General features: G+C 42.6%; 1 protein-coding gene across 1 annotated transcript; it reads left to right on the top strand.

Moving 5' to 3' along the window:
• Positions 1 to 18,719: 18,719 nt before the first annotated feature.
• LOC149467265 (uncharacterized) lies at positions 18,720 to 65,023 on the top strand. Its single transcript, XM_089672009.1, has 8 exons — positions 18,720 to 18,841; positions 27,241 to 27,354; positions 34,559 to 34,703; positions 37,978 to 38,091; positions 52,641 to 52,785; positions 56,091 to 56,239; positions 61,480 to 61,619; positions 62,750 to 65,023. Exons 2-8 carry the CDS (start codon positions 27,249 to 27,251, stop codon positions 62,869 to 62,871), a joined length of 921 nt encoding a protein of 306 aa, XP_089528135.1. The 5' UTR covers positions 18,720 to 18,841; positions 27,241 to 27,248; the 3' UTR covers positions 62,872 to 65,023.
• The last annotated feature ends 64,884 nt before the right edge of the window (positions 65,024 to 129,907 follow it).

The following is a 129,907-nucleotide window of genomic DNA, read 5'->3' as shown; positions in this document are numbered from 1 at the left end:
TAGAGAGATTTCTTTTTTTGGGGGGGGGGGTGCATGTAATCAGCACAGGGCCAATCAGCACTTTCCAGACAGAGGCTCAGGGGTCATGCAATTTCATGGGACAGTCAGAGGAGAATGAAAACTCCTCCTACAAGCTTTAACCAGTGCTCGACTAGACACTGATAGAAGTCACAAGACTGCTAAATACTTCTGATGAGAAAAGGTATTTAGCAGTTTATATTTACTAAAATAATTGAATTTGCATGTTCTGTGTACTGTGGGAGAGCAGATATACTGAATGGTTTAGTAACACTTTAAGGCCATCAAAAATGTGTATTAGCTTTCCTATCCCCAATGTGCGTCTTAAAAGAAGGAAGGATTAGAGAAGTCCACACAGAGGAAAAGGAAATGACTTAACAACCAGGAGAAGGGAATACAGAATATAACATGGAATGCAAAAAGTGATCACAAGGTGGCAGCATAATTTAAAAAAACAATTAACCAGAGAACAACATAGGCTATACATATACTGTAGATGCATCTTTATTTCCCACATACTGGCAAGGACAATGAAGATGAACAAAGTGAAATTTGCTGTGATGTCTAGAAATTTTGAAAGACAAAATTAGAAAAAAAAACAGTCATGCAATGCAACAGCACCATTAAGGAAAAGAAGATTCATATAATCCAACAGGTAAATTGTCTAAATGTTCTTAATATATCCTCCATATGAAAGAGGAATGTATATGTGTGACTTCCAGGTGAGAAATGCCTCCATCGCCTATGATTGGGTGTCGGCTTTGACAGCTTCCTGGCCAGACAGCACAGGTGGGTTCAAATGTATGTCCTAGCACAATTAAACTGATCACCTACCTGTAATATGCTGACATAAAGTGACCAGAAAAGAAGCTGTTCTAACTTTGTGAGAAAATGTGTACAATGTGTTATTTTTGTTGTAGCAATTTTAGAGTCTAAATAAAAGTAAAATCATCAGTTTAGAATAAAATAGAATGATTTGAGTCTTGTTTTGATTTAAGTCTGTATTAAAAATAACAAGTTACAGAGAGCAAAAATATCTTGACAAACCTAATAGAAACATCCCAGAATAAGGCAGTGTGGGGTTTTCTGAAATTCATTTTACAATGGGAATGAAATGTTAGCTGAATCACACACAGCTTGCCAAGATTCTGGAGAGTTTGAATTTTTTATTTCCTTATCCTTTTAGTGAACATGCTATGAAAAGATGTTGGCATTGGTATTCAGACTAGGAATAAGGGAACATCTCTACATGCCAGCTTCCTAAAATCTAAGCAGAATGTTGAAAAAAAAACAAGTGTAAAGCTGAATTTTAATTTTATATATTGCCTTCCCTGGTTCTTCCCTCCCCCTGAATAAACACACTAATGATATTTTTAAGTAAACCTTTCTGTTTTTGTTACCTTATATTCTGACTTCAGTTGTTGTAATAGTGACTTCTCTTCCTGAGACCTCTATGCTTGGTCTGAATATAGCAGAAACAATTGTTGGAATACAGTGTTCATGTATTTTGTGCAACAACTTTATCAGTATTCAGTAGAGATATATTCTTCAAACAGTAGATGGCCGTTTTTATAAGTTTTTAGGTGCATTTATGGTAAACTCTGGGCTATATAGAGTCTCTCTAACTGGTTATGGGCCCAGGCCCAGCCATAGCCAGTTACAGCAAATGCAAGTGCAAGGAACAGCAACAGAAAGAAGACTGCAACAGAATAAAAGAAAATCGCCAATAACACAGCTGCAGAAAAGCTTTCATTTGAAAAATCTGACAAACCAGAACTACCAGTTTTGGAAATTCAAGATGAAAATCCTGCTACTAAGAAAAGATACGTGGAAATGTATACATAAAGTCAGGCCAGAACACCCTTCAGATGAATGAATAGAGAAAGATCAGAAAGCTCAGAGCACAATCTCTCTTCACATAGAAGATGATCAAATCATACATATATGTAAATGTGAAACTACTAACAAAATGTGGGAAGGATTGGAAAAGGTGCATGAAAGAGCTAATCTTAGCAATAAACTGTATTTGATTAAAAAGCTATACAAAAAAAAGCTGATGAAAGGCCAGGAAGTGCAGGATTGCATAAAGCACACCCTGGAAATGGTTGAACGCTTGAGAGGTATAGGAGAAAAAATAAAAGGTTTTCATGTCACGGCACTATTACTTAGTGGTTTACCAGAAAGTTATGGAATGCTTGTCACAGCAATTGATGCATGTCCAGATGATGAACTGACATTGGAATATGTTAAGGGTAAGCTTGTGGATTAATATAAGCGCAAAAAAAACGCATTAATAGTGACAGTGCTTCTGTCACAGAGTCTGCTTGAAGAGGAAAAATGAAAAATAGGAATAAAAACAGTAACGTAACAAGAAACACGTGAATGCTTTGTGTGAAAGAAACAAGGTTATTTAAAAGCAGAATACAGAACTTGGAATACTAGAATGCAAAAAGAAGTGTCAGTGTCAGTGTGTTGTACGTAAAAAACAAAAAAAAACAAAATGCGCACTATTGTTTCTGGGCTGTACTACAGGTACAAACAAACAACATACACATCTATGGTATCACTGTGATCGTCAGGAGATGGACAATTTATTTTAGGTTATTTGGTGGTAGGTTATAGTAGTAACAAGAAACACACAGCTAAATAAAAAAAATGATTTGTTTTTAATATTTTGGGCCAGTTTTCCTTTGATAATAAAACAAAAATTAGGAGATATCCATTACCATTTACCACCAAATAAAAGCCCAATTTGTCCTGAAAAAAACATGGCATAATTCACCTGGATGTACAAAGTAGTTGTGATGATATGTACGGTTTTACTAACATGTCAAAGTTGTAAAATTTGATTTAGGCTTAGGCTTTGTTTTACCCTTAGGCGTGAAGGGGGTAATAATGGTGCTGGTGGCATCTTATGGCACTTATTTTTGAAAATTAAAGATAACTTAGCAGTTTCATATTTTGTTTATTAATATTATTATTATATTAATATTTTCTACTGTTTTTTAAATTATTTATTTATTTATTTATTTTGGTGGAGGGGCGCAAGTAGCTAATCTTCCCTAGGGCACAAAATAGTCTAGCAACGACCCTGGGGATAATATGCAGCCCTGGAGTAAGAATCTCTTCCCTGTTGTCACGTCACTGGTCACATTTGATTAATGCTGGCAAGGGTACGTGCATGTTTCCCTTGATCAAGGAGATCATGTAATCATTAGCCCTTCTACCAAAAAGTCTCTATGTGACCAGAACAGGTGTTGAGGGTTTATGGTGTTGCAAGTCCTTTTATGTGGAAGATCTCAAAGAATGGTGGTTTAACCAGAGATCTGTTGTTTTCTTGCTTTACAGTTGACAGCCTCCTAGCAACTAGTGATGCTGACAGTGGGCCGAGACTGATCGGGATGGGGACTCTGAGTCACTAGCAGGGGCGGAGTGACAACTCATGGGGCCCCCAGGCAATAGGGGATCATGGGGCCCCTGTGTCCATGCCCAAACTCAAAAAAGCCTATGAAAAAGGTACCAGGGGCATCTCATGGGGCTCCCTACTGACCCCGGGCCCTTGGGCAGTGCCCGAGTTTCCAAATGGTCAGTCCGCCACTGGTCACTAGTTCACAATCAGGGCTTCTGATGTGGTAATTTCAACACACAATACACAGGCATGGTCCACTGTTGTCACCATCAGGAAACCCATCCTGAGAAATGCCATGCAGCCACTGCTGGAGTACATGCATGTACCCAGATGTGGCTGCAAAGAGGCTGCAGGTAATCTAGAAGCACAAAAGAAAAAAATTAAAAAGGATGAAAACAAGCATTCTCTTTTTACTAAATGTTAATTATTTTATACATGGTGCTTTAGCAAACCAAAAGTTGTCCACTTAGAGCACAAAAAACCAAAGTATAACATGACAGCACAGCTTATAAAGAACATATACACACTGAGCAAAAATATGCATTGTTAAGTTTCACAAATGTTCTAAATTTAAATGTAATCCTTCAAGAATTTAAATTGTTAATCTTCTTTGGGGTTAATCTGTTTTCTAAACCCCGTGGATTAAATTGTTGGGCTTTAGGTTGAAAAGGTGAGCCCAGATGATGGTGAGGTGAGTGAGGTCAATATAGAGAGTGCTATGCCATATAAAGGATGGATAGCCTCTGTCCAAGTTTATTCTCTGTGTAACTTTGTACACTGGGCATCTGCCCCCTATGCACCCAAGAGTCCCAGGAGTATTCAACCCAATCCAGCAGCAGCATATTTCAGCCTGTCAGACTTCAACAGGCTGCAGACAATTCTGGACAATGCAACTTTGCCTCCTGGGCACACTAAAGCACTGAGATGGAACGCACAGAGGCTACACCTTCAGAGTGCAAGAGGCCTTAAAGTAGGCAGGAATACACGACTCACATTTATTCCAGTTATGTATTCACTAAACATACTAAATACATGACAAATAGATAGGTATTCACTAAAATAAATAAATAAATATATATTACCCCTTACTGCCTTTGTAGTGTGTGTTTAATTGTCCAGAAAGAAAAAAAAATGAATGGGATCTACTGTGGCAACTGTTTTCATTCTGAATATGTAATTATAATATCAGTATATGTATTTTTTGTTCTAAACGTACAGACATAATCTTCATGTGTATGTGAAACAACCCATTCTGTTTAAAATAGAAATGCAAGGCAAAACATGTGTGTGTTTGTGTGTAAATACAAATTATAAATACTTTTTTTTGTTATTTATAAGTGATCACATGACTATTGTTTTCAGCTGCATAAGAGGTAGGGGTGGAGACTACAAGAGGGTGTGTCAGCATACGTCTGATCATTGGAGGACAGGCAGGCTGTGCTCCCAGCACAGCCCAAAAATAATACCATGCTGAGAAGGATGTTCTGTCATGACGTATGTGGTCAGTTTGAAATAGGAAAGCAGGGGGATTGGCAGGATCATCAGTTATTTTAGGTACAAAGTTCTGCAGCCACAATCCTCACTAGGTCTGGTACATGTGATCATATTACCCCTGTCCTGGAGTCTTTGCACTGGCTACCTGACAGGTTTCATATAGACATTAAGATCCTCTTGTTCACCTATAAGGCTCTTCATGGGTTGGCACCCCATTATCTGTCTGTTTTTTATCAAATTACTCTCCCTTCCCCCTCGTAACCTCCACTCATCAAATTCTGGTCTTCTGTGTGTCTCCCCTACTCACCTACACTCGATGGGAGACAGAACTTTCTCCTGCTATGCTCGAAAACTCAGGAATACACTTCCAAAGAACATCAGAGAGTCATCTTCTCTAAACTCATTCAAATCAAATCTAAAAACTTTTTTCTTAAGAGAAACTTTCACTTAATTGTCCTTTTATTTCCTTTTTTTTATCCTGTGTATTTCTTGTATTTTCTTTATAAAGCGCTTTGGGAAGCTACCTTTAACCACATCCCAATCGCCCTATAGCAGATATACTACTACAGGGCAGCAGGGGTGTGCAAAATCATGTATATTTATGTGATTTTGTATTTCCAGGTAAGGGGTGCGCGCGAGGTCAATCGTGGCCACGGCTGTCAATTACCGGGTCCCGCCGGCGCCTGGTGATTACCAAGCATCTCCGATGGGGAGGAGGACTGCTTTGTTTACTAACAGTCCTCCTGCCTGTCGTCTCAGGCACACTGCTCTAGATGGCTTTGCACAGCACAGCCATCCAGAGCAATGTGCTTACAGTGAAGCACCAACACACCGCCCCCCAGTAAAACACTCCCAGTTCACAGTTAACCCTTTGATCACCCCTCATGTTTACCTCTTCCTGCCCAGTGCCATTAGTACAGTTCAGTGCTTTTTTTTTAGCACTGATCACTGTATTGGTGTCACTTGGGATGTCTATGACACCAAGTCAGTTCCCCCCAGTGTCAGAATGCCCGCCGCAGTCCCGCAGTCCCGCTATAAGTCGCTGATCGCCACCATTACTAGTAAAAAAAAAATTCCAGTATCTATACCTCCATTTGTAAACGCTATAACTTTCACATAAACCAATTAATTTACACATATTGCAATTTTTTTTTTAGCAAAGACATGTCGCAGAATACATTTCAGCCTAAATGTATGACAAAATTTGATTTTTAAAAAAATTTTCTGCACATGTTTAATAGCAAAAAGTCAAAAACATTGTTTTTTTTATCAAAATTGTCATTGCTGTTGTTTTTTATATAGCGCAAAAAAAATAGAAAACACACAGGCGATCAAATACCACCAAAAGAAAGCTCAATTCGTGGGAAAAAGAGGACATACATTTAATTTGGGTGCAGCTTTTAATGACCGCGCAATTGTCAGTTAAAGTAACGCAGCGCCGTAACACAAACAATGGCCTGGTCAGGAAGGGGGGTAAATCTTCAGGAGGGCAAGTGGTTAAAGGCAATATATAAAATAAAGTTTATTATTATTTTTTCACACAAAGGAAGAAATGCAAAGAGAACAGGATACTTTTTAACACAAGTACATGGTACAACAGGCACATATCAGGAATGTGAAATGTTGGGTAACTTATTTTACTGTAAACTATTTAATATGTTTTAAGAGGCCTTGTTACTACATTATACCTTTTCAACGACACATGTGCAGGCAATCTGCAGCGCATGTGCTTATAGAAGCGCTCTCTGCAATTTGAGCTGCCTAAACAGAGATAGCGATGCTATTCTGGCAGAAAATAACCACTTCCAGAACGATCAAAATTTCGTACATTCAGGCTGCTCGCCCCTTACAAGATCAGTAGTGCATTAAAGGTTCATTCACACTGTTTGTAGCAACCTGTGCTTTTCCACACTGGATAAGGCCTCATTCACACCTGTGCAGTTTGCTTTTTGTCTGTTTTACTGTGCTTTTTGCAGTTCATTTTGCATTTTCCTACATGCGTTTTTGATGCATTTTTACCATGTTTTGCGTTTTTTTCCTATTTATTTTTTTATTTTTTAGTGGAATATTTTTTTGCTGGGCAGAATAAAAATACAAAATGCAACAAAAATGCACTACCGTGCATTTCAGCAGCTTCTCCATTGAAATCTATTATTGCAAAAATGCTGCGTTTTGCTTTTAAAAAGTTCCCTGACCCTTTCCAAAAATGCAGCAGCTCAAAAAAGCATAGATGTGAACATGTTCTATAGGAAACCATGTTAAATGGACTGTAGTGCATTTCTGCAAAAAGCACAAAAAAAAATGCATTGGTGTGAACGGAGACTTAAAGCGGGTCACCGCTAGAACACAAAACAATTTTTTGGTCATTATTAATGCACCATCAGAGTTTCTCCACAAGAGGGAGCGAAGCTATTATGTGTTGTATAAAGTCTGAGATTCATTCGAGATCTGGGAAGAAGCAGCATTAGTTGTATTTCTATTTGCCAGAATTGCATTATAAAAAAAAAATGCTTCAGTCCTGATAACACACACAAGCAATAATGTCAGAGATTAATGGCAATTAATGGCCAGCAAGGTAATCGCTGTAGTTGTTGGCAATCTGAAGCTAAGAAGCCATTTTTTGCGGCTACAGGTCAGACTTGTGCTAAATCATTCTATTTGTGTTCACTGCTATGAATCGCTCTCCTTCAACTACATTGTACCTAAGCCCAGTGGTGTATTCAGGTTTTGTGCTGCCCTAGGCAACACCAAAATCGTCCGCCTCCAGAGACACCGACCAACACCCCTGCCCCCCACCTGGGAGAGCCTTCTACAACCCCCCCCCCTCCCGCCGCAATAAAGAGAAAGACACTCCTCTTCACAGCTCCAGAATGAGAATCAGGCTCTACATACACCATCAAGCAGCTCGCAGCCTCTCTCGGATCCCACCTGGTTCCCATGGCTCGCATGTCTCTTCTTTCATCCCTTAATTTGAGGAGGGTGCTGCCCCCTGAAAATTGCCACCCTAGGCAAGTGCCTTGTTTGCCTTGTGGTAAATACTCCCCTGCCTAAACCATAGATGTAAATGCAGAGAGATTGTTACTGGTGAGATTGCTGAGTTGAAACTGCGCAAACTCAAAAGCTGAGCAACTGAGCTACAATTTGTGAAAGTAATTATGATTTGCTTAGCAAGAAACAGCTAAAAAAGAGGATTGCTGCTACTAAATCAAAAGCGTGACATGGCTTTATTGGTGCAGATGTTTTTGTTTACAACCACTTAGGCTGGCCATAGATGATCCAATTTTCTTGGGATTTTTGGTTTAGATGTACCAAAAACCATATAATAGGAGGTCAAACCTAGCAACACTTTCAATTGTATCCAATTAGGTAGGCTTTTGCACTACATAGTTAAAGGTAAATCTAAATGAAATTGGGCAGAAATTGGACAGAAAATTGTATAGTGTATGGCCAACCTTAGACTACGTGTACATGGGTGGTTTGGCCTGTCAGCTTGAAATCCTGGTGTTTTCAGGTGATAGATTTGATAAGTTTTCTGGTATTGGGGCTGAACACTGCACTTGTGCCTCCTGGCACCCAAAAATGCCTATGGCCTGGCTGCTGACGGGCCAAAACCTGAGACTTTACAGTGACCATGAGGCCATAAAGTGTAAGTTCACCTCTTTCACAAAAAAATTAAATTACATTAATGAACGGAAAAAATGAACCAATTCCCCCATCCACATACTCGATGTGGATGGGGAATCACTTCCGCTGAGCTATTGTGTTCTGATGGTGGGAGTCTACCCCGCTGTTAGAACACACTGATCAGTGTTGTTGGGTTTAGCTAGTGGTACGGATCATTTAAGAAAAAACAGGCTGTTTGTACAGAAGTTGATCAGTGGTAGTACATTTTGACCTTTATGTAGCTTTATATGCCTAAAACAGCTCCAGCAGAAGCTTTACTTGTGCATTAGTCTAAAGCTGGCCATACACAGGTCATTTTCTTTCATTCAACCATTGAGTTGAATGAAAGAAAATGACTCAATTTCCCCATCAACACACTCAATGTGGATGGGGAATCCCTCCTGCTGAGATATTGTATTCAGACAGCATGGAGACCTCCCTGCCATCAGAATACACTCATCAGCACAGTTGGATACAGCCGGCGGCCAGTATTGCCAACCTACCAGATTGAAATTCATTGACACGACACCCAAATTTTACTGGCACAGCCATGTTTTTGCTGGCATTTCCAACAGTTAGAAAAATTACAGTTTTAAGTGCAAATTTCAGTATTTAAGCTACAAATAAGTACAATATGCAAGTAGGGATGTGATTTAAGGTAGATATTAAGGCAAAAACATATTTCCTATTTTATTTTTGATATAGTAAGTATGTATCTCAGGAACAGGACTCTGGAGGGCAAGAAATTAGACTGGGCAGACACATACAAATGAAGTTGACTCTCACAGTCACACTGACAGCAGTGTGCAGCAGCATAGATGATGATGACACCTCACCGACATGACACTTCGCCTCCTCACAGTGACAGTCTTTCTCCAAGCAAGGTGGGCGCTTCAGTCCACTCCAGTTTAAACAGAACTGACAGTCCCGCTCCTGGCTTGTCTTGCTCCCATCCTGCAGACCCACACACGAGGCTCTGCCTGCTCCACTCGGCTCCCTTACACTATGACATCATATGACACACTCAGGCACCACCTCTGCCAGGCCTTCCCCCCACCAGTGCCACCTGAACAACTGTAGTAGGCACTCGGGTGGTCTCAGGCGACTCCGGACCAGAAGTGTGCATGTGCAGTTCCAAGCCAAGTGTCACAGCCACATTTAACTGCCAGCTTTTTCCTGTCACTGGCATTTACTGCCAGGAGAAAAGTGCCCGGTCTTTACTTGCTTCCAGTAAAAATACTGATAGTTGGCAACACTGTTGGCGGCAATGATCGAGAAAAACTTTCCAATAGGCTAGTTGTACACAAGTCAATCAATAGGTTGACTTGTGTACAACCAGCCTGCCCATACATGGATTGAAATTTGGCCAGTCCTAGATTATGATGGTGTAATATTCCCTGCAAGAAACAGTTGCTAACTTTAGCAGAAAGGTCATGTTTGCAGTTGTAGTGATTAGAATATTAAACCAGACATATACAGAGCAAAATACTCTGCACAATCAGGAGAAAAACCCCAGATTATCAACATCATCTGTGTGACTGTACTTTAATCATCTTTCATTATCATCAGTCAACAGTCCTCACAGGTCCCACTACACTTAGATAACAATTTATCCATGAAATCACACACACTTCAACAACTCTATGTACACTGAACCATTGACCAGTCTAGGGGATGCCTTTTCAAGTTTTAATGCTGAGTAAACTTGTAACAGAGGAGGGGTGTAGGGCATGGGATACTCCGATGAGAACAGGTTTCTAACTTCACTGTCTTGAAAATAGGACTCCTTGATCACTGAGACTGGAAGGGAAAAGCCAGATTAGGATTTGTTGCGCAATCTGTATCCCATAATACTACAATGGCTCTTATCTCCTTGCAGCACCAAATGTCAGCAGTCTTTCACTCAGGAGGTTAAGGGATAGCCGCCAAGGCTTAGCTTCAGATGTCTTCTAGTGAGGTGTGTAGGATTGTGCTCGAAATGATATCCTGGATTTCCAGTGAGGCTCCTGGGCCTAGCAGCATAACAGTCCAGCAACAATGTCTCAGGTCTCAGCCTGAGGCAAGGGAGCTAGCACATGGTTCTCCCAAAGATTTATACTCTCCCTCATCATGCCCCAGTGGATTGTACCTCCTACTGGGATGACCAAAAGAAAGATGAATATTCATAACTCAGCCCAAGCAGGAACCCTCATACTGTGGCCAGTGGAGTAATGACCCTACTGGTAATTGACAGACCACAAACCTACTGAGCTTAGAGAGAAACCAAATGTGGGCCTATGCAGATCAAACTGGGTTGAGTATCACCCAGCCAAAAACAACATTTATCTATTACTTAGCAACCTAACTAAGAGGGCGCTACATATGTTTCAATAAAATTTGTAGATTTTTAATAGTAGCACTAACCCTTTAGGAGTTGCAAAAAAGTTTTCAGGTCCCCCTATAGTCCTGCACAAACAGGCAATACACATCTTCACACAAGCTTGCATCCAGGCGTCAGAGATCATTCCTTGAGCTTTGTTTGTTATTTTTATTAAGGGGTTTGAACTGGGATAGGGTTAGGGGTGTACAGGATGCCCAATGGAACCGATCAACTATTTACAAGCCTCTGCTGCAATGCAGTCTTTATTGGAGAGCTAGCCAGTATCTCCTAGTGTACCACCTCTGACCCCAGATGACTCCTATCCTAATCCAGCTGTACTGGGTGTTTCCCTGGGCAGGGGATCCATTGCCTGCCACTGCAGTGTGAAACAGCCCCTGGTAAGACAGCAAATCCAGTTCTCCACTAGAGCTCATTTCCCCTTCCAGGCCCATGGGGGGCAGATGTACTCACTTGGTCCCTCTCCTGTGCTGCCTGTGGGTTGGTGGCTGCTACCAGGCCTTCTAGCTGGGCCACTCCTTCCCTGCCACACGGGTGGTCCTCTCTCAAGGGGCCAGTAAAGTCCCAAGTTTTCTATCTTTCAAGGTCCTCTGCCAGCAGGTGAGCCCCTCTCCCATCCGGGCCCCCTCCCAGACTCCTGCTTCCAGCCTCACGTCCTTCTCTCTCTTCCACCCGTTCTCTCCTGCTGCTGCTCAGGCTCACTTACCTTTAAGGGTTGTCCTGGCCCCTTGCCAAGCCTCCTGTTGGAGATTGGCCAGGATCCCTCAAGAGTACAAGCCAGCCACTCCTCAGATCCACCCACTGCTTCTAGGCCTTCCACCAAAGCTCTAGAGCAGGGGGAAATTCCTCAGGGGCTGGCCTGCAGAGCCTCTCAGTTCTGACCACAATTTGACCTCCTGACTATTACACCCAGGCTGCTACTCAACCCTCCTCTCTAACAATCAGGACTCCCCGTAGCTAACTAGCTAATCAATGTGGTTTTTGGTGCCTAAAAAATCCCAGTCCATGTCTTGCAATTGTTTGATTAATGTTTAATAAAATGCTCTATTCAGATTGTGTTTCAGCATGTCTCTGTGTGGATCTGCAGTTTTTGTCAGTCATTCTTTGCTAACATCCTCTTTTCTGATCAGTGCTTCCAGAGATCTGCAGTGGGATCAGAGCAAGGGTGTGAATCCTAGTTTTCCGATTTACCATGGACTTGTATAAATAGAAAGGAGTAGAGAGAGATGTGCATAACTACTGTGCCTAACCAAAAAAATTACAAATTCACAAGCTTGGGATGAGATCTGGGAATATCAGGTCATTGACAATCAGCTTTTAATACAGCAGGATGGCCTGTGCCTAGATGGAAAAGAGTAAACCCCAGGCAGGTACACTGTGTCCCTATGCAAATTTTCACATTTCACCAAAGGGAGCTTCCACTGAATCTGTTAGGGCAGCTTCACACTGTGGTTTGGCTGTGGTACAGTTCCATGCACTTTCCCATGGACTTCTATTAGTATCGGTGGTTTTGGTGTGTTTTCTGAAAGCGCACCAAAAGTCCTGCTTGCAGGAATTTCGGTGTGCTTTCAGAAAACACACCAAAACCACTTGATTTAATAGAAGTGTACGGGAAACCCTCAGTTAACTGCATGAAAGCTGCCAGTATACTTACGCTTAATCCAAACCGCAAGATAGCACTGTGAAACCCACCTTACCAAATACAATATTGTCACAATTATAGAAGAAGGTCAGTTAAATGTGACTAACCACAGCTTGCTAGCTATACCTTATCAAGCTGAATTCCAAAAATCTGAATTTTGGCCAACCGGAAGGGTGCCTGGTTTTTGTGTAATTCATCCTTAGAAACAGGATCTGTGCAATGTAGCTTGACACGTAACCAAAAAGCTTGTTGAACTGTATGTATGACCTGTTATACAAAACCCGTATGTGGCTGTTGTATATAATAGGATAGGGAGGGACATAGTGAAGTGTGATAGGTAGTTGTCATAAAGAATATAGGTTAGAGTACTCTTAAGCAACATATAATTGAGAGGTTGTACCAATGACACTAGGCATGCTTGTATTACAAAACAAAATTGTGAAAGGTGCTCTAATGTAGAATCACATATTTCTGTACTGACCCTTTTTATCTTCATGTTTAAAATTTGTGTATACCCCAACTAGCAAACTGTTACTCAAACAATAACATAAAAGTACTGGGGAGAAAACTGACACGTGCATTTTTGAGGACAGACATTAAAATGGATGTTGCAATAAAGATAGCAATGTAAGTAATGAAGACAAGTTATATATATGTAGCACTACACCCTCAAGAGTTGCAGAAGTTTTGGGTCCCCCTATAGTCCTGCACAGTCGGGCAACACACATTTGCCACAGACTTGCATCCAGGAGTCAGTAACCAGTCCTTGAACTTACTTTTTTTTTGGATTTTATTAGGGAAATTTCAACATGGATGGGGTAAGGGGTGTATGGGATGCCCGATGGAACCAAGAAACCAAGGACAACTTCCAGGTACTATTTACAAGTCTCTACAGCAAAACAATCTGTTTTGGAGAGCTAGTCAGCATCTCCTTTAGTACCACCCCAGACCCCAGATAAATCCTCTTCTTTACCCAGCTATTTGGAGGAATCCCTGAGCAGGGAATGTGGTGCCTGCCACTTTAAGAAATAAGATAGTCCTGGGAGGCAGCTAATCTGGTTTCCCACCAGAGTGCTCCTTCCCCTATCTGGCCCAGGTGGTGCAGGCTTACTCACTCAGTCCTTCTCCTGTGTGGCTGGGGGGTTGGTGGCTTCTACCAGGCTTTCTAGCTGGGCCACTCCTTCCCTGCTACACAGGTGGTCCTCACTCTAGGTGCCAGTGAGGGTCTGAGTTTTCTTCTGTCCAAGCTCCACTGCCTGTAGGTGAGACCCTTTCCATTTGGGCCCCCTCCCAGGCTCTGCCTTCAGCCTCACATCCTCTCTGTCTTCCACCCAAACTCTCCTGCTGCTCAGGTTCTCTCACTTTTAAGGGTTGTCCTGGTCCCTTGTCAAGCCTCTTGTTAGGGATTGGCCAAGATCCCTCAAAAGTGCAGATCACCCACTCCTCAGATCCACCCACTGCTTCTAGACCTTTCTCCAAAGTTCTACAGCAGGGGAAATTCCAGAGGGCTGGTCTGTAGAGCTTCTCAGCTTTGGCCAAAGTTTGAACACAAGCTATCACTACCAGGCTGCTACTCAGCCCTCCTCACTAACAATTGGAAACTAGCTCCCCCTAGCTGACTAGGAGAGTGCTACATGTATATTTGGGGTTATTATGTATTATCATATGTGTCTATTACAGATAGATGAACTGAATGTGTGTGTGAATATGTTGTAACTTTGGGGTATAATCTCCCTCCTGAGTACACTTAAAGTTCCTTTATTGATGGTGAGTTCTTCAGAACTAAAGAAAGCAAGGCAAGGTCCCCTAATTCCTAAGCCAAACACTGCAATTTAAATTTTTTAAAAGCCTGTAGAGAAGAAAGTACTAATTTTGCTGCCAACTTCATACTCACTTCAACTGGCACCCCAGTTGGAAATCACCATAGTTACATAGTTAGTCTGGGTGAAAAAGACAAAAGTCCATCCAGTTCAACCATTAAAAAATAAATAAATAAATAAAAATAATCTTATACCCACAGCTGATCCAGAGGAAGGCAAAAAACTCAGCAAAGCATGATCCAATTTGCTCCTGCAGGGGAAAAAATTCCTTCCTGATCCCCTGAGAGGCAATTGGATATTCCCTGGATCGACTTTACCTATAAATGTTAATATCCAGTTATATAATGTGTATCCAAGAAAGAATTCAGGCCTTTTTTAAAAGCAATCCACTGAGCTGGCCAGAACCAACTCTTGAGGGAGACTATTCCACATTTTCACAGCTCTTACTGTGAAGAAACCTTCCCATATTTGGAGATTACATTTCTTTTCCTCCAGACATAAAGATTGCCCCCTTGTCCTCTGTGATGACCTCAAGGTGAATAAATTCTGGCCAGAATGCTGAGTACTGAAAATCTGAGAAAAGATGCTCCTGCACTGCGCTGGAATGTCATCTCACAAATGTTGGATACTCAGGATCTTGGGGAAAGCATGGTTAGGTCATGCAGTGCAGGAGTTAATTGTAATAAACATAAGTAGATATTGCATTTAATGCAAAGTATGTTTTAAAGTCCAACTGAACTTTCAGTTTAGATAAACTAAATACATTTCAGGAACAACATAACAAAAGGTGTGCTAAGTCTTACAGTTCATTTTCTTTAGAAAATAGAGGCTATAAGTACTCTGCGGAGAGACCACTGCTTCCACAAAGACAGCAAACATTCTTACTATGAAGCAAACTGGCAGGAGACTGGCTTTCTACTCAGGTTGTAGCTGTCTAAAGAAATCTAACTGTAGAGCCTGGGCTGAATGAAAAAAAAACTGAGCGACTCGTGAGGAGGTCTCTGTACTATTTGCTATGCTTTTTTATTCTGACAGGGGGACTGCCCCCCCACCATAACACAGTGGTCAGTGCTCGCAGCCATTGGCTAAAAGCGCTGATCAAATGCCGATTGGCTGCTAGTTTTCCAGCATGCTTGTTAATCAGAAGCCAGTGGTTAGATCGGCATCTGTCAAACTAGGACCTGTACACACGGGCTGAATGTCAGCTGGTATCCACTGTACCCTACTGTACTTTCGGCCGATATTTCGCATGTGTGTACGGAGCTTTAGACTTTGCATACCTTGTGTTTTGGTAAACCAGTTTTGATTTGTTGAACCTGAAATGCAGTCAACTGCTTTATATTGTTCAATAGGTTCAATTAAGCTTTTAAATGTAATTAAAAGCAAACAATAAAAAAAAAAGTATGAAAAAATATTGCAGTTTACCAATCCTTAAATGTGGTTTTCTTTTTTTAACCTCTTTTCCTTTATTGTCATTTGGTGATCTGGCCATTAAGGGTTCATGTACACGAGCCTACCCTGACTGCCGGCTGCAGGGAAAACACAAATCACGGCAAAAAGGTGGTACTGCGGTTGCCACGTTTTGCTGCTTTTGAGTTTTTTCCGCGGTTGGCGGTCAAAACGTTTCTATCCTGAATGCAATTCCTCTGTATCCAGGAAATGGAGGTTTAACCTCACCTAAAGGCGGAAGCTCCTAAACTCTGCTAAAAGTCTATTTGTATATGGACACACAGGCTTTCATGGAGTTGAGTTTAGGAGCTTCGGCAAAAAAATACCAAAAGCTCCTAAACTCGAGTTCAGGAGCTGCTCGTGTACATGAAGCCTAGCTCAGTTCCTGGTGTTTCCACTCTGGATGGAGGAGCAATGGACACACTTTGGACAGCAGCATTGTCAAACTGCAGAGAGGGTAGTGTTAGATGCAGTAGCAGATTTGGATTCACACATGTGCGATACAAATTGAAGCTCCATTTTCGCAGCTGACAGATTGTTCAGCGGTTCAGGTTAGGTTTACATCAGGTTCAGGACAGGATTAGATTAGGATTTTATCCTGTTCACAATTGATGACATGTGCGATTCAGAAGCATTCCCATAGAAGTCAATGAACCGGAATTCGCACCTGAGCCTGACCGCACTGCTCAGAAAACTGACAATCCCCTTTTTCAATCCGCACTGAATCCGCACTCCAGTTGCACCACATATATGTGAACAGGCACATTAGAAACCAATGTTTTTTCACATGTCATGCGAATTGGATGTCATTTAAGTGACAGTTCACACTGCTGCAAATTCGAATCAGATGCGTTCAGAAAAGCATATATTTGCATGTAATGTCAAAAAGCAATATTTCCAATATGGCCTGTCCACAAATGCAAATTTGATCCATTTAAAAAATGTGCGGGTGTGGTGCAAATCTCCTGCTATGCCCAGTCCCTTCAGAAATCACATTCAGTTCGCACCTGTGACAGCAGAAATCGCACAGTGATACCACACTCTAAAACCTCCTCAAATTTACACCGCATCAGTGTGAACGGCACTAAAACACATCCAATTCTCATATATATGAACCAGTTCTTAGGCTAGGTTCACACCTATGCAGTTTGTGCTTGACCCGTTTCTGCATTGCGTTTTACGTTGCATTTTGCACCTGCATTTTTGCCACATTTTTAATGCATTTTGCTTTTTTTTAAATTTATTTGTTTCTTGTTGCTAGGCAGATTTAAAACGTAAACCGCATCAAAAACATGGCAAAAACGCACTACATGCTTTTCTGCAGCATTTCCATTGAACTCTATAGAACCCAAAACGTAACTTTTTGCATTCAAAACAGACCCTGACCCTTTCCAAAAAATGCACAGTTTCTGCTTTGCATTGCATTTTGCACCTGCGTTTTTGCCACGTTTTTAATGCATTTTGCTTTTTTTTAATTTTTTTTTTCTTGTTGCTAGGCAGATTTAAAACACAAACCGCATCAAAAACGTGCATGTTGCATTCAAAAAAGGCCCTTATCCTTTCCAAAAAACACAGCGGGTGAAAACGTGGAGATGTGAACGTGTCCCATAGGAAATCATGTTAAATGGACTGTAGTGCATTTCTTCAAAATGCTGCGGAAAACACTTAGGTGTGAACCTAGGGTTAGATGGATTTGAACAATTTAAAGCCAAACTCCTGCTAACACTTTTTGGCAGTTACAGCACACACTTTTTTTCCTTTTAGGATAAAGTTTATACAGTACATCGGTGAATAAAAGCTAATCATTGTAAGTGCTCCTGTCAGTATTAAATTGTTGATTTCAACCCTCTATCTACCACTTCTGGTGGACAGCTTGCTTTATTAAAATAAGTTTAAAAAATCAGATTTACTGGCAGGATCACCAGGTCAAAATCAAGGAAAAAAGCCTAAAAAGAAGCGAATGTAGCCACAGCATCGAAGAATTCGTAAGCTGCAATATAATACATTGTTGCTTTTGGGTTTTGAGACCTTAAGTTATTGTAGTCACCTTTAGTATATTCTTTTAATCTTTTTAGCAAAGTAGTCTAGTGGTTAAATCCCACTATAGCTCCCTTCTTTGTCCCTTGATACTTCTTATATCTAAACCATATTGCAGGGTATAGTCATTCTGACTGTATCCGCACTGTTATTGCAGACAAGAAGTGAGAATACCAAGAAAGACGCCCGCTATACATACCCTTTGATTACATGTTTTCAGTGCCAGGAGCAATAAATGATTATATCTGTGCTGTATCAAGTTATCCTCGGAGAAACAAATTACTAACTAAAAGAAGCAGGCATTCCCTTCACTATGGAGAGCATGTCTCCTCTCCAAAGAAGGCCTCAGGGATCTATCTAGATGTGCTCTCTGCTTTTCACAATTTGCTACAGAATCCCATTGAGTAAGCGATGAGCAGGGCTTAGCTCAATTTATTCAGGGGAAGTGTGCTTCAAACATTCTGTTGTGTAGGTATATTACCCCAAGTATCCATCAGATCACAAAGAAGAGGTAAAGGGTGTCTAGGAATTTGGTTTCCAAAAAAAGGATTGTTCTGTTATAACAGGATATCAACATGGTGCTTTGTTGTAATGTCATTCTTTTTCTTTGTTTTTATTCCTTTTTTTTAAGATCGTGTTATGTTCCTAAATAGGTTCCCCTCCATTGGTTTCAGACTTTATAGTTGTACTCTCTGCTATCCACGTTGCAGCACACGCTGGTTTTGTTGTATAAGGTCCTTCATTGTGAGTTGCATAAGCTTCCCTATTCATCAGGTCCCAGCCAATCAGAAACTCAGAATATGAATCACAGTGTCAGCCTCCAAAAGTGAAGGACAGCCCTGCCTGTTGTTGTATAACTTTTGTTTTACTATAAAACTGGTTAGTACACCGAGAGTAGATAAAAGAACAGGAATTGTGGACACAACATCACTGTGAGTATGGACCACACGATAATATTCATTAGGATCTAAAGAATTATGAGAATCTCTGCATGATTGTGAACAGACTTCGATCTGATCTGTTTTGAATTTGTGTCCATTTAGATACAAGACACATAGCAAGGCACAAAACAGCTCCAGATATTGTAGTATAGAACTTCTGATATTGTCACATAATATTTTGTCTTCTGCAGTTCAGCATGCTAGGAAACATTAAGTCGTTTTAAGGTATTGTGTCATTTTAAAGAACGCATTTAAAGGATAAGTTCATTTTTTGCACAAAAAAATAAATGCACTGTTTTTGCAGGTAAAAAAAAAATGTTCATTTATTATTTTTGTCTACAGGAGCCTGTAAAGCATTACACCAGAGATCAGTAGATTGCTGATGCCATGCTGGTCTTCTGCAGACCTGTCAGTATAATATCTGCTTGCCCATATGAGATGTACAAGCAAGCAGATATACTGACAGGAAGCTACAATGAACTGCCATGATGCTCCACAGCGCCATGGTAGTTCATTAAAAATTGCAAGCCCACATCCGCTAAGGCTGTCAGGACATGTAGTGTATTCATTCAGAGAACTCCATGAATAAATGATGCGGTCGCGTGGGTGGAGCCACACATAACCGCACTGATTTAAAAATGCAGGGAGCTTCTCCCCGTACTTCTGTCATAGAACTGCAGCATTGGGAGCATGTTACATGTTACACTCTAAAAACAGGTAGAACATGTAACATGTTCCCAAAGGTGAATTTATCCTTCAATTATATATGCATTTTTCAAATGATGATTGTGTCAAGGTCCTACCTTTTCCCAGAGGTTATGCTGCTCCATGTGCTGGCATCCATCTTGGGTTTCTGCAAAGCATGGTGGGAGCCTTTTATGCTTTCAGGCCTCTGTGGTCCATCCCCCGAGGGCGTGGTGGTCTACTTGGATGACATCCTGGTTTACTCTGCCTCCATGGAGTCCCATATCCAGGATGTCAAGCAGGTGCTGCAGCGGTTACGTGAGAACAAACTTTTTTGTAAGCTCAAGAAGTGTGAATTCCACCGGTCCCAGGTTGCCTTTTTGGGCTACATCATTTCTGTGGTGGGATTTTCCATGGACCCTCAGAAGGTTGCGGCGGTTCTGCAGTGGCCTCGTCCCAATGGTCTTCGGCCCATTAAGCGCTTTTTGGGTTTAGCCAACTATTATCGGAAGTTCATCAGGAACTTCTCCACGCTGGCAAAATCTCTCTCAGACCTAACCAAGAAGGGCAGTAATACTCACGAGTGGCCATCCGAGGCCATCGTAGCTTTTGAGGCTCTGAAATCCGCATTCACTTCGGCTCCGATACTGTCTCATCCCAATCCTGGGTTGCCCTTCGTCCTCGAGATTGATGCATCTGAGACGGGAGTAGGCGCTCTTCTGTCTCAGCGTCGGCCGCCCGATGGACTCCTACTTCTCTGTGGGTTCTACTCCAGGAAGCTTTCCTCTGCAGAATGCAACTACCAGATTGGAGATAGGGAGTTGTTGGCCATCATTCAGGCTCTCAAGGAATGGAGGCACCTGCTCGAGGGCTCCGCGGTTCCGGTCCTCATTCTTACCGATCACAAGAACCTGATGTATCTCTCGGAGGCCAAGAGATTGACTCCCCGTCAGGCCAGATGGGCCTTGTTCTTGTCACGTTTCAATTATGTGGTTTCCTATTTGCCTGGCTCCAAGAATGTCAGGGCTGATGCATTGTCGCGGCAATACTCTGAGTTGTCCAGGGAGGACTCTGAGCCAACCTCGGTCATACCTCAGATCCTCATCATCAGATCCTGGCTGCCATTCGCTCCAGTCTGACTTCTCCCCTTGGGGAGCAAATTTTGGCTGCTCAAACTGACGCTCCTTCCGAGAGACCGGATAGTAGATGTTTCGTACCTGAGGGATTGCGTACCCGCCTGCTGCGTACCTACCATAACTCCAAGACTGCCGGTCATCCGGGGAGGAACCAGTTGTCCTGGGTCATCTCTCGTTTATTCTGGTGGCCAACTCTCCGTTCCGACATCGCCTCTTATGTAGCGGCATGTGCGGTCTGTGCCCAGAATAAATCTCCACGGCATCTTCCAAATTATGCCATTGTGTTCTGCTCAAGAAATTACCAACTGCGCAAGAACTGGCCATGGTTTTTGCCAGGGAGATTTTTCGCCTGCATGGGTTGCCCAGGGTGATTGTCTTGGACTGTGGGAGTCAGTTCGTGTCCAGGTTCTGGCGTGCCTTCTGCTCCCAGTTGGGTATCAGGCTCTCCTTCTCTTCGGCCTACCACCCGCAGTCCAATGGGGCTGCAGAGCATTCCAACCAGGCCCTGGAACAATTCCTTCGCTGCTATATCTCAGACCATCAGGACGATTGGGCCGATCTCCTGTCATGGGCTATGTTTGCAAGGAACTCGGCTGTCAACTCCTCCTCCAGGATGTCTCCCTTCATGGCCAACTATGGGCTCCAACCTGAGAGGTTCTCACCACAGGACATTCCGGCTGTGGAGAACCATCTTGCTGCCCTGCGTTCTTCATGGGGGCAGATCCAGAAGTCCTTGAAGGACTCAGCACAGCGCCAGAAGTTCCAGGCTGATCGCAGGCGGCTGCCCGCTCCTTCATACCAGGTCAGAGATCGGGTGTGGTTGTCTTCTCGCAACCTCAATCTTCGGGTGCCCGCACCCAAACTGGCCCCCCGTTTTGTTGGCCCATTTCGCATCCTCCGCAAGGTGAATCCGGTTGCCTATGCCCTTGCCCTTCCTCCTGGGATGCGGATCTCTAATGTCTTCCATGTATCCCTGTTGAAGCCTCTGGTCTGCAAACGCTTCACCACTTCTCCGCCTCGGCCCTGTCCCATCCGGGTTGACGGTCATGAGGAGTATGAGGTGAGCCGGATCCTGGACTCTCAATTGGTGCGCGGTCGGGTGCAGTTTCTGGTTCATTGGCGCGGTTATGGTCCCGAGGAGCGTTCCTGGGTTCCTTCCACGGATGTGCCCTCCTCCGCGCTTTTCATGCACGCTTTCCTCAGAAGCCTTTTGTTAAACCACGGAGGGGAAGGGGCCCTTGAGGAGGAGGTACTGTCAAGGTCCTACCTTTTTCCAGAGGTTATGCTGCTCCATGTGCTGGCATCCATCTTGGGTTTCTGCAAAGCATGGTGGGAGCCTTTTATGCTTTCAGGCCTCTGTGGGCCATCCCCCAGAGGGGTGTGGTTGAGCATATTTAAGCCTGCTGTCTGCACGTGCTCTTTGCATTCGTGTCCTGTCTGATAGTGTTGTTGCAGCTCTTATTCTACTCTCGTGGCTCTCCTGGAAACTGACTCGGCTTTGTCTAGACCAGTGGTGGGCAACCTTTTTTTTCAACTGAGCCAAATCTCGCCAAAACCACGATTGAAATTTATTTTGAGAGCCACATTTTTAAAACTGAAAATACATCCCCCATATAGTAATTCATCCCCCATAGTAATTCATCCCCCATATAGTAATTCATCCCCCATAGTAATTCATCCCCCATATAATAATTCATCCCCCATAGTAATTCATCCCCCATATAGTAATTCATCCCCCATAGTAATTAATCCCCCATATAGTAATTCATCCCCCATATAGTAATTCATCCCCCACAGTAATTAATCCCCCATATAGTAATTCATCCCCCATAGTAATTCATCCCCCATATAGTAATTCATCCCCCATATAGTAATTCATCCCCCATAGTAATTAATCCCCCATATAGTAATTCATCCCCCATAGTAATTCATCTCCCATATAGTAATTCATCCCCCATATAGTAATTCATCCCCCCTATAGTAATTCATTCCCCATATTGTGTCAATTCACTTACCTTTGCTCTGCGCGTTCCTCTCACCGTGTTCCCACGCCGTTCCGGTCTTCAGGGCGGACTGTGAGAGGAGAGGAGTTCGTCACGCTGCCCTGCCTACATCCTGACAGCCAATGATTGCCACGCTCCGCGGGCCGGATTAAAGGGTCCGCCGGGCCGTATACGGTCCGCCAGGCCGTATATGGCCCGCGGGCCGTAGTTTGCCCATTGCTGGGCTAGCTGCAGAGTCCTGACTTTTGGGGCGGCCGCCCGAGAGGAGGGAGGGGAGCGGGCGCCCGGCACACAGAAGAGCCGCATTAAAGTGTGTAAAGAGCCGCATGTGGCTCGCGAGCCGCGGCTTGCCGACCACTGGTCTAGACTATTCTCAGCCTTATCCCTTTATCTGACCTCCCGTTGCTGAACCCGGCTTGTGACCTGTGTATTCTTGTCTACCGTTCTGTACTGTCTGTCCCGCTGTTATCGACCCGGCCTGTCCGACTACGCTATCGTTGTTATCTGGTTCCTACCAGCTATACGCCATTGGCCGTGGCCATTACCGCAGCTGGGGTTTCTCGTGGGCCGCGACCTGGTCCCTGGCTGCGTCAAGTTCATCCCCACCATCAGGGGCCCTGGTGAAGGGCAGTCTGGGGCTTAGACTCCGTGCCCTGAGGGACTCTGGTCTGTGGGTGGTGGTTTTCGTCAGTCTGTGCGTGACCCTGCCATTAGGCCTGCCTGTCCATTCCACAGCTCCTGCCCTGACAGATTGTTACTAAAACAACATGTACAATGACTCATGGGTGTATTGATAGAAACATTTGCATAGCAATTTGCTCAGTGATAGTGCAGGTACATTCATTTTGTGCGAAGGGGCAAAAATGAAAGTTATTAGGCTATTTCCTGTGCTTGTCCAATGTTTTTCATTGATTTAAAATCGAAATAACAGCATTTGGCCAATAGATGGAGCTAAGTATCACAGGAATTTGCTATGATACTCAGCACTGTCTAGTGGTCAGTTTAAATGTTTTAAATCAATGAAATACATTTGACCAGCACAGGAAATAGACTAAAAACAATTGTATTGTTTTGGGTTTTTTGCCTTTTTTTTGCACAAATGTACATACACTTTTACTGGGCGATTTGCTATGAGATTTTTTTTTTTTTTACTAATACTGATGTGAATGTATAATAAAGCTGTAAAGCACTGACTAAAATTGATGACACTCTATATAATTACCTGTAATAAATACACATAAATAAAGTAAAATAGCCTAAGTGTTTAGCCTAATTCTTAACATGGAATAAAGTCTTCTAAATTACCTACTAAATCATAACTCCTGGATTGGCTTATGTCATACTAAACACACACTTTTAATTTACATTATGCCTTCTCTTTCTGTGAATGGATTATGGCACTGTAATTATTATAAAAACACAATCTAAGTACCTTTTTCTTATTCAATATACATCTGTCATGTGATCCAGCTCTCTCCTATCCTGTCTGCAGGGAAACAAAAGCAGGAGGAGCTTTAAGTCCTCTGCAGCTGGTCACATGTTCAAACTTAAAAAAAAACTGCCTTTGGGACACTAAAAAATTATATCAATAAACTGTATTATATTGTCATACAAATATATATATGAAATCAAATATTTATTATTTTTTGGCAATAACATGGTGTGGGTGAATTTCTGCCAGTCACAGGCTGTCACGCCCCTCAAGCCTGTGCCTTAGAATAACAGGGAGGTGAAGCCTCCATCAATCAAGATGTAATATCCCACCCCTAATTTGTTTAGCTGTTTAATGGGCTTGGAGGAGGAGAGAGGGAGTGGGCTGTAATTTTCCACTGTGTGTATGCCCACATGTGTGACTTTATAGTCAGATGGGCTGCTCATATGTGATAGAGAGGAAATCTCACTAAAAACTGAGAATGTGCAGTAGCTGCCAACACCGCTCTGCAAAATCCCCAGCTACAATGAACCCCATAGTGAATAAGTGAGTATGAACAGCATGTAATACAGCATTTATTGATGTTTTTTATATGATGCAGGTTTAGTGACACTTTAAAAATACTGGTTTACCTTGAAACTAATGGACTTCAAAAAAATAGTTATTTAGAAACCCACAGAAAATGTAAAGATTGCAAATATTAAAAACACCTGGGCCATCATTTTAATGAGCAATTAAAAAAAGTTTGAAATCAAAGTGAAATCTAATTATCTGGCTCATCTCAGGATATCTTTTTATCCACTTTCTCCCTAACATTGAGTAGTGTAAAGTGCTTGTGCTAGATGACAATTTTCAAAATAATGGCTGTCTGTAAAGAAAAGAGTTCAAGTAGAACTGTAGGCAAAACTTTTTTATTCAGTGTAGATAGAGGGAGGGTTATAATACCTGTCATACTTTTTTTCCATTTGTATCACACTGGGAAGATTTATGTTCACTTCCTGGCCCATAGTCAAAACTAGAAAGTTCCAGCAAATGAAGGGAACCCCCCCCCCCCATGTCACCAGAACTAGTGCCTGCCTTTGGAAGATCCCCCCTCTTTTACTTTTTGGGGGACAACCGATAATGTGGGATTTTCTTGTACTTTCACTTTCAATCATAATGGTAAACAGGACAAATAGAGAGGATGAATTTCCCTAATTGGGTCACAGACATCAATAAACCCGACAGGTGTTATAATCCATCTCCACAAAGTTTTGCTTTTAGTTATACTTTATTACTTACCTGTCCAGTCACCTAAGCCACTAATCTTCACTCTGTTGCTGGTCTACAGTGGCTGAAGAATCTATTACTTCCATCACTTCCGGAAGTGTCAGATGCCTAGTCCCCCTCTGCAAGCTGTGGTTCCTGTCATTGAATGCTGTGTCATTACAGGAGAAAGCAGTAATATAGGGGAAGTACAGTGCCATTGTGGGGGACAATCATTTGACACACCTGGAAATGTGCTTTATGCAGAAGATTTTCCAGCCAGCGTAGCTTTTCAAAAGAGCAAAGAAGCACCCAAAAGAAGTACTGTCTTGGATTCCTCCTGAATAATAGCACACATTCTGGCATGTGAGGATGTGCCTTCAGTTTTATAGTTGTATATCTGCAGTGTTTGATCTAAGGCACTGCTGCCCCTACATGCTAGTCTCAGGAGATGGAGGTGTGAGACTTGGTGATGTCACTACTGTGCTGCTCATGGGTCTCCTTTCTGGAGAGGAAGCAAAGTGCTGCTCCCACATATAGACACGATACAAAACAAGGCATGGTAAGTCAATAATGAGTAAACCATCAGGTTCTAGGAGACCACAGACAATACCGGTGACTTTTGTCCTTTGCCTGCTATTCTTATAATCTTTCACAACAATGTATGACATCTGAAGGTACAGACTGAAACAACATTATTCATGCAAACTGATTTCAGTTTTTTTTATGGAAAAGTGTGCAATGAAAACTATCAACAGCTGAACTAGCTCACTCTGTTCTGCATGGTCGTTGGGGCCCAGTTGGGGCACAAGTAGGAAGAGATGAAGGTGACAGTTCCTCAATGGATTAATACTAGGGAAAATAAGGAAGGGCAAGTACTTCCCCTTAAAGTGGCACTTGACTTGGGTGGTGTTCCTTTAATGCACTGAGCAAATGGCAGATTTTAAGCAAGTAAGGTGTCAAAAGCTGGCAGAAGTGCTTGTTGGCAAAGGGCAACTCCCCTCTGGACTGCAAGGACTAATGGCATTGGTAGACTAGGTTCTTTTAAAAGGGTAGGCTGATGATTAAGAGAACACTGGTGTGGTGTGGCATACAGAAGGCATGCACTGCAGACAGCTCTGATGATTGGACTGTGCTACTAATGTGTTCAACAGTAGCGGCTGAGGGAACTAGGCTGCAACACGTGTTAACTATGTGCAATGTCTGCAACTGTGTGCAGGAAAAGTAGCATATGTAAGGAGAATGTCAGTGTTCACTTGTTTGGTTGGTGTATGGGACTCTCATCTGATTGGTGATGTCCAGCAGATCCTAGCAGTCTTTCTCTCTCTGCGGTTTGGGGTCTCCACAGGTTTTCTGGTCACACTTGCAGCGTTCCATCTGGTCTCAGCGCTTCAGGTCACCCCCTGGCAGAATGTCTTGTTGAACGGGGCGGCAAGGCTAGCTGTCAGCAAATCCTCCTTGCCTTTCTTGTCTCTAGCTCTGCTACCTGGTCCGGTTATACAAACACAACTCTTGCTCTACTCCTGCTCTCCGGCTATCTCCCCTCTCACTTTCTGTCCAGTCTCCCAGGCTTCTGTATATATCTTCTATCACTCACATGCCAGCTCCTCTGGGAAATGTAGTCCTCTGGTTCACTGCTCCCCTGCAAAGTCCTGTGGTTTAGCAGACAAGGTCCATGGGGCTGCTCAACTGAGAGAGAGTGCCACTGAATTGCAGAACACTGCCATCTTGTGTTTATTTTAACATCCTGCAACTGACATTATAGAAGGGCGTTACACAGATATATATATATATATATATATATATATATATATATATAAAATAAAATATAAGTTGGGTTTGGGCAAGACTGGATTGCTAATGTCTAATGATTCTCTATTTTTTTGCCAGGTCTAACAATGTATGAACACAACACTTTCAAAATAATCCTGATTTTCCTCACTGTGGCTGTCTACATTGTCATGATAGCATTCAATGCCGGAGCAGGCTCTGGTCTAATCAAAGGTAAAATATGTATGATATTTAAGAAATCCTAAGCTAAAATGGTTAGTGTACACCTCAACTTTTGATCAAAACATATGCAGATCTGGAATCTCAGAGAAAAGCCAGGATGCTTGTTCTGAACCAGTAATTCAGAAAGAATGAGTGCAAGGGCTCATTTAGACTTTCATTTCAGGGGGCTTTAAAAAATGTTTTAGTGCTTCCCAACCACCTCCCTTAAGCTGCAAAGGCTGTGAGCTGGGGTGTTTACACGCCACTACCATGATGTTTTGCTTAGCACCTGCTGCAAAAATTATTGCCCTGTGGCATTTGGCAGATAGCAAGCCTGCCAAATGTGACCCACTCAAGCAAACAGGGAAGCACCACAAACATTCTTGGGTTCATGCGGCTGAGGCACCTTGATGCAGCAATTGCAAAATAAAATAAAATAAAAAATAAAATAAAAACAGGTGGTAAGGAGGCCTCACATTGTCTCCTCTCTACCTGTCAAACGCCTCTGAGAAGTGATCCGAATAAGGACCACTTTTCAGAGGAGAGGCAGTTTAGATACAAGTCTAAACGTAGGCTAAGAAGACCAGTATGACAACCTGCCAGTTTCTCTTTTAAGACAAGTTACAAATTTTAGCAATAATTTAAATAAGTGCTCACTAAAAATATTTTCTTTTCTTTAAAGGAACCCTGTCACCACAGGGTCAAAACAAAAAGAAATGTCGCCTGTAACAAAAAGAACCCCTCTACGATGCTCCTCCTCAGTGCCTGCATATATTCCACACTTTCAAGTTTGTAGAATATGTTGTGGTTCTACCTGGCAGCTTGTATATTGCTATAGGCAGGGCCAAGACAAGGTGGGGAATGAGGCAGAAGAAGTACATGCCTCAGGTGCAGTGTTATAATGTTGATGGTGGGCCACACTGGGAACTCCATCGACTCTCTCTCAGCAGTGACTGCAGTGTCACTCCTGCCAGAAGGAGCAGGGGTCTTCATTGCTGCTGAAGGGAAATTTCTGCTCTCCTCAACCTTCTCTTTCCTCCCTCTAATAGCAATTGCTAAGAAATCATTTCTGTCTCAGCGTGGTGCCACTGGGAAGTAAGGGCATACTGCTCTTTATCCTGTGTTCCCTTGTCATGTGACATTTCAGAGATGAGGAAAAAGAAGAAGTTGCCTTCATTCCCGGTGGGCGCTACACTGAGAAGGAGGTGAGAACTAGGAGTACACAGAGGGTGGGATGAAAACTCAGCCCTAGACCTTCCCTCTCTTCCCCCAAAATGCCTCTTAACTTCCCCCCTCCCTTAGAGCCCTTCCACCCCTTGAGCTCCCCATATCTGTTAGGGTCTATGCACCACACCTCCTGGCTCCACTCCTTCATGCCACTGACACAGATGTCAAAGCATCCCCCCCCAGACTGACGTCACTGAAGCAGGGACATTTCACCCCGCTGCCACTGATGTAGCTCTTTCACCCAAGATGTATTGGGTCCCCAGTTCCTGTTCCCAAAACTGAAAATAGCACCACACACTGACATACCTGGCTGGGTGGGGAATATTTATTGTAGATATGGGTATATACAGTATACCCTAATGGCTTAATGTGTATATAGACACCAGTAATGACACAACAAATAGTTAAGCAATAGCAAGAAAGGTACTGCAATAAGGTAAACAGTAGAAGAATTATACTGCTAATTGGATAAACAGTAGAAGGAATGTACTGCAGAAACAATAATTGATATGAAGCACAACCCTGCTAAACCCTATACCAGGGCAATCCAAACTAGGGAAAATTGTACCACTACAACAGTTTAGCAGTCAATATGTGCTATTCTGTTTCTTCTACTGACCAGTTTGTTGGGTCCCAACTGTTATGGTAGAGCTATTAGGATAGTGTCCCTTTTCAGAATGGATGCAGGTGCTGCCACTGTATTTCTCGCGGGCAACCCTGTCCCTCTTTTATCAAGACGTAGTGTGAATTTGGTCGGCGGCCTCTTACCAACTCTTGTGCCATCAGGTGATCTGACCTTTTTTTACTGTGTGAAGCAAAGCTGGTCAGTATCCTTCCCCTCAATTAGACAGTGGGCTCCACAACCTACATGGCTCTCTCCAATATCCCAGAAAGTCTCTCACTCTCTCCGGGGTTAGCAGCTTCCCAGAACAATTTCTACATGTATCCTCAGGAAAATCAGCAGGGAAGCACTTCTCCCCTTTGTCCCCAGTGCCCTATGTGATATGTAGTTTACTCCATTTAGCCAGATCAGTCTGTAGCACACTACTTCTCCCTCAATCCTAGCAGTCCATATCCTGGTGTATTCCTACTGGGCAGAGGGCAGGTTTAACACTGGCTGTTCACAGTCCTGTACTAGCAGCCTTTCCAGCTGTGTTTGTGTATTATCTCCTCTGCTTCTCACACACAAAACTCTTTTCCTGCCAGTGCTATACAGGGTGGGCTACACAGAAGTAGCATCATTTTTCCTGATGTAGGGACATATTTTCATCCAGTGACAACACCAGGGATAGATTTCCTTCCACTGACACCACTAACATAGGGACATTTCTTCCTTTCAGTGACACCACTGATGCAGGCATATTTTTTTCTTAGCCACATGTTTTTGCACCCGTTTTAAACTCTGCAGTTCAGCGCAACTATTTGTACTATTTCAGCACAGACCACATACATTACATATGGGGGTGAAGGGGGTTGTAGTTTGCATTGGCATTGGATGACCTTGTCCCTGCGCTGTGTGACTGTGAGGGAGGGTGTTAAAGTAGATAGGTAGAAAAGGACAGTATGACTGGCTTTGTCCAGGAGGCATATATATATATATATATATATATATATATATATATATATGCAAAAGATGGAATTGTAACAGATGATCAATGTACCGTACATGCAAAGCAAATATCTCACAGATTGCTGGCAATTAATTGCAGCAGCACATACCTGCCATGGCTTCTCTGTATTGCTGAACCTTGGCATCCAATATTGTAGATAGGCAGATTCCTATAGTATGCTCAAAGTGGTCCATGGTGGTTCTCGCTGGTAAACATAAAGCAGGCAAAAAAAAAGGTTTCAACTCTCTCTTTTGATTTGCCACTGATCCACATCTTGTGAGATAAAGATAGCAAAAGTCAAGTCAGGACAAGAGTTCCATTGCTGGATTCTGTATCCATACAACTTTTGGTACCCAGAGGGCCTACCTTTGCTAGGATCACTTATTTTAGCTCATGGCAGCCATACATGGATCAGCAAATCTACTACTCGGCTTCTGTACGACCAGCCTGTTGGGTTATTCCCAGCGGGAGTGAATTCCCCCATCTAAATTGAATACGTGGATGGGGTAATCATTTTTTTTTTCCATTTAACCAGCTGGTTGAATGAAAAAAGCGATTAATGTATGGCTTATCTTAGAATTTTGTCATTGTGTAAATATAATAATATAAAATTTCTTTATTTGTATTGATAATGGGCAAAAAAGTGTATCTGGTAGATCCAGCCCTGAGCTTGGTGTAGCAATTCTAAACCTGTATGTCCACATGAGCCCCATGGGACACTTTGGCGATGCACACATTTGTCCAAAAAAGCAAGTGCTTGGAGTGCATTCCTGGGGCTTGCCGCAGAAGATTTGTATTGTGCTGCAGTGTTCTCAGCTAAACCCTGAGAGCTATTGGTGCTCAGGAAAATCCTTCTCTCCACACATTATCATTTTGTTATGAAAACACTTATTTCTCTTAAATTCCGGAGTCACACTTAGGGCTCGTTCACACTTGACTGTTTTTCCAACTCTTGCCAAACGCCCCTATAGCGTTTGACAAGCATTGGTCCGGCGTTTGCGGAGCGGTTTTTAACGCTGCGCAAATGCCGCATGCGTGGTTTAGCGGCGGTTGCTAGGCGTTTGCCAAGCGTTAAAAATGCCCACAAACGCCTATAATGACATTTGAATGGTGTTAATGTTCCTCAAATGCCCCACAACCGTGTCGCAACTCCACCATAGACTTCAACTCCTCCTCACTCGACCAGAGGTGTTTGTTTTGCCGTGACGCAACGCTAACGCTCCCGTGTGAATAGCACCATGTGCTGCAATATGCAGAATTTTCACAGGCGTTTGGGAAATGGTAAAAACGCTTCCCAAACGCCTGTCTGCCGCTTGCAAACAAGGCTAGTGTGAACGTAGCCTTAAACCTTTGTTCTGGCTCTATATGATCTGTGTTGTAGAGTGTAATTCCAACATAATCTTTTTTTGGTGCAAACTTTGTTCATATTTTTATTAAGGTGTCCCAATTGAGATTTCTTCTCATTTTCCATCCCTCTAGCAATGTTGTCTCTAGGTTGGGGAACGAAAGATAACTCCCCAGCAGGAACACAGACAGAAATAAAAACCCAGCAAAAGATCTACGGCTAGCCATACAGTATACATTTAGATTTCTGCTAATTATACTGTCTAAAAATTTGCATTAAAAACAGGCATTTTAGTTGCACAACATTTGTAAATATACAGTCAGGTCCATAAATATTGGGACATCGACACAATTCTAACATTTTTGGCTCTATACACCACCGCAATGGATTTGAAATTAAACGAACAAGATGTGCTTTAACTGCAGACTGTCAGCTTTAATTTGAGGGTATTTACATCTAAATAAGGTGAACGGTGTAGGAATTACAACAGTTTGCATATGTGCCTCCCACTTATTAAGGGACCAAAAGTAATGGGACAGAATAATAATCATAAATCAAACTTTCACTTTTTAATACTTGGTTGCAAATCCTTTGCAGTCAATTACAGCCTGAAGTCTGGAATGCATAGACATCACCAGACGCTGGGTTTCATCCCTGGTGATGCTCTGCCAGGCCCCTACTGCAACTGTCTTCAGTTCCTGCTTGTTCTTGGGGCATTTTCCCTTCAGTTTTGTCTTCAGCAAGTGAAATGCATGCTCAATCGGATTCAGGTCAGGTGATTGACTTGGCCATTGCATAACATTCCACTTCTTTCCCTTAAAACACTCTTTGGTTGCTTTTGCAGTATGCTTTGGTTCATTGTCCATCTGCACTGTGAAGCGGCGTCCAATGAGTTCTGAAGCATTTGGCTGAATATGAGCAGATAATATTGCCCAAAACACTTCAGAATTCATCCTGCTGCTTTTGTCAGCAGTCACATCATCAATAAATACAAGAGAACCAGTTCCATTGGCAGCCATACATGCCCATGCCATGACACTACCACCACCATGCTTCACTGATGAGGTGGTATGCTTAGGATCAGGAGCAGTTCCTTTCCTTCTCCATACTCTTCTCTTCCCATCACTCTGGTACAAGTTGATCTTGGTCTCATCTGTCCATAGGATGTTGTTCCAGAACTGTGAAGGCTTTTTTAGATGTCGTTTGGCAAACTCTAATCTGGCCTTCTTGTTTTTGAGGCTCACCAATGGTTTACATCTTGTGGTGAACCCTCTGTATTCACTCTGGTGAAGTCTTTTCTTGATTGTTGACTTTGACACACATACACCTACCTCCTGGAGAGTGTTCTTGATCTGGCCAACTGTTGTGAAGGGTGTTTTCTTCACCAGGGAAAGAATTCTTCGGTCATCCACCACAGTTGTTTTCCGTGGTCTTCCGGGTCTTTTGGTGTTGCTGAGCTCACCGGTGCATTCCTTCTTTTTAAGAATGTTCCAAACAGTTGTTTTGGCCACGCCTAATGTTTTTGTTATCTCTCTGATGGGTTTGTTTTGTTTTTTCAGCCTATTGATGGCTTGCTTCACTGATAGTGACAGCTCTTTGGATCTCATCTTGAGAGTTTACAGCAACAGATTCCAAATGCAAATAGCACACTTGAAATGAACTCTGGACCTTTTATCTGCTCATTGTAATTGGGATAATGAGGGAACAACACGCACCTGGCCATGGAACAGCTGAGAAGCCAATTGTCCCATTACTTTTGGTCCCTTAACAAGTGGGAGGCACATATGCAAACTGTTGTAATTTCTACACCGTTCACCTGATTTGGATGTAAATACCCTCAAATTAAAGCTGACAGTCTGCAGTTAAAGCACATCTTGTTCGTTTCATTTCAAATCCATTGTGGTGGTGTATAGAGCCAATAATGTTAGAATTGTGTTGATGTCCCAATATTTATGGACCTGACTGTATGTGGAAGCTGCACTGCCTTGGCACTCTGGTTGTACAGAAGTTGATTTACCAATTGACTTCTGTACAACCAGGCTATCAGGTTTTTCCAAACTGATCAGTGCCACTGGCTATAGCTGGCAGCACTGATCATTGTACTCTGATAGCAGGGAAAGCTCCCTGCCGTCAGAACACACTTGAACAGTGGAAGTTTTCACGTTTGAGGTGGATGTGGGAATTGGATTGTTTTTTTAATTCAGCCTGCTGGTTGAACCAATAAAATATATAATAATGAAAGTATGGGCTATCTTACACAAAGAGGAACATTTGTCAACCAACTTGACAACACCTTTAATATGCACACCTTTTTCAAATCAGGATTTATTTTATCTTAATTAGCAAAGTATTTGTGGGGATGTTTTTTCTCCATTTGCAACCCTACCAATCAAAATGAGAGTTTTGCGATGGCTTCACCACTGTAGATGGAAGTGATTTTCACTGAAATGCTGTTTCAGAGCAGCAGAGGGAGGAATATGTAAATAAAGATCTGATTTGTTTCATAATCTTTCTCACTGCTCCTGTTTATCATTGCCCTACATTGAATTTTAATTAAATAATGCCCCCTTGTGTATTTTGTGATGAATGGTGATGGGGCTATATGAGTATATGTATCTTCACCAGGGCATATTAGTGGACATGGCCATATTGCGCTGAACATTGGCCATAGCTAAAAAGACACAATAAATAGAACCTGAGCCTAATTGTTGTACACACTGCACAGAGGGAGCTGTCTTTTGTACCCACAAAATACACCGTAATTACTGTACTACATGGTAGAGTTTCACAGACACATAAACCTCAGGAGAAAGGATCATTTTCAAAAAACGTGAGCTGGGAAGGGAGGAGGGGGAAATGAGATGGTGCTCAGGAGTCGGCAGGAGGAACCATAATGTACAAGAGAAAGGTAAGTATAGAATCTCTTTTACAGGTCATTTTTCTTTCAGTATTGACACTGTAGTGAAATGATCATCTTAAATGGATCCTTCTTCTGGACAATTTTTATCTACAATTACTTCTTTTCCCATTACAGGAATATTTTTGCAGACTGTAGGAAATATCTCAAATAAATACATTACTGAATTTACACCATCAGGATGGACATTTATGATCTGGAATGTAATATTTGCTTGGCAGTTTCTTTGGCTTGGATATGTTGTGGCTGGGATCTGTAGACGGTAAGTGTAAGAATTGTGGTGACTTGGCATTTGCAGAATTCTAGCAGTGATGCACTTGCTTACCTTGTCCAATGGTTAAATGGAACCAAACTCTTTTGCAGAAAAATTGCCAGCAGTTTCTGTCTGTATTAAAAGTTAATGTTGTAAGGGATTTAAATAAGTCAGGAGCCTTTGGGCGAAGGTAGCTAAACGGTCAATGCCTCGTTGGCCCTTTTCCTGGCTGATCTATCTGTGGTACATTTATTTTGATACATGTATCTTCCTCCTGACCCAAGCTACTTGTTGTGATGGGTGCCTGTGAGCCCCGATAATCCCTGTATGAAATGAAAAACTGATAAATAAAGAATTAAAAAAATAAATTGCCAGCAGGTAAATTTTTATTATGGCAGAAAAGACTCTGGGGGAATCCATAAAGGGTGTTGCAGACACCTATTAAAATTCTGTTGGGCCACTTCACCAAAATCGTTGCTTGCACCCGAATCATGTACTGTACCTGTCAGAGACAAGTACATTCATCTGTTGAAACCTGAGGTTGGTGTCTCCTTCTGCAGTGTGCTTCCTCTCTGGCCACTGCGCCTGGCACACAGATACACACATGGCAGAGGACTTTTGTAGTAGGGATGGTTGGAGCCTGATGGGGAACTGAAAGACCAATTCCACATCAGAAATTCAAATTAAATTATTGTGGCACCTAATAAGTAGTGTTGAAATGAATAGTGGTATAACCACTCATTAACACCAATGTGAATGAACAGCTGCCCCTAAAAAGTGAAATTGTACACTTAAGCGTGAGATATTAGTGAATAGGTAAGCGCAGTGCAGTGTTATAAATTCAAAATGGGACAGGCGATCCCATCATTTCCATGTGCTTAAATAATGTATTGAACTGTAACTAGTGTTGATCAATAAAATCCGTATATATAATAACAAATATTATTCCTATATAGAACATAATAATATAAAAAAACAAAAGTACTGTATAGGTATCATAGGCAAAATATAAATCATAATAGTCCATGTTCCTTCACCACGTGCCAAACACAAATTGATCGGGATATCAATCAAGGATCATAACAGTCCTTTGGGACATAATGTTGATGACAGAAATCCATGTATCCACACCCTGGTGAAAATAAGTGAATGTCTCACTCGCCAGACCTATATGACCTCGGTTAAGGTGGTCAAATAGCGCGTTTTGGTGGTATAAGCTGGAACATCCGCCTCTAATTATCCCAGGTTAGTCCTCCCAGTCACCAAGGCTCCGCAGGTAATGCCCCAAGGAAAAAGGATTGCCAATGGACTCTTCAGAAAGCAAGGGTACCTTGTAGTAGGTTTTCCTGAACTTTTATGATTTATATTACTCCTATGCTACCTATACTTTTGTTTTTTATATTATTATGTTCTATATAGGAATAATATTTGCTATCATATATATTATATATACGGAGTTTCTTGATCAACACTCATTACAGGTCAATACATTATTTAAGCACATGGAAATGATGGGATCGCTTGTCCCATTTTGAATTTATAACAATTTATTGCAAAGCGCTTACCTATTCACTAATAGTTCCCCATCAGGTCCACCTTACTGTTGACTGACATTGGATGTCAGTTGGCAGATCCATAGCAGCTATTCCGTCCAGTAACGACTTTTGAATCCACCAATGCCAAAAGCTAAAAAATAAGGCAGACCTGATAAGGATCTAATCTCTCAGTCTCCACCCAATCATCTTCCAGGATTTTTTGTCAAACCTAATTGAACAAGTTGAAGAAGGAAGCTGATTGGCTACCATGCACAACTGCACCAGCTTTTGCACTCTCCAGTTTTAGTAAATCAACCCCATAGTGTCAGTTTGTGCAATCTTCGGTAACACCCCGGTCACACTGGATGCGAATTGCTATGCGATTTGCATGTCATGCGACTTGCAAATCACATGCCAAGTTGCACCCTATTGTCCACAATTAGAGTGTTCATATCGGTGCGGCCCCGACTTGGTCGGAACCGCACCAATTTCCAAAGTTGTAAATCTACTACTTTTGGTGCGATTTGCAAAAACATCTGTGTCAGATGTCTTGCAAATCGCACCTGAAATCAGTTCACCCGACTTTGAAATCGTGCGACTTCACTGTGAGTCGCACGATTTCAAAGCCTATGTTTGCATATATTGATCCTGCCAGTAAGTGTGTTATTTTCCACCTTCTTTTCCAAGTCCAAACTGTCCAGCAAAAGTGGTAGTTAGAAGATTGAGACGAATCATTTACCACTGACAGGAGTGCTTACATTGGTCAGCTTTTATACATTTAGGTAAAATCTTCATCTGAAAAGGAAAACAAATGTTTGCTGTAATTGCTCAAAAAGTGTTAGATGAAGTTCAGCTCTAATTTGTTAGTTCAGTCCTAAATCTGCTATTACATCTAACACTACCCTCCCCTAAGATTAACAATGCTGCTGTCCAAAGGTGTCCCCATTGCTCCTCCATCTAGAATGGAGACACCCTAAAACAGGAGGTAGGTTACTGGCCAAATCACCGGGTGAAATAGAGGAAAAAAACATCTGGGGGAAAGGAAAACAAATGCAACTACCACATCTAAAGATTTTTAAACTGCAATATATTACATTTTTGTTTTTGGGTTTAATACCTATTTAACAATTCCTTTACTTTCTATATGATCTGGTTGATCAGATAGCATTACCTAAAGAACACTGTACAATGAGATAATAAGACACATAGCTTGTTCAAGATTTACCAATAACTGCAGTGTGCTTTCCTGATTAGCTAAAAATTGATTTCACTGTTTAGATAGTCCTTTGTTAGCAAATCTAAAAATGATTATGCAGATTACACAATCAGATTGCAACACTTTCTGCAAACCTTAAACTGAATTTGTAATGATAAAAATGTGACCTGCCATTTAACGGAATGAGTCATCCTAATCCTGCTTTTTCAGTGTAGTGTGTCAGAGATGAGTATGCATGTAGGCAGTGAAGTCTGAAAAGTCTAAACTCATGTCCTGTATGCAGGCTTTCCATATCTGCATATTGTACATCTCAGTGACTCAGAAAGTATATGGGTCAGTGTAACAATGAAGGCAAAATCCATTTTCAGAAATGTAGAAGTTAATAAATATTGGTATAATTTTGTCCAAGAATAAACATGATTGACCATGCGGGATATACCCCTACTGTGCATGGTTACAAGCTGCTGAAACAAGGATGATATTATATCGTACTCTGTCCAAATAACATTTTCTACTTTTCTGTTCCCCACAGGAGTGAGCTGGGCTGGATGTATTTAAAACCAGATGTGTTTCCAGTCTGTTTTTACTTTGTGTGGATACTCAATAATGTGCTGAATATAGGATGGCTCTTCCTCTGGGATCGAGAGTAAGTTACGTCATCACTAAAACTCAAGTTTTATTACAAGAATTGGCAAATTTATTGATGACGGGTGTAGTAACTCACAGCGACTAGATTTTAGTAAGTGGTGCTCAGATATTTAAGAGATGCAGTTGAATTTGTTATGCTGGCCATAGACAGGTCGTTTATCGCCCGAATTGTCGGCCGATAAACGAAAAATCGGTCGTTGCTGCCACCAATGCTTATGAAAAACAGCCGTTTTTCATAGATTTTCCAGCATGACAGATAAAAAGAAACGAGAAGAACCGCGAGAATCGTCCGACGACATTGCCCCACTAACGGTGTGAATATCGACCGATTTTTCGCTCTGACGAAAATTCTGCCGATAAACGACCCGTCTATGGCCTGCATTACTCTGGGCTATTGCACTGTTTACTATAATAGGTATGCCTGTAAAACAAGTATTTACTTTTCAGCACATAGAGATTTATTTTATCTGTTTGTGCAAGGCCCCTTTCATATGGGGCAGATTTGGTTGCGATCACACCTTGACTACTGTAACTCCCTCCTCAATGGCCTACCTCATCGCAGGCTATCCCCACTCCACTCCATCATGAATGCTGCTGCCAGATGCAATCACCTTACTAGCCGCTCTGTATCTGCCATCCCTCTCTGCCAATCCCTCTGCTGGCTTCCAATTGCCCAACGGATAAAATTCAAAACAATAACACTGATGTATAAAGCCGTTCATAACACTGCCCCTAAGTACATCACCGACCTTGTCTCTAAATACCACCCAAACCATATTCTCCGCTCCTCGCAAGACCTCCTACTCTCTAGCTCCCTTGTCTCCTCCTCCCATGCCCTCCCTCGTCTCCAGGATTTCTGAAGGGCTTCACCCATCCTCTGGAACTCCCTACCCCAATCTATCAGGCTATCACCTACTCTGCTCTCTTTTAGGCGCACTCTGAAAACCCATCTCTTCAGGGAAGCCTACCCCGACCCCAGCTAATACTGGAATCCCCTACTCTTCCTACCATTCCATCCCCCACAGTTAATTACCTCTTGTACCACTATTCCCTCCCTCCTAGATTGTAAACTCCAAGGAGCAGGGCCCTCTAATCCCTCTTGTATTGAACTGTATTGTTACTGTACTGTCTCCCTCCATAATGTAAAGCACTGAGCAAACTGTCGGCGCTATATAAATCCTGTATAATAATAATAATCTGGGAATCTGTGAGCTAATCCCCTGCTGAATCGGAGCAGAGCGAGTGGATTACATATCTGTGTCTTCTCAGTATCTGCAAAGCTAACACTCTTCTCTATGGGCAACCAGAAGTAAACGGACTCTGCTGTTCATTTACACCCAGCTACCTCTGATCCACTCCTCCTAAATGCAAGAGGTTGAAGTCCACACTATATTGTCAAAAGTATTGGGACACCTCTCCAAATCATTAGATTTACCTCCATGGCCATAGGTGTATAAAATCAAGCACCTAGACATGCAGACTGCTTATACAAACATTTGTGAAAGAATGGGTCACTCTCGGGATCTCAGTGAAATGCTTGGATGTTTATTCATTTCATTGGCCAGAGTTAGAGATGAGCGAAGTATTCAAAAATTCGATTCGGCTGATTCGGCGAATTCGAGGAATAAATTCGATTCGATGCGAATATATTCGCTGCGATTTAAACTTATAAAAGGGTGTTTCTAGGCTTCAGAGAGCCTTTATATTAGTGCAGAACACTGTACCTTTAATTTAAATGCCCTTGGAGTCTGCTGGGGAAGAGAAATAATACTGTCAGTCAGTATGACATGCAGATGAGTGCCGTCGATCTTAGAATCACCGCACACTTCACTCATTTGGGCAGTCACGGGGCCAAAACCAGAGTGTGGAGCCACAGTGTGGCGGTGGAGGCAGCAGCAATGGGAGGCCATACAGCACCCTATGACAAAAATGGAACCCACCAGCAGTGTGAGGAGACCTGAAAGTGGCACATGGCAGAGTGTGGCGATGGAGACAGCAGCAATGGGAGGCCGTACAGGGACCCATGAGAGACTCTGGACCTGGCAGCAGCATTAGGAGGCGGTACAGGGGCCCATGGCAGATTACGGGCCTGGCAGCAGCAATGGGAGGCCCGTAATCTGCCAGCACCCTTTGACAAAATGGAACACACCAGCAGTGTGAGGAGACCTGAAAGTGGCACATGGCAGAGTGTGGCGTTGGAGACAGCAGCAATGGGAGGCCGTACAGGGACCTATGACACACTCTGGACCTGGCAGCAGCATTAGGAGGCGGTACAGGGGCCCATGGCAGATTACGGGCCTGGCAGCAGCAATGGGAGGCCCGTAATCTGCCAGCACCCTATGACAAAATGGAACACACCAGCAGTGTGAGGAGACCTGAAAGTGGCACATGGCAGAGTGTGGCGATGGAGACAGCAGCAATGGGAGGCCGTACAGGGACCCATGACACACTCTGGACCTGGCAGCAGCATGAGGAGGCGGTACAGGGGCCCATGGCAGATTACGGGCCTGGCAGCAGCAATGGGAGGCCCGTAATCTGCCAACACCCTATGACAAAATGGAACCCACCAGCAGTGTGAGGAGACCTGAAAGTGGCACATGTTTGGGGCATGATTCATGGCGGATTTAGTCAGTTGTGTCAGGAACTGGTGGTTTGAAATCCAGACTAATCCACGCCTGATTCATTTTCACAAACGTGAGTCTCTCCACACTTTGGGTGGACAGTCGTGTCCTCCGCGGAGTTACAATACCTCCTGCCGCACTAAACACGCGCTCCGATGCCACGCTACTGGCCGGGCATGACAGCCTTTCAAGGGCAAATTCAGCTAGTTGGGGCCAAAGGTCAAGTTTCGTTGCCCAGTAGTCAAGGGGATTGTCTACCTCGGTTGGCAGGGTGCTGTCCAAGTAGGCCCAAGCCTGTTGTTTGAGGTCCTGCTCCAGGTCCACCTGATGCTGCTGCTGCTGCGGCTGGTTAGTAGTTTCCTCACTGCGCTGGTGAAGAAAGCTACTCATCATCGACTGCAGACTGAGACAGCCGCTGCTGGTGGAGCTGCCACTGCTCCTACCACCCCACCCCTCCCCTGCTGCCATGGCAGCGGAACGCGAGCGCACAGGGCCCACAGTGTCTGAGGATGGACGTTGGCGCACAAAGGCAGAGACCAGCTGACTATATAGGTGGTTTTTATAGTACTTTATTTTGGCCTCCCTCTCAGCAGGTGTGAAAAAGGCCACCATTTTTGAACGGTAGCGAGGGTCCAACAAGGTGGACAGCCAAAAGTCGTCCCTCTGTCTGATGGTTATTATTCGGCTGTCGCTACGCAAGCAACCGAGCATGCTATGGGCCATTTGTGCCAAGGAATGCGAGGGACTCCCTGCCTCCATCTCCACAGCATACTGCCACGGTGCGTCTGGGTCCTCTGTCTCCTCCTCCTCTACCAGATGCTCCTGCTCCTCCACTCCTGTCCGCTGAGTGGAAAAACCACCCATTTCACTCAATAATTCCTGAGCACCAATGTCCTCCTCTACCTCCTCCTCTTCTTCCTGTCCTGCCCCCACAGGGGTCATGTGGCGTTGAGATCTGTGCGCCACGTCTACCGCACCCTGACCAGCCATTGTTAACTGCATTTGTTCCAGGACGTGCAACAGAGGAATGACGTCGTTCATCCCATAGTCCTGCCGACTCACGAATAGCGTGGCCTCCTCAAAGGGCCTGAGCAAGCGGCAGGTGTCACGCATGAGCTGCCAATGGCTGACATCTAAGTTACACAGGGAGTACCTTTATCCGCTTGTAACATCAGGAAATCTGTGATGGCCTTTCGCTGTTCGTAAAGGCGGTCTAACATATGTAGGGTTGAATTCCACCTTGTTGCAACGTCACAGCATGAGGAGTCGGTACGGGGGCCCATGGCAGATTACGGGCCTGGCAGCATCAATAGGAGGCCCGTAATCTGCCAGCACCCTATGACAAAAAATGGAACACACCAGCAGTGTGAGGAGACCTGAAAGTGGCACATGGCAGAGTGTGGCAATGGAGACAGCAGCAATGAGAGGCCGTACAGGGACCCATGAGAGACTGTGGACCTGGCAGCAGCATGAGGAGGCGGTACTGGGGCCCATGGCAGATTACGGGCCTGGCAGCATCAATGGGAGGCCCGTAATCTGCCAGCACCCTATGACAAAAAATGGAACACACCAGCAGTGTGAGGAGACCTGAAAGTGGCACATGGCAGAGTGTGGCGATGGAGACAGCAGCAATGGGAGGCCGTACAGGGACCCATGAGTCCCAACATGGGCCCCCTGGCCACGCTTGACTTTCTGGCCACATAGTCGACATACGGCTACGTTTACTTCCTCGGGCGGCTTGGCGAAAAATTGCCACACCGCCGAGTAGGAAACTTTGCCCCCGATACTCCTCACTGGCTGACTGCTACTTCCTCCGTGCACACCGGCACCACTACTGGCCGTGGTGGTAGGCTGCAGTGGAGCTGGTGCTCTACTCCGTGGCCGTTTGCCTCCACTGACACTGCTGCGACCCTGCTGCCTCCTGGGCAACCCACCGACTGTTTTGCTCGCTGCCAAGCTGCCACCCTCTTCTCCTGATGATGCAGAAGCAATAGCCTGATGACGACGAGGCTGCCAAGTGCGATCAGCCTCATCATCATCAATTAGGGTCTCCGCGTCACTACTAGCCCCCTCGGCTGCGTGTGGGTCAGGAGACAGACCTGTCTCTAGACCGGCTACCGAGCCACTCTCCTCGCCACTACTTCTTCACCTGGCTGCTGAAGAGGCGGATGTCTCCCCCCGTTCCTGACCGCCCTCTGTTAGCTCTTCCTCACTGTACAGTGGGGCTGAGCCCACAGCATGCGATACTTCGCTTGGTGAGGGAACACCAAAGGACAGGGGCAGGTAGAGGACACGTGATTTCAGTGGGCTTGCTCCCGGGCCATGCCAACTAACGGTTGTGTCTGACGTACCCACCGACCGTTGGCTGTAGGTGTCAGAGGTGACCTGGGAAGAGGAAGACGACCGAGCCAACCAATTGATGACGGCAGGGTTGTCGGTGGAGACACGACCGCTGGATGACACCGGGAGCACTGGCCTCTGGCTGCGACTAGTGCTGCCTCGACCCCTTCCTCTGCTGCCACGTCTGCTCGCTCCTAAAACATTTCCTCCTCTGCCACTCCTCTGCATGTTGTCTGACATACTCTTTAATTCAACGATTCTGTGTCCCTGAGTAACAATTCTGTGTCCCTGAGTAACAATTCTGTGTCTGTCCCTGAGTAACAATTCTGTGTCCCTGAGTAACAATTCTGTGTCCCTCAGTAACAATTCTGTGTCCCTCAGTAACAATTCTGTGTCCCTCAGTAACAATTCTGTGTCTGTCCCTGAGTAACAATTCTGTGTCTGTCCCTGAGTAACAATTCTGTGTCTGTCCCTAAGTAACAATTCTGTGTCCCTCAGTAACAATTCTGTGTCCCTCAGTAACAATTCTGTGTCTGTCCCTGAGTAACAATTCTGTGTCCCTCAGTAACAATTCTGTGTCCCTCAGTAACAATTCTGTGTCCCTCGGTAACAATTCTGTGTCCCTGAGTAACAATTCTGTGTCTGTCCCTGAGTAACAATTCTGTGTCCCTCAGTAACAATTCTGTGTCCCTCAGTAACAATTCTGTGTCTGTCCCTGAGTAACAATTCTGTGTCTGTCCCTGAGTAACAATTCTGTATCTGTCCCTGAGTAACAATTCTGTGTCTGTCCCTGAGTAACAATTCTGTGTCCCTCAGTAACAATTCTGTGTCTGTCCCTGAGTAACAATTCTGTGTCCCTCAGTAACAATTCTGTGTCTGTCCCTGAGTAACAATTCTGTGTCTGTCCCTGAGTAACAATTCTGTGTCCCTCAGTAACAATTCTGTGTCCCTCAGTAACAATTCTGTGTCTGTCCCTGAGTAACAATTCTGTGTCCCTAAGTAACGTTTCTGTGGCCCTAAGTAACGGTTCTGTGTCCCTCAGTAACAATTCTGTGTCTGTCCCTGAGTAACAATTCTGTGTCTGTCCCTGAGTAACAATTCTGTGTCTGTCCCTCAGTAACAATTCTGTGTCTGTCCCTGAGTAACAATTCTGTGTCCCTCAGTAACAATTCTGTGTCTGTCCCTGAGTAACAATTCTGTGTCCCTAAGTAACGTTTCTGTGGCCCTAAGTAACGGTTCTGTGTCCCTCAGTAACAATTCTGTGTCCCTCAGTAACAATTCTGTGTCTGTCCCTGAGTAACAATTCTGTGTCCCTAAGTAACGTTTCTGTGGCCCTAAGTAACGGTTCTGTGTCCCTCAGTAACAATTCTGTGTCCCTCAGTAACAATTCTGTGTCTGTCCCTAAGTAACAATTCTGTGGCCCTAAGTAACATTTCTGTGGCCCTAAGTAACGTTTCTGTGGCCCTAAGTAACGTTTCTGTGGCCCTAAGTAACGTTTCTGTGGCCCTAAGTAACGGTTCTGTGTCCCTCAGTAACAATTCTGTGTCTGTCCCTGAGTAACAATTCTGTGTCTGTCCCTGAGTAACAATTCTGTGTCTGTCCCTGAGTAACAATTCTGTGTCTGTCCCTGAGTAACAATTCTGTGTCCCTCAGTAACAATTCTGTGTCCCTCAGTAACAATTCTGTGTCTGTCCCTGAGTAACAATTCTGTGTCTGTCCCTGAGTAACAATTCTGTGTCTGTCCCTGAGTAACAATTCTGTGTCCCTCAGTAACAATTCTGTGTCCCTCAGTAACAATTCTGTGTCCCTCAGTAACAATTCTGTGTCTGTCCCTGAGTAACAATTCTGTGTCTGTCCCTGAGTAACAATTCTGTGTCCCTCAGTAACAATTCTGTGTCCCTCAGTAACAATTCTGTGTCTGTCCCTGAGTAACAATTCTGTGTCCCTAAGTAACGTTTCTGTGGCCCTAAGTAACGGTTCTGTGTCCCTCAGTAACAATTCTGTGTCTGTCCCTGAGTAACAATTCTGTGTCTGTCCCTGAGTAACAATTCTGTGTCTGTCCCTGAGTAACAATTCTGTGTCCCTCAGTAACAATTCTGTGTCCCTCAGTAACAATTCTGTGTCTGTCCCTGAGTAACAATTCTGTGTCCCTAAGTAACGTTTCTGTGGCCCTAAGTAACGGTTCTGTGTCCCTCAGTAACAATTCTGTGTCCCTCAGTAACAATTCTGTGTCTGTCCCTGAGTAACAATTCTGTGTCCCTAAGTAACGTTTCTGTGGCCCTAAGTAACGGTTCTGTGTCCCTCAGTAACAATTCTGTGTCCCTCAGTAACAATTCTGTGTCTGTCCCTAAGTAACAATTCTGTGGCCCTAAGTAACATTTCTGTGGCCCTAAGTAACGTTTCTGTGGCCCTAAGTAACGTTTCTGTGGCCCTAAGTAACGATTCTGTGGCCCTAAGTAACGTTTCTGTGGCCCTAAGTAACGTTTCTGTGGCCCTAAGTAACGATTCTGTGGCCCTAAGTAACGTTTCTGTGGCCCTAAGTAACGTTTCTGTGGCCCTAAGTAACGTTTCTGTGTCCCTAAGTAACGTTTCTGTGTCCCTAACTCTCTCCCTCAATACAGCCAGGTCTGCCTCTCTTGAATGACTGGAGGCAAATGGAGAATTCTAAAATGGCCGCCATTTATAGCTCGACCATTACACAGTGCTGGCTGGCTGGCTGCTGATTGGCTAATGCGATCACATGTCATGAATGAATGCATTATGGGTCAGCGCGCCTTGTCTGCGCGCCTTCCCAGACATCCCCGCTCCGTCGCCGCACATGTTGCCGCCATTTTAGGAAAAATTTCGATTCGCGCATCCGAAGTCTGCTAATTTTCGGATTCGTTAGCTCTTCCTCACTGTACAGTGGGGCTGAGCCCACAGCATGCGATACTTCGCTTGGTGAGGGAACACCAAAGGACAGGGGCAGGTAGAGGACACGTGATTTCAGTGGGCTTGCTCCCGGGCCATGCCAACTAACGGTTGTGTCTGACGTACCCACCGACCGTTGGCTGTAGGTGTCAGAGGTGACCTGGGAAGAGGAAGACGACCGAGCCAACCAATTGATGACGGCAGGGTTGTCGGTGGAGACACGACCGCTGGATGACACCGGGAGCACTGGCCTCTGGCTGCGACTAGTGCTGCCTCGACCCCTTCCTCTGCTGCCACGTCTGCTCGCTCCTAAAACATTTCCTCCTCTGCCACTCCTCTGCATGTTGTCTGACATACTCTTTAATTCAACGATTCTGTGTCCCTGAGTAACAATTCTGTGTCCCTGAGTAACAATTCTGTGTCTGTCCCTGAGTAACAATTCTGTGTCCCTGAGTAACAATTCTGTGTCCCTCAGTAACAATTCTGTGTCCCTCAGTAACAATTCTGTGTCCCTCAGTAACAATTCTGTGTCTGTCCCTGAGTAACAATTCTGTGTCTGTCCCTGAGTAACAATTCTGTGTCTGTCCCTAAGTAACAATTCTGTGTCCCTCAGTAACAATTCTGTGTCCCTCAGTAACAATTCTGTGTCTGTCCCTGAGTAACAATTCTGTGTCCCTCAGTAACAATTCTGTGTCCCTCAGTAACAATTCTGTGTCCCTCGGTAACAATTCTGTGTCCCTGAGTAACAATTCTGTGTCTGTCCCTGAGTAACAATTCTGTGTCCCTCAGTAACAATTCTGTGTCCCTCAGTAACAATTCTGTGTCTGTCCCTGAGTAACAATTCTGTGTCTGTCCCTGAGTAACAATTCTGTGTCTGTCCCTGAGTAACAATTCTGTGTCCCTCAGTAACAATTCTGTGTCCCTCAGTAACAATTCTGTGTCTGTCCCTGAGTAACAATTCTGTGTCCCTCAGTAACAATTCTGTGTCTGTCCCTGAGTAACAATTCTGTGTCTGTCCCTGAGTAACAATTCTGTGTCCCTCAGTAACAATTCTGTGTCCCTCAGTAACAATTCTGTGTCTGTCCCTGAGTAACAATTCTGTGTCCCTAAGTAACGTTTCTGTGGCCCTAAGTAACGGTTCTGTGTCCCTCAGTAACAATTCTGTGTCTGTCCCTGAGTAACAATTCTGTGTCTGTCCCTGAGTAACAATTCTGTGTCTGTCCCTGAGTAACAATTCTGTGTCTGTCCCTCAGTAACAATTCTGTGTCTGTCCCTGAGTAACAATTCTGTGTCCCTCAGTAACAATTCTGTGTCTGTCCCTGAGTAACAATTCTGTGTCCCTAAGTAACGTTTCTGTGGCCCTAAGTAACGGTTCTGTGTCCCTCAGTAACAATTCTGTGTCCCTCAGTAACAATTCTGTGTCTGTCCCTGAGTAACAATTCTGTGTCCCTAAGTAACGTTTCTGTGGCCCTAAGTAACGGTTCTGTGTCCCTCAGTAACAATTCTGTGTCCCTCAGTAACAATTCTGTGTCTGTCCCTAAGTAACAATTCTGTGGCCCTAAGTAACATTTCTGTGGCCCTAAGTAACGTTTCTGTGGCCCTAAGTAACGTTTCTGTGTCCCTAAGTAACGTTTCTGTGGCCCTAAGTAACGGTTCTGTGTCCCTCAGTAACAATTCTGTGTCTGTCCCTGAGTAACAATTCTGTGTCTGTCCCTGAGTAACAATTCTGTGTCTGTCCCTGAGTAACAATTCTGTGTCTGTCCCTGAGTAACAATTCTGTGTCCCTCAGTAACAATTCTGTGTCCCTCAGTAACAATTCTGTGTCTGTCCCTGAGTAACAATTCTGTGTCTGTCCCTGAGTAACAATTCTGTGTCTGTCCCTGAGTAACAATTCTGTGTCCCTCAGTAACAATTCTGTGTCCCTCAGTAACAATTCTGTGTCCCTCAGTAACAATTCTGTGTCTGTCCCTGAGTAACAATTCTGTGTCTGTCCCTGAGTAACAATTCTGTGTCCCTCAGTAACAATTCTGTGTCCCTCAGTAACAATTCTGTGTCTGTCCCTGAGTAACAATTCTGTGTCCCTAAGTAACGTTTCTGTGGCCCTAAGTAACGGTTCTGTGTCCCTCAGTAACAATTCTGTGTCTGTCCCTGAGTAACAATTCTGTGTCTGTCCCTGAGTAACAATTCTGTGTCTGTCCCTGAGTAACAATTCTGTGTCCCTCAGTAACAATTCTGTGTCCCTCAGTAACAATTCTGTGTCTGTCCCTGAGTAACAATTCTGTGTCCCTAAGTAACGTTTCTGTGGCCCTAAGTAACGGTTCTGTGTCCCTCAGTAACAATTCTGTGTCCCTCAGTAACAATTCTGTGTCTGTCCCTGAGTAACAATTCTGTGTCCCTAAGTAACGTTTCTGTGGCCCTAAGTAACGGTTCTGTGTCCCTCAGTAACAATTCTGTGTCCCTCAGTAACAATTCTGTGTCTGTCCCTAAGTAACAATTCTGTGGCCCTAAGTAACATTTCTGTGGCCCTAAGTAACGTTTCTGTGGCCCTAAGTAACGTTTCTGTGGCCCTAAGTAACGATTCTGTGGCCCTAAGTAACGTTTCTGTGGCCCTAAGTAACGTTTCTGTGGCCCTAAGTAACGATTCTGTGGCCCTAAGTAACGTTTCTGTGGCCCTAAGTAACGTTTCTGTGGCCCTAAGTAACGTTTCTGTGTCCCTAAGTAACGTTTCTGTGTCCCTAACTCTCTCCCTCAATACAGCCAGGTCTGCCTCTCTTGAATGACTGGAGGCAAATGGAGAATTCTAAAATGGCCGCCATTTATAGCTCGACCATTACACAGTGCTGGCTGGCTGGCTGCTGATTGGCTAATGCGATCACATGTCATGAATGAATGCATTATGGGTCAGCGCGCCTTGTCTGCGCGCCTTCCCAGACATCCCCGCTCCGTCGCCGCACATGTTGCCGCCATTTTAGGAAAAATTTCGATTCGCGCATCCGAAGTCTGCTAATTTTCGGATTCGTTAGCTCTTCCTCACTGTACAGTGGGGCTGAGCCCACAGCATGCGATACTTCGCTTGGTGAGGGAACACCAAAGGACAGGGGCAGGTAGAGGACACGTGATTTCAGTGGGCTTGCTCCCGGGCCATGCCAACTAACGGTTGTGTCTGACGTACCCACCGACCGTTGGCTGTAGGTGTCAGAGGTGACCTGGGAAGAGGAAGACGACCGAGCCAACCAATTGATGACGGCAGGGTTGTCGGTGGAGACACGACCGCTGGATGACACCGGGAGCACTGGCCTCTGGCTGCGACTAGTGCTGCCTCGACCCCTTCCTCTGCTGCCACGTCTGCTCGCTCCTAAAACATTTCCTCCTCTGCCACTCCTCTGCATGTTGTCTGACATACTCTTTAATTCAACGATTCTGTGTCCCTGAGTAACAATTCTGTGTCCCTGAGTAACAATTCTGTGTCTGTCCCTGAGTAACAATTCTGTGTCCCTGAGTAACAATTCTGTGTCCCTCAGTAACAATTCTGTGTCCCTCAGTAACAATTCTGTGTCCCTCAGTAACAATTCTGTGTCTGTCCCTGAGTAACAATTCTGTGTCTGTCCCTGAGTAACAATTCTGTGTCTGTCCCTAAGTAACAATTCTGTGTCCCTCAGTAACAATTCTGTGTCCCTCAGTAACAATTCTGTGTCTGTCCCTGAGTAACAATTCTGTGTCCCTCAGTAACAATTCTGTGTCCCTCAGTAACAATTCTGTGTCCCTCGGTAACAATTCTGTGTCCCTGAGTAACAATTCTGTGTCTGTCCCTGAGTAACAATTCTGTGTCCCTCAGTAACAATTCTGTGTCCCTCAGTAACAATTCTGTGTCTGTCCCTGAGTAACAATTCTGTGTCTGTCCCTGAGTAACAATTCTGTGTCTGTCCCTGAGTAACAATTCTGTGTCCCTCAGTAACAATTCTGTGTCCCTCAGTAACAATTCTGTGTCTGTCCCTGAGTAACAATTCTGTGTCCCTCAGTAACAATTCTGTGTCTGTCCCTGAGTAACAATTCTGTGTCTGTCCCTGAGTAACAATTCTGTGTCCCTCAGTAACAATTCTGTGTCCCTCAGTAACAATTCTGTGTCTGTCCCTGAGTAACAATTCTGTGTCCCTAAGTAACGTTTCTGTGGCCCTAAGTAACGGTTCTGTGTCCCTCAGTAACAATTCTGTGTCTGTCCCTGAGTAACAATTCTGTGTCTGTCCCTGAGTAACAATTCTGTGTCTGTCCCTGAGTAACAATTCTGTGTCTGTCCCTCAGTAACAATTCTGTGTCTGTCCCTGAGTAACAATTCTGTGGCCCTAAGTAACATTTCTGTGGCCCTAAGTAACGTTTCTGTGGCCCTAAGTAACGTTTCTGTGGCCCTAAGTAACGATTCTGTGGCCCTAAGTAACGTTTCTGTGGCCCTAAGTAACGTTTCTGTGGCCCTAAGTAACGATTCTGTGGCCCTAAGTAACGTTTCTGTGGCCCTAAGTAACGTTTCTGTGGCCCTAAGTAACGTTTCTGTGTCCCTAAGTAACGTTTCTGTGTCCCTAACTCTCTCCCTCAATACAGCCAGGTCTGCCTCTCTTGAATGACTGGAGGCAAATGGAGAATTCTAAAATGGCCGCCATTTATAGCTCGACCATTACACAGTGCTGGCTGGCTGGCTGCTGATTGGCTAATGCGATCACATGTCATGAATGAATGCATTATGGGTCAGCGCGCCTTGTCTGCGCGCCTTCCCAGACATCCCCGCTCCGTCGCCGCACATGTTGCCGCCATTTTAGGAAAAATTTCGATTCGCGCATCCGAAGTCTGCTAATTTTCGGATTCGTCGCGAATCGAAATTTTCCTAATATTCGAAACGAATTCCACTTCGCCTAGTTCGATTCGCTCATCTCTAGCCAGAGTACTTGCCATTAAAATGAATAAACACCCAAGTGCTAAACGCTTCTAGCGATTTTTGCTGCATTTGCCAATTTTTGGCCAAAATGCTCCTCTCCTGAACGCGATTCTTCTGTGTTCAGGAGAGGGACGTTTAACTGCCCCTAAAGTCTGCTGCTGCTAAACTCTGATAAAAGCCTATATGTGCATGGACACATATGCTTTTATTGAGCTGAGTTCAGGGGCTTTGACAAAAAAACGCCAAAATCTCCTAAACACACGTTTTAGGAGCAGCAGTATGCGTGAGACCTTAGGAAGTTTAAAAACATTAGATCACTAACAGGATCAACAGGTAATAAAACTATGTTACGGGGGAAAATCAAAAAATAGAACAAAAAGAATGACAGAAGAAACTCTAGTGGTATCTTCTGTCATAAACTCTTCTCCCTGCCTGTCAGCATTAATGTACACTATACCGCACATGCGCAGCTCAAAGTAAATTTTCGGTAATCCCTCTATGTCATGATGATGTGACTCCCGTGCACATGTGCAGGAAGGAACATCATCACAGCCCAGCTAATCAAGCAGCTGAAGAGTCTGAACCCAGAAGGAAACCAAGAGAAGATAGAAGTGCCCATGACAGCAAAGACACAACACTGGAAGGGATTTTTTAGCTGGTATGTCTGCCATCAAGTGCACGTTTGTATGCAGAAGTTTAATTCTGCCTTAAGCTCAAGAGCTGAACTGATCAGTTCCTGGGCTTGTGGTCCTAAAGAGCTGTGGTCTGTATATGCACAAGAGACCACTTTACCCATATACTGTTATTGGCTACATATCAAGTTTCCTTAATCATTAGTAAAAATAATCTTACATAAACCCACGGCTTAAAATTTCAAGTCCTGAGCTACTAGCCAGGCCTTAAGAGTTACTCGCCACCAACAAACACAAACAGAGACACCTGTACACACACAGACATGTACATCACACACATACACACACAGAAACATGTACACACACATATACACACACACACATACAGATACATGTACATACACAGAAATACACACGTACAGACACATGTACATACACACAGACACATGTACATACATACACAGACACATGTACGTACATACACACAAACACATGTACATACACACACAGACACATGTACACACACACACTGTACATGTACATACACACAGACACATGTACATGCATACACAAACACACACACATATACACGTACACACACGCACACACCCTAAAAAGTTGCAGTACTTCATTGTTCACTCACAGAGCCGCAGAGTCGGGTACTGCACTCTAGGGGGAGGCAAAGAGCACAGCACACACTCCTTCCTTTGCTTTCACTGCGCTCAGCTATTGAGCAGTCTAACGGCTCCCGGTGCCAATGACAGATCTGGCCTGAGCTCCGAGCCTGCTCAGCAAGACGGCCCTGGGGGACACACTCGCCCCTACCATAATTTCCACTCGCCATTGGCGAGCAGGCGAGTGAAAATTTCAAGCCCTGATAAACCTATTTGCATAGTCACACTATTCTAGGCTGAGTAAGTACCAGTAAAACAAAAATGTGTAAAATGGGCAATCCTAGCAGAGAGGGGTTCTTTTGGGCATCAAAGGTTGTGTGCTAACAGGCTCCAGTGATATAAATCTGACCCTGCCTATAGGCTTTGTAGCAATGTTCTTACACACAAATGTCCTGAATATGAAGTGCGCATGTAATAATACAATTTTTTTCTTTTACATATTTCAGGTTCTTGATTCCTGCACTGGTCTTTCTAGGAGCCATTGTTTTAACCAACTACATTGTGCTTTTTATTTCCTACCGAGCTCTATACCTTAATGGAGACTGGTTTTTCAGGCAGCAGAGAGTGGATTTATGGCTTATTCGCATTTTTGTAAGTCACATTGATATTAATCACTTCAGGTCCAGACGCTTTCTCCCCCTTCCAGTCCAGGCCAATTTTCTGCTTTAAGCACTATCACACTTTGAGTGACAATTACTCAGTCATGCAACACTGTACCCATATGACATTTTTATCCTTTTTTTGAGACAGATAAAGTTTCTTTTGGTGATATTTGATCACCACTGGGTTTTTTATTTTTTGCTATGTAAATGAAAAAATACCAAACATTTTGAAAAAAAATCCTTTTTTCTTTTGCTTAGTTTTTGTTATAACATTTTGCAAATAAATAATTTTTCTTTATAAATTTAGGCCAATATATATTCTGCTACATTTTTGGGGTAAAAATAACCCAAATCAGTGTATATGAGTTAGCCTGTGGGAAAGCTATAGAGTCTACAAACTATGGGATATATGTTTGAAAAATTGATCAGTTGAGACCCTAAAATCCCAGACGCTAGTATGGCATATGGCAGTGATCAGAACGCTGGTATGAGGTATGGCAGTGATCAGGACATTAGCATGAGGTATGGCGGTGAACAGGACACTGGTATGGCAGTAGTCAGGATGCTGGTATTGGGTTTGGGGGTGATCAGGATGCTGGTATGGTGGTGATCGGGATGTTAGTATAGGGTATGGCCGAAACCAGAACGCTGGTATGGAGTATGGCAGTGATCAGAACGCTGGTATGGAGAATGGCAGTGATCAGAACGCTGGCATGGATAATGAAGGTAATCAGGATGCTGATATGGGGTATGGTGGTGATCAGGATGCTTGTATGGGGTTTGCGGTGATCAGGGTGCTGGTATGGTGTATGGCGGTGATCATGGCACTGGTATGGCGTATGGCAGTGATCAGGGTGCTGTTATGGCATATGGCGGTGTGATTGCCTGGACACAGCAGTAATGTGATCTGCTGTGTCAGAGTGATATAGTGATCACTGGGCTCTGGGGTGCGTGCTCTGTGAGCTGCACAGGAGCCGCCAATGCAGGCTGACATACAGGTACTCTAGCCCGCATCAGCAAAGCTTCCCATCCTCCCTCTATGTGCAAATAGGCAGACAGGAAGTGGTTAATAACGTGTATACTGTATATACCCAAAGTTCAGTTTTGAATAGTTTACAGAAGGGTTAAAACCCTTGTCTGTTTTTTTCTGCCTGTGTCCCGTTGGTAAGCTTTTCTTTAATATCTTTTTTTTTTCTCAAAAATTTTATTGAGAAAATAAGTTAAAGAAAGCAATAACATAATAACACCAATCCAGCACAATTAGTACACATGAAATTACACAAGCAAAGTTTCTATCAGTATCATGGCAATAATCAACTTACATAACCGATCTTATCTCTAAATATCACCCAAACCGTACACTCCGCTCCTCGGAAGACCTCTTACTCTCTAGCTCCCTCATCTCCTCCTCCCATGCTCATCTCCAAGACTTCTCCAGGGCGTCACCCATCCTCTGGAACTCCCTACCCCTATCTATCAGATTATGACCTACTCTACTTGCCTTTCGCCGATCACTGAAAACCTTTCTCTACAGGTAAGCCTATCCCGCCCTATTCTAATTCTGGAATCCTTTACTCTTCCAACCACTCCATCCCCCACAGTGACTACCTACTGTACCATTCACCCCGCCCTCCTAGATTGTAAGCTCCAAGGAGCAGGGCCCTCAAATCCCTCTTGTATTAAACTGTATTGTTACTGTATTGTCTCCCACTATAATGTAAAGCACTGAGCAAACCGTTGGCGCTATATAAATCCTGTATAATAATAATCAGAGGACATTTCAACAATAAAAGAAAAACTAGGACATACAGCCTCGCTCACAATAAAGGCCTACAGTATTAATAAATAAGGTCAGTAGGACTAAGACTCCGGGGTATCCAGCCAGAGGCCCCAGATCTTTTCTAATTTTCTGTGTTGGTAGATGAACATTCCAATCTGAGCATACTACCTATGCATTTAACCCGTTCAGCATGTGTAGGGAATATTTTCTTTAAATTCTTGTTGGGAAGATGAAACAGGAAGTAGAGGAAAATCTATGCAAATGAAGAGAAATTCCCCAGACAGCTGTACCCAGAACTGGTGTCCCCAGTGAAAGATTAGCCCTCTAACCGTGTTCTGGAGACAACTATAAAATTTTGGATTTCCCATTATTTTTCCTGTTATTGCTATCAAAACATCATCGATGTGATGGTGCACTTTTCGCAAGGCGTGTATTCCTTACATGGGGATTGTATAGGGACTTTCCTTTCTGTACTTTATGTGTCAGCTACAGCGATGCAATAGTTTGGGTAGTTAGACCCAGCATTCTTCCCACTGTTTCCAAATGATTCTGAAGCCAACCTATATCAAAGTCCTCCACCATACACACCATCCTATCTACATACAATAACGGAAAAGTGCAATACTTGTCCTACAGAAAACAATGCATTTGGGCTCCCAAGATAGCTGAATATGTGACAACATGGCCAGGCTCTAGTCATTGTGTCAGCAAGAGATGCTTAGGTGGACTTTTGTTCAGGCAGAATTGGCCAGATAATTATTCTAGCTAAACTCTGATCCTCTCCCTCAGCTGCTCCTTAGGATGTGCTTCTTCTCGGTGAAGATCAGCATACATTTTCTACACTATGGATAATAGATAATAAATAGATAACAGATAATACTTTATTGTCATTTTATTCATACAGCACAATTTGTCAAGGTACTCTTTACACTTCCAATAGTCATTTAAAAAAATTCTCAACACAACCACATACATACTTCCTAACACATGCCCACATAACTTTAAAAAGTAAAAATTTCACAAAAAATTCCTAAAACTCTGCAGCTAGTGGATTTATAGACAATGCAGCCCTAGGGGGAAAAAACTATAAAATTAGAATTTAGCATAAAAAGTTTGGAGCTTGTACCATTGACACTGGTTCCTTACACTCTGATCTGTTTTTCTTTGTCACTTGGCAAATTGATAATTACTTTGTTATTTTTGTTCCCTTAGGGTCCTTTCACATTAGCAGTCTGATCAGGGCTGCCTGTCTGTTTTTGCCTCAACTATGTCTTCACTCGGTGTCAGCCTTTCACTGCCCACAAATGCCTGTTATTAACTGTACACAATGTTAGGTATATTGGAAACATTTTTATTGGCTTGAATAGCTATCACAGTTTTAATTTTATTCTTCTTTCTTCATTACTAACAACTATTGAATGTTTTACTCCTGTTTTTCTGTGGGAAAAAAAGACATAAGATGTGTATAACTGATTTATCTAAAGTCTATTACAGATATTTGGTTTGATTTCTAGGCACACAATGGAATAGCTGTATATGCAACGTGGACTACAATAGCCTGTCTCTTGAATTTTGCTGTGGCCTTAACATACAATGGTGGCATTCCCAATAGTGTATCCACTACTGTATGTCTATCCATCCTGGCTTTTGAAGTGGTATTATGGTATGTAGCCTTTCTGCATTGATCATTATAGTCTATATTATATGTAGAAATGTTTAACCGTTTCAATACTGTGCAATTTTACACCTTCCTGCCCAGGCCATTTTTCAGGTTTCAGCGCTCTCACACTTTGAATGACAATTGCGCGGTCATACAACACTGTACCCAAACTAAAATTTTATCATTTTCTTCACACAACTAGAGCTTTCTTTTGGTGGTATTTAATCACCGCTGGGGTTTTTATTTTTTGCTAAATAACAAAAAAAGTCCAAAAATTTGGAAAAAAAAACACATTTTTCTTTGTTTCTGTTATAAAAGTTTACAAATAAATAATTGTTCTTCATAAATTTAGGCCGAGATGTATTCTGCTACATGTCTTTGGTGAAAATAACCCAAATTAGGATGCATTTTTTAGTTTGTAGGAAAGTTATAGAGTTCACAAACTATGGTATAGATCTGAATATTGATCAATCCTGAAGTACTGACAGCCAATCTAATTTCTTGAGGTCCAAGAATGTCAGAATAGTACAGATATCGCCAAATGACCCCTTTTTGCAGAGTAGACAGTCCGACGTACTTCATAAGAGGCATGGCGAGTTTTTTGAAGTTGTATTTTTTTGTCATAATTTTTCGGAAAATGAAAAAATTAAAAAAATTATTTTCACTATTTTTTTTTTTTACATACTGTCACCAGTGCAGTACAGCATCATCATATAACTGGCATGGCGGTGAACAGGGACACTGACTGGTGACAGTATGAAAAAAATATATATATTTTTAATTTTTTTTTTTTTTATTATTATTATATTTAATTTTTTATTACATTTTTTTTTATTTTTTTAAGATTTTTTGTCATATTTTACTATGACCAAAGTAGTACCATAGTAACATTGTACTACTTTGGGGAAGTGATCAGTATTTTTTTTTTTTTTTTTTTTTTTTTACACAATTTGCTTATAGCAAAGAATTACTTTGCTATAAGCAAGCATTTACCTGAATGAAATCGATTCATTCAGCTTTTTTTTTTTTTTTTTTTTTTTTTTTTTGTGCTTAGCTGTGATTTGGTCACAGCTAATCACATGACATGTGCATGTGATTAGCTGTGACCATTCACAGCTAGGCACTAGTATACAATGGATGGCATCATGAATGAAGCCATCCATTGTATACAACTGTCATGTGACCTGCTGTGATTGGTCACAGCAGGTCACATGGTACCAGCAACGGGAGCCGGTACTCGGAGCTGTCATCGGCCGTGTCCGAGGTGCACGGCCGGTGACAGATCGCACTGCTGCACCACTCTGCATTAGCACAAACTGCGCATGTGCGGGAGCACGCCAAATGGCATGCACCCGGAGTGCAGAGACACTTTTGAAGCCGCCAAACGGCCATTGGCCGGGCAGCTAATGGTTAAAGTGTATGTAAGCCCAAGAACAAAAATGTGATATTTGGTAGTTTAGCAGTCCTTAGATGTGGTGGCTGGATTTGGTATTCTTTTCAGACTTTTTCCTTTTTTTCACCTGGTAATTATGTGAATAACACAATTTGGGGTTGATTTGATAAAACTGGAGAGTGCAAAACCCAGCACAGTTGTGCATAGTAGCCAATCTGCTTCTAACTTCAGCTTGTTCAATTAAGCTTTGACAAAAAACCCTGGAAGGTTTCTATTCAGAACTGCACCAGATTTTGCACTCTCCTTTGGTACATGGGGGCAGAGTAATTAGTAAATGACAGAAGATGGCTTTGGAAGAAAGATAGAGTTGTTTAATATATCTGTTCAACTCACAGGAAATCTGTTCAACTCACAGGACAAGAACATTTTTGGCTAGATTACCAAGTATTTTTGTTACTTGCTGAAAATGCTCTTAGCCATAAAAAGAAAACAAATGCACCCACCGCATCTAAGAACTGGTAAATGGCAACATATTACATTTTTGTTTTTTGTATTAAGTTTGTGGCTATCAGTTATACTTGGTTGTGGCATAGTTTGTACAAAACATTTTTAGCAAACATTTGGTTCCTTCATGGCTTATTTTTGTATGTCTTTTCTTAATGTATACATATTTATTATGTTGTATAATTGTTTCATGGGTTTTGGGGGATTCATGAGTTTGACCCTTTTCCAGTCTGGCATTTAATAAGTGCTTTCCTGTCATTTTTGACAATATTTTATTGAAATGGACCTCATGGACAGCGTTAAAGAGCCATACATGGAATTTGCCACCAAATATTTCCATGGTTAGTTTGTGGCTGTTATGAGTGACTGTTACTTATAAGAGAGTACTTTCCTCTTCATTGACACCTTTCTTCCAGTATAACTGGAATATTCACTTTTTTATCAAAAATATGGCTTTTTTTTTTTTTTTACAGAAAATTGACACTGAAGAGGCAGTATACCATTTCCAGCACAGCATTTGGTTATGCAATTATTTACTATTGGACCTGAAAACAGCTCATAAATGATACAGCACACAAAAAAGATATCTAGTTTTAGGAGTGGACACTGGCAAGTTCAATCGCTTGCCACTTTTAGGCTACGTTCACACTAGCGTTGTGGCAGAGAGGCGTTTGGGAAGCGTTTTTACCGCTTCCCAAACGCCTCGGACAATTCTGCACATTGCAGCACATGGTGCTGTTGTAGTGGGGGAGCGTTAGCGACGCGTCGCGGCAAAACGGACACCTCTGGTCGAGTCAGGAGGCGTTGAAGCCTCCTATTCTAGTCTATGGTGCCGCTCTGCAAACGCCTGGCCGGCGTTTGCGGCGCAGTTGCGACGTGGTTGCGGGGCATTTGCGGAGCGGTAACACCATTTAAACTTAATTATAGGCATTTGTGGGGCGTTTTTAACGCTCGGCAAATGCCTAGCAGCCGGTAAACCGCACACGCAGCGTTTGCGGAGTGTTAAAAAACGGTCCGCAAACGCCGTACCAACGCTTGCCAAACACTATAGGGGCATTTGGCAAGTGTTGGTAAAACAGTCAAGTGTGAACGAGCCCTTACGGCAAAATTAATATTTAAAGCATGAGGAAAAAAATTATCAAATTTGTTAATATTATTTACTAATGTAGAATTCTAGGCCAATAGTTAAATTTTCAATTGAAATACATATGATCCAGCACCCCTGCTAGGCAGCACAGCCAGAGGGTGAAATGCTTTCTGTGTCACCTCTCTACCTTCAGCCTATTCATTGGACAATACAATCTGCATCAGAACTTTTGCATAATCTGGAAAGTGACCAAGGAATATGTATAGCTGAACCAGGATTTACTTTTATTATTTCGCTTTATATAGTGTGGCATAGTTGTGTGAGTCACAAGAGTGGCAGAATATAAAATCATTTGGTAGGTAAAACAGTAAATACAGTCATGGCCGAAATTGTTGGCACCCTTGATATTTTTCCTGAAAATCAAGTATTTCACACAAAAAAGGTATTGCATTAACACATGTTTTGCTATACACATGTTTATTCCCTTTGTATGTATTGGAACAAATATAAAACAGAGGCAGAAAAGCAAATATGACATAATGTCACACAAAACCCCAAAAATGGGCTGGACAAAAGTATTGGCACCCTTAACTTAATATTTGGTTGCACACCCTTTGGAAAACATAACTGAAATCAGTCGCTTCCTATAACCATCAATAAGCTTCTGACACCTCTCACCCGGAATTTTGGACCACTCTTCCTTTGCAAACAGCTCCAGGTCTCTCTTATTGGAAGGACACCTTTTCCCAACAGCAATTTTAAGATCTCTCCACAGGTGTTCAATGGGATTTAGATCTGGGCTCATTGCTGGCCACTTCAGAACTCTCCAGCGCTTCTTTGCCATCCATTTCTGAGTGCTTTTTGACGTATGTTTGGGGTCATTGTCCTGCTGGAAGACCCAGGATCTTGGACGCAAACCCAGCTTTCTGACACTGGGCCCTACAGTGCGACCCAAAATCCTTTGGTAATCCTCAGATTTCATGATGCCTTGCACACAGTCAAGGCACCCAGTGCCAGAGGCAGCAAAACAACCCCAAAACATCATTGAACCTCCACCATATTTTACCGTAGGTACTGTGTTTTGTTCTTTGTAGGCCTCATTCCGTTTTCGGTAAACAGTAGAATGATGTGCTTTACCGAAAAGCTCTATCTTGGTCTCATCTGTCCACAAGACGTTTTCCCAGAAGGCTTTTGGCTTACTCAAGTACATTTTGGCAAACTGTAGTCTTGCTTTTTTATGTCTCTGTGTCAGCAGTGGGGTCCTCCTGGGTCTCCTGCCATAGCGTTTCATTTCATTTAAATGTCGACGGATAGTTCGCGCTGACACTGATGCTCCCTGAGCCTGCAGGACAGCTTGAATGTCTTTGGAACATGTTTGGGGCTGCTTATCCACCATCCGGACTATTCTGCGTTGCAATCTTTCATCAATTTTCCTCATCCGTCCACGACCAGGGAGATTAGCTACAGTGCCATGGGTTGCAAACTTCTTGATAATGTTGCGCACTGTGGACAAAGGCAAATCTAGTTCTCTGGAGATGGACTTGTAACCTTGAGATTGTTGATATTTTGCCACAATTTTGGTTCTCAGGTCCTCAGACAGTTCTCGTCTCCTCTTTCTGTTGTCCATGCTTAGTGTGGCACAGACAGACACACAATGCAAAGGTTAAGTGAACGTCTCTCCTTTTTATCTGCTTTCAGGTGTGATTTCTATATTGCCCACACCTGTTACTTGCCCCAGGTGAGTTTACAGGAGCATCACATGCTTGTAACATTCTTATTTATCCGCAGTTGTGAAAGGGTGCCAATACTTTTGTCCAGCCCATTTTTGGAGGTTTGTGTGACATTATGTCGAATTTGCTTTCTTTCCTCCCTTTTTTTGTTTTGTCCCAATACACACAAAGGGAATAAACATGTGTATAGCAAAACATGTGTTAATGCAATACGTTTCGTGAGAAATACATGATTTCCTGGAGAAATATCAAGGGTGCCAACAATTTCGGCCATGACTGTATGTACATACAGTATTTGAACAGTATATTTTGCCAGAGTTCTTCTGATGTAACTACTTTGTTCCATAATGTTATTTTACAAAGTTATAACTTTACAAAGGTCTGTATGCTATCGCCTTACTTTACAGTGTCAAATTAGTCATACATTATACTTTAGTTATACTTTAAATCTCCCAGGACTCCTGGCAGGGAAGAGAGAATGTTTCCTATGATTTTTCATTAATACTGTCAAAACGATCTACCTTTGCAGGTTTATTTTGGAAAACTTTGTATTTGACAAATATGTTCGTTATACACTGACTGTGTATCCCGTGGTTATTGTGGCATTATCGGGATCTCTGGACAAGAACTTTCAGGAGTCCTCTCCCGATGGAAATAACATCTATATAGGTAAGTACTCTACATTCCAAATTGTGTAATATGTTCAAAAGAGTCCACAACTCTGGTATAATGGAAATATAACACGTTGGCTTACTGCCACTATACCAATCCCACGCCAGGGTTTAGGGTTCCCGTTTGCTTTGGGATGCCACAAAGGCCACAGGAGTTTAGCAAGGAGTGTCTCAGATCCCAGACAGTCCACTCTTGCTCAAAGCTGTGGACAACTCCACTCTAATCCACTCCCTTGCCAAACCAGGGAGTACTGAAATTCGTCCTCTCTTCTCGGACTGGATTAGCCCGAGACTCCTCACCCTGTATGGGTGAGACCCCTGAGTACTAAAATGTCCACTGAACACTTTCTTAATGGAACCACAACCAAAATAAGGGGGAAATATACATATACTGTATCTCCCATCCAGGACTCATCCCTGGCGTCCTGTACATTGGAAACAGTATCTATATAGGTAAGTAATGATGATACATTATATTGCAGGAAAGACTGAAGAATAACACAAAGTAGAATTCTTAGGAGTCTATATATAAAAGTTATTACACAACGTTTGCCCAGTATTCACATTTTCCAATTGAATCCAGCTCAAATGTGTTAATCTTAGGTGGAAGGTGCGCACATCTTATGTGAAAACTTTGTTAAATGGACCCTTTAATAAGGAAGTATACTAAAAGGATCAGTCAGGAATGGGCATTTGTTGGAATCTATGTCTTCACTATTAAAGTAGAACTAAAGGCTGCTACCAATGAGGTAGGATTTTTACCAAAATGTCCAAGTATGCACAACTTACCTGCACATTATAACACACTTACTAAGCAAGGGGACATCTTAAGTGTCGCAACAGATGTGATCTCTCTCTTAGATATTAGATGTTCACATGAGAACTCTGCATAACAATAAGTTACTTTCACAATGTAAGCAGAAAGGGTATATAAGGTAATAGCAACAATAGCCTAAAAATATTACTTGGTATAGAAAATTGGTTTAAATAACAAGTGCCATATTTTAGTCACTAGAAAACGGTAGGGATGCAAGGGAAAAAGAAGCAAGTCTGATAAAAGATAATTTTGCTTTCTTGTTTTACTAAATGGCTTAAAGGTGTGGTTTTTTTGTTTGTTTTCTTTTTCAGCTGTGTTGCTGGCCGTGGCTTGTGCTGTGTTCGCTATACGTCTTGTGTTAGTTATTTGGAGACATATCAGGCAGCCATTGTACACCAGAGCATCAAGCAAGACCGCATTTCCTCTGGCCTAAAAAAATGTAATATGTGATGAAGACCTGATGATAGTAACATACTGAAACAATCAGGAACCAAGATAGCACAAGCCTCCTGTATTAGCTTGTCTTAACATTCAGTTACCATCTGTAATCTGTTACCATCTGTAATGTTTGGTTTATTCTGTAGGAAAATAAAACAGTTCTCAGGACTGAGCCTAGGATCACACTAGAACGCAGTGCGGGAAACCTATGATCCGTTTGTGTTTCCTGCTCCACATTCAAATCACATTGCCATTGCAATCTTCAGTAGGTGTCAGTGCAATTTTATCTACACCCCAAATGCAGTACATTTGCCTGCACTGGATCGTATGGTACAAAATGACAATGCAATCCTGGTTGCAGTGTAGTTCCAAAACTCATGCATGCACGACTTTGGTGGAATGCGGTGTGATATGAGCCTATTCCAAATGAATGGGCTCAAATCGCACCTCACTGAGTGAGAACAGAAATGTGGTGTGGTTTGTGTGTGATTCATATGCAGTTCATAGTGTGAACCATGGGCGAATCGTTGATACAATGTCCAATATTATGTTACTTCCTATTTATTCCTATTTATTCCTTATTATGACCTCTAAAGCTGCATATACAATCTGATTGTTACATTTCCGTAAAATCTACTTTCCATTTGCCAAAACTAAGTAATATAAGGACAAGCTATTTCATTTATATTAAATTCAGAATACTTTAATAATCCCAAAGTGAAATTAAATGAGGCAGGCCCTTACAATACAAGGTCAGCTTAAAAGACCACATGCATAGCTACAAAGGGAAACTATTGTAGGGTCAATCTACACAATTCAATTTTGATTATATGATCCATCCAATTTTATTACTAACAGTGTAATTTAAGCCTCATAAAAATTAGATACAGTTGGAAGATTTTGTAGAATTCAACCAATCAAAATCTTACGGTGTATGGTCAATTTAAAATATTTCTTGAATAGTGAAGAATGACATTCCTATGAATATGGGTGCCTTATATTTATAATATAACTAACCGTAATACCAAAATTTAGTAATGAATTTAGAAGCACTTTGTGAACATTAAAGGGAAATTAACTTAGAAATGAATGTCCCTATTGTACTCCCTACCTCACCCTTCTAATCAAATATAAAGAATAATTGCAGGCTGACACTTAGTTCAGCATGTGTGCCCTGGCTGGCCATTATTTTTAATGGATGGGTCTGGCACATGTGTGCTGAGTGGATACAACAGGTTCCCACAGGATGAAATCTCTGTCCAAATACAAATGCCTACAGGACTATATTTGTTGTTACACATATGATCAGGGGGGCCAAGACATTGTGAATGAGTCTTTAACTTATGACCAGGGGCGGACTGACAATTCATGGGGCCCCTGGACAATAGGGGATCATGGGGCCCCTCTGTCCTTGTCCATACCCAAAAAGCCTATGAAAAAGCCAATGAAAGGTACCAGGGGCATCTCATGGGGCCCCCTAGTGACCCCGGGCCCTCGGGCAGTGCCCTAGTGCTCCAATGGTCAGTCCACCCCTGCTTATGACTGCTAATCCTTAAATGTACAATATGCCAGTTTGGTTTATAGCTTACTGTCTGCTATTAGAACCAGTGTTAAGTGTTCTTAAAGAGTAATTCCAGGTTTAAATATTTTACACATGCCTATATTGGTCCAGCTTGGACCAAGGTAACTATGTATAAACCATACCTGGTTGATGCCCCTGGAAGCTGGAAATCACTCAAGTAAACAACGCTATTCCATTGATCTCCAGCTGCTTCCAGGTCCCGTGTGAAGCAGCTGCCCTCCTGTCTTCAAAATGCATCAAGCCAACCTCTCAGCATGGGACCTGTAAGCAAGTGGAGAGCACCAGAATAGCGGTGTTTACTTAAGGGATTTCCAGCTTCCTGGGGCATCAGCCAGGTATGGTATATATACTGTACATAGTTACATTGGCCCAATCTAGACCAATGTAAATATGTATAAAATATCAATACCTGGAAATTCTCTTCCTCCTCTTTTCTTCTATTTTTTTTTTGGTGATCAAATTTCAATAATGAAGGATCTAATATGTAAACAATTCTAACATACTGTATATGCATACTTTATTATTTTTTTTAAAGGGAAATTAAAACTCAACTGAATTCTCATAATGTTTTGTGAATTTTGCCAGGAAATGACCTGAAATACCTGTTTCTCTGAGAAAAATGCTGAGGGTGCCCTGTGCTTGAAGAGCTGAATAACAGCCACACCTTTTAGTACAAAGGTCCTGAGGCTTCATTCATACTTGAGCGACTTGTAGCTTGAAGCTTGAAGCTCCAAAAATGCTCAAACTTAAAAAATCAACTATTCTATATAGTGCCTGTTCACATCTGATCATGCGAACAAGTGTAGAAGGAGATATTAATCCTGTCTCATGGCTGTGATCTGCTGACTGGCCTCTCCTGTGTAACCTGACACTTGCCCTGACACAGACAAAGCAGTGAGGGATTTCAGCCCCCCCTTTTCCTCTCAGACTGTAAGAGAGTGAGAGAGCCAATTACAAGAGCCATTAAAGGAACCAATGACAAGGACTCTGCCAAACAGGAAGTGCAGGTGCAAAGCATTGTGGACGATGGAGTCTTGAACCGAAACGGCCTTATAGGCTAATGTGGAGATAGAATTATAAAAGAACTACGAAAGCCATCATGCTGAGGGAGAGCAGAGTGAAGGGATCCATCTTGGAGTTTTTCTCCTGAGGAGGGGAGACTGCATGTGGCAGCAGAGAGATTGGACCTGGCAAAGAAGTGCTTTTGGGCAGTGCACTGCATGCTTGGTGATCTGCATCAGCCAAGGGAACATCCAAACTGAGAGAAGTGGCTTACAGTACAGAGGCCATCCTGACAATGTGAAGTGCTCATCCTGAGGTGACCAGAGGAACCTGTCATTTCCAGGACGATCGTTTGGGCCTTAGTCACAGGATCTGGTGAGAGGGATTTTTCCCACTGTCAGATGACAGGAACACTGCACACATACTGTATCATACCTTGCTCAAATTCACCAGGCACTGGGTTGTGTAGATGGCCCTGCTGAACAGGCACAGTATTCACTTTGCTATACAAATACTGCCACTGGATTACAATTATACTTTAAGTGTTTAAGGAGTTTAAGTGCACCAACGAAAGTGGCTAGCTGAAGACCCCAAGATTCATCCTGTTACCAAGAGACTGAAGTTACTGGTGCCATACGGGCATGCGCATGCGTATTTAGGCCTCTATATTGCATGGTGTGTGAGGGAATAGCTTTACCTTGGCTGAGACAGTTCTTGGGGTTGAGAAGCAGAGTGGCGGAGTGAACAAACTTAAGCAGCCCCTACGGGGGTATCGCTACATGTGGGGGCTCGTCCGGGATAATTTCCAATACTCTGCAATCAACTCTTAAAGATAGTGCCATGCTGGACCCAGAAGTCAGAACCTCAAAGCCAGGGACATCCTCAGAAGAATCCCCTTCTCTGCTAGTGGCTGAGTTTGGCAAACTAGTTACAGGGCTTCTCAAAAACTCAGTAGGGCCCACCAATTATGAGTATCGCAAACTACAGTTCTTCTCGGGGAAAGTTCCCACACCTTCAGGAGAAGATGACTTTTATACTTGGATGGATCAAGCCATCCAAGCGGTGGAAGAGTGGGATGTGGTTGACACGGTAAAGAGACAGAGGGTGGTAGAGAGCCTGCGGGCACCAGCTTCTGATGTAGTTCGAAACCTGAAACGGGATAAACCCACCTGCTCAGTTTCTGAGTGTCTAGAAGCACTCTGTGAAGTTTATGGGAGAGTTGAAGATTGCATAGAATTAATCTATCTCTTTCATCACACTTATCAAATGGAGGGTGAGAAATTAATAAACTATGTCACACGGCTGGATAAAACCCTTCAACAAGTTTTAATGAAAGGTGGGATGAAAGCTGAAGAGGCCAATAAATCCTTAATGCTACAGGTGCAAAGGGGAGCCCAGCCACTGGATCCCATTGTGTTACAACTTCGATCCAGGAGTCCAACTGACCTCCTCACTTACTCCAAATTCATAAAGGCTATTAGAGAGGAAGAAGCTCTCATTGCAGCCAAGGCACAGATACCTGAGTCTGCCAAGGGTCTTAAACATGGCGCTACGGCTTACATCATACAGTCTGGGTCTGCATTGGAGACCAGCTCAGATGGAGGGCCCGTCAGCTCTATTGACACTTTGACACAAGCTATAGTTCAGTTGGCACAGGCGCAAACTACTCTACAGCAAACATTCTGTGGAATTCAGAAAACAGTAGGACAAGTGATGGAAGCCCATGCCGATATGCAACAATCACTTGAGGAAGTTAAGCAGACGGTGTCCACTCTGATCAAGGAAGGAAGGGGTGTTGTCTCCTCTAACGATAAGAAGTGTTATCGCTGTGGAGAGGAAGGCCATTTAATCGCTAATTGCTCAAATGAAGAGAACCTGACAGACCTTACTGCAGAGTTGGTGAGAGCATTAAAGAAGTTGTCTCGTGGAAAGTCGCAGAAAAGCCTTCAGAAGGCCCCGGTGAAGGAGCAAACTGGGTGCCCATCTGAAGTAGAGAGCTTCATAAAAAAAGACAAGAGGAGACAGCGGCGGAAGTTCAACCCTTTGCAGAAGGCTCCTGTTGTAGCCTCTGAGCGACCCAGTGCCCCATTTACTTTGGCACATACGGCCCAGCAGCGGAGGATCAATGCACACCAGATGCCCAGCACTCAAAGGAGACTCAAACCAGATCAGAATTTTCACAAGAAAGTAGTGCGGATTCAGGCCACCAAACAGACTCAGATCCCAACCACCCCCAAGCTTCCAGACAGGCTGGTGGGACCTGCTCCTGTCGTTTCCATCCAAGTAGAGGGAATCTACACTAAGGCCCTTTTGGATACTGGAGCTCAAGTGACCCTTCTCTACCGAGACTTCTATGACAAGCACCTCAAGCACCTGCCCTTGCAGAAGTTGGAAGAGCTGGAGATATGGGGCATTGGCACTCAAAACTTCCCCTATGACGGTTATTTACCAGTCAGGCTGACTTTTGATCCCTCGGTGGCTGGGAAAACTGAGACTTTTGACACGTTAGCAGTGGTCTGTCCTCGCCCAGTAGGGGTTAGTACGGGTTCCTTTATTATAGGAACCAATACTGATCTGGTCAGAAGACTGTTGACGCCTGTTGTTCTGGAGTCAGACACTTCAACTACAAGTGTGCACCCCTTGTTGAGACAGGCCTATCAGCGCCTGGTGCAAGAACAGAAAGCTCCAGCTGAAGGAGTGGGGAAGATCTGGTGTTTGGACCGAAGGGAGAAGGTGTTACAGCCTGGTGAAGTGGCCTGTTTACAAGCGTCCGTCAAGTTGAACTGGAAGCAACCAGGCCCTTTCATTGTCATCGAGGCAGATGGCCAGAGGAAAGGTTCGGGAGTAGAGATAATTCCTGAAGTTGTTTCAACTAAAGCGTTACAAAGAAGTCATGGAAAAATCCCAGTTAGTGTCTGCAACATAACTGCCTTACCTGTGAAGATGCCAGCACGGATGTTGTTGGGACAAGTTAACCCAGCCACCCCAGTCTCACTATCTGATTTGGTGGGGGAAGAGAAAGATGGGATCCCTGCCAAGGAATTTTATCTGGAAAATACTCCCCTTCCACCTGAATGGAAGGAAAGGGCCAAGGCTCAGCTTCAGGGATGGAAGGTTGCATTCTCCAAGAGTGAATTCGATGTGGGATGTGCAAAAAGTGCCAAACACCAAATCCGTCTTAAAGAGGATAAGCCATTCAGGGAGAGAGTTCGACGGATTCCTTTAGGGGACTTGGAAGACCTGCGTGAGCAACTGGCAGAGTTGAAAGGGGCAGGTATCATCCGAGAGTCCCGGAGTCCATATGCTTCTCCAATAGTGGTGGTACGGAAGAAGAATGGTGCATTGAGGCTGTGTATTGATTATCGGACGCTGAACAGGAGGACCATTCCTGACCAATACACCACCCCAAGAATAGAAGACGCTTTGCAGAGTCTATCAGGGGCCAAGTGGTTTAGTGTGTTGGATTTGAAGAGCGGATACTATCAAATTCCCATGCACCCTGAAGACTGAGAGAAGACCGCTTTCATTACCCCGGTGGGGTTCTTTGAATTCAACCGCATGCCACAAGGCCTTTCCGGTGCCCCAGCCACTTTCCAGAGGTTAATGGAGAAGACGGTGGGAGACATGAACCTGATAGAGGTATTGGTGTACCTAGATGATATCATTGTGTTTGGCAAGACTCTGGAGGAGCACGAAGAGCGTCTAGAGAAGGTACTGAAGAGACTCCATGATGAGGGGTTGAAGTTATCCCTGGAGAAGTGCCAGTTCTATCAACCCTCAGTTAATTACCTTGGCTACATTGTGTCTGCTGATGGAGTGGCCACCGACCCCCAGAAGCTAGAGGCCGTCACTTCCTGGCCAAGGCCTACTAATGTGACCGAACTTAGGTAATTTCTGGGATTCTGTTCCTACTACAGAAGATTTGTTGAGGGATTCGCTAAAACAGCTCGCCCACTCAACGAACTACTGAAGAGTGGAGAGGAAGATGATGACCCAGATCTGCCAAAACCTGTTCGATCAGCTGGAGGTCCTAGGAAACCCAGAGAGTCCATTCAAGAACAGTGGACTGCTCAGTGTGAAGAGGCTTTCAGACAGCTGAAGTGGAGTCTAACTACTGCTCCAGTTCTAGCCTATGCAGACCCAACCAAGCCATACGAGCTGCATGTTGATGCTAGCAGAGATGGGTTGGGCGGGGTGCTGTATCAAGAGCATGACGGGCACCCTCGGCCTGTTGCCTATGTGAGTCGGAGCTTGGCACCCACTGAGAAGAACTATCCCACACACAAGCTCGAATTTCTGGCTCTAAAGTGGGCAGTAGTGGATAAGCTGAGAGATTACATGTACGGGGCTGAATTCGTGATCAAGACCGACAATAACCCTCTCACCTATATCCTCACTACGGCGAAGTTAGATGCCACAGGTCACAGATGGCTGGCTGCCTTATCTGAATTCACTTTCAGTCTGAAATATCGACCAGGAGTTGGAAACAAAGATGCGGATGCATTGTCAAGAAGGCCTCATTGTTCCAGGGACTATACTGAAGAATGGACACAGCTGACTCCCGAAGGGGTACAAGCCTTATGTCAAGGAGCAGAACACCAAGCTGGAGGAGGATCCAGGGCCAAAGACCTTGGAGTGTCAGCCGCTGGTGTTCCCAGATGTTACTGCAACGTCACCCAAGTCGGGGATGAAGGTCTGCCAAAACTCTCCAAGAAAGACTTGCGAAGGGATCAGTTGGAAGACCCTCTCTGTAGCTTGGCATTGAAAGCCTTGGAGAGCCAATGCCCTGACTTGCTCCTCACTGACTCTCTTAAGGAAGCCCGTCTACTACACCGAGAGTGGGATCGGTTGCAGTTGCACCAAGGGGTGGTCTACCGAAGGGGCCCCTCTGGAGATCCTGGAGAAAGATGGCAGTTATACCTGCCAGAAAAACACAGAGAGACAGTATTAACTGCTTTGCATGATAGTCATGGTCACTTAGGACCCGACAGGACCTTCCACCTGGTGAGGGACAGATTCTACTGGCCCTGCATGCGAGCTGAAGTTGAGGGTTACTGTCACTCCTGCATTAGGTGCATCCAAAGGAAGACTTTGCCTCACCGAGCTGCCCCAATGGGCCACCTTCAGAGTCAGGGACCAATGGAGCTGGTGTGCATTGATTTTCTAAGCTTGGAGCCTGATTTGAGTGGACAGGGAAATATCCTAGTAGTAACTGATCACTTCACTAGGTATGCTCAGGCTTTTCCCACAAGAGACCAACAAGCACTCACGGTGGCCAAGATCTTGGTGGAAAAATTCTTTGTGCACTATGGTCTACCTCAACTCATCCATTCTGATCAAGGGAGAGACTTTGAAAGCAGTCTCATCAAGAAACTGTTAGATCTTTTGGGCATCAGGAAGTCTAGAACCACCCCATACCATCCTCAGGGAGATCCCCAACCAGAGAGATTCAACAGAACCCTCTTGGATATGCTTGGGACTCTGACTTCTGAGAAAAAGCAGCACTGGAGCAAGCACATAGCAGCTATCGTGCATGCTTATAACAGCACCACAAACGATGCCACAGGATACTCTCCCTATCGTCTAATGTTTGGGCGAGAGGCCCGGCTGCCAGTAGATTTGGCTTTTGGCACATCCATAGACCGTACCTCTGCAACCTCACACAGAGGATATGTGGACCGCCTGCGGAAAAGTCTGAAGGCTGCCTATAACAAGGCCCAAGCTGCCTCAGATGCCCGAGGACAGAGAAATAAAAGAAACTTTGACCTCCGGGTACGAGTGCAGGACTTACAGCCAGGTGACAAGGTGCTGCTGAGAAACCTGGGTGTCCCTGGAAAACACAAATTGGCTGACCGGTGGAAATCGCAGCCCTATGTCATCTGCAAACAGCTGCCAGGACTCCCAGTGTACCAGATCCGGCCAGAGGGAAGCACAGGCCCGCTGAAAACTTGGCATCGTAATCATTTGTTGCCTCTATCTGAAGCAGTTCGTGTGCCACTACAGCCAGATCCACAGTCATCATCCAGGGCCCCCCAGAGATCTCGGCCAGTGACTCGGTTTCAGTCTGTGCTTCAGCCTGCAGAAGATGGAGACAGCGAAGATGAAGAGATGGGAATGGATTGGCTGTGGTTGTCTCAGATGCTTGAATCTGCTATCCCTCCTTCTCCTGCCACAGTAATCGACACTGGGATACTCAGGCCAGAAGCTCCTGAGTTTGTGCCTCAGAGTCCACCAATTGAAGAGCTGGAAGACTCTCAGTCCTCTATGCTGACAACAGTCTCTGCAGACTTCCCATCCTTCATTGAAGAGGAAGTTAGGGATGAAGCTAAAATTCAGGGAGAAGAGACCAGTGTGCTTGCAACCCCAGAGCCTAAAGAACAGCGAGAGCGTAGGGTTATTCACCCGCCAAAGAGACTAACATATGATACTTTGGGTGAGAGCTCTGAAGAGGTTGTTCTCACCGCTAAAAGGACTCTTGAAGCACCTGATCCTCCCACCACAGATTTGGTGGTTGAAAATCCTGACTCACCCCCTGACACATCTGGCTGGGCAAGTCCAATTAAGGTGGCTTATAGGCTACTAACTGGTGGGAGGTTCCCCTGCCAAGATTTTATGAGAATGTAAATTGTTTGGTTTCCTGTGTGTACTAACTTGTTTTTCTCTGCGTGTATATATCAAGCATGTACCAGGTCAAGGATTGTTACTGCCTTTGGAGGACCAAAGGTTCTTTGGTGGGGGGAGTGTGTAGCAGGAGATATTAATCCTGTCTCATGGCTGTGATCTGCTGACTGGCCTCTCCTGTGTAACCTGACACTTGCCCTGACACAGACAAAGCAGTGAGGGATTTCAGCCCCCCCTTTTCCTCTCAGACTGTAAGAGAGTGAGAGAGCCAATTACAAGAGCCATTAAAGGAACCAATGACAAGGACTCTGTCAAACAGGAAGTGCAGGTGCAAAGCATTGTGGACGATGGAGTCTTGAACCGAAACGGCCTTATAGGCTAATATGGAGATAGAATTATAAAAGAACTACGAAAGCCATCATGCTGAGGGAGAGCAGAGTGAAGGGATCCATCTTGGGGTTTTTCTCCTGAGGAGGGGAGACTGCATGTGGCAGCAGAGAGATTGGACCTGGCAAAGAAGTGCTTTTGGGCAGTGCACTGCATGCTTGGTGATCTGCATCAGCCAAGGGAACATCCAAACTGAGAGAAGTGGCTTACAGTACAGGGGCCATCCTGACAATGTGAAGTGCTCATCCTGAGGTGACCAGAGGAACCTGTCATTTCCTGGACGATCGTTTGGGCCTTTGTCACAGGATCTGGTGAGAGGGATTTTTCCCACTGTCAGATGACAGGAACACTGCACACATACTGCATCATACCTTGCTCAAATTCACCAGGCACTGGGTTGTGTAGATGGCCCTGCTGAACAGGCACAGTATTCGCTTTGCTATACAAATACTGCCACTGGATTACAATTATACTTTAAGTGTTTAAGGAGTTTAAGTGCACCAACGAAAGTGGCTAGCTGAAGACCCCAAGATTCATCCTGTTACCAAGAGACTGAAGTTACTGGTGCCATACGGGCATGCGCATGCGTATTTAGGCCTCTATATTGCATGGTGTGTGAGGGAATAGGTTTACCTTGGAAAGCAGCTATTAAGCATCATTTGGATACAGTGTTTGCCTATTGGGCTTGTGGTGTCGGGGGTTAGAAGGGAGAAGTTTGACACAATAGAGAGTCATTCTTCTGCCCTCCTCCTGCTTGGACATCATAGAGCCGAATCTATGTAGAGGAGGTAATTCCACTTTCAGGTTGCCATTTAAGTGTTTGCCTCTGCTCTTGGGGTTAATTCATGGTTGGAATCCCCTGAAAGCAGCCTGAGTGTAAAAGTGAGTTATATTGCTTTCGGTCACAGTATTTGCTGTTCTCTTGATTCTCCTAACATATACCTGTTGTTAATGTTTATTACTTCCCATAGAGGTCTTACAGTAAAGCTGATCTCTGTGTTTTATTATAACATGTGTGCTTTTCATTGATCCTTGCACTTACACTATTGCCAGGTGTGCCAGTTGGGGCTGAGACAGTTCCTGGGGTTGAGAAGCAGAGTGGCGGAGTGAACAAACTTAAGCAGCCCCTACGGGGGTATCACTACACAAGCATAGAAAAAAATAGATTTTTTGGGTTGAGAGTTTTTGGAGCTTCAAACTTCAAGCTGCAAATTGCTCAAGTGTGAATGCAGCCTCACACAAACTTGTGTTGCAGAGAAGGGAAATTGTGGTGTCTGTCCAGATCTGTTACGTTACTGAGGACAGTGGGGGGATTTACTACTGGTGCACTTGGAATCTAGTGCAGCTATACATGGTAGCAAATCAGCGTCTAACTTCAGCTTGGTCATTTGAGCTTTGACAATAAAACCTGCAAGCTGATTGGTTTCTTTGCAGAATTGCACCAAATTTTGCACCATGCAGTTTTAGCAAATAACCCCCAGTGTTTCTAATTATGGTGCCTTTTGCATCACACAGTCATATTTAGACTCTGCATGGCTGCTATAACAGGGAAAGACTATGAAAGCTAAGGATATTAGTATGAAATATTACTCAGAAACTAAATGGTTTTGAGTGGAGGTGGTGAGATGAACCTGCTCTGGTGACATCACTTTAACACATGCCACTGTTACTCCAGTATGCTCTTTTAAAGTCTGACTCTGTGTACCTCCTATTTCATTTCTTCTCCATCTTCATCTGTCGTCAGTATAGGACCCACAGAACCTTTTTTAGAAAATCTGACTTTCTAGGCAAAGAAACTGAACTTAGAGGTCATGAGAGAAATATGGAGGTTACTTCACTTTTTAAAAATGGAAATTCCATGAATGACTGTGGCTTTAAAGCGACACTAGCAATATCCAATCATAATCCATACACATCTACTACTTGATGGCCCTGTAGTCTATTTTTTTTTCCTAAATTGCTTTTTACTGTTTTTTTTACCACCCTTGTAATGTCTTCTGTGAGCTGCTGCACTTCTCCTTTTCCCCCCATTACTTCTGTTTGTTTGAAACAACAGTGCATGCTAGTTTCAGTCAAGTGCACTGCTCTATGCTACAAATCCCATAGTCCATAGTTCTAGTCAGGGGCAGACTGACCATTTGGAAACTTGGGCATTGCCCGAGGGCCCGGGGTCAGTAGGGGGCCCTATGAGATGCCCCTGGTACCTTTTTCATAGGCTTTTTTGAGTATGGGCAAGGACACAGGGGCCCCATGATCCCCTATTGCCCGGGGGCCCCATGAGTTGTCAGTCCACCCCTGGTTCTATTACATCTTAAAGGAGGCTGAGATTAACAGTAGGCATGTTTTTGAGTTATGAATATATAACAAGTCATACTACAACATACAGTGGGGAAAATAATTATTTGATTCCCTGTAGATTTTGTAAGTTTGCCCACATACAAAGAAATATAATATCTAGAATTTTTTTTATCATAGGTGTATTTCAAATGATAGAGACAGAATATAAACCAAAAATCCAGAAAAAAACACACGATACAAATGTTATAAATTGAGTTGCAGTTCAGTAAATAAAATAAGTATTTGATCCCCAAGCAAACATGACTTGGTGGAGAAACCCTTGTTGGCACAGAGGTAAGACTTTTCTTGTAGTTGGTTACCAGGTTTGCAAACATCTCAGGAGGGATTTTGGTCTACTCTTCTTTACAGATCTCTAAATCCTTTAGGTTGCTTGGCAACTTGAAGTTTCTGCTCCCTTCATAAATTTCCTATAGGATTAAGGTCTGGAGACTGGCTAGGTCACTCCTTGACCTTAATGTGTTTCTTCTTGAGCCACTCCTTTGTTGCCTTGGCTGTATGTTTTGGGTCATTGTCATGCTGGAAGACCCATCCAAGACCTATCTTCAGCGTTCTGGCTGAGGGAAGAAAGTTCTCATCCAAGATTTTACAATACATGGCCCCGTCCATTGACCCTTCAATACTGCAAAGTTGGCCTGTACCTTTAGCAGAGAAACAGACCCAAAGCATAATGCTTCCACCTCCATGCTTGACTGTAGGGATGGTGTTCTTAGGGTCATAGCATTTTGCTTCCTCCAAACACGGCGAGCCGAGTTAATGCCAAAGAGCTAAATTGTGGTGTCATCTGACCACAGCACAGCATTCTCCCAATCCTTCTCTGAATAATTTAAATGTTCATGGAAAACTTCGGAGGGGCCTATACATGTGCCTTCTTGAGGAGGGGGACCTTGCAGGTGCTGCAGGATTTCAATCATTGGTGGCGTATTGTGTTACCAATGGTTTGTTTGCTGACTGTGGTCCCAACTGCCTTGTGTAGTTCTGGGCTGATCCCTCACTTTTGTCGTGATCATCCTTATCTCATGAGTTAAAATCTTGCATGGAACTCTAGACCGAGGATGATCGATGGTTATTTTATATTTCTTCCATTTGCTCCAACAGATGTCTCTTTCTCACCAAGCTTCTTGCTGATGCTCTTGTAGCCCATTCCAGCCTTGTATAGGTCTACAATCTTGTCCCTGATGTCCGTTGACAGCTCTTTGGTCTTGCCCATGGTGGTGCCCTAGAAAGATTCTGTGGACAGGTGTCTTTTTATACACATAACGAGTTGTCTTTAGGAGCACTGTCTTAAATTGACAGGATTAATCTGTGTACCACATGAGAACAGAATTATTGTTGGGTTGTAGAGGATCAAATACTTATTTTACTCACTGAACTGCAACTCAATTTATTACATTTATATTGTGTGTTTTTTCTGAATTTTTGGTTGATATTCTGTCTCTATCATTTAAAATACACCTATAAAAAAAAATTGTAGACCCTTCATTTCTTTTTAAGTGGGCAAACTTACAAAATCTGCAGGGGATCAAATACCGTATTTTTCGCACCATAAGACGCACTTTTTTCCCCCCCAAAAAGGGGGGAAAATGTCAGTGCGTCTTATGGAGCGAATGTAAAGCGGCCGGTCCGGTATTTCTGCCGCCACCATGTCAGAATACCGGGCCGGCCGCTCAGCTGTTCTCTCCTGCAGGGCCTTACCTGTTCCTCGCTCCAGCGCTGCACAGTCTTCCCGCGCTGGCTTCTGTGACAGCCGGGTGCCCACTGCGCATGTGCTGCGCTTTGTGAATGATCCGGTGTCTTCTGGGACACATGAAAGGTCACAGAAGGCGCCGGGCCATTCACAAAGCGAAGCGCTTCTTGCACCTGCGCAGTGGGCACCCGGCTGTCACAGAAGCCGGCCCGGGAAGAAGAGGGAAGGCAACTCCGTGGAAGTGGGAGCGGGTACCTGTCAAATTCAGGTACCCGCTCCCCCTCCCTCCCCAAAGGTCAGCAGTCTCTGGTCATCCCCTTCACTGTCTGCAGTCTCTGGTCATTCCCTGCACTGTCCGCAGTCTCTGGTCATCCCCTGTACTGTCCGCAGTCTCTGGTCATTCCCTGTACTGTCTGCAGTCTCTGGTCATCTCCTGTACTGTCTGCAGTCTCTGGTCATCCCCTGTACTGTCTGCAGTCTCTGGTCATTCCCTGTACTGTCCGCAGTCTCTGGTCATTCCCTGTACTGTCCGCAGTCTCTGGTCATTCCCTGCACTGTCCGCAGTCTCTGGTCATCCCCTGCACTGTCCGCAGTCTCTGGTCATTCCCTGCACTGTGTCCGCAGTCTCTGGTCATCTCCTGCACTGTGTCCGCAGTCTCTGGTCATCTCCTGCACTGTGTCCGCAGTCTCTGGTCATCTCCTGCACTGTGTCCGCAGTCTCTTGGTCATCCCCTGTACTTTGTCCGCAGTCTCTGGTCATCTCCTGTACTATGTCTGCAGTCCATTGGTTCAGAATATTTTTTTTTCTTGTTTTTCACCTCTAAAACCTAGGTGCGTCTTATGGTCAGGTGCGTCTTATGGAGCGAAAAATACGGTAATTATTTTCTCCACTGTATAACATTACCCTTTCATCAATCTTTCACTCAAAACCACAAATTAAAGTTCCCATTTAAATACATTTTCTCTTTTTAAGTTGAATTTGCATATAAAACTATTTGGATCCAAGCATATATTGCTATTAAGCAGAATACCCCTTAAAGGCTAAGTTTACCTTTGGGAACATGTTATATGTTCCACCCTAAAAACCGGTGAAGCATGTAACATGTTCCTGCTCCTGCAGCCTCTTTCTGATCCCCTTCTAATTGTGACAGTGAGCTGGGGATATTCTCCCTGCTACCACTGCCACAATTTGAAAAGAGCGTGGCTGTGCGGGACTCCACCCTTGTGGCCATGTCATTCATTCAGAGAGTTCTGTTAATTTATGAACTACAAATATCAACAGCCATTGTGGCTGATGGCTTGCAGTCCTGAATGGACTGCGTGGGCACTGGTGAGTAGTTTGATTCCTCATGTCATTTAGTACCTGCCTGTCCATATGAGATTTTTTTTGTGTGCATATAATCTGTACTGTTTTTGATTATACATATATTTTCATACAGTATTTAACATTTTTATAAAAAAACTTTATTAAAATCTGTGAAAATGTATTAATAAAACAATATCTCCAATTTTGCCTGTATGAGATTTTTTCCCTTTATCTTTGTGAATTATTCATCATAATAGCTAAAGATAGCTATTAACCCCTTCCAACCCAGCCCCAGCATCCATTTACCAGGGTCTTTACGGTGGGGTGGGGGGGTGTCGAGGACTGACTGCTTGACTACTGTGATTGGCTGTCACAATGGTTACATGATCGGTGAAAGGTGTAACCATTGAAAGAGCCCTGAAATTGTAATCGGTTGGCCTGTGTTTCAGATGTACTTCAAACACAGGAAAACAACTGTCTACATGAGCTCTTTTATAGGTTAGTGAGCAGATGGTACTAAAGTGATGTTTCTGGTACAAAGCACATTGAAATTACCAATAAATGAAATGGTTTTTTTTTGTGTGTTCTTATTTTTTAATTGCAATATTACAAAAAATAAGAACACATTTTTTTTTTATAAAACCTACATGTGGGAGTAAGTAGCTATTAATAACTAATTGTGGTTAATAAGGGGTTAGACAAGAACATCTTTCATTTATATATTTGTTTTACATTTGTAGAGCTTCTGGAACTGACATTATATGCAGATTAAATGATTTGCACATAAGCACTAAACAAACCCATTGGGGGGTAGGGGGAGATTTAGTAACATTGGAGAGTGCAAAACCTGATGCAGCTGTGCATAGAAACCAATCAGCTTCCAGTTTTTTTTGGTCAAAGCTTAATAGAACAAGCTGTAGTTATTATTATTATTATAATACAGGATTTATATAGCACCAACAGTTTGCGCAGCACTTTACAAAATGAAGGTAGACATTACAGTTACAATACAATTTGGTACAAGAGGAAACAGAGGGCCCGTCTCATTAGAGCTTACAATCTAGGAGGAAGGGTTGAGTGATACAAAAGGTAATAGCTTTGGGGGGATGAGCTGATGGAGGAAATAAATGGCGGTTTACTAGGTAGAAGCAGGAGAGACTTCTTTAAAGAGAAAGGTTTTCAGGGATCGTCTAAAGGTGGATAGATTAGGAGACAGATTGGGGTAGGGAGTTCCATAGGATGGGAGAAGCTCGGGAGAAGTCCTGGAGGCGAGCATGGGAGGAGGTGACACGGGAATTAGAGAGCAGAAGGTCTTGGGAGGATCGAAGAGAGCGGTTTGGATGATATTTTGAGACCAGGTTGGTGATGTAGCTGGGGGCAGAGTTGTGGATGGCTTTGTAAGTTGTTGTTAGTATTTTGAATTTTATTTGTTGAGTGAGTGGAAGCCAGTGGAGGGATTGGCAGAGAGGGGTAGAAGACACTGAACGGTTGGTAAGGTGGATGAGCCTGGCAGCAGCACTCATTATGGACTGGAGGAGGGATAGCCTATGTAAAGGTAAGCCAATGAGGAGAGAGTTGCAGTAGTCGAGGCGAAAGATAACCAGGGAGTGAATTAGGAGCTTTGTGGTATCTTTGGTTAAAAAGGGGAGTATTCTGGAGATGTTGCAGGGATTGAGGTGGCATGATTTGGACAGGGATTGGATGTGGGCCTGAAAGGATAGTTCAGAATCCAGGGTTACACCTAGCACCCTGGCATGCAGTGATGGGTTGATAGTGGTGCTATTGATCCTGACTGAGAAATCAGGGGAAGAGGCACGTAGGGGAGGAAATAGTTAGAAGCTGATTGGCTACCATGCACAGCTGAACCAGATTTCGCACTCTCAAGTATTAGTAAATCAACATATGTAACTTAGTTGTTACAATTGTAGTGCTTACCACTGATGAAGTCACTTGATGTTTTGGGACCTTTGTTCCTTTGCCCAGGACTCTGTGAACAGTGCCACACACTCTGACACACCTGGCTGAGCTGGGAATGTTTATTGCAGGTGGCTGTACAGTATATACACCTCAAAGCCTAAAGGTGCATGGACACCAGGTATAATACAGCAACTGATTAAGTAACAGAAAGAAGTACAGTGTATTACGACAGAGTAAATAGAGAAGAAATATACAGTAATGGGCAAACAGCAAAAGATATATACTGCAACAATTAAGCAATAAGAGTAAAATACTGCAGCAACAATAATTGTTATAAAACACTACCCCCTCCTGAACCCTGCACTGGGCATCCCTAACTAGGGGGAGATATATATAAATATCACAATAACAGTTAAGCAGTCAGAGATATGTAACCCTATTTTTTCTGCTGGCCAGCTCCTTGGGACCCAACCGTTATAGTGGACCACTCAAATAATGTCCGTTTAAGAACTGTTGCAGGCACCACCACTGTGTTTGTGGAAGACAATTCTGTCCCTCTTTTAACAAGAGTAGTGCAGGGTCAGCCAGCAGCCTCTCACCATTCTGTGTCAGCAGGGGATCTCCGTCTGCTCACTGGTCAAATATACTATGGTCAGTGTCCTCATTGACTGGCTCCTAAATTAAGCAACAGGCTCAACCAGCATTCAGGGCATCCTTCACCATTCCTGAATGGCTGCCACTGTGTCGCTCTTTCATTCAGGTGCAGCGGTCTGCTCGTGGGCCTAGTTTCTCTGTCAGTCATCTTTTCCTTCCTCTCCATCAGCTCAAGAAAGTTACTACATTCCCCCTCCTCTACACTACAGTGCTGCTGGAAACTGAAGTCTTTCCCTCTTAGAATCTAAAGCCAGTTAAGTCTGTAGAAACTACACCTCCCACAATCATTATTAACATTATACAGGATTTATATAGCATCAACAGTCTGTGCAGCACTTTACAGAGCGTTAAAGGGACCTGCTTCTAGGAGCTTACACTCTAGTAGAGAGGGGAAAGAGGAACAAAAGGTCATAACTGTGAGGGATGAACTGATGGGAGAAATAAAAGATGCAGTGGCCAACTGAAGGCAAGATAGACTTTCCTGGAGAGATGAGTTTTCAGGGATTGCCTAAAAGTGAATAAAGTACGAGATAACAGGAAAGATTGATGTAGAAAGTTCCAGAGGATGGGAGATGCTCTGGACACGAGCTTGGGAGGAGGAGACAAGGGAGCTAGAGAGCAGGAGGAAAGAGCAGAGTCTTGGAGGCCAAGAGAGTGGAGTTTTAATTTTTGAGGTTAGGGATTGTTAACAGTATCACAGGCTGCAGTAAGGTCTAGTAGTATGAGTATGGAGTAGTAGCCATTGGTTTTAGCAGTTAGTAAATCAATAGTTAGTTTTAGTAGGGCTGTTTCAGTGGAGTGGAGTGAGCAAAAGTGTGATTGTAAGGGGTCAGGAAGGTTGTTGTCAGTGGGGTAGGAGCTCAGACGGTTGTAAACTAAGCATTCTAAAAGTTTAGAGGTAAACGGGAGCAGTGAGATGGGTCTTAAGTTGTTCCGGTTGGTAGGGTCCAGCGAGGGCTTTTTAAGTATGGGGAAGATCTAGGTGCATATTCCCAAATGTTCTTCCACATTAACAAATCAATGTCACATTGTAAAAATTGAGACCACTTACGCATGTAAAGATGAGTGTCATTAGATAGGGGGGGCATCCATAAGTAGTCTATATATGTTAGAAATAATACCTCTTTGGTGTGGACCCTGTATACATAAATGTTCAAAGGGAGTAGGTTTCCCCAGAATCAATGAGGGTGACATGGTAGAAAAAAAAGTGACTTGAAGGTAAATACATAAATGTTGGGATGGCAGAAGAGCTTTTTCTGGAGATCCGAGAATGAATGTAGTTTCCGAGTCACGGGGTGTACCAATTGACGCAGTTGGAAAAGGTTGGCTGCAACCCAAGGATACATCCGGGACATGGCCATATTGTCTGGAAGATTGGGGTTGTAGAGGATATTTGTCAGTGGGGAACAATCAGAGATCAATGCAAATTTAGCCTTACATTTCTGCCAGTCAGGGAAAAATGCATGGGACCAAACAATAGATGGTGAAAAGATGAGGCATCCACTGCTTAGGTCGACCAAAGGAGGGAGCAACGATGGGCCGGGGATAAATACAAAGATTCAATCTCTGTCCATATGTTGGGAGGATAATGGGTGGACCATGACATGAGAAAACGAAGATGAGTAGCATAGTAGTAGGTTACTATATCTGGTGCCCCCAAGCCCCCACTAGAACGCAGGGAGAGTAGAACAGAACATGTGATTCAATGGCGCTTGTTGTGCCAAATAAAATGCAGAAGAGATTTCTGAAGGGAGTGAAGTTTGGACATAGGGACAGGAACGGGTAGGGTCGCAAACAAATATAGAAGTTTGGGTAACACAGTCATTTTTAGTACGTTGATGCATCCGAGGAAAGAAATGGGCAGGGTATCCCAGAATTTCAAAGAGCGGGAAATAGCTAAAAATAGGGGGGGGGAATTATGCATAAAAGTGGCCACCCGCCCAAGTCTATGACTGGCTAATGAAGCAAGGACACATAAACAGGCATCACATAGTGAATAAGTTGTCCAAGAACATTGTTCTCTCCCCCTTATTCACGGGGGGAGGAATTAGCCTCATATATGGAATGGTAAGAGGAAGTAAGATTAGTACCTAAATATTTTAAAGAGTGGGTGCACCATCAGGTAAGGAAAGGACTCCTGAAGAGAAGACAGAACGACGGGTGGAATGTGTAATGGGAGTGCATTCAGTTTTGGATGTATTAACTTTGTAACCTGACAAGGCCCCGAATTGTCGCAAGGTCTTATGTAAAATCCGTAGGGAGGTGTGTGGACTCGAAAGTGTGAGGAGAATGTCATCTGCGAACAAGGATAATTTGTACTCGCGGGTATGGGAATGTATCCCGAGTATATCTGGATTAGACCTGATGGCAATAGTAATGGTTCCAAACAGAGTGTCAGGGATCACGGCGCCAGAATCCTGCATCACGGCGCCGTCCCCCCGCGCATGCGCACTGGCGGCGAGCCGCGGCTGACAGGACGCCGCGCATGCGCAGTAGAGAGTCGAGGGCGCGCCTCAGGCGTCCAATGACAGCCGGGGGCGCGTCCCAGCCAGCCAATGACAGTGCAGGGCGCACTATTTAAAGATGCCCTGCACTGTCACCCATTGCCGCAAGGTCTTATGTGATCCTGGATACCTGCTCCTGTTCTGTGACCCTGTTTTCGACCCTGACTACGCTGCCTGCCCCTGTGTTTGACCCGGCTTGTCCTGACTACTCTGCCTGCTCCTGCGTTTTGACTCGGATATCCTGACTATTCTACGGACTGATTTACCTGGCTGACCCTGCATGTGACCTGACTACTCCTTGCCCGCTGATTTGGTACCCCGCTTACCCCCCACGGAACCACTATCCGTGCCACCCTGCTGGGGCCGTCATCCGCCTCATATCTGGCTCTCCCGGTACCTACACGCATCCCCGGAGGCCTTCCCAGCCGCTGGTGGGCCCGCCCAGAGGTCGTGACCTGGCCCGGGACTGTTTCAAGTCCATCCCCACCATCAGGGGCCCTGGTGAAGGCACAGCCCGGGCTTAGACCCCACGCTCTGGGTTGGTCTATCAGTTGGCAGCCGGAAGGCTCCGCCTGGCGGATCATAACACAGAGAATGAACAATAAAGGAGAGGGTGGACAACCCTGACGTGTGCCATTTGACATCTGGAAAGGGGACGAAAGAAAGAAAGCTAATCTGACCTGCGAGACGGGGGAGGAATAAAAAACCTTCAAGGCTGCTACAAACTCCAAATTTTTTTTAAAAACAGCATGGGATCCCCCCCAGATCCATACCAGACCCAAAATCCCTCAGGATTGTGAGGGGACCCACGCACAATTTTCTTTTTTTTATTGGTTTGGGGCTCCCCTAAAATCCATACCAGACCTAAGTGCCTTTTTTTTTTAATTTTGGTGTGGGGTTTTCCTTAAAATGGGGGGGGGGGGGGCACACTGTTTTTTTCATCATTTGTAATTGCTGGCATGTTTTGTTTTCATTCAGCTATAAGTGGGTCACCCACTGACAGCTGATGAGTTATCTGTTGTTGAGGACACCATGGCTGGCTTCCTTCACAACCAGCTGCCGTGTGATAAATTACCGCATGAAAATATGCGGTAATTACCGCAATACAGGTATTTTACCGCAAGAGTTATTCACCGCAAAATTCTTAGTGAATCGCACATTTGCAAAAAATGTAACCCATGCGTTATTTTACCGTATTTTTTCAGTCATTATTAAACTCTTAGTGGATTGACCCCCAAAGAGATTTAAGTAATAATTGAAATGCTTCTTATGTTTAGATCAGCCTTTCGCAACCTGGGTGCCAAGGCACCCTGGGGTGCCTTGGCGATATGTCTAAAAATTGCCAAAAACGTGTATACAAGCCAGCGGGTGGAATAAGCCTGCCTTTTAGTTACTGTATATAAAACCACAGTTTTTCATTGTGCACCATTACGACCTTCCAGCCACTGGCATCCTGACAACCAATGACATCATCAGTTGATAAGAACGCTGCCAGTTGCCTACACAGTATCCTAGTTTGACCCTCCCCTGCCCCTTTTTGTCAGTGCTGGGGTCACATTAACTCCGTGATGGATAAAAATTGAGGGAGAAGGGAAACACTGGAAGACTACTCAGTACCATTGTGCAATATTGTGCTTGCTTTGGAAAAATAAATCACCTCTAATGTTTGGCGTCCCACATGTGTGGATGTTGCTGCATTATAAAAAACTTTTAGAATAGTTTTTCGCATTTTAAAATGGGGTGCCCTTTTAAAATTATGGACAGTCTAGAGGCACCCCATTTTACAATGGGGTTCCACAAGACTGTCCATAATTTTAAAGGGTGCCTTGGGGTGTCCATAATTTTAAAGGGTGCCTTGACTGAAAAAAGGTTGAGAAACACTGGTTTAGATGATAATTGGCTAATTTTAATTAGCTTTAATTCATAAAGGAACCTCTGTCCTAATGTGATCTTCAGACTGTGTGGGCAATTTGCCCAGATGTTGGCAACTCTGCTGCATCCCAAATATGCAGAATTTGAAGTTTTCTTCTGTGGAGTTGCCATGTTTTTACTTTGCAGTTTTGAATACAAGATAATGTTTGAAAGCACTGCATATGTTTCATTGCAGACCTTCTGTGTTTACTGTGACATAAGGCAGTGGGACATGTGGCACATCAGAACAATTATGAGACTAATGTAGGCTGTTTGGGGGCGAGGCAGAGTGGGATGGTAGCGGTGCTTCATCTTGCTGCTTGATTCATCCTCAAATGTAACATATTAGTCAGCAGAACTTTCATGACACTACATTTTGAAATCTTCCTTCTTTTAGGGCCTCTTTGTGTAATGCAGATTTCTTTGCTCAGAATACCGTACTCATCTGACGTTTAACACAACATGTATTTAAATGGGCTTTGTTTAAAAAAAATTCAAATACATGCTGCATGCTTTTGGGTTACTCTGCACACAGGGTTTTAAAGGAAAACTACCACAAAGAAAAGTTTGCTGATGGACGTGCAGCAGCTCACCAGTTAAAGTGGAGCTCCACCCAAAAGGGGAAGTTTCACTTTAAGGACTGCTCCCCATTAAGGATTGGCACCTTTGGGGGGCATAGGGGAGCGGGTACCTGAATTTGACAGGTACCCACTCCCACTTCTGGGCCGATCGCCTAGGCACTGTCCCCTCCTCCTTCCTCCAGGTGCCTCCTTAGCAAGACAGGTGCTATGGGGCACCTGAACATGCGTTCTCCCAAGCCGGGCTGTGTGCGTGGTAAGCCACACCCCTGCTCCCTCCTCAAAGACGTTTGACTGACAGCAGCGGAAGCCATAGGCTCAGTGACTCAAGTGAGACAAGAAAGTGAGTGCTGAAGCCAGGAAAGCACTGGATCAGTAGCAGGACTCGGGTATGCCCACATAGACGAAAAATATATTTTAAATATATTTTAAAAATATTCTTCCCAAATATATACATATACTGTATTTGAAATGCTGCAATTTTGGCCACATTCAATACACTTCAAAATATATTTCAATAAATATTTTATATATATATATATATATATATATATATATATATATATATAGTATGTCGAAATGCATTTTTATTACAAAATATATTATTATTATTATTATTATTATACAGTATTTATAAAGCGCCAATAGTTCGCTCAGCGCTGTACATTACAAAGGGGGACAGAACATGTGACAGAACAATAACAATACAATGCAAAACATGAGGGGATTGAGGGCCCTGCTCTTTCGAGCTTACAATCTAGGAATATATGAAAAATATTTTTAAAAATACATTTTCAAATATACTGTATGTCTTTAAAAATATATCTAATCTACATTTTTGGAATGCATTTACAAATATATGTAAAAATATATGTTAAAATGACTTTTTTATATGTTAAAAAAATCTGAAGAATATGTTTAAAAAAATATATATTTTTAAAAATATTTTTCATATATTTTGTAATATATAAAAAAACGCATTTCAACATACAGTATATACGTGTATATATATATATATATATATATATATTGAAATATAGTTTGAAATATATTGAATACGGCCAAAATTGTAGTATTTCAAATATATGTCAATATATTTGGGAAGAATATTTTTAAAATATATTTCAAATATATTGTTCTTCCATGTGGGCATGTTTGGGGATGGGGTTGCTTGAACAGGTAGTGGGGTGTTTTTTACCCTAATGCAGAGATTGCATTAAATGAGAAGTATGGCCAAAGCTTTCTTACTTCTCTTGTGGGTTACAGGAGTGCACTTACCTGCGTTCTCCTGTGACCCAGCATCAGCCGACAGCAGTTTGCTCTCAGCTTGCAGGCAGGTACAGTTTGCCCTCTCCACTGTAGGTGGCGCTATACTGCTGGCCACTTGACAGAGGGATGGAGGGTGAGAGGAACACCATAGGTATCACCAGAGGAAGCAGCAGTCCGACTGATCGCTGGTCTGCTGGATGACTTCATTGCGCGAGGGCAATGCTAATAAATAGCACTGCCCCACTGCAGTTGGCATGCATTTGTGAAGTGGATAGTGTAGGGACAGGATACACTCTGGATAGGGACAGTATAATTAGCCCTAGGGGAAAGGTTCCTGACAGGGAGGGGCAGAATAGGGGTACTGCTGTTGGCTAGCCTACCGCTGGGACTCTCTGGCTGCAACATAGGTCTGGTCATCAGTCTTCTAAATGCTGCATATACTACTGCCCTGTCTAACAGTCATCCCACTACCCAGATGCTTCTCCAGTAATGTAAGCCTTGTTCAGTGACAACTTCGGTGCTGGAACTACTTTGATGTGCCCCTAACATTGCTGAGAGCCCTTGCGCCTGTGTTTCCTGTAATATGGAGACTCTGACATCGCATTACTTTGAGATTGTGAAGCTAGCACCTTGCCACTGTTCTTCAGGTGTTAACTGTTATCTCTACTGATCCAAATAATAACTGTACCATTTTATGTAGTCTCCATGTGCCTTTTCTTCATCCTGGGTACCAATCAACTGGCGCCACCTACAGGCTGACGTAAGAGAACCACTCCAAGCTCTGGAAGGATTCCAACAATGTCAGGATCCACCCAGATGCCTGAACAGCAGCTAGCTAAAGCTCTCAGCACGCTACTTAGAGCCTGAGCCAGCAGCTCCCACCCTCTCCACAGCCCAGTGCTCCAGTATGCGCTGGAGGGACAGATCAGAGGATGGTGACTGACAGTCATCTCCAAGAAATGAGTGATCATCGATCATGTGATCGTTCATTTCTCATACTTAGAGTTGGCAGGGGACAGCTGCAGCATCACAGTGATGCTGCAACATGGAGGTGAGTTTAGATGTTTTTTTTTTATAACCACTTACATCTCCTTTAAGGTTAAACACCTTTTAAGTTTAGAACCATTTTAGGGGTTACATTTATCATGTTAAGAGTTCAGGTTAAGTATTAGAAAGCAGTTAAGGGTTAATTTTAGAGGTTCTGTTAGGTGTTAGTTTATTATGAGTATAGAGAGGCTGAGTGTTAAGGTAAGCTTAACAGTTAGCATAAACCAGAGGTACGAGACACTTAGGCAACCAACCAGACCTCTAAACAGTCCTGGATTCCCATTATACCCTGTTATTACAATCTCCACCACAGGACCCTTTGAGGGTCTCAAACAAATGCAGTGAAGTAAATTTGAGAGGAAGGGTCCCGCTGAACCGTTAAGTATTGCTTTCGGATGCTGAAATCAGCACAGTGGCACCCTTCTTCTCAAGCTTTACGTAAGTCACTATGTAGGCAGAGTTTAAAACGTAATATACTGTATTGCAGCTTACCAGGCCTGTATAAAGTAAATGACTGCAGTCAAAGCACCTTTTTAAATGTATTTTTGCCTGGTGATCATGCCAGTAGTATACTTCCTGACCTATACTTGCTGACTCATTGATGACTGTTGACCAATGTACTCCTTCAGTCCTCACTGACCAACAATGTACCACTCCAAACCCCCAAACCACCAAAGGTACCTCTAGCTTCAACTAACTTTCAGTGTACCCCTCTGACCAGGGGCGGACTGACCATTTGGAAACTTGGGCACTGCCCGAGGGCCCGGGGTCAGTAGGGGGCCCCATGAGATGCCCCTGGTACCTTTCATAGGCTTTTTTGAGGGTGTTTTGACTGTGTGCAAGGACACAGGGGCCCCATGATCCCCTATTGCCCGGGGGCCCCATGAGTTGTCAGTCCACCCCTGCCTCTGACCAACAGTATACCCCTCTGGCCCACAATGACATTCACTGTACCCCTCCGGCCACCACTGACCTCCACTGTACCCTTCCAGCCCAATGATCTCCACTGCACCCCTCTGGCCCAACTGACATCCACTGTGCCCATCCGGTCCCCACTGATCTCCACTGTACACTTCCAGCCCCCGCTGACACCAGTGCTTTTTTTTGCCACATCAGCTCATATTCCCTCCTCCTAGCTACCAATGCTGAGATTTTTTCCTCCCAGTGTCCACTGACGTCAGGCTTTTTGTTCCTGTGAAAGATGTAGGGGAATTCTTTCTTCAAAAACCCCTGATGGCGGAAGCAAACCCTCTCCCCCTTCCACAAACACACACAGTGACAACAAGCAAATTTTCCTCCTACTTATCAGCAACTTCCTTTGGGACGTTTTGGCACGTTTGCAGCCCATTGATTTCAATGGGCTGCCTTAACAAAACACATGCTAATGATTGACATTGTGCACATTGACTCACAACACAAATGTAAATGGGCTCTAAAGCTTGAACTTGAGGAACTCCATTTATATTGCTAATTACCGAAACTCATTTTGGGATGAAAGACCCCAAAAGAAAAGGGAAAAAAAAGCATTCTTTTTTTTGATTGTGCAATGAAGCACTGAAAGGCTAAATATTATTTCTTGAAAAATGAAACATTAAGCTGTGTCACTCTCGTCCCACTATTGCACTGCAATGCGAAGCTTGCTGTCATGACTGATGCCTAAGGTACAGCTGAATAATTAATGCAAGCTGGAGACTGAGTGCTATGTAGTGGATGCGTTCCCTTTGCTAGTATAGTTATGTCAAGCTAATTACTGAACTGTTTCCAAACAGCTGTTGTATATCTGTTGTAAAGACGTGAAACATGTTCCAGGAGATTCAGGAGGAAGATCAAATTCTCAGGATTTCTAATGCAGGAAATGCTGATGTTAGTGAATTTGTGTCCTATGCCTGTCATAATGAAAAATAATCTATTCAAAATCCATTTTATTTTCCAAGGGAGATATTCAAGGTCATCTTATCTGGCCCTCCTCACTTATACTGTGTTATCGTAGTATTTAACAGTAGGGATGAGTTCAGGGTTTGGTCAGAACAGAAGTCCAGGCCAAAGTTTGAATGTCTGGGCATTTGGACAAATGCTCAATCATTTACCCATTCGGCAGGAGCTGAATGTAATTTATAAGGATGCTGGAGGATGCAGTATCCTCCAAGTCCTTAATACCCAGTGCCATCACCAGTCCCGTTCACTTCCATCCTCATATATGTAAGCAAGGGTCTCCGGGATAGTTTAGTTTAAAAAAAAGATGTGTGTTACCCCTCTTTTTATACCAGGCCCTTTAAGACTGGTATGGATTTTAATAAGGTACACAAAAAAAACCCACAGGAAATCCACACCAGACCCTTTAGATCTGATACAGATTTTAAGCTGGATCTCATGCAATACATGGGGTCCCCCTAAAATCTACATGAGACCCTTAATCACTGCATGCAGTCTGGCTAGCCAGGCAAGCAAGAGGAAGAGTGTGCACCCCCTTCCTGAACTATACCAAGCCATGTGCCCTCAATATGGAGAGGTACAAGAGCCTCCTCCCCAAAATCCTGGTCAGTGGTTGTGGGGGTCTGCAGGTAGGAAACTCATCAGAATCTGGAAGCCCCCTTGAACAATAATGGGGCACTCAGATACCGCCCCCCTCCCATGTGAATGAGCATGGAATACATAGAACCCCTACTTTAAAAAAATAAAAATGCTCAAAACAGATGATCCACTAAAAACAGACGGATGGGGATCTGTTCCCCTTCTGTCTAAAAGATTGGAAGGCAATTGGGTGTAAACAGACAGGTCGTCCGTTTACATCAGACCTCCTATAGAGGAGAGTGGGCCGTGTCCATGTCCACTCTACATTAGGGGAGGGGACATGGACTATCATCCGCCAGCAGGAATCAGCAGACAGAGTCTACCCCATATGGAAGAGGCCTTATTCATGCTCACTTCCATCAATACACTCACATTTAAAATGTGCAACAGTACACCACTTTGTATAAAGCCTCACAGAGTAAACACTGATGTTCGGCAAATGTTGTGTACTGCACTTAAAGGTTCCATACAGCATAATGACGTCATCCAAAAACTCAGCCTGGAGTAGGGCAGCCCATGCATTTAAATTTCTACAGCAAAGAAGCTCATATACATTTCTGAGCTTCACTCATTCCAAGTACCAAGCATTCTTGCACATTTTTTAATGCGCAAGAAATCGCTTTTTGCTTGTCAAGTTTGTGGTGCCATTGGCAATGAATAATCATTACAAGTGTTTTTGTGCATTTTGTGTGCCCACGAGAACTTATGAAACTTTGTATTGTTGTTTTGGGTTGTTGTGCTATATTAGTGTGAATGGGGCCTTAAGGCGACTGAAATAAAAACACTAAAGCAATAAAATGTTATGTGACGGGTACCACAGTATACACACCACAATGTGCATGTGCAGGTTTTCAGTATAGAAAGTGTATTGGCTTCTCAAGGGGATGTTTTTAATCCTTCTTAAGGAGTTCCTTGTATGGCCTGCTCTCTCCATCAAGGCTTGGTGAATTTTCCTGTTCATGAAAGAATGTTAGTCTTTGTGCCTGGTTTGGCATTGTGCCTTAAAAACCTGGTGGGTGGGAGGTTGTGTCCTCGGTTTTTCCTGAGTGATTTGAATTGAAGGTGTCATGTACTTGGGCTACTGGATACCCTTGGCTGTACTCCATGCAGGGGACATCCCATGCAGGGGACATCAATAGGAAACTAGGGTTGGTTCACATAATAATCACACAGGAACATGGTGCACGCTCCTTTGCGTTTCCTGTATGTTTCCCTGCAGTGTGATTTTCAGCCTATTCATTTGTATGCAATACTTTTGAGAAAAGCACCACAATAAGTTGCATGGATATGGTTCCAACAAAAGCAGAATCGAGTTTGGGTGCAATTAACAATATATTCACACTCGCAGCAGATCACAAAATCGGTGCATTTTCAACGTGGTGCAGGAAGTCAGAGGAAATCTCCTATAGGAAGGGGAATTCCCCACTTAGACCATTTCTCCAGAACGGGTATCCCCACTGGAAGACTTCCCTTTACCTTTTGTTCTGGTCTCCCCAAAGGGGACAAATATACCAATAAAAACTTGACAGAAGGTCTAACCCTTTCTTACAATATCCAGAACTTTTACCTCCTCTTCCCCCTCCACTGCCACATTTGTCACCTTTTGGAGGGGTGGGGGGTGCCTACTCCCAATTTCGGCTCAGTTCGCAGCGGGGAACAGAGCCAGACGTTCGGCCCTCTCCTTCCCCCTCGGCCCTCTGGGACACTTCACAGGTCCCAGAAGACTGTGACCCATTTACAAAGTGCAGCCCACTTTGTGCACTTTGTGCATGTGGAGAGAAAAGAGGGGCACCGGACTAAGTGCAGCATTATTAGTAGCAATTTATTGTCATAAAAGACAATAAATTGCTACTACTAATGCTGCACTTAGTCCCTCTCATCTCTCTCTTTGCTTACAGAGTCCAGCTTTACTCTGATGGTGCTGCCTCTGATGCTGCTGTTCTTTGTCCATTGCCTTTGGGAAAACTCACAGCTTGTTCCCCCCTCTCTGCCCTCCCCAATCCCCTTACCCTTAGACTTTATTAATGGACTTTTTGGATTTTTTTACTTTTCAGTAGATCCATTATACCCCTCCAGCACCGAATATTTACTTAACGCTTCGGGCATGCTCAGTAGGGGGCTGGCTGTGAAGCCGCAAGGCTTTACTGCCGGTTTCCCTTAGTCAAGATTGCGGCACCAGCACCTGATAGCCGATTGAAGAATTGGATCCCTGGACAGGTAAGTGCACTAATATTAAAAGTCAGCAGCTACAGTGTTTGTAGCTGCTGACTTTTAATTTTTGGGAGGGGGGGCCAGAACTCGGCTTTAATATAATTTTTTTTAACAGTTTTATAACATCAAAAGACATAACCAGTTTACTGTTTGAGGTCACATTTCCTGAAATTGCTATTTAGCACATTCTGATTATACACAAAGCAACAACTGATCAATCATCCATTTATTCATTTCAACAATTTCAACACAACAAAGAAAAAAATTATGCAGTATTATTTGACTGGTTTTTCAGCCAGGACCATGTGTTCCTTTGTAATAAAAGTGATCATTTCTTGCTGAAACTGTCTATTTAGTGCACTCAATTTTTGAAAAATGTAATTCTTTTAATTAAATAATCCTTACATAAAACAAACATGTTCATTTCATTACCACCATATAATTAACAGAGCCCTCCAGCAAAGCATGAGCAAGGATTTTTACATCTCATAGAACATCTTTCAATTGTTTTCTGCAATCCTTGGGCTGCTAATTTTTTCATGAAAGCTGAACTCTAAGATATAAAAGACAAAATTAATGCAGCTCTAATCATTATTTTCAAACACAAGCAGTGTAAGTATCTGAAGTGGACTTGGTGTCAGCCTCTTGCAATCCCTCTTTGGAAGGTGAAAGGAACACAGAGCACAAGAATCCAACCAGTTCAAATGCTGACAGGAATCATGCCGATAGGAAGAGAGAGCAGAATGGCAGAAAGATGAGCTCAATATTGTGCTGCTTTTCCTTTCATTGTCTAGTTAGAAGCTGGGGTGGGCTGGGGCAGAACCAGGAGGGGCTCAGAGGAAGTGGATTAAATGATGCAGGCCATTAGACTGAGGACATCAAGCAGCAGGAAAATACTAGACTGAAGGAAAGAAATGCTTCCATCTTTACCTGGTCTTCCTTCTAGGTTCGCAGGCTTCGGCCATTTGAATGGCTGCGCCGTGATAGTGTCGCTCCCGTGTATGCGCACAGAAGCCATGATTGGCCCAGCACTCTAATGGATGGCATCTTTAGCATTATTATAAGCATACCTGTAGGTACAAGCCACCAAGCAGTGTTTACTACCTCTTTAATGAGCTATTCATTTTTATCTTTTTTTTTTTAGTTCTGATGTTACTCCCGTGCATGCGCATAGGAGCCATGGTCATGGCGAAGCTCTCTGAAGGGACGGCATGCTGTCCATGCAGAGCACAGTGCGCGTGTGCTGGTGAGGTCACCGGCTGCGGAATTAGTGCATATTTCCTACTAAACAGTGCATGTTTAGGAGATATTCATTGTACCTACAAGTAAGCTTTATTATAACATAATAATGTAGGTACGGTGCTGTCTACCACTTTAAGGTTTCTGCTTTATAATCAGTCTAGTAAGATAAAGGCTGATAACAGATCATAAAATAGAATTTGGATAGAAGTTAGAATTGATTCCATAGAGAATGTAATGTAAGCAGACAAACTGACAGCTGCGCTCTTTGTATGCTATATTATGCTATCTTCATTGTTCTTTGCACCATCAAAACACTGCCTTTTTCCTGCCAAGATATGGAAGTTGTAATTCAATCACTATCCAGCAGATGTCAGTGCTAAAAAGCTTATGATGAACTCATACTTTTAAACAAATACTATACATAAAAAGGGCAATGAATACTATGAAAACCTGTTTAACGGGGACTTATACATTTCAAATTGGCCCCCTTTTTAAAGGTTACCTATTATCAAAATGTAAAAATCATATATTCATGTTCACACAAAATTTCTATTTCTAGCCTGCTCCTATTAATCCAAATCAGGGGTGTTCACCCTCTGGCCTGTGGGTCACATGTGGCCCACAGAGCCCTTGATGTGGTCCGCGACCTCAAACCAGGGAAGCACATGCCTAGGGTCGGCAACCCATTGATCGCGATCTGGGATTTCAGAAAGTGCACCACACTCACAAGCAGGGGCGGACTGACCATTTGGAAACTCGGGCACTGCCCGAGGGCCCAGGGTCACTAGGGGGCCCCATGAGATGCCCCTGGTACCTTTTTCATAGGCTCTTTTGAATTTGGGCAAGGACACAGGGGCCCCGTGATCCCCTATTGCCCGGGGGCCCCATGAGTTGTCAGTCCGCCCCTGCTCACAAGATAAAATGGAAGTCTATGGCAAAGCACAGCTAACCCGCAGGAAAGCTGCAGGTGCACTGTGCTGCATGGGACAAACCATGGTGTGTCAGTTTAAAAGCAGCCTTATAGGGAGCTCAGGACAATAAAGGCTCATTTACATTTGCCGGTTAGGGGGAACTGTATAACCCCATAGTTGAGGCGTGGTTTTACCACCCCAACCACTGATGTCCTGTCCCAAGCTCCAGGGAACCCGTGCAGAGTTCCTGTCACATTCTGTCTTACACTTAGACAGAAGGGACGGTGGCATATGGAGGAACTAATCCTCTTTATTTTCTCACTGCAACCACTGAAAACCAACTTCTCCTCCTCACCTTCCCACCGGAATCCAGTGGCTGCAGGAGGAAAATGTTCACTATGCTATTAAAAAGAAAAATTCTGAACCGTTTCATTTCATTGTGTACCGTGACTAATAACCAGATCACTTAGGTCGTCCTTGCTCTTTTAAAGGTTGGGCACCCTTGATCTGAATGGTATTTATGTGTAAAAGCCTAAGCTGGCTATGTGTTGGGGTTGATTTACTAAAGACAAATAAGCTGTTCGCTGTTGGAACATTAGAACTCTATTTTGGACCCTTGGTAGCATTTTCATATATCTTGAGTTGCCATCAACAAGATATATTTGCTAAAAGTGTTATAAGCGTCTCAAGCTCTCCTTGTCCCCATTCCTACTTATTCTCTTCAAACTATTCAAACCTTTGTTCAAACCAAATCAAAGATGCCCAAAATTAATAAACATCTTATTTGCACCACTGGAAGAGATTTCTCAGAACCTAATGAATATTATGTAGCTGCCAATATTGCCACTCTGTCCCATCTGCATGCTATTTAAGAACTTCTGCTTTGGGCTTCCTTAGATTTAATAGAATGCCCCCAATACCTATGCCTGCTTTCAATTGGCTCTCACTGTTTTGCCACCTAAAAATCCTTAATCCTAATCTTTAACACTTGTTAGAATTTTGGGATTCTATTAAGTTCTCTGGAGGCTTTATCTTGTAGCATATTCCCCTGCTATGGATTCTTAACTGCCTTTAGTTCCTTCCTGGCATGGAGCACCCTGTCAAATTTCACTGGTGGCATAAGCAAGGCTTTCAAGATGTATAATTTGTGCTTTCACTTGAAGGCTTTAAAACCTTCCAACATCTCCAGAACTCTCATAAAATCCCCAAAGAGAACACTTCCATTATGTAAAGATAAGGCACTTTATTTTCACGCTCCTTCGCAATCACTTCTTACCTTTCTTATCCTTTTTGAGCATAAATATACAGTAGATCTGACCCTCATTCCTCTTGTCTTTCCTCCTTCATTTACGTCCTCTAAACCTATTGTTACAGCTGAGCTTAACTCCATTTTGTCCATGGTCAAACCACTAAAAAAAAAAATCAGGAAATGTCCTAATCTTGGAAAACCACGTATATAGATGGTACTATACTCCAGCCCGCTTGGTAGGATTCATTCCAACGCACCCCCAAACCTGTTCCAGTAGCTGGCCACACTCCAGCTTAATGCCACACCTTTGTTCATATTGCCCTGTAGCAACTAGACTATGGATAAGGGTCTATTACTTGCACATTACTTCAGATGAATATTTTAGCAAAAATCCTTAAAGAATATGTAAACCCTCACCTTTGTAAAATAACTCATTCAGTTAAAAATAGAAATGAAAGGCAAAACATTATAAATACCTTTTCCCATTTTTCTAAGTGATTACATAACCTCTGCTCTCAGCTGCATAAGAGGTGGGGAGGAGAAACAGCAGAACACTGAACTTCCCAGTGAATGGCTGTAGAGGGTGGGGGGTTATCAGGACAAGTATGATCACTGGAAGAGAGCAGGCTGAATTCCCAGCACAGCTAAAGAACTGATCACACTGTGCTATCCTGCCTAGTGTGGTCAGTTTTTAGTAGGAAAGCAGAGGTATTGGTAGGAACGTCAGGGATTTCACACAAAGGAAGCAATACAAAGACACAAGTACACAGTACAGCAGGCACATATTAGGAATATGAAATGTTGGGTTTACATATTCCTGCTAACAAACCTTTTGTTACTTTTTCCTATACAGAGCAGATGCATACCTTACACTTTTTCATAGCCATCAAACTGACAGTTGCCTGGAAAATGGAGTTGCCATGAGCAGAATCATGATTAATGAAAAGTTGACAGTTTTTGATACGTTACTACTAGAGATGAGCGAATCGAACCAGGCGAAGTGGAATTCGTTTCGAATATCGGGAAAAATTCGATTCGCATCGAATCCGAATTTTAGCAAACTTCGGGTGCACGAATCGAATTTTTCCCGATCAGCCGGCAAAAGTGTCACTGCAGAGAGCTCCGCTATTTCTGACAGTTCTGACAGTTCATTTACAGCGGTTGAAACATTGTATCTATTTGTTTCCATTTAGGATACAGATGTTTTTATTCGGAAATAAATAGATACAATGTTTCAACCGCTGTAAATGTCAAGGAACTGTCAGAGAACTGTCAGAAATAGCGGAGCTCTCTGCAGATACACTTTTTGCTGTACTTTAATTCTTCTTCTTTTCATTCTTCTTTTCATTCTTCTTCTTCTTTTCATTCTTCTTCTTCTTTTCATTCTTCTTCTTCTTCTTTTCATTCTTCTTTTCATTCTTCTTCTTCTTCTTTTCATTCTTCTTCTTCTTCTTTTCATTCTTCTTTTCATTCTTCTTCTTCTTCTTTTCATTCTTCTTCTTCTTCTTTTCATTCTTCTTTTCATTCTTCTTCTTCTTCTTTTCATTCTTCTTCTTTTCATTCTTCTTCTTCTTCTTTTCATTCTTCTACTTCTTCTTCTTCTTCTTTTCATTCTTCTTCTTCTTTTCATTCTTCTTTTCATTCTTCTTCTTCTTCTTTTCATTCTTCTTCTTCTTCTTTTCATTCTTCTTTTCATTCTCCTTCTTCTTCTTTTCATTCTTCTTCTTCTTCTTTTCATTCTTCTTCGTCTTCTTTTCATTCTTCTTTTCATTCTTCTTCTTCTTCTTTTCATTCTTCTTTTCATTCTTCTTCTTCTTTTCATTCTTCTTCTTCTTCTTTTCATTCTTCTTTTCATTCTTCTTCTTCTTCTTTTCATTCTTCTTCTTCTTCTTTTCATTCTTCTTTTCATTCTTCTTCTTCTTCTTTTCATTCTTCTTCTTCTTTTCATTCTTCTTCTTCTTCTTCTTCTTTTCATTCTTCTTCTTCTTCTTTTCATTCTTCTTTTCATTCTTCTTCTTCTTCTTTTCATTCTTCTTTTCATTCTTCTTCTTCTTCTTCTTTTCATTCTTCTTCTTCTTCTTTTCATTCTTCTTTTCATTCTTCTTCTTCTTCTTTTCATTCTTCTTCTTCTTCTTTTCATTCTTCTTTTCATTCTTCTTCTTCTTCTTTTCATTCTTCTTCTTCTTCTTTTCATTCTTCTTCTTTTCATTCTTCTTCTTCTTCTTTTCATTCTTCTTTTCATTCTTCTTTTCATTCTTCTTCTTCTTCTTCTTTTCATTCTTCTTCTTCTTTTCATTCTTCTTTTCATTCTTCTTCTTCTTCTTTTCATTCTTCTTCTCATTCTTCTTTTCATTCTTCTTCTTCTTCTTTTCATTCTTCTTCTTCTTCTTTTCATTCTTCTTTTCATTCTTCTTCTTCTTCTTCTTCTTCTTAGTCGTGCCCCGTGACTGCCCAAATGAGTGAAGTGTGCGGTGATTCTAAGATCAACGGAATCTAGAAACCCTTTTAATAAGTTAAATTCACGGCGAATAAATTCGCATTGAATCGAATTTCTCCCGCAAATTCGGCGAATCAGCCGAATTGAATTTTTGAATAATTCGCTCATCTCTAGTTACTACTATCCATTGGAATGTTGAGGTGTTGAGGCCATGGTCCTCAGTGTGACAGCTATGTACTCTCATTTGTGCATATTCCTCTGTATCGTGTTTTTACAAGCCAATATGCCGTTTTAACATTAGGCTTTTGTAATAAAATTGGGTGAAGTTTACCTGATTATTGTGATATTTGTGTATATTACTATTGGAGGCATAGGTAAAGTCCCAAACATATTTGGTGATTTCACACTAAAGCTGGCCATAGTTGGTTCAAATCTTGTCAGGTTCAGCAGGGACCGTCCAAGATTCAAACCATGTATGGGCAGGTTGAATGTACCTAAGTTGATCGATCGATCAATCAACTTGTGTACAACCAGCCTGTCAGATTTTACATGCGATTATTGCTAGTAGCTTACTATTATAGCCTATAGCAGTAATCATTGTGTTCCCCCGGCGGGGATGGCTCCCCTGCAAGGAGAACACAATGGCTCCGTGAGAGGTATTCCCCCACTGATTGTGTTGATGGGAGAATAAAGCATCTTTCCTTCCTGCAACCTGTGGTTGCAGGAAAGAAAGTCACTCCATCTATGGCCCACTTTAATGAATACTGTGGGGATGATGCCTCCCATGGTGTAATTAGATTGGTTTCCAACACCCAAGCCATGTAGAATTATATAGATTGATATGATTGATTGTATGCACCTTTCCTACTTCCCTTTTTACCAAGTTTACACTCTTTTATTTGGAAACATCTAATTGATTACTCGTATTCTTGCTGTACCAAATACCATGTGTGAATCTGTATGCCATTTTGCACTCATGGTTCATAACGATAATGTGTTTATTAAGTCTATTTAGTTATACTGCCTGTCTACTTATACAGTATTTATGCTACCTAGCATACTTGCATTGTTGCATTTATTTTATCTTCATTCAACCAGATTAGATTTATTCTCTACGGTTTCAGAAAAGACACCTGCCCATATCTTCTATCTTTATATTATGAGCATATGCTATGTTTGTCAAACATGGTCAAATAAAATTGATTCAGGAGAGAAAAAAATCGCCACATACAACTAAATCCTACCTCGAATATGTAAGATTCACCACAAATAGCATGTATTCATAACAGAGGGTTGTGAATGAAAACCATGTGTAACCTATAATATAGAACAGTGGTCCCCAAACTGAGGACCAGGGACTGGATGTGGCCCTTTGATTGAGTGTATCTGGCCCTTGGGGCATTATTCCCCACACTGTCAGCAATTGTGGGTCATAGTTCCTGTCAATGACACCAACAATTAGGCAGTATTCCTCCCACTGATACCAATGATGGTGAACCATTTCTCCCATTGACACCAAAGAGGGAGCACTATGCCCCCCACTGATACCAACGATGGGGCACTATTGCCCCCACTAATACCAGAAATGGGGTACTATTGCCCCCATTGATACCAACAATGGGGCACTGTTGCCCCCACTGATACCAACAATGGGGCAATATTACTCCCCCTAATACCAATCATGGGGCATTGTTTATTCCCACTGAAGCCAGGACATTTTCTACTCCCACTGGCTGCAGTGCGGCCCCTTAAAATTTGAAGTACAGTAAACTGACCCTTTGCTTAGAATGTTTGAAGACTCCTAATATAGAAGGACCATATAAAAGAATAAAGAAAGGAGGAAATTCATTCCACCCCACCCCTCTTGTCAGGCCCAAGCTTGAATGAAAGAATCTTACTGGAGGATAAGAAAGGAATGATGCAAAACAACATCTCCCCAGCGTTTAGCACCTACAGCTCAGGTTCCCAAACATGGGGATTAAATAAGACCGCAGGGCAACACCCCCACTCCCGGCATACATACTCCAGGATCTGGGTGGATGTGCCACTGCGCAGCAGCACTGGATTGGTACGCATGCACAGTGGTGGTAGGGACAGAAGCAGAAGAACAGGCCCACCCCCAGGCCACAGCCTTTGTACTCTACTTCAATATCTGTGGTTTCTTATAGAATATGTAATACCAACATTTTATATTCCTGATATGTGGCTGCTGTACCATGTACTTGTATGAAAAAGTATCCTGTTCTCTTTGTATTGCTTCCTTTTTATTAAATATCTAAATACCGGCCAGTCCCCCTTATCCCCTCTTTCAAACTGACCACACAAGGCATGAGAGCACACAGTAGTCAGTTTTCTGGCTGTGCTGGGAGCTAATCCAATGATCAGGCTTGTCCTGGCACACTCCACCCTGCACAGCCATTCGCTGAGAAGATCAGTGCCGTGCTGTTTTTCATCCTCTAGCTCTTATGGAGCTGAGAAAAGAAGGAATGCAACAACAAATACAAAAAGGGGGGAAAATGTTTTTTTTTACTAATGTATAAACAAATGTTTTGGCTTTAATTTCTATTTTAAACTGAATGGGTTGTTTTACAAGGTATATACTTTTATTCTTATTGAGTGTGTGATAAAAGCTGGCAATATGTGCTCTCTTAGTTCTTAATGACAGTTTATTAGAACTAACCAAAGGCAGGGCAGTATTGCATCAGCAAGAACAGGGGCAGCCTCAGTGAACTGCCGGCCAATTTCAATTCCACAGAAAATTTGCACTGTCATGTATAGTTTTATCAGATTTAAAGTATTTCTCAAACCTGCAATTTAAAGAACTTGTGTTTTATCAATGTCTCCCTCGAAGCTGCCTACCAACAATACTTTTTTTTCTTCAAATGTTTGCATTGTTACATGTCTTTAATGGCAGTGCCCAGCTTTCCATGCTGTATTTTTTTCAATAGCTTTCTTACTAACCCTAAAAATGGTCTAAATTGACTGACAAAATTTGTTATTGATAGACCTCAATGGGATTTGTTGCTATGTTTAAATGTATGTGCTAGTAGAATTGTGCTAAGGGTTAGGTTAAAATGATACAAAAGTCTATATTTTCATTAAATGAATGATACTAATAATAACTAGAAAAGCTACAATTTCTGGGGAAATTGTGTGAAGTGTTCTTGCCTCCACCAGTAGTCTACAACTGGAGTGGGCGGAGTAACTGGGTGGAGTGGCTTGAGTAAGTGTTGTGTTCTTGGAGTGGCTGGAGTAACTGTGAAAAGGTTGGACTGGGCAGAGTAACTTTATGGAGTGGGCAGAGTGACTGTGTGGAGTGTTTGGAGTGAGTAAAGATAGTAAACATTACACTAACCAATTGATTGATAAAATTTAAAAAGTGCACATGGCAAGCTTGATAGAGTGAGAATCACAAAACCCAGACCTACATTTTTATGCATAGTATGTATCTGAAATATTAAAAATGAAGGAACAGTCGCAGTTTAGAAATTGCCCTTCAAATTTGAGGTGGCCAGAGTGGAGTTTCAATGAATGTCAATGGGCGGCGTGAGTTGCAAACAAATAGTCATATTGTGAAAACTATCAGGACTATGGCTTAGCCGTGGACATTTTTAGTGGCAGCAGGGATAGCTGAACGTTTTGATACAAGATTTGTGTAGGTGGGCTTGAAAATGAGGGAGTGATGGCAGTTTAGAAATCATGTCCTGATTTTTCTGCTCACACTCTAGCTTTTGTCAGCTCCCACTCTAGTTTTGAACATTCCGCCATTCATTCCTATAGGACGAATTTCATCACAAAAACGCCGATATTTCGTGAACCATTCGGCGAAACGTTCCACAAAGTAATAGCACACCAATCGGGAACAATCCGCACATTTCGGTATATTACTGTCTATGTAGTGTAAAAACTGTGGGAGGAGTTAGGGTGGTAAATTTGTCTATAATAATAAGAATATATATGTGAGATAACATTAAGTGGTCTTGCCATGCCAGAACACTTAATAATATTCATATAACTACATGTATCAGCTGTTTATTTCTGTAAGCCCTTGTTCATACTGGTGCGATTTGCCATGCGATTTGATAGTATTAAATTGCATGACAAGTCGCACCCCATTGCCTGCAATGGAATTATTCAAATCTGTGCGACTCCAACTTTATGGTGTGGCACAGATTTTGAAAAAAGGTTCCTGCGCTCATTTTGCCGATTTCATGTTACAAGTGCCACACACACGCAGGTAATGTTAGAGGTACACATAGAGCAAAAGTCATGCCTCTCCTCCACATCGGTGATTGACAGCAGCTGTGAAGTGTGCAGTACTCTAAATGCTGCTTGTACAGTTAGCAGGAGCATGCACACAGAGGGGACTCCTACGGGACTCTTGTTGGGCGTCCAGTGTGCCCCTGTACCTTTAAGGAGGAGTGGGATAACTCCAGGCTAACCTGCCCTTAATTTCTCCACTGTTATTTATGCTCCAACTTGCAGACTCAAAATCATAGCGTTAGGACCATAGTATACAGAGGAGCCTTGACGTGGGCACTACAGTTTCCACATACTGTATATTTGCAAACGTGTGAAACAAAACCCTCTGATTTTAACATTAATTTTTATCAGGATCAGTTTGGTTTTTGTTTATGATGAACTCCTATGGGACTCTATAGGTCTTGGAGGCACAGGGGAACATAAAACAGAACAGCAGGGGACTATTGTAAATGTAAACTTAAGATGAGGAAATTTATTGAAAAACAACTAATACATGTAAGTTATATTATTTGTTTTATGAAAAAAAAGACTTTAAGGTCACTTTAAGTTTAATGGTTCATGGGAAGGAATGGTTCAAGTGTACCTGCACTTTCACATTTACACATATGTACTTGATCATGCAATCTACAAACAAATGCCAATATGAAGGGTGATCTTTGTTGATGAAAATTCCCGCTGTTTGAATCCACCTTTGCTGTAAATAAGCTATTTCTGCACACTACTAGAGGGTACCATTTGATGCCTGGAGGTGTGTTTGCATTAAAATATATTTAAACACAAGAACAACCATTCAATATGTAGGGATGAAGTTCAGATTTGCTGCTACCATGGATTTGAGGTAAATCCTGTGGGTTTGAGGTTCACTTCATAGGGAGAGATTAAGGTCAGTTAGGAAACTGTACTTCTGATTGCTAGCTCTTTGGGCATTCAGCCTCAGAGAACTATTGGCCATCCTATGTGTTAATAAAAGCGGATGTAAAAGCATGTGTCACTGCCAAAACTACCTGAATAAGCCTTTTTTAAAAGATCAAAATTACTCAGATTGGGGTGCTGCTGTTGTATGTAAGCCAAGCTAAATAAAAGAGAAAAAATCAATTAAGTCAATTTCACTGTCATATATTAAAGTGATATTAAAGTCGAACTTTACTTTTTTGTTGTTAAAATAAAAAAAATATATATACTTATGTAGCACTCTCCTAGTTAGCTAGAGGGAGCTAGACTCCAATTGTAAGCTAGGGCTGAATAGTAGCCTGGGCGTGATAGTTAGCAGGGGTCAAAATTTGGTCAGGGCTGTGAGGCTCTGCAGACCAGTCCTATGGAATTTCCCCCTGCTCTAGAATTTTGAAGAAAAGTCTAGAAGCAGTGGGTGGATCTGAGAAGTGGCTGGTCCATACTCTTAGAGGATCCTGGCCAATCCCCAACAGCTTGGAAAGGGGCTGGTACAACCATAAAGAGTAACTGAGCCTGCTCAGCCAGGGTGAGAGTGGTTGGAGAGGTCAGATGGAAAATGTGAGAGAGGAAGAGGGGCAGGAGCCTGTGAGGGGCCCAGATTGAGAGGGACTCACCTGCAGGCAGAGGACTTTGGAAAACTGAAAGCTTGGGACTTCCCCGGCCCCCAGAAAGAGGACCACCTGTGTGGAAGGGAAGGAGTGACCCAGCTAGAAGGCCTGGTACTAGCCACCAACCCACAGGCAACACGACAGAGGAACCAAGTGAGTAGACCTGGGCCATATAGGGGAAGGAACACTCTGATGGGAAACTAGATTAGCTGCTACCCAGGACTGTTTCATTGTTAAAAGGGACAGGCACTGGATTCCCTTCCAGGGGATTCACCCAGAGCTGCTGGATGAAGGAGAATCTGGGGTCTAGGGTGGTACATCAGGAGAGACTTGCTAGCTCTCTAGAAGAGGATTTTTGTTGAAAAAACTTAGTAAATAGTTTCAGGAAGTTTGTCCTCAGTTCCAGTTCCATTGGGCATCCCATACACCCCTTAACCCATCCCAGTTCGAATCCCCTTAAAAAATCACAAAAAAACAAGCTCAAGGACTGGTTCCAGTCTCCTGGATGCAAGTCTGAATGGAAAATCCATGTTGCCTGGTTGTGCAGTACTATAGGGGGGCCCAAACATTTGCAACTCCTAAGAGGGTAGTGCTACACTTACCTGCTCTGTGCAGCAATAGTGTACAAAGCAGCTTTTGGTGGTCCCACACCAGCACTCTCCACTCCTCCCCTCTTCTGAGTGCTATGGGGGGAACCTGTGCAGGCACATTCCCAAGGTGGGCTATGTGTGTCTATAGCCACGGCCCTTGCAATTTCGTCACAGGATTTGACTCTCAGTGTAGCCTGTGACTCGAGAATGAGAGGAGAGCAGGGCTGGATCGTGAGAAGAGATGGGTAAGTGTTTAGTGACAGAGAGCAGGGCTGGATCGTGAGAAGAGATGGGTAAGTGTTTAGTGACAGGTACAAGTGGAGTGTTTTTACCCTTAATGCAGGGCATGCACTAATGTAATAAATACCTAGACTTTTAAGCCAAATCATACTGGTATTTAAAGGAATTATAAACCTTCTTAACTGCATCTTTTGTTAGTAACCTTCATATTGTATGTGCATTATGCATATGTGCATTGTTTTTGGTGTTGAAAAATGTTACCCCCACATGCTTTGATAAGTAACTTTAAAGTACATGTACACTTTAAGATAACAGTACCCCCAGACCCCTCAATATTTAGAGCTGGGCCTAGGTAGCACCTATAAAACCACTCCTGTCTGTGAAGGGTTGGTCGAGAACATCTACATCCATTATATGTCTCACATATGAGCACAGAAGAGTTTTTTGCTTTCTTTTACATTTGGGTAGCACCTATGCATTACCATCCCTAAGACATGAATGAGATACCCCTGTTGCAGGATCAACACTCCATGTTTTCATTCATAATAAAGGAGGTGCATAAACGTGATTGGCAGATTTACAACCTCTCACAGTTTGTGAATGAAGACAGAAGAGCTCAATACAGAGCACTTCTGTGTTTACTAGTAAGTGCAGGGCAGCAGGGGAAAGACCAGAGGTCTGTTTAGATCCCAGATGTTTCTCCAAAAAAGACCTGTCACAATTAGAATCTATTCTTTCACCAAGGGGCTTGTCATCCCCTGGCAACAGTACTTACGTAGCAAAAGAATTAAAAAATGTAAAAAACTTCAATGAAAATAAAAATACACAACCCTTTCCCTCCATATACACACATTTTGTACAGATTTGCAATTTGCATGGCTTCACAAAAGGTCACAATAGAAAATTTACAAATATTTGTTACTTATTAACTTAAAGGTTTACCTTTTTCAGGCAGAATTTCACTTTTCATTATAAATAGAAGCATTTTCCAATGCCATATCTGGACCAGCCATCCCAATGTGCTTTTTCTCTTGCTTACCTCATCCACTTTTTTGTCAGTTTATTTGAATGTTTGAATGGATTTTCAGATTGGATCATTTCCCGCCGATAGCCTCTCAGCATTCACTTCCTGTAGGCCATATCCCAGAAGCCTTTACTTCCTTGTTACATCACAGAAGAGGGTGTGATAGGGTGTGTTCACCACTCTGGATCACACCTCCATCCTTACAATACTATCTTTCTCCCATCAGCTATGCACAGGTGAAACTCGAAAAATGTGCAAAAGTTCATTTATTTCAGTAAAGCAACTTAAAAGGTGAAAGCAATATATGAGATCTGCTGGTGTTGGTCCACTGTGTTCATTAAGTCCAGGGTCAACGCAGCCGTCTACCAGGAGATTTTGGAGCACTTCATGCTTCCTTCTGCAGACGAGCTTTATGGGGATGCTGGCTTCATTTTCCAGCAGGACTTGGCACCTGCCCACACTGCCAAAAGCACCAAAACCTGATTCAATGACCGTGGGATTACTATGCTTGATTGGCCAGCAAACTCGCCTGACCTGAACCCCATAGAGAATGTATGGAGCATTGCCAAGAGAAAGATGAGAGACATGAGACCGAACAATGCAGAAGAGCTGAAGGCCGCTATTGAAGCATCCTGGTCTTTCATAACACCTCAGCAGTGCCACAGGTTGATAGCTGCATGCTTATACATTTCAGAGGTCCGATATTGTTCTATGTACAATCCTTGTTTTATTGATTGCATGTAATATTCTAATTTTCTGAGGTTGTGGATTTGGGGTTTTCATGAGCTGTAAGCCATAATCATCACAATTATGACAAATCACAGCTTGAACTATCTTGCTTTGCATGTAATGAGTCTATCTCATATATTAGTTTCACCTTTTAAGTTGCATTACTGCAATAAATGAACATTTGCACAATATTCAAATTTTTCGAGTTTCACCTGTAGTTCAAGGGACTGTCTGATTTGATACCAACTGAATAGATTGTTCAAGTGTGTGCTCCTATTCCATAGTTCTGGTCAATCTAAAGGAAATTGTACAGAGACTGTACAATCAGATTGCATAGTGTATGGCCATCTTTATACAAGTACATAGGAGGGAGTGGATGGAGACTCAGGCCCCATTCATATCTCCACGTAGTGAAGACTCCTGTATGCATTTGTTTTGGGTGTTTTGGAGTGTTTTCACTCGTCAAGCATAGGGGAGTCCATTCACCTGAATTGGCTGGCTGCTCTATGCGCAACAATTGCCCTCAGAACTTTTTTGGAGCGAGCACAGTGCGTTACTGCAGTTTTTGGTGTGTTTGCCGCACTTGGGCTACCTTTAACATTCAATGAAAACACAAGCACGATGCATATTCTGTGCAGTCTGCCATGCACACAGATGTGAATGGAGCCTCATTGTTTTGTGTAAATGCACCAATTTAATTTCTAGGTCCCATTCACACCGAGAGTAGAGGGAGCGCATGTTTTTTGGCTAATTTTTCAAGTGACACACATAGGGAAAGCTGTTGAATGCAATGTACTGCACTGCACGTGGCAAAGTAGCTCATGGGACATTTTGGCATGGTGCATGTTGCACGTTTTGCTGCATTTGTCACCCAGTTTTTCATGGGGCAAAATGTGTGTTTGTTTCTGTGTTTGGTGTGCTGTTAACAATTAATGACATTGAAAGCGCAACTAGGTAATTTTAGGTGGTCATACACTATGATTGTACAATCTCTGTACGATCTCCTTTAGATTTACCAATACTATATAATAGGAGGACACAGCATCTATTCAATCACTCTATATCCAATCAAGCAGGCCTTGCACTACTCAGCGGTGTCGCGTGGGCTGCACGCGGCCCCAGGTAGGCTAGTATGCGGCCTAAGCCGGTCTGTAGAGATGCTGGGGTAGCCAGGTAAATGCACATGGGGAGAGATACCAGGAAAGCTGTGAAATAAAATTGATGGGTGAAGGGTTTGTGCTAATGAGGTCAGTGCAGGATGTATGTGCTAATGAGATCAGCTGGTAAACTGCTTCCAGGTCTTACTGGCTCCTCTGTCCTCTGTCTACATTCCACAAAAGTGAAAAAGCTTTCTAAAAAATTTACCAAGGCCTTGTTCTCCAGATCAAAGAGAGCTTGTATATTTTTGCAACTGAGGTACATTAGTGGATAGGTGAACTGGATTTTAGAAAAAGGTGAACTTAGCCTTTAATAAAGTTTTATGCTTTAGCATTAGCAGGAAGATTGTAACTTGTGTTTGTGTGCTAATAATGATTTTAGTGTTTTTTTATATTGAAAGTATAAATATTATTAACATTTGCAAAGCTATTATGGGACCCACAAAATCATTATCAGCTTTTTTTTTATTTTACCGATCCCATGCTTTCAAAAATCATATGGTTTGGGCGGTCTTTTACAAACTCTGAACCTGTAAGAAAAACAATTGATAAAAAGTGAAACATTGCAAAAATGTTCAGGCCACCTACAGCAAGAAATGGAAAGCAGAGCACAGCAGAAACTGTTTGCTTTCAGGCTCTCTCTCCCTGATTGACTTCTTAGGCCCCTATCTGAACAGAGCAGGAGAGATGACAAGTTGTGGCTTTCCTGTAGTTACTTTGGCCTCCTTTAAGTGTGGCCACCTGCTTCTGCCAGGGAAACCTCATATTTTCTCAACCCTTTAGCCAATATAGTGAAATCCTTGCAATTTCACAGAGGACAATTTTGCCAAATGCAATTTCTCCTTAAATTTCCTAGCCACTAAGGGAGCCATTGCGGCCCGCCGCTGTGTACATCCTGATATTTAAGTTTCTTTGTGTTTGTTTCCCAGTTGAAGTTTTTCCTTAAACATTTCATGCGTAGACTCTTTTGGGTGGACAGAGCACAGTACAGGAAACAAAGCAGCAGAGCCCAGTGCTTTTACTCTGGCAAGTGCAAAATTTATCTTAGAATTAAGCCTGGAGGAAGGTTACAATGCTAAATGAGAACGTGAACTTTCTTCAGCATGAAAAGAACTGCTGGCTCCTTGTCCTTGCTGGTTTACATCTCAGAAATCAATTGAAAACATTTCAGTATACATAGATACAGTTCCCATAGCAGCAGCACAACACCGCAAGCTGACTCCTAAACATATCCAAAGGAAGACTAAAAATAGTTGATGTACTATATGAAAATATGTGCTTATACATTGCTTGCAGTCCCGGTGCAGGATTCTCACTGGTTGAAAAGATCACAAACCACATGTAGCCTTACATATTGAAGCTATTTTAAAAGTGTGCAGATATTACATATATACTGTATGAGTGCATGATATAGCTGAAAGCAAATACGTTCTTAAATCAGTCATTTCAGGCCAAGGAGACATTAACAGCCATTTTCTCAAAAGACTATTCTGAACAGGAAGCCAACTTTGCAGAGGATATTATCTGTCACCACAGACACAACTTTATCTCAAATATCTTTATATGATACTGACACTGAAGCTTATTTTTATTTACTCTCACAGAACAAGAGACATAAGCCAGTGCCTCATAAAAAATAAAGTCTAATGTCCCCATGGACAGTAACAAATACTTTCTAAGTGCGCCCATAGATGTCTGAGGATGGTCAAACATAAGGTATGGATGGACAAACTTAAGGTCGAATGAAGGGCAAAATGTTTTTGGGAAATTTGGAATTATTTTTGCCATCTGTGTCCCATTGGGGAGATTTCTCTTCACTTCCTGTCTCATAGTCTTAATAGGAAGTGAAAGAAAACCTCTCTAAAGGGAGGGAACCTCTGGTTGTCACCAGGGTCACCAGAACTAGTGACCTTATTGGAAAATTGGAGATGTGAAAAAAAAAATTAGTTTCGTTTCGGAGCAGGCAGACGCAGCTGGGCAAGTGATTTGCAGCCAGCTTAGAGGTTCTACACTGTCAGAACCAGCGTGCGGGCAGCTGGACCAGAGCCTAATAGCATGCATCTTCTCTGGAAGATCCAGCTACTGTGGGGAGCATCTCCCCAGTTGCTACCAGAGTACTGCAGTTCCAGTGATGTAGCACTTCATCTTCATGCTATTAATTTTGAATGAATGGTTGCACTGCCTTAAGCTGACCATACACGGATCGAATCTTGGTGGGGTCAGCAAGGACCAGCTGAGATTCAAACCAGCAGGGACAGCTTCGCCTGACCCCCCCCCCCCCCCCCCCACTTGCAGTTATTCTCTGTCTGATCATTCAGCTGATGGTACAGTCAGGAATCAGGATTTAGAAGACAGACATAAAGGTCTTTATCTTTAAAAACAACACTTCAGCAATAGAGGTCCTTATATAGTCATTCTAACAGATAATAGTGAAGCTGTTTAGCAGGTGTTATAATGTGCCTGCTCTCTCCTATAGATCTCTGCCTACTAACCTGATCCTATGCAAATACTGCCATATTTTTACATCTGCAAAGAGCTAGGCACACCATTTCTAATTTGACAGCACTACATTTTGGGCGGCAGTGAGAACACATGTGGTCCTTAAACAGAATTACAGAATTACAGGGCTTTGATTCCAATTCCCCTGTCTCTCTTAAGGGCCCACTATGTATGAAACTCTCAGGATCTGGCCTTGAGACTCAGACTATCAGCTTTGTAACAAGGTGTTAGGACCCTATTGTATACATCTGGGAAGATGTCCATTGTTGCTTCTGCAGACACCACTGAATCGCCTTCCCTATGCTCTGGAAGTTTCTTCCAGATGTCAGTGTCCACTGATTTTACCCTTGTGCAACCATGTGAGGCTGCTTTTATGCTTTTCCCACGTAGGGTTTGCTAGGTAGCCTTCCTGTCTTCCAACAATGCTTTCTATTATTAGATAAAAGGACCTGTTGGGAGGTGTCAATGCGTTTTTGGGAAGAGAGACAAAAAAAAAACAAGATCAAGTAGAGAACTGCATGCTTACATGCTTACATGCTTTTCCCCTTGGGGGAAATGATTATAGAGTGAACCCCTCTAGCATGGATAGAATGGAACTAGGCCTGGAATCACTGAAGGCAGAGAGGCCTCTCATACATGTGTAAGCATGTGATTTCTGACATGGCCCTAGGGCTAAAATTAGTGAGAAAACTGAATAATATACTGATCTGAAGGAATGGTTATTAGGGTTTTAGACCCGTCATTCCTGAAAACCTTTGGCTCCAGTGCAGGAACTGGCTTTACAACCAACAGATGTGGTGCTATCAGCTTGCCTGCCAGGTCCCAGCTCAGCCACCATAAGCTGACATGAATACTTGTGACAGCACCATCATTACTTCTGTCACATAACAAACAGCCGCAAACCAATGCTGGGGAGAAGGGCAGATATATGGGCTGTTCTCTCTACTCTTCCAACTCCTCGCAGGGTCTGATTACACAAGTGAAAAAAGGTCATATTTATATGGCCATCTTCTACTAGCACAGATAGCCCTTGGCATGAGGGTCGCAGGGAGCAATAAGTCACCATTAGTGTCACTAAAGGGGAGCACATGCTTGTTTAAGGTGACAGTGCGAATGCCCAGCAGTGTATAACTGGCTTCAAACACCCCTGTGTATCTGAATCGCTATAGTTTTGGGTGTCGCAGGCTGTGTAATAACACATAGACCCTCAAACATAACCCTTACTATGAATATTTTCATTTAAAGCATTTGACCTATTGGGAAGGCTTTACATAACATGCCTCATGATTGTAAAAGAACACATAGAATCTCATTAAAGTGCATGCCTTATAAAAAGCTTCTAGCATGACCCATTCTATAACACAGATTTCAAGGTCGTCATATGGCTGACACCACCTTTGCAGCTGCATTTTTACTTCCCAATGACACTGACAGAGTAGCCTTTACAACCATTGGCTTTTCAATGCATACTACAACCAATATTTAAGTTTTGGTGAGTGGCTATTAGCTCCGCCCTCTGCCCCTCTCTCTGTCCCACTCCCATTTTCAGGATCAGTGATTTTCAAAGTTCCAAAGTATGTGCATGCAGTGTGGACGTGAAGACATGGATTCTTGCATGCATCATAGCTCTCTAAAGCAGGCCATAGACGATGCGATTTTCTTTCCTGCATCCACAGGTGTCGTACAACAATGGAATTGAGTACAAAAAGCCTGCCCATAGATGGTTCCAAACGTGGCTGGTTCAGAACCAAACCATCTATGGGCGCCTGAAGATGGGAAAGAGGGACCCCTTTCAGTGCAAATACATTAAGGCAAAAGAGTCATACAGACCTCAAAGGGTTCATAAGCAAAATAAACACTAATACATAATATTTTTTAGATGCCTACTAGTGATGGGCAAATCTGTCTAGGTTCGATTTGTCAACATTAGGCAAGTCTTGCTTAAAATTCAACAAACCTGAACTTAGAGGGGAATCCTTTTGAAGTCTATGGGATGTGAAACTTGGTAAATTCTAGCCATTTTTAGGGCTAATAGGCAAACTACTGTAAACAAAGGCATGGGAAGCTGAGCATGACATGGGGAACATGCAACAATGCTAAAAAAAAAAGTACGGGGAGAGGGTCTTTTCATGCAACTTTGAAAATACACAAATCTTTTAAATAATGCTTTTAAATGCTTGGAGGATACATTGAAGCTGTAGGTGGTGTTACAGAACAGTGTGATTTTCACAGGCAGTCTCAGCAACATTGTACCCTGGCAGAGCATATTTGGCTTTGACTGACTTTTTTCACAGCTAGCTTGGTTTACATATAGTAGTAGCCAAGGGCGGACTGACCATTTGGGAACTCGGGCACTGCCCGAGGGCCCGGGGTCAGTAGGGGGCCCCATGAGATGCCCCTGGTACCTTTCATAGGCTTTTTTGGGTGTGGTTTGAGTGTGGGTGAGGACAGAGGGGCCCCATGATCCCCTATTGCTTGAGGGCCCCATGAGTTGTCAGTCCGCCCCTGGTAGTAGCACATCAGTCTGATTTCTTTCAATTTGAAAAAAAAGCTTTAATTAATTTTAGCAGTGACACATGTTTTTTCATGAAACGGTAATAAGCTTGATTTGACTGGCAATATAGAAATTGGCCAGTAGTTAGCTGTGGCTGTTCTCCCTGATTCAAAACTGGCTAATTTCTATCAAGTTCTCATTAAGAATTAAGAGACTGCAAATGATACAGCAATTTAATTTTGGCCAGCAAGAAACCTTTTTAAATAGTAATGCTAGACCCAGATTTACTAGAGACAACAAGCAAGGGCGGTGGCTTTAGTCCAAGTATTAGGACATCAACCAGTAATGTGACAGCGTAATCAGGAACAATAGGCCTAACTGGTGTATGCCTAACATTTATTTTACTATGGATACAGGGGAGTGCAAAACGTGAGTAATTTAATTTGAGGTGGTCCAAGTTTACACTGCTACTGCCAACAAAAAGCAACTTAAAGAACAGATAAAAGTATCAAATGTTTTAAATAAAGTGCAGTGCCCAAAACACCTAACTACTCACAAAATATCATACCACTGAAAATATTAATTATAGAATAATATGTGTGCACTAAAATATTAATTATTGCAAACAACAATTACAAAGGTGCTATTATGGTAAATATCCACTTTAAATGTGAAAAGTAATAAATATATATATATATATATATATATATATATACAGTGGGGATCGAAAGTTTGGGCACCCCAGCTAAAAATTTGTATTAATGTGCATAAAGAAGCCAAGGAAAGATAGAAAAATCTCCAAAAGGCATCAAATTACAGATTAGACATTCTTATAATATGTCAACAAAAGTTAGATTTTATTTCCATCATTTACACTTTCAAAATAACAGAAAACAAAAAAATGGCGTCTGCAAAAGTTTGGGCACCCTGCAGAGTTAATATCTTGTACTGCCCCCTTTGGCAAGTATCACAGCTTGTAAACGCTTTTTGTAGCCAGCCAAGAGTCTTTCAATTCTTGTTTGAGGTATCTTTGCCCATTCTTCCTTACAAAAGTCTTCCAGTTCTTTGAGATTTCTGGGCTGTCTGTCACGCACTGCTCTTTTAAGGTCTATCCATAGATTTTCAATTATGTTGAGGTCAGGAGATTGTGAAGGCCATGGCAAAACCTTCAGTTTACGCCTCTTGATGTAATCCCCCGTGGATTTCGAGGTGTGTTTAGGATCATTATCCATTTGTAGACGCCATCCTCTCTTTCACTTCAGCTTTTTCACAGATGGCATCAAGTTACCATCCAAAATTTGCTGAAATTGTATTGAATCCATTTTTCCTTCTACTCGTGAGATGTTCCCTGTGCCACTGGCTGCAACACAACCCCAAAGCATGATTGATCCAACCCCATGCTTAACAGTTGGACAGAGGTTCTTTTCATTAAATTCTGTGCCCCTTCTTCTCCAAACGTACCTTTGCTCATTCCGGACAAAAAGTTCCATTTTAAACTCATCGGTCCACAGAACTTGTTTCCAAAATGCATCTGGCTTGTCTATATGTTCATTTGCAAAGTTCAAACGATGATTTTTGTGGTGAGGACGTAGAAGAGGTGTTCTTCTGATGACTCTTCCATGAAGACCATATTTGTACAAGTATCTCTTTATAGTGGAATAGTGTACCACAACTCCAGTGTCTGCCAGATCTTTCTGGAGGGATCGTGCAGTCAAACGTGGGTTTTGAATTGTTTTTCTCACAATCCTGTGAGCTGTTCTGTCTGATATTTTTCTTGGTCTTCCAGATCTTGCTTTAACTTCCACTGTTCCTGATGACTGCCATTTCTTAATTACATTCCGAACATAGGATATTGACATCTGAAAATGCTTTGTTATCTTCTTATAGCCTTCTCCAGGTTTGTGAGCGTCAACTATTTTCAGTTTCAGTTTTCTAGACAACTGCTTAGAAGAACCCATGGTGCTGTTTGTTGGGGCAAGGTCAGATGAATCTGGGCATTTAAAACCTTTGAGATTGACATCACCTGGTCTTCCCAGACGATGATTGAGAACAATCCATGACACTGGCAGGTCTCAGCTTGGCAAAGGGGGCAGTGCATGCTATAAATTCTGCAGGGTGCCCAAACTTTTGCAGACGCCATTTTTTTGTTTTCTGTTATTTTGAAAGTGTAAATGATGGAAATAAAATCTAACTTTTATTGAAATATTATAAGAATGTCTAATCTGTAATTTGATGCCTTTTGGAGATTTTTCCATCTTTCCTTGGCTTCTTTATGCACATTAATACAAATTTTTAGCTGGGGTGCCCAAACTTTCGATCTCCACTGTATATACAGATAATAATAGTTCATTATCAGATCTCTGATGTGTTTAGACCAGTGCAAAGGTGATGCTTTCCAGATGATCTCACACAACAGTCTTCTTATACTAAAAGACACACACATTGCTAAAATTTAAATATATTAAATTCATAAATAAAAATCCACATTAAAATCTTACATTAGTAAGTGCACTTCCACTTGTGCACAAATGTATGTTAGAGAAGAAATGCTAAACATGGACACTGTTGCGCATGTCCAGGCTCCTCCCTAATGCGATGACATCACCTGGGGACATCATCTATCAGTAACAAGTGAAATGTTCCACTTTAGGCACTCAGAACTTAAAAAAGGCCCTATCAACATAAAATATAAATAAAAAGTACACTTGGCATAATTCAGATGGACAGTGGTTTGATCACAAGTGAGATTCATGGTTCCTAACCTCTTTCTGTTCTTTTTCTTTGGACTATTTCTTGATTGCCATTTCTGGCCATCTCTGTTATTCCCCCACCTTTCTTTCTATAAGGTCTTACTGCTCATGAGAAGGTTTTCTATCTGTGTTCTGCCCATGGGGGAAGGGTATTCTATTTTTCTGGCTGTTGCCTTTATTGTTTGAAAGAAGGTATTCCCTTTTTCCTTTTTTGTATTTCAATACTTGCTGTTTATACTGTATGTTATTAATTATCACAGCTGAGTTTTTTTTTAATTATTTGGAGCTTGCAAATGGGACAATGTGATTTTATTGAAAAGAAGTGACATCCCTGCTGGACATCTCATGGGAATAGAAAGGTTGTCTTTAACAACTGCTGCTCAAGGTAGGACCAGGCCTTAACAACAGAAGCAAGAGGAGCAGAACACCAAATAACAGTGTAAGTATTGGGGGCCAGTCATTTCATGTTACCTTACACTTGACCTTACCTTTTGACTTTCCAGGGCCACCTTGGAAAAAGAGGAATTGTCTTGGGCTGCACAGACAATACATTAACAATAGGAGTTGCTGATGAGCAGAAGAAGATGGGCAGATCACAAGTTAACAATCACTGATACAAATAATGTTCCTATCTGAGTAATAAAACTTCATTGTTTTTTAAATTTCGTTTATTATAAAAGTAAAAGAGGGCAACTTAAAACCAGTGAGATATCTGACTCTGTTTTTGGTAAACTAATGCATCAATATCTGAATTGATGGATGTAGCAATTCTCAATGAATTCTCACAGTGCTCATCAGATCTTTTGGTTCTAACTTTGCCCTTCATGTGTTTCAGGTGCTGCTGAAAACTGATGACATGAATAAAGCATGAATAAGGCGTAAATGTGAAGAGTGAGATATTTTGCTATGGGAAGATAAAACTTATAAAAGTCCAGTAAAGAGACATTTTTCAAACTTTTCTTTGCATGTGTTCACTAAGTGTAAATACATTTTTTTTGACAAAAAAATCCCCCCCCAAAAAAAACCCACAACATTTTTAAGTAAGTTTAAGTACGATTTTGTGTTGGGCCGTATTCATAGCCAGTGTGGGCCGCAGGTTGGACACCCCTGCCTTACAGCTTCTCATGAACACATTATTCTGTCATGAAAGTGAGAAACGTCTCTGTATAAGCAGCAGTTAGAGAGCCAAATTTGATTCTGCCAGCCCGGGCTATTGCTCCTCTTGGCCAGTGTGTGTTTCCTTCCAGTGATGCGTATTAGCATAACTGAGCGCAGTTTTCTCGGCCAAAGACAGACTAATAATAGTCTGAGTGTGTCAGAAATAAAGAGAGTTGTGAGGACCGAGGCCTCCATCAGCGGGACATGTCTGCTACTCTCAAAGACAGCATTGGGTGTCAGGGTAATGAGCATTGCTAAAGAACAATTCGCTCTCAGATGTCCAGCTATAAAAAGCCATTTCACCCGTCAAAGAGAGCACTGTGTCTGCTACCTGGCTTTCACTACTTATACAGGAAAAAGGAACACTTGTTGGCACATCCCAACGCCTGGCATGAGAACTATGGCCTTTTAACTAGCTCAATGCCACGGCTAACTACTTCCTACTTCCTGGTGTTAGCTGTAAGTTTATCCAGGGTTATACATGACTATTTACTTCAAGTTTATTTCTAAAATCAAAATAAAGAGATACATTATTTCAATTACAGATGAAAGAAAAGAGTAGAAACTGCATTTAAAGCTGAACTCTGGGCAAACCAGAACTCCTCCCTTGCAGTGGAGATGCCCCCGGTTAGTTTTATATCTAGGGTTCTGGAAGTACTTATTCCTACCCAACCTTCTGCTTCCTCAGGCTCCCTCTGCACTGCTAGTACGATATCAACAGCTTCTTCTCCCCTACACTCCAGCAGATGCAGGTCCTCTGACATCAACTAGTACATCACAAGGCGAATAGCCCTACAATGGATGTGAGGACGTCAAGGAACAGTCCACCTATGTAGCATAGAGGAGTAGAGGAGAGTGCCAGCTTCTGGGGAGCAAGTAAGTAGTACCTTTTTTCCAGTCCCCAAGACCTAAACAAGCATTTGACCAGTGCTGGGGCAGCCCCACTGCAAGGGAGCAAAAAAGGCAAAAATTCAGTTCACAGATATATAAAACCACATTTCCAAACCTTTAAAATAGAAAAAGGGGACATGTTTGGTACTGAATGTTTTGATAATGGACACACCTCTGTAACACCCAACAATCATATAGTCCACTACAAATAAAATAATATTCACCTTTGGAACATGTTACATGTTCTGCTTATTTTTAGGGGGGAACATGTAACATGTTCCAGCATCTGCAGCTTCTCCTCCCAAATCCCCCCCTCCCTGTGACAATGGGTGGGGATCTTCTCCCCGCACCCGCTGCCACAACTTGAAAATAGCAGAGCTGCATGGGGCTCCAGCCACATGTCCACATCATTCATTCACAGTTTTCTATGAATGAACTGACTACAAGTACCGTCAGCTTGTTTTTCTCAGTGAACTACAAGGGTGCTGGTAAGCGCTCTCTTTGTTCATTGATGTTCCTGCTCTCAAGTAATTACCTGCCCATAGGAAGGAATGGGCAGATAGCTATCCTGAGAGTCTGCTGGAGCCTGGCATTGCACCCGTGATCTGCTGATCACAGGTGTAATGTTCTGCAGGCTCCTTAGAAAACAAATTATAGATACACATTTTTTATTTGCAAAAAAAAGTGCATTTATTGTTTTTTGTTTTACAAAAGGTGAATGAATGATCACCTAAACCCACTGAGACTTTGTTTCACTGGTAGTCTCCATCTATATCAGTATTTAAAAATAGCTGATACAACAATCTCAATGATATGAAAAGTTTAGTGCACTATGAACAACTCTGGCACGTTTACACAGCTCTGCCATACAGCCCTTAGAGGGGAGGCTGCCTTAATTTCAGTTCAGCAGCACTCTGTCCCCTCCCACCTCCCATCCTGTGACTGGACAGTGAAAGAAGAAGCAGCAGAGTGAAGAGTTCACCTCTCTGTCACCCCCCTCTCTCCTCCTATCAGCATGCTCCTTGTACTGCTGCACAAATGAATGGCTTCTAGTGCTTCTTCTCCCACCCCCAGCTCTGCTGTACAGGGGCAACAAGAGGCTGATACCAAGTAAAATTCAAATATTTACACTTCTTGTATTTAAACTTGCATTTAGGGATGTATTAATGATTGCAGATCTGCATTCATTTACATCCTATATATATCTGGAGTTCAGTTTTAGGCCTCATTCACACCATACGTGCTTAAAAACTGATTGAAACTGATGTGCAGATTTCACTTACAGAGACATCAGTTCTCATGCATGCTTCAATGAGTTTTATACACAAAAAATATGCATGCAATACCAGTGTTGTGGTGTGAACAGGGCACATAGAGAACAATTGATTTCGTTGTGACCATACTGAATGTGTATAGAAAAACGAATGTCTCTGCACCATGGTGTGAACAAACCCTTAACGTCTGGTATCAAACATTTAACAGACTTTTAAAGTCTGCTATCATACTGTATTTGCCCCATACATTTATGATACACCTACATCTGTGCTGATAAAACAAGGCAACTGTGATTGCAACAGACAAATGGCTGGTCTGCAGGAGATGAAGAGAACACGTAAATAAGCATTATAGACGATTGTATATAGCGCATGTTAAAACTAACTTTAGCTATTGTTAGTACAGTACTTTCAAATGCCTGATATTCATCATTTCTTTTTAAAGAGTGACTTTCTGGCAGTGTTAGGATGTCTATAGAATTTATGTAGAGAGAACCTCCTATCCTGTGCATATTCCTCCAGAGAAACAGTGGTGAGCGTAAGAACACTATGAACAAGGAAAATTCCAGAGAATGCAAATCCCTTGTTGCACTCTTATTTTAGCACCAAAAGTTTTTACAGATTATATGACTCAGAGTCAGTCATACGAGGTATTGTTGGAAGTTATTCCTCACTACGTTACAAGCTAGGTCCCCTCACCTTGTTATATAGCACATTCTGCTTATTAAATAAAATCCATGATTACCTATTGGTTACAATAACCTACTTGGGCAGCTGAGTGAATGATACAGGTACTGTATAAATAACATAAGGGTGACCTGATTCAAAAGTCAACCAGTCCAATTGAAAGAAAATTGGTGCTGATGGAATAAAGCTGCTGTTGCTGAGCTCTTTTCTTTTCTGTATTGTGAATGCAGTGGGTTCAATATCTTTTCAGTATCAGTATTGGGATTATAAGTTCATGATTTTTTAGTGTGTAAACTTGTTCTGGGTCAATGACTCACAAAATATTGAAGCCAAATAGCCAAGTTACCAGCATTGTTCCAAGGAGTTGAACAATGGCAGTCAGTCTGTAAGTGGGCCACTAGCAGCAACTGCTGACACTCCAGGGGGCATATTCTATAACACTGTGGAAGACAAGAGATTTGGGAAATTCCTGCCACCTTGTCTTCATGGGAACACCACATTCACCAGACCTTTGACAGAAGCAGACCTTCCTGGGTTGTTCACCTCTGCTTAACAGCTCCCTCAATAAACAAATGTCATATCAGAACAAGCTTTTCTAATGATTTACTGAACAGTTAATTTTTTACAACATACTCCAGCTTCTTGTAAACCATTCCTGTAAACAAACACATGTTCCCGCATAGATGGGTTGCATGCCAGTGTTCTGCCTTTCTGCAGATATCCTGTGACACCCAGAAGGATAATTCACTGGCCACAAATGAGGGCCCACAGAAGGGAGAAAGACATGGTAATTCTACCACCAGAACATACATGGCTTTTGTAAATAAAACAAATTGAATGAGCGCAACTAGATTAGTTAGGTAAAAAAAAAAATAAAATGACAAGCTGCTAGCATAAAAGGTATACCTCAGCACCTCAGTAACAGATTTAAAACATTAAATATGCAGCGCTAGATGTTATTATATGAGACCATGATTCATGTATAATAGAAAAAAGAGATTAGTATAGTCCCAGATAAAAAGTCCTCCAAAAACCAGATTAATATGTATCAGAAATGTTCCATAAGGTGATAAAGAAGTCCACCAAGTAGCCGAACTGGTCAGATGAAAAACCTTAATAGCAAATTCCTTGTGGTAATGGTATTATAATGTGCTTACCAGAACTACATACAAACTGCGCCTTTGAAAACGTGTGATTTACACGAAACATGTCAGGGGAATCCCTCAATGCGACGCTGACCTTGCTTTTTGTTCTTATGGATTACCTACAGGATATTATACTCTGATGTGAGTGCTTTTTTGAATATTTTTGGATTTCATTTAATAAAGACTATATCACACTATTAGCACCATTTTGCTTCCCTGGCTTGTTATTACACGAGCCTCCTTAAGGTGGATCTACATCTAGTATCTGAGCGGCGGTGGACCCACTGGTGAATCCGAGGTGGACCGGGAGCATGACTAAATATCATCTCTGAGAGTCCGCCAGGGCGTTCTGATGACATCATACCGGTCACCAGACCCTGATGTTTTTTACAGATTATATACATACAACGCGCAGTTTGTATGTATTTTTTTTATTACTGCTTTGCATTAGAGATAAAAGTAGTTTAGGTCCAATCATCACCGGATCTGCAACCTAACGCCCAAACCCATGGCCAGACACTTTGCTGATACAGCTAGAGAGGTAAACTCAAGGCCTTTTCTGATTAGCTGGAATCATTATTTTTTTCTCTTAACTGTGCTGTCTTTAGTGGGCTATATGGTATTTTCTCCTAGACTTCAAGATGGAGAGTATCCCTTGGCATTGATGAATTGGTTCTCTTAAATCTGTTTTTGTCTTCCTAGCATTTATGGGTGTTTTTTGTTGATATACTAAAGGCAAATTGACTGTTCACTTTGCAAAGGAACTATCCTCAGAGCTTAGTAAATAAGGTGAAACTATACTGAATTCCATCATCCAATCATGTGCAAGCACAAATGCAGGTTTTTTAACATTTTCCTTGAATGTTATTAGGTATTCTTTGCAAAGTGAAATTTCACTACATTTACTAACCTCTGGGGAAAACCTCCATGCAATCTGCAACTTCCCTTGTAAAGAGAATAGTCTATTTGATGTTAGTAAATCAACCCCATTGGTTGAACTAGAATTGCCATCAGAGGCACAAAAAATGCCTGTAAAAGTAGCATTTTTTCAGCCCATGTGCATGAGGCTTTATGGGTGTTCCTATCACAAGGCCAACAAAAAACAGTCAAAGAGATAGTGGTCAACACAGGCCATCCAGATATTTTCAAACTTAAAAATTATGTAATTAGGTGTTTTACTTGCATAATTGTAGGTGTGGAGGACACCATGCCTTACTAGGACTTGTTTCGCCTATGTAAACAGAAATGTTGGATAGAGAAATTTGAGATTTCATGCATTCTAGTGTTTTCAGTTTCAACAGTGCCTCTCACTGAGAATTTCATATACCTTTGTCCAGAACGGTGTATACTAACTAGTACACACCAGTACAAAATCTCTTGACCTTGGGGCATTCCCACTATGTATGTAGAAGCGTGACTGGGTAGTGACATCTACTAAAACACTTATCGAAGGAAGTGTGCCTGAATTTTTGTAAGAGTTGTGGAACCAGATACCATTGCATGAATAATTGGTAAATGGATTCCATCACCATCAGATAAATGGAACAGTGGGCTATATTTTGCCAAATGTACTCCCAGCTCTCCTTGTCAACATCCCTTTTCCCATTTTGCAACATAGGAGAGAGGATTAGGTGATGTCCCTTCTAAAATTGGTACATATATAGTGGAGATAGAGCCTCTGGACATGACACAGGGTCATGCAAACATATATGCTCAAATATCGTCAATGTGTGGAGGGATGATAAATGTTTAAATGTTTGTGCGATAACATTTTTATTCTGGAGGTGGTGGAGCATTGTGTAAGTTTTGTGAGGAAGAGAAGCTGAGGACCCCCATGAGGGAAACTAGGTAGTAGACTCTAAGTAGGTCTTTGGAGACCCACCATTTAAACCAAGATGGTTCCAAAAACCCTGGGAGAAACACGGAGTATAAAGTTGGTTTCCAAAGAAGAGGAATCTTGAATTTGGGAGAGGACCTCTAGGGGAATGCTAATATTTAGGGCTTTGCACAAACTATTATTAATCTAGAGTTCTGAGAGTTGTTGGGATTTCCCACTACATCAATAAGGTTGGGCAAGGTGATAAGTGAAGAACATAAGGATGGCTTCTGCGTAGAGGTTGATTTTATGTCCATAGTCAGCCAGGTCCAAACCTTGGATATTAAGGTTTTGGCAAATGGTTAGGGTGAGGGTTTCAATCACTAAAACAAACAGTAGTGAAGATAGCAGGCATTGTTGTGTTGTCCCTCTACCTATATCAAAGAGGAGGGGATGAGGGATAGCCTAAGTATTATTCAAAAGAGAGAATACACCCATTTTAAATGTTTGGGCCAAAGAACCAGCATTCTAAGAGGAATGACAGATAAGATCATAAAACCTAATGAAAGGAGCATTAGCTTGTATTTTACACCTTAGAGTCAATTAAATCGCATTATAGTCATCTATTTTCTCCTTGATAGGAATATTCATAATACACTCTGCACTGCATGAGTTTTAAAGTGTATCTATCTAAAAAGCACAAAATTATTTTATTGCAGGGTAAAAGTCCCTAAATGTGGTGGCTGAATAAGCTTTTTATTTTGGTTTAGTTATTTGGTGATCAGGCCAGAAAATCTGTTATCTTTTAATTTCCCTTTGCAGACAAGCTGTCCAGCAAAAGGGGAAGTTAGAGGGTTGAGAAAAATCATTTAACAGGGGTGCCTAAAATGGTTAGCTTTTATTCACTGATGTAACATCTTTATCCCAAAAAGAAAAAAAATGTTACTGTAATTGCTTAAAAAGTGTTAGCTGGAGTCTGACTTTGTTAGTCAAGTACATCTTAATTTTGTTAATGCATGTATCACTACCCTGATCACAGGTAATTTTTAAGATTTAGAGATTTTTACAGTACTAAAATATAAACATTTTAAAAATGTTATATTTTTCTAGTAAAACAAATTAAATATTGCAAAAGAATAATTATACAGTCTTCTGTCCAACCACCAGGTGGTGATCTTGTCTCTTTTTTACATGCTTGCTGAAAATTACAACTGTGCAAGTGTATACGTCAAGGTGACTCAAATACATTAGTTTAACAAGGAACTTCATAATAGTCTCCCTTTAATAAATTCTGCCTTTTTGCTGTACCGGCAATACATTTATAGCAATCAGTTCATTACCACTCTATTGGCCAGTCCTTCCTATTTCTCCTTATAAAGAGCTTCTCATTCATGTTAGAGGAACTGTGATCATCTCTTTAAAAATTATCATAGATCAGTAAATTAAATCGGTATTAAATGTAATATACTGCAGCTTACCAATCATTAGATGTGGTGGCTGCATTAGTTTTGAAATGCAGCCACCCCATCTAAAATTTGGTAAGCTGTTATATAATAAATGTTTGCTTAGGATTTAATACTGTTTTAACAGTCTAATCAGTTGAAAAATCAAGTCAGGACTCTTCAATGCCGATGAAGTCATAGGGAGACATTTTTTAATACTGTCGCACAGCAAGACAATGTTTATCAGGAGAAGTGAGACAGATTTACTTCATGGGTACAGCATCAATTCCTTCCTCAGTTGTTCTAAATGAAGGCCTCTTTCACACGGGCAGATGTTCTGCCACTTGTAAATGCATGCTTTTGTATTTTGAAATTCCAACACTCCTGGCACAAAGATCACTTACATTTGTACATTTAACTTAGTTTATGTGCATTTACATGTAGCTGCATTTAGCTGTGGTAGTAAATTCTTGCCTTTTCTATAGCAATTGTTTACTTATTTTTTCTTAGTACTGTGATTAACTGCGTTTATGTACAGATAGCTGCTGTACATCTCTCCTGGACGCTGTCAACTTTATTTTTCCTAACCACATAAAACCATCTGTTATTGAAACGTTGCTAAACGCAGTGTGTGAATGGAGCCATAGGGATTTAGCTGCGGTAAATAAGTTCCTCTAACTGCATCTAAAAGCTGAAATCTTATCGCCCATGTGAAAGGGGCCAAATACTGTGACAGAATTATATCTGTTCTTGTTAAAAGCCGTTTATTTATGCATTTAGTATAAGTGCAAGCGAGCAAACTGCACACTTGCAGGTGTGTGAACATAGAACAGATTACACATGTACACACTCAGATATCCTGCACCTATCACAATTATTAAGAAGATCATTGTATTTGCATATTTCACAAAACAAGTTAACAGGTCCCTGGGTAAGGGAATACACATTCCCAATGTCAGGGAAGTCAGGTCACTAAAGGCATTGATCCATAGTTGCCAGATCTTACAAAATGTTTAATGACTGGCCCCGCTTTTGTATATTATTTTAAATTTGAGAAGATAATCAATGAGCAGCTTTAGTTGAGTAAACTGCAGAGGAGTTATGCCCTTCCAATTAAACAAAATACAATTGCCTTGCATAAAACATTAGGGAAAGAATTAGGGATTTATAGTTCTTGGGTGATTCAAAGGTGTCTATCAGACCAAGCAGGCTAACCTCAGGAGTTTTGGGTCCCATGAAATCCAAATCAATCTCCATGAAGTGAAACATTTTGCCCCAGAACTCTGAAACATAAACTAACCGACCACTTTATTAGGTCCACCTGTTCAATTGCTTGGTAACACAAATTGCTAATAAGCCAATCACATGGCAGCAAGTCAATGCATTTAGGCATCTAGATGTGGTGAAGACAACTTACTGAAGTTCAAACCGAGCATCAGAATGGGGAAGAAAGGGGTTTAAAATGACAATGGTTGTTGGTGCCAGACGGGCTGGTGTGAGTATTTCAAAAACTGCTGATCTACTGGGATTTTCACGCACAACTATCTCTAGGGTTTACAGAGAATGGTCTGAAAAAGAGAAAATATCCAGTGAGCGGCAGTTGTGTGGACTAAAATGCCTTGTTGATGTCAGAGGTCAGAGGAGAATGGGCAGACTGGTTTAAGATGATAGAAAGGCAACAGTAACTCAAATAACCACTTGTTACAACCACGGTGTGCAGAACACCATCTCCGGTTGCACAACACATCGAACCCTGAAGCAAATGGGCTACTGCAGCAGTAGACCACACCGGGTGCCACTCCTGTCAACTAAGAACAGGAAACAGAGGCTACAGTTTGCACAGGCTCACCAAAATTGGAAAAATGTTGCCTGGTCTGATGAGTCTCGATTTCAACTGCAACATTCAGATGGTAGGGTCAGAATTTGGCATTAACAGCATTAAAGCATGGATCCATCCTACCTTGTATCAAAGGTTCATGGATGTGGTGGTTACATCAGTTTTCTTTTCTTTCTTTTTTTCTCCCTGTTTTCACCTGTGATCTGGCCAGTAACACACCTCTTGTTTTAATGAAACACCACTTTGGAGGAATGAGCACAGGACACAGCAGACTTCAATATTGTTAGTCTGGGTGGAAAGAGTATTAAATGTATTAGATGATTTGAATACAATACCAAATTGAAGAATTTAAGCCAAACTCCAGCTAACACTTTATAATTAGTTACAGCCAACATGTTTTTTCCTTTTTGGGATAAGGATTTTACGTGAACAAATAAAAGTTGATCATTTTAATCATCCTGCCAGTGGTAAATGGATAGTCTCATCCATGTAAAAATACATTCTACTGGAGAGCTTGAGCCTCTGAAAAACAGCAGAGCTGCTGACTGAATCACCAGATGAAGATAGAAGGAAGAAAGCCTGAAAAAGGAAACTAATATAGTCATCACATCTAAGAATTGGTACCTGCCATATCTTACCCCCATCCTCTCCCTTTTCACCCTTCAGAAGCTGAGGAGCTGAGCTGAAAACTGAGTCACTGGCTCAGTGATGATCATGTAAATCCTGGTGTCCCCATAGTTCTTAGTTGTATCCAGGGGCGGACTGACCATTTGGAAACTCGGGCAGTGCCCGAGGGCCCGGGGTCATTAGGGGGCCCCATGAGATGCCCCCGGTACCTTTTTCATAGGCTTTTTTGAGTTTGAGCAAGGACACAAGGGCCCCATGATCCCCTATTGCCCGGGGGCCCCATGAGTTGTCAGTCCACCCCTGGTTGTATCTACACTAGAAAAGATCAGCCCTGTTTGTCAGAGATCAGACCCTGCTTCAACCCTCTTACCCTGTAACTTGCTACAAATTTACAATGTACAGTTTGGTCACTGAGGGAGAGGAGACTGAGGAAATGCTTCCTCCTGCCTGCAGAGGACTGGTGACATCATCTCAGTCAAAGAAAAGTCACTGGATTCAAGCTTAAACACTACTTTTAATTATAAAAGGAAGAGTCTTTTAATTTTGTGACAGGAATTCCTTTATGCAGAAGTGTATAGTTACTAAAAGGTCTACTTTAAATCTGCTCAACCATGAATAAGCTCCTATTTAGTTTTCTCTCTGACATCTGCTACTTGATCTCACCATTCCCACTTCATGACTAAATTTACATTCTTGGCAGTGTAAGTCTTGTATGGGGATAAAGTGTACTTTGGAAGAATAAGTCCCTAGTTATGACTTACGTCCAAGTTTCTATAGGTCTATGTACCAATCCCTAGCTTTGATGTATACATTACCTTTCTTGGTGATTACTGCCTTAATTATGACTCATTTGAAAGTACGACTGGATTAAATGTGCAGGCGAGTCTAAATAAAAGTTGTTTTTGTAAAATCCCAAAATATATGGAAACATTTAAAGGAATTTGACAGCCATTCGCCAATCTTTCTAATTAATGACCTTCCTTCAAATAAGCAAGTTCTCATCCTACAAGACTGTACAGTGGAACCTATTGAGAATGGAGAAGGTGGTTCTGCAGGCACCAGCCTGTCAAGAGGAAACAAGTAGTCACTGGCTGAGAACATACATCTTAGCCAATGAACTTTACTCCATGCACCATTGCCTAGGGTTGTGGAGGGTCTTACAAACATATGACCCCACAATTATGTTAGAGCTGCTCCTGTTGCATGCTCTATAATCCTAGGATTCTATTTAGGCAAGCTGCTGTCTTCTGCCAATGAGTTGAAATTTAACTCTCCAACATCTACCCAAAACTGGAGTATTAGTATTGGATGGACTGATCCTTTAAATGCAACCTTTATCTAAACCTTAAAACTTTCACACCTTTTCACACCTAACTTAACCCTCACCTGTAATGCCAGCCATTGACAGTTCAAATCTCGTCCGGTTCATGGCTGAATGTACCCAAGCTGATCAATCGATCAACCTGAGTACAACCAGCCTGCTGGATTTTACATGTGATTATCGCTAGCAGACGTTATACACTGTGTTCTCCTAGCGGGGACTGCCTCGAACCTGTGGTTGCAAGAAAGAGATTTGCACCGTCTATGGCCGACCTAACCCAAATTTCCTTCTAACCTCTTAACACAACTAAACCTAACTCACGGATAACACTCCAAAACTGCATATTTACCCTGCTGATATGCAAAATATTGAGCACCAATTCATTACAACCCCTGTTCTGAGATTTTACAATGCTGAGCATAAAAAAGTGATTTCACAGCTTTTGAAGGAATACACAAGCAGACTGATGCGTGCTCTTAAATTGTCCTCAAATCAACCTTGCTTCCAGGATAATTATGAAAAATAAAAAGTACAGTATTCCTTCCTAAAAAAGGGAGATCACACTAAATTTTGCCGTCACCAGCACTGCAGATCTTTGCAGTATTGCCATGATACAGCTGCTTGAAGACTCATTAAAATCTGACACCTTTTGAGCGTCCGATTCCTGGTCCCCCTTTGCACTCTGTGGTTCCATTGGCTGACTCCTATGTCACTTCATGACACAGCAGCGATGTAAGGGTTAACCCATCAGTCCACTGAGCTAAGCAGGAGACCAAGGATCTGATACACCTGGAAGTGTGCCTGATGCTAATAATTCTTCAGACAGCTATATCTCTCCAATAAGGCAAGGGAAAATAAGGCAAGGGGCACTTAGTTTCACATTCTGTTCTAGCAATCATGCTTTAATGTGCCCTTATCAAGACCTAAAAATTAAGCAATAGCTGCTTCCTATCTGAACACTATGAAAACAATGTCATATTCATTTCTGAGTGATATTAGCTGCTTTTTTATTTACATAAAGTAACTTGCACTTTCGGTCCTGTTAATATGAAGTTCTTAAGTATGCATTCACCTAAATATCCTTAATAAACCCAGTGATATTCCCTATGGGTTCTTTCCTCCAATCTGTTAGACTTCATAATTTAAACAAAAGTGACATGAAAACAAACCAGCTGATTGCAGATAAGTTCTTTTGTTCTACTATAGTCTGCCAGTTCTCTGATCATGCTGTGAGTCCTCAGACCACATTCACTCGCTGGCTCCCCTCCAAATCTAGGATATCCTGTACCTTGTCTATATCCCATGCAGTTTCATTTCCTCTGCTGAATTAGACTCCGCTAAATTGATCTGCAGATATGCAGGTACACAAATACTGACAGCTCTCCTGTCAGGACCATAAGGATTATAAAGTGGCCCCATGGGATTGTGAACCCCTGGCACCCCTTGCTAAAGTTATTTTTTTTTTTTTTTTTAAAAAGACCATTTAATTGTTGCTAGGGGTTTTTGTACTGGGCATTTTCCTGGCTTTCCTTTTTGTCTGTTTCAGGTTTTCCCCTTGTTGTATCCAGGCAGGACTTTTGCTATCGCTATGCAGATCAGATGACTTCAGGCTCCTCTTGGATTGGCTGTGGACTGTTGGGGGGAAAATCTGTCAACCAGTTCGGATTCTCACCTACCTTTAAATATTTTCTTCCTAAGGTGATTTTAAACAGATAGATCTTCAGCCATAACCAGCTGTCCCTCCCTCCAATTCCTTTTCTTGGGTATATTGTCACCCACTATTTTGGGTGGACAGTGTTATTACACACCTCCTGCCTGGCCTATTATAATAATATGACCAGGTGAGAGCACAGTTATCCAAGGAGGATGTCATATAATATCCTTTCCATTCGAACATCTCATGCACGCCCTAGGGGGTGTGCAGTGGCCCAATCTTACACCCACTGTATCCACCGGGAACAGCGAAAGACAAATCATTGTACTGAGCCATCCCTAGTAACATGTAATCGCTGTGACCAATCAAAGCAATCACGTGTCAATTGTTCACAATGGTTTTCATTTGTAGCCATTCATTGTGTACTACTGTG

Source organism: Staurois parvus, unplaced genomic scaffold, assembly GCF_062004578.1.
Source record: "Staurois parvus isolate SC_StPar_1 unplaced genomic scaffold, SC_StPar_1.0 ptg000117l, whole genome shotgun sequence".
In the NCBI taxonomy this organism is placed as follows: domain Eukaryota; kingdom Metazoa; phylum Chordata; class Amphibia; order Anura; family Ranidae; genus Staurois; species Staurois parvus.
Note: the sequence above shows the minus strand (reverse complement) of the source record. Positions and strands in the feature narration are given on the sequence as shown.

Coding starts and splice junctions, on each gene's coding strand:
- LOC149467265 (XM_089672009.1), top strand. CDS start 27,249: ATGTATGAACACAACACTTTCAAAATAATCCTGATTTTCCTCACTGTG. Junction 52,786..56,090: donor TATGGCTTATTCGCATTTTT/GTAAGTCACATT, acceptor TTTGATTTCTAG/GCACACAATGGAATAGCTGT. Junction 56,240..61,479: donor GCTTTTGAAGTGGTATTATG/GTATGTAGCCTT, acceptor CTACCTTTGCAG/GTTTATTTTGGAAAACTTTG.